At 46.6% G+C, this 124,786-nt stretch overlaps 2 protein-coding genes across 3 annotated transcripts; one reads left to right on the top strand and one right to left on the bottom strand.

The window, feature by feature from the left end:
- Positions 1 to 12,588: 12,588 nt before the first annotated feature.
- Positions 12,589 to 30,996, top strand: LANCL2 (LanC like glutathione S-transferase 2; the record flags this gene model as incomplete). Its single annotated transcript, XM_080701525.1, has 9 exons — positions 12,589 to 12,786; positions 18,445 to 18,562; positions 20,567 to 20,774; positions 21,608 to 21,755; positions 22,690 to 22,836; positions 23,245 to 23,427; positions 25,894 to 26,070; positions 28,331 to 28,403; positions 30,902 to 30,996. The coding sequence occupies 9 exons, from the start codon at positions 12,589 to 12,591 to the stop codon at positions 30,994 to 30,996; spliced, it is 1,347 nt and encodes a 448-aa protein (XP_080557651.1).
- An 18,155-nt stretch (positions 30,997 to 49,151) lies between these two features.
- On the bottom strand, positions 49,152 to 106,100 carry VOPP1 (VOPP1 WW domain binding protein; the record flags this gene model as incomplete). Of its 2 annotated transcripts, XM_080700813.1 has the most annotated exons (5): positions 49,152 to 49,342; positions 53,490 to 53,626; positions 56,195 to 56,272; positions 70,679 to 70,737; positions 106,050 to 106,100. In XM_080700813.1, 5 exons carry the CDS (start codon positions 106,098 to 106,100, stop codon positions 49,152 to 49,154), a joined length of 516 nt encoding a protein of 171 aa, XP_080556939.1. The 2 variants fall into 2 exon arrangements, with proteins under 2 accessions (XP_080556939.1, XP_080556940.1); XM_080700814.1 differs by lacking the exons at positions 56,195 to 56,272; positions 106,050 to 106,100 and having other exon boundaries at positions 70,679 to 70,731.
- Between the last annotated feature and the right edge of the window lie 18,686 nt (positions 106,101 to 124,786).

A 124,786-nucleotide genomic window follows, 5' to 3' on the forward strand; every position in this document is an offset into this window, starting at 1 on the left:
TGGGTCTGGGAGTGTAGCCCAGAGGTAGAAGGGTTTCCAGGACCCCCAGTACCACCAAAAAAAAAAAAAAAAAAAAAACATTCAGAAGCGGAGCCTGGTGGTGCACCATCATGATCCCTGGTGGCTCAGGGTTCTCGTGCACATGAAAGAGCCTGAAAAGGTCTGAGAGGGTCGCTGTGCTGTGGTGCTCATGGAAGGCCTGGGCCACTACTGCAGAGGAGGCACTGTTGAATGTGTTACTAGCTCGGCTGTCAGGTGCCATGGCTCTGCACATGTAGGTATCTTCACCCACCACTGCCTTTCCTCTCCCACCAGTAGGTAGTCAAGGCTCTGCTTCAGTCGTCCTGTGTGCTGTTGGTCTACTTCTCTCCTGTCTACTTGGCGGGCAGGAGGCTGTCTTAAATATCCTGGCAATTCTGCTGCTTGGTCCTTAGATCTGGGCTCTAATTGGTCCTTACATCTGAACTCTAATTGGTCCTTAGCACTGGGATCTGATTGGTCGTTAAATCTGGGCCTCAATTGGTCCATTTTCCATCTCTTTTTGGAATCCCTGCTTAGTCTTGACCTAGAAGTCAGGGGGAGCTGCTGCCCCAGCCTTACTCCTGCTCCCAGCCACCCTTCATTCTTTATCACTACCCCCTAAATTGTACTGGTATACCTAACTGTCCTTAAAGAACAGGAGCAAAGGCTGCTCCACCTACTTCATTTTGAGGACTGATGAGGGGGAAGGACAGCCAGGGTTCACAAGATCAAGGGGCCTGGGGTGGAACCTTCCGGGGCTGTCATCTGTGGCTCCATCTGGCACATCATTTATAATTTAATTGCCTCTAAACTGGAAGACACAGCCTGACAATCATGTTAAGGCAACATGAACCACAGCTGGGCATGTGGCACATGCTTGTAATCCCAGCATTTGGGAGGCTGAGACAGGAGGATCAGGGCCCACAAACAGCCTCAGCTACTTAGTGAGGCCCTTTGCAAATCAGCGAGACCCTGTTTCACAATAAAGAATAAAAAATAGGGTTGGGAGTGTAGCTCAGAGGTATAATGCCCCTGGGTTGCATGCCCAGTACTAACAAAAAAACACAAATGAAAAACACAGACCCAAGCCTGGCATGGTGGCACACACTTGTAATCCCAGGCCTTGGGAGGCTGAGAGAGGAAGATCACAGGTCCAAGACCAGCCTCAGCTACTTAGTGAGGCCCTCTACAACTTAGTGAGACCCTGTTTCACAATAAAGAATAAAAATAGGCTGGAGGTGTAGCTCAGAGATAGAATGCCCCTGGGTTTCATCCCTAGCAACATAAAAAATGTAAATAAATAATAAATAAATAAATAAATAAATAGTAAATAAATGAGAAATTTTTAAAAAAAGGACTTGAAGAGCCCGACATGTTGGCCCACATCTGTGATCCTAGTACTTGGGAGATTTAGACACTTGGATTGCAGCCGGGTGTGGTGATGCATGCTTGTAATCCCAGTATCTTGGAGGCTGAGAAAGGAGGTTCTGGGTTTGCAGACAGCCTCAACTACTTAGTGAGGCCCTTTTCCACTCAGAGAGACCCTGTCTCAGCCTCCCAAGTATTGATATTACAAGCATGTGCCACCATGCCTGGCTTCCCCAGATCTTATTATTTTATTTTGAGACTAAGTTGCCTAGACTAGCCTTAAATCTGCTATTTTCCTGTGTCAACCTCTCTACTAGCTGGGATTGCAGGCATGTGCCACCAAGACTTTTGTTTGAGGAGGGCCTCCCTAACTTGTCAGGGCTGGCTCTGAACCTACCATCCTCCTGTTTCAGTCTCCCAAATGCTAGCACATAAACAGTGAAACATAAGCCAAGACATAATCAGCTCAAGCTGGAGATAGCTTTAAACATTTTGGTTACATATCTAAGTAACTAAACAAAGCATAAGAACTTTGCCTTTCACGTGCTTCTCAAGTGGATATTACCTCCTCCTATCTGTCCTTGAGGAGGTTCTGACTGACTCAGAGCTGTTTGCAGCTCTTTCTGACTTGACCTGCGTGCAGATCATGCCAGGCCTCTAGGCAGAACATCCTCATCCTTCTGGGTTTTGCTCGGATGCGGCTGATACCTACAATTATGGTTTAAGAACAAAATTTCCCATTGGTTTAAAAAGGCGTATGCATATGATTGCCCCTAATATACCTTGCTGAAGGAGTCCTTGATGGGAACTTTCTTTGGATATTCTAGAATTTGAGTATCTTTCTTTCTTATCAGTCTCTCAAAAGCAAATAAAAACCTGTATTTTCTTTCATGTGATGTAAGGAGTTATAGCTAGACCTTTCATTTTTCCAACTGATCATACAAATAGACAAATTTAGGGTGTTAACCAAGTTGGTTGACATAACTTAATCATCCCAGGTGCTAGGAGTCCATTATGACAGGTCCCTGAAAGATACGGTTCCATATTTTTAAAATATGAAATGTTTCAGAAAGTATTTTCCCATTGATACTTTTTTTTAGAAAAATGACTGCCAAGTATGAGCTTAGATGAGCTGCTTTAGGCTGACCAATGAATGCCAGAGGATATGCATTTGGGGTTTAAATTGTGCTGCTTCAGGAGTCCTCCCCAGTCATCACCAGGGCCAGTGGCCCTTCTCTTGCATGCCTCAGGAAGAAGTCTGCACCTGGAAGGGCTGAGAGGAGCAGGCTGGGGGGGGCCCTGGCCCAGAGCCAGTGCTGCTCTATTGGACTGATGCACGAGTTTGCCTGTCTGGATGCCCTGTGGACCCACTGTGTGATCAGCCATAACCCAACACTCACTGAGATCTCTAGTTGCCTAGGAAAAAAACTCTCAAGAGGGTGAGGAGGAGTAAATGCCTCATTTGAGTGTAAATACCCTATGTTTGTTGGTAATGTTGGTCAGTTCAAACTAAAAATGTTCCAATTGCATTTTTAAAATAGCCCACAAATGGCAGTATAAATTCAACCACGTTAAACTTGACCAGGGAGCAACCACAGAAATCCTCTACTAAAGCCACTTCACAAATTCTGAGGAAAGCTCGCCTTGACAGGCTTGAATCAAATTCTGGACAGTCCTCTAGAGGACAGCTTACCTTGATGGGTTTGTATTAATCTAGTCCCAGTGCTATCCCCAGAATCCAAGGAAAGCAAAAATTAGCCTTCCCCAAGTATTTTTTCAGTTAAGTGTGTGCTGTTGGTGCCACCTCTGTTAATTGTCCAGTGATTGAATTCCTGTGTGATCTCATTTCAGACTGGTTTTCTATGCATAAATAAGCAATTCATTTACTTAAATACTCTATAAGACTATAGTCTGGGTTAAGTGAAATGTGCCTTCATCCCTATAAAGGGAAATACTTCGTCTTTAGTGTTCTTGTATACCCTAAACCTGTCATTTGATAAGCTGGTCTGGATTCCTTTGGGCCATATCTGCAGAGCAACCAGACAGCCTCTGAGCAGAGCACACAGGCTAGCAAGCCCTGACTGTAGCCAGACCGTGGCTATATTTTGTTTGACCCAAACTTTCAATAAGCTGTCAATATTCAACATTCAGGACTTCACATAAAATGAGAATTCCTGGTTTCTCTAGGAAGCTGTGACACTTCTGGGCCGGTATTTCCACATGGGGCACTGGGCCTGGGGCAGCTGCTGCCTGCTGAGGGCCGCGCATGTTTGGGTTGGAAGCTCATACGTGGCTCTTCTGAGTCATGCATGCTGGCTTGGAGAATGTGATTTCTGACTTCAGTCAGTTCTCTATCACTAGGACAAACCACCTGAAGTCATCAACTTATAAAGATGAAGGTTTCTTTTGGCTCACAGTTCTGGAGCTTGGGGTCTATGGTCAGTCAGCCCCATTGCTCTGAGGCCTGGGGCAGGGCAGCTAATAATGACAGGAGGGTGCAGTTGGGCAGCCTCACTTCACTGCAGTCAGGAAGCAAAGCGGGAGGCAGGAAGGCCTGGGGTCCCAGTCGCCCTTCTAAGGGCATACTCCTAAAGACCTAATTCACTCCCGCTGGGTCTACCTCCTCCCCAATAGCATCGTGAGCTGAAGACCTCTGGAGAAATTGAAGATCCAAACTACAGTACCTGGGCTTAGCTTCCTCCTTCTGCCAGCACCTTCCTGATTGGAGGCAAAACTCCCCAAGGGAAGCCTGTGACATGTGACACACGTCGTGAGCTAGGGCAGAGGCCTCCCCAGCACCAGCCTCCCGCCAGGTGCCGCACTATTTGTTCATTCTGTTCTCACCGTGATCCTGTGTGGCAGGTGTCACCACTGCCCATTTCACAGGGAGGACACCAGGGCTCAGGGGCACTAGCCACCTGTCATGAGGTACCTGCTTCTCCACCCCGTTCAGTCCACATCCAGTCAACAGGACGCTGTCTTCTCTGCACCCAGCATCAGAGCATCAGGTGGGTTTCCCTCCTCCACGTCAGCATTTCTAGACACGCTTCCTGCAGGCCTGTGGGAGCTCCTGGCTCCACTCTCACTCCACTGCCATCCTCGGTGCTTCAAGAGACCTGGGATTCTATTCAACAAGAAATTTTAATCACACTGGCAAGAATGCTAAGAGTCAACTGTGCAACAGAACCAAGTGTGGAAGGGAGACCAGGCAGTGTGGGTGAGAACTGTTATTAGCCCCCATGAGTCAGGGAGAAGCTAAATTTACTGTCTGAAGTCAGAGCCTTGGAGCAGCACCAGTTGCAATCTTGCAGTGAGTAAGTGGTTTTAGCACTTTCACTTGTCATTACAAATAAACTTGAAATTGAAGGAAAGTGAAGAAATGCCTCTAGGAAGAGGGGGAATGTCTTTGACCTGGATTGCTAGGCAGGAGCTGCACCCAGACTCCTGGAACCTCAGCTAGCCAAGCTGAATCAAACGGAGGCTCAAAGACATGCATGGTCAGTAACCCATCGAGTATTTACTGAGTACCTCTGCTGTACCAGAACCAGAAGTGAGTGGGTGCCTGACCAGGGTTCAGTCACCTCTGGCATACCTCTGAGAGCTAAGTAGGAGTCCCACGCTGGGCTCTAGCATGCAGCTCTTCCACTTGGTGAGCTGATGTCTGGACAGAAGGCAGACTTTCAACCACCAGTTACAACTGCTTGTTAGCTACAACTGTAAGTGGGGCAAACAAAAAGCACGGTGTAGTCGGGCGTGGTGGCTCACACCTATAATCCCTGTGCTTGGGAGGCTGAGATAGAGGGATTGCAGGTTTGAGGCCAGCCTCAGCAACTTACTGAGAACCTGTTTTAAAATTAAATAAATAAATAAAATAGGATTGGGGGGCGTAGCTCAGAGATAGAATGTCCTTGGGTTCAAACCCAATACCACACACACAAAGAAAAGGAAGGAAGGAAGGAAGGAGTGCTCCCCAATAGCTAGTCCCCTGTGTCTGATTCCATGTGATGGAGTCATTTAAGCTCCATCATTTAAGCTCCATCTGCAGGACTTCCAGGCATGGACACAGGGAGGAAAAGGATAAGCTTTCCAAGCCAGCGGATAAGAAAGTGCCAAGGACCTAAGGAGGGGAAGCCCCAGCTTTCAGGGGTCTAGGAGAGAAGGTAGCCAGCCCTAATGGGGCACAGGCTGCAAAGGGAAAGGTTGGTACTAGCGGCGTTAGCAAAGGTCAGCCATGCAGGGCTGCTGAGCCATAGAGAACCCTGAGATTTGCTTGAAAGCAGACAAAGACCATTCAGTCTCTCAGCAGGTATGGAGGTTAGTGTGTGGATCTGCAGAGCAAGGACAGAGGTGTGACTGGACCAGATGCCTGAGCTGGCCATCGGTAACTCAAGGGCTAGGAAGAGTGAAGGCTGAGAGCAGTGTGCCTCGACAGCTGCACCATCGACACTGACAGCCACTCAATCTTCGTGGTGAGGACCGCTGAGCATTGTGAGTGTCCAGCATCCTGGCCCCTCCCTCTTCCAGTCTTGACGAGCGGTGATGTGCCCAGCCATGGCCACTGTCCCCTGTCCCTGGGAGGTGTCAGCTGTCTGCTATCATCAGAGAAGAGATTTCTCCAGAAGAGATCCCAGATGTTCCTGCTCTCATTTTTTCCAGCCCTGGGATACATCTGACTGTACTGTGTTGTATGGTGTGTAACACCGTACTCTTAGAATTCTTGGATGTGAAATATTTCTGAGGGTGATGGCACTGTTGAGGAAGCCTGGGTGCGGTGGATGCTCGGTACTCCAGGTAGATCATAAGGCATAGAAACATGGCTGGAGTTTTCTGGAACTGGTGTTTTGCACCACCAGTGGTCTCGTCAGAATGAGAGGTGCACTGGTCAGGACAGCAGCAGTAATTTAGCACCACAGCATGAAACCAACTCTGGTTCCAAGCAGTGTTCACAGCAAACTCCATAGACCTGTAGTCAGTAGAGAGCTGAGTATGGCAACACCCTTCAGACATTGAGGTTTGGGGTCGTGTTCCTCTAAAGCCAGCTCCATCTCCTCTTGCTTGAAGCCATGAGGCCTGAGATTCCAGTAGTTACTGGTTTTGCCACCAAAAAGAGGGCTCATTCTTCTTTCTCTACTGTTCTGTTTTACATTGTGAAATTCCAAGTTGTTTTAAAATTTAATGCAAAACAGCTGGAACAAATGTCAGGTGGTGATCACCCAGGCCAAGATTCAAGGTTTTTATAGATAGACAGCTTTGAAGCCATTGGCCAAGGGCCAACAGGACATCTGCCTTGGTCTGCCACCAAGACTGAGCCAACGCAGTCGACCTGAAATAAGATATTGCCAGTTTTATGTTCCCTTGGACTTTGTGTACAAAATATAAGATGAGCCAGATGAAGATTTTTTCCAATTAAACAATATGAAGGAGGAACGTGGTACTATTTTAAACATGGAGTCCACATAGGAGAATCCCATGTTCCCAAGATCAGGGAGGTTTTCCTTGATGGCAACGTTCATTATTTTATGCTAATACAGATACATAACATTTTTTTTTTTGGTGGTAATGGGGTTCCTGGGAGCCCTTCTACCTCCGGGCTACACTCCCAGACACCTATTTTTTTATATTTTTATTTGGAAACAGGGTCTCTTAAGCCAGCGCGGCTGGCTTCGAAACTGCGTGATCCTCCTGTCTCCACCTCCCAAGCGCGGGGATCACAAGCGTGCACCACCACGCCCAGCGCAACATAACATTTTAATATAAGTCTAAAAGAAGCCACTAATTAGACTAAACTCAGCCAGCAACTGGATATCCTAAGCCTGACTGAGGCTCTTGTACCTTTAGTTTTGCCACTATTCTGAAGGAGAAGAGGTCTTCTCCAATAAGCCACTCCTGGTTATTGCCTCGATCCTCTAGGATAACATACTCATAGATATTTTCAAAGGTAAGGCATTGTGACACTATATGCAGACCTAAGGGTAAGATCAGAGACACAGTACACATTAATGACAGGCACACCCTTTCTTAATCAACCCAGACTCGTTAATCATGTGCATCAATTATAGAGATTTTCCAGTTGAGGCCATCTATTTTTTTCTTAAATAATGCAGCAGTGCTCTTAAAAATATGATAATAATCAAAAGTGTATTGACATAAAGTCAATCAAAAAATTAAGATGTGAGAAATTCCATTTGAATTTCACTACCATCAATGATGATTCCTGTGTGTAACACTGGGTGTACTACATATGTGCGTACAGGCAATATATACAAATTCACTGAAATGTTGGCATCCTAGCTTAAACATTTGCAATTTCAGCTCTTGCCCACTAAGTCTAATTTTCACCTCCACATGGTGCAGATTTCCGTCTGGCATGAGGAAAATATTAAGCAGACGCACATCTTGCTGAGGTTCCTGCATGATTGCTCAGGCCTCTGGATGTCATAAGCCATGGCCAAGAAGTTCCAAATCCAATCCATGAGAGGAGCTGTATTTGAAAACCCAGTTAATAGATAAGTCACACAAAGCATGCAGAGGAGCCGAGTGTGATTAGCATGCAGGGATCTCAAGAGCGTGGGTGGAAGAAGAAACGTGGTGGGAAGATTGGCCCAAGGCAGGGAATGGGAAGCTGGGATTCCAAGAACCAGGGCTACTTCAGTACTTGCACCTCTGGGTCCTAAGGATGCCCTAACCTGTTTCCTTCTGTGCCTCCCACTCCACTTCTTTACTTACCATTCTTGCAAATGCATAAAATGCCACCTCAACCCCCAAGGAGGAATGATGCTTGATCCCGAAGCGAAGCTGAGCTTCCCAGGCTCAATTTGAACATCACCAGAGTCTCAGCAGATTAGCACAGCACACTGTTGACTGCCAGGCCACGGACTGAGAGCCAGGCATTCAAAGGACTATGGAGAGGCCATGATATTCTTATTCCAAGGGAAATAATACAGGAGTAGAAGAAATTACCATCTTATGAGTCTCCCCTACCCTTGCAAATTGTTTCTCTGACAGATGGACAAGGATTGACATCCTAAAATTTAAGTAATTTGTGCAAATGCGATGTTAAAACTCATTAGGAAAGACAGCACATCAAGGTTTTTTGTTTTTTGTTTTTTTTCTTTCTTTTTTTTTTTTTTTTGCGGGTCTAGGGGGGGAACCCAGGGGCATTCGACCTCCGAGCTACACCCTCTGCCCTATTTTTTATTCTTTATTTTGAAACAGGGTCTCATTGAGTTGCAAAGGGCCTCACTAGGTAGCTGAGGCTGTCCGTGAATCCCGATATTCCAGTCTCAGCCTCCCAAATGCTGGGATTACAAGCGTGTGCTACCACGCCCAGCTTACATCAAGGGTTTTTTTTGTGTGTGTGGTACTGGGGTTCCTGGAAGCCCTTCAACCTCCGGGCTACACTCCCAGACCTATTTTATATTTTTATCTGGAAACAGGGTCTCCTAAGCCAGCGCGCGCACGGCTGGCTTCGAACCTGCGCAATCCTCCTGTCTCTGCCTCCCAAGTGCGGGGATTACAAGTGTGCGCCACCACACCCGGCAGTACATCAAGGGTTTTAATTATGGGATCCCAACTGGCCTCACCAGGAAGAGAGAGCTTATTGGTTTGGAAAACCCACTCTCACAAAATGCAAAGAATCAGTAGTCAGCTTGGAACATCTACAGTTTTAGAGTGTGAGCATGTGCCCACAAACTTTTGTTGGTATACAGCCTCACTGAGAGAAGTTTTGTGAAAAAATAGAAAAAGTAGGATACATATAAAATGGGTGGCAAAGGGAAATGATTGGATATCAAATAACTTTAAAAGGACTTTGGGGAAGGAATATAAAGCCTTCACAAACTTTGTGCGATGTTCTTTTAAAATGTGCCATATAAGCAAAATGTGAAGTCTAAGATGCTCTTATATAAATATGCCAAAAATACAATCTGCTTGTATTTATTTGTTCTAAGAATTAGAATGTAGTTGTACTTAAAGCCTGCACATGCTGTACCTGCACTTTGCAAAATGTAAACATAACAGATTTTTCACAATTTCTGGTTTAACTTTTCATGTCAACATCTCTATCAACCCATTGACAGTGAAATTTCAGTTCTGGTTGTAATAATTTATATTCGGGGGGTCTTTTTCCAGAATTAATTGCCCTTGACCACACAAGCCATCTGAATGTCCAGTGTTGACATGAGCTTGTGTCTTTCGCCAGGATTATGGATGTCTTTCATTTTTGTCTCTGCCTTTTCCCAAATTGTTCTCTATAAACCTCTAATGTTCATAATCAGAAAAAATAGATTAATATAAGTAAGGAAGCCGGTGAATATATTACTATACTTGCTAGAGAGAATTAAACTAATCTGATTTAAACAGCCTCTGCTGCTATCTATTTGCGTCTTCCCTTTAGAGCAAATCTCACCACAGGCTGGGTCTCATCCAAGGGACACTTGGCAAGTAGCTGCTCGTACTCCTGGGCCGGCCAGGCACTGTGGTAGAGGGAGGCGGCCTGTTCTGAGGGGTCTGACCCAGCAGGGCTTTGGCTGTGATGGCGGACCAGGGTGAACATGCTCTTCCTTTCCTCTGGCATTATTTCTGAGGTAGAGGTATGTGTAAAGCCTCCGCAAATACTAGTTTGCTGGGTGACACAGGAACGACTTGAATCATCCCAAATCCGTGTGACAGCACCCTTCCCGTGCCCAAATCTCTTGAGGCCACTCTCTAGGGAAATGCCACAGATCTCAGTCCCTGAGGCACCCGGAAACCTCAAAGCACAAGTCTTGGGGCTCCTGGACATCACAGAGGTTATGAATGGCAGTGGAAACAGAGGGCTGCAGAGTTCTCTGAAGGAAAGAAATGGCAGCAAGCCTTTGTGTGTCCAGAACATAGGGCAGCCCACCAGGACAGCATTCTGGCCTTGGCCCATCGAGGCCCAAGAGAAGACGTGGCAATTTCTAAGGAAGAGCCTCCTAGCTCAGCCTCCCAAGTACTGGGATTGCAGGTACGTGCCACAATGCCCAGGTCTACCTGAAGGTTTTCATTTAAAGCACCTGTTTGTGGAGATGTTGAGGCAGCAGAGAAAGAGGAAACATAATATGCAATGCAGAGCCCAGTCTTAACTCAGCCCCGCATTTTTGTCAGCAGGACACCACCCCAGCAACAAAGGAAGCTTTGCACTGGGCCAGAAGTTTGTATCTGGCCCTCCAGAGGCAGAGGGAAGACAAATTCCCTGCAGACAGGCTGAGGCTGGGGCTGTCTGTCCCCTGACCTTCGCAGAGACTGCAGAGCCTCAGCCAGGGGCCTCCAGTTCCTCAGGTTTCCTCTCAGTAAGTCTTAATGTCTCATGAATCTATCTGAGAGCACCGTCCCTCCGCTGGGTGACCTTTCCCCAGGCAGAGCAAAGAAGGGCCGTGGAGGAGCTGCCCCCAGACAGGAAATGGGAAGGGACAGCTCTGCTAGCAGACCCCTGGCCCCCAGAGGTCTGGTTCCCTGGCTGTTGTCTAGGTAAGTCCCTGAGGTGAAGGGGAGAGCTGAAGGCAAGTCTGCAGCAGTAGTTCGTGGGTTGGACTTCCTAGAGCGGAGACATGAAAACTGGGAGCACTGAGAAAATTTCCTTCTCTGAAGGTGGGGGAAGATGGACCCAGGACAGGAGAAAGAAGCAGGAAAGTGGGAGGGAGGCGTCTGACATCACTCTGGGCCCTTGACCCAGGCAACCATGCTGATTGGGCCCTTTAAGATGACTTATTTTATTTATTTATTGAGGCACTGAGGATGGAACCCATGGGCATTCTACCTCCAAGTAACACTCCCAGCCCTATTTCTTATTCTTTATTTTGAAACAGGGTCTCCCTGAGTTGCAGGGGCCTAAGTAGCTGAGGTTGGCCCTAACCAAGATCCTCCTGTATCAGCCTCCGGAATGCTGGGATTACTAGCATGGCCACCACGCCGGGCTCTTAAGATTATTTTTGGTACATCGCACCCTTCATGGTCATCCCTCAGTTGGGCATTTCACAGGGCAGCCTGTGGGGTCAAGGGATACTTGGTGCTGTGTTCCCGCCTTGCCTCGGGCTCCATTACAATAATGTGTATTTTGTTTGGGTTCAGGAAAGTGAGCACGTTACTCCATACTGGGATGCTCCCTCCCCACAAACTGGAAACCCTCAGAGGACAGAAACTTCTGACCTGTTAGCATCACCTAGCACTGTGTGCTAATAGAGGAAAACTGAGATAAGACATGGCCCTCAAGGAGAAGCACAGCAGGGACCTGATTTTATTTATTTACTTCTGCAAGTCTGGGGATGGAACCCAGAGCTACACCCCCTGCCCAATTCTTTATTCTTTATTCTTTATTTTGAAACCGGGTCTCACTGAGTTGTGGAGGGCCTCACAAAGTAGCTGAGGCTGTCTGCGAACCGCGATCCTCTGGTCTCAGCCTCCCAAAAGCTGGGATTACAAGCCACCACGCTCGGCTCGATCTGGTTTTAAATGAATAGCCTGAAGAATCAAGAGCACCAATAAGCACTGCCCTCGATCTCTGTGATTACATAAGGGCGAAGATCTTTTTGCTCGTGTCCTTCATTATGATAGAGATTATGCTCCTGGCCAATTATATTAATATTGAAGGGATCTCCCTAATATAATAAATCCATATTTATAATAAAATATTTAGATTAAGTGTGTCTCCACGTCATCTCTTATGGCCACGGAGATCCATTTATTCCGAACAAAGGGACTGAAAATAAAACATTAAAAAAAAAAAGCCTGTGGCTCCTCCTCCCATCACCCCCTCCCAACAGCGATGGATAAGGAGGGGCTGCCTCCCTCCACCACCTTCCCGGGGAGACTATCCTTGCAGGGTTTTTTGTTTTTTGTTTTTACGCTGTTTTCAAATTCTTAGAGTTTTTTTTTTTTTTTCTTTCTTTCTTTCTTTCTAAGTATCAGACCTAGCTGCTGCCGTTCCCGCGGCCGGCGCGGGGCCGGGCTGGGGGATGGAGCGCGTGCGGCCGCGCGGGGCCGGGCGGCGGCGGAGCCCCTGAGCGAGCTGCGCGCCGGGGCGACGGGTGGAGCAGCGGCAGGCCCCGCGGGTGCGGCGGGAGCAGCGGCGGGCCCACCTGGGCAGGTGCAGCGGCGGGTGCACAGGCCCGGCGGGCGGGCGGGCGGGCGGGGCGGGCGGATGCGCGCGGCCTAGGCGGCCTCGCGGGAGCGCGCGCCGCGATGGGCGAGACCATGTCGAAACGGCTGAGGCTGCAGCTGGGCGGGGAGGCGGAGATGGAGGAGCGCGCCTTCGCCAACCCCTTCCCGGACTACGAGGCGGCGGCGGCGGCGGGGCCGGCCTCCGGAGCGCCCGAGGACGGCGCCCGCCCCGCGCCCACCCCCGCCGAGCCGGGCCTGCCCTTCCGCCCCGACGGCACGGTGAGTGGGCCGCGGCCGCGGGTGGTAGCGTCCGCCGGCGCCGCGCTGACGTCACCCGCGCGCCGGGCGATCGGGGTCAGGGGTCGGGAGGGGTGGGTCGGCCGAAGTCGGGAGGGGTGCTGGAGCTTTGGGCGTGACGGGCCTTGGGCTGCTGGCCGCCCCCGCCCCACGCCCGAGCGGGACCGCGGGGCCGGAGCCGCTGGGCGGGGTGGACGGAGCCTCCGGGAGCTAGGCTCTGCACCCTGGCCCGCGCCCCTGCCCCACTAGCCCCCAAGGCACAGCCCCCTTCAGCTCCCCTGAACAGTTAAGCCCCGGGGTTTAGGATTCATACACCAGGATGGGGTTTCTTTAAAATTTTCCTACTTTTACGTCTCTCGTTAATATTTGTGGCTTTTTTTTACATCCCAACTCTCTAGCAAACAGTTTTAAGAACCCGTCATTTATTAACCTGGCACTGGCCTCACTGAATTGTTCTAATGGCTAATTGAGTTAATACATTTAAGACATTCAGATCAGGGCGTAACACAATTAGTAATGGTGTTCATAGTTATTGATACGATAACGAAGTAGTAAGCTCAGAGCTAGTAACACTGTATCCTGTCATAATCTTATATAAAATCCTATCAATATATGATAATGAAAATGTTTCTTAAATTTTTATATTCTCAGTAGAATACAAAAATACACTGCAAGCCCTTTTCTCTTTCCGTTTTGCAGTTATAGACATGGTTGTGGTTAAAATATATATGCCTCAGAGTGTCTACAGGTTTTTGTCAACTACTTTTTATAAGACAAAATTGGACCGGAATGTGTCTTTAGGATAGGTTATCTAGAATATTTTCTATTACTGAGTTTGATGGGGATTGGATACAGGCTAATTGGATGATGTGTGCTTGTATACCCTCACAAGTCTTATATTCCATTGTAATGTATGACTACAATGCACCAATAAAAATATATGTATAAAATAATTAAAATAATAAAAACAGAACCAGACCTGAGTGTGTAAACCTATGCCTATTTTTAGCAGAATGCACTATTTTTAAACATAAAGCACTTAACATTGTCTTAATACAGATTCAGCTTAGGTAAGGACCTACTTACGGAAAATACCTCTAGTCAAGGTAGAAGTTTCCACTGACACCTAATTCTACTGTGCAAAGATACAGCTTCTCCCTTTCCTAATTAGCTTTGAGGTACAGGTTGTGGGCCCTTTTGTTTCTCTAATATACATACATACATACATACATACACACACACACACACACACACACACACACACAATTTTTTTTCTGCTGGTTTGGGGATATAACCCAGAGGCATTTGAACCTCCAAGCTACACCCCCTGCCCAATTTTTTTTTTTATTCTTTATTTTGAAACAGAGTCTCACTGAATTGCAGAGGGCCTTGCTAAGTACCTGACTGAGGCTGTCCGCGAACCGCGATCCTTCGGTCTCAGCCTCCCAAATGCTGGGATTACAAGTGTGCGCCACCGTGCCCGGCATCTCTAATTTTATAGAATGGAGTGTAATGAAACCTCCTGTGCATTTCAAATGTATAAAACATCAAAGAGCATCTTACAAAAGGTGGTTATTCTAGAAGCTTTGAGCTTATGAGATGTGCTGTGCTCTGACAAAACGTTCACTGAGGGTTGAGGACGTAGCTTGGTAGTCGAGTGCTTGCCTAGCATGTGGAAATCCCCGAGTTCAATCCCCAGTACCATTAAAAAAAATGTTTATTAGAACCTGGACTAGGAATGTGACTCAGTGGTAGAGAACTTGCCTCGGCGCAGTCCTAAGACATAATGCAAAGCCTTTTTGAAGAAAGATGTAGTGGTGTCTGTACATTTGTGCATTTATATGTTGTGTCTGTCTCTCTGTCAAATATACAAGATGTGGGCCAGAAAACTATTTTTATTATCTTCAGTATTCTAGACGTGTGTGTGTGTGTGTGTGTGTGTGTGTGTGTGTGTGTGTGTGTATGTATGTTTCACTGGGGATTGAACCCAGGCACATTCTACTTCCGAGCTACACCCCCAGCACTATAATAGTTTTTGTTCTGAAATGGGGTCTCACTAGGTTACTGAGGGTCTGATAAATTACTGAAGCTTGCCTCCAGCTACAGTTCTCCTGTCTCAGCCCCCCCAAGTCTTACTGGGATTACAGGTGTGTGCCACTTTGCCCAGCTTGGGCAAGTCTTTCTTAGCTTTAGTTTCTTCATCTATTCTGTGGAGGCAATCATACTGTTTCAAGTTTACCAGAGGATTAAATCAGATGAAGTATCAAGTGCCTGGCATGTATCAGGAGCGTGTGAATGATTTAAATGATAGTTTAAATGCTCCTCGTATATTTAAACTACTATTCACACCCACACATTTAATTCATGCATAAGTGTTCACAAAGTACCCTTTTTAAAAAAATGAGTTATTGATGTTATATACTTATTTTAAGACATCTACCAACAGATTTTAGAGTCTTGACCCATTCTTTTCAGTTATAATATTTATAAAATTAGAAAATTTTAGATAATCTTATTTTTGGATACTCAATAGAAAGCACAGGGTATTAACATGCTGATTTTCTACCCGCTGTGTAAAATCTGGAGGTGTGACAGAGGTGCAGAGTATGTGCATATGTCTTAGGAAATGTCAGATTTGAAAATATAAGTCTCCTCATTTGAGCCGGGCGTGGTGGCGCACGCTTGTAATTCCCGCGCTTGGGAGGCTGAGACAGGAGGATCTCACGGGTTCGAAGCCAGCCTCAGCTCCTTAGTGAGGCTCTCAGCAACTTAGTGAGACCCTGTTTCCAAATAAAATATAAAATAGGTCTGGGAGTATAGCCCGGAGGTAGACAGCATGGCTAAAGAGGAATCTCATTTCCTGGTGGTTTTTTCAGCAACATAACGGGTAATTTCTATACTTAAATGTCACCCAAAATCTGTCTGCCTGCTTCTCTCTCCTTTCTCTCTCCACCTCCCTGTCCCTCCCTCCCCTCTTCCTTCCCCTCCACTTGCTCCAGGAATAAGAGCTCTCCCATATAAATCCTAAGACTTATTACCTGGAAAAACACTTTGACTCTGAAACTGATCTTTTGCAAACACACTGCAATCCAAAAATACTCTTTTCCTACACAAAAGACAACGTGTCAGAAAGCCAAAGTATACTGGAGTGGCATTAACCACTGATCGTAAAGCTCCTTGATAGGCACCCTGCACCTGCCATCCCTAATGCTGCTGCACGCTGCTTGTTATGGGAGATGATTGCCTTCCTCAAAGTGTTTTTCCAGCCAAGTGTGTTCTCCTCAAGAGATGCACTTTAACTCTGGCCACGAGGTTGAAACTAAATGACAAAGTAAGCATCAATCAGAAGGCTGAAGCTATATCTTAATGTCATAAGACAGATTTTTTTCTTTTTTCTTTTCTTTCTTTCTTTCTTTCTTTTCTTTTTTTTTTTTTTTTTTTTTTGGTGGTACTGGGGTTCCTGGAAACCCTTCTACCTCTGGGCTACACTCCCAGACCTATTTTTTTTTTTTTTTTTTTTTGGAAACAGGGTCTCTTAAGCCAGCACGGCTAGCTTCGAACCTGCGCGGTCCTCCTGTCTCTGCCTCCCAAGCGCGGGGATGACAAGTGTGCCCCACCACGCCTGGCTTATAAGACAGATTTATAGCAAGAAGATAGAGGGCATTAGGTTTTAAATATTTACCTTTAATTAATTTTGTTCTGAATGTACTCAGAAGATACCAGACAGCAAATAACAAGGGGCTCCCGGCATCCCAGTTCATACCTCGAGGGGCTGTAGTGAAGACAGTCAGCTGGCCTTCAGGCATGAAGCCTGCCTGATACACAGACTGAGGAAAAATAAGATTTCTGTGCTTTTTATAAAGGGGAAAGAGCCAGTCTTCCCCCTCCCCTTATGAGAGAGTCCCATTGAAAACGTCTGGTGCTAACACTTTGGAAAAACGGGCCTGTTGGCATCCCACTGACATGTACTTCCAGGGTTAAGGGAACGTCTTGGAATTCTCACTGTATTCTGGCTGCAAGTACATTATTGGTTTTTTGTTTGGTTTGGTTTGGTTTGGTGGTACTGGGGTTCCTGGAAACCCTTCTATCTCTGGGCTATACTCCCAGTCCCATTTTTATATTTTTATTTGGAAACAGGGTCTCTTAAGCCAGCGCGGCTGGCTTCGAACCTGCACGATCCTCCTGAATCTGCCTCCCAAGCGCAGGGATTACAAGCGTGCGCCACCACACCCGGCTTGCAAGTACTATCTTAATGTTTGTGTCCAGCATCCACAGTTAGGGTAAAATGCCCTGAAGGTTCTAATTATGCAGAAGCATAGCTCTGTTTTTCTACAGTCCCACAGAGGAACATTTCATTATGAAAACAAGGCAATTTGTCAGGAAGATTTAAGAGTCATGGATTCCTGTATGCCTGCTAACAACCCCAAAGTTCACAAAAGCAAAAAAAAAAAAAAAACAGAATTAAGGGGAGAAATAATTCCACAATCATAATCAGACTTTAAAACCCCTTAGCAACTGATAACAGATAGACTTTCAAAAAAAGTTTATGAATTGACAATGTGAAAATCTTCAGAAGTGAGATAATTGGATAAATCTGATGGACTGATGGGCTTACTGGATAGTGACTAGCCAGGTAGGGTAGGGTGGAGGAGGTAGGTCCCAGAGGTGTGGCCTTGGGGCTGTGTCTCTCCGCTCCCCTGGCTCTCACTGTTTCCGGCCACTGAGGTCAGCAGTTGTGACCCAGCCTAGCACGGACTGAAACCTCCATAACTGAGAGCAAAGAATCTTTGTTCCTCTAAGTTTGGTCATCAGGCATTTTGAGTCACAACACTGAAAAACAAGAGATCCTAACACCATCAACTGCATCTTGAAGAAGGCCACATGTGTCTCAGAAAGACTGCCAGCAGTGACTAAGAATGCCTGTTTCCTGTGACTAAGAATGCCTGTTTCCTGTGCTCTCGGCAGCCTTGGGATTTAAGTTTTAAGTTTTTATATTCTGCCTTTGTCTTATAAGAAGACTGTGGTACTTATTTACAATTTATTAATCACCAAGTGATTGAACTTTCTTTTTCATGTGGTACTGGGTATTGAGCACAGAGAATTCTACCTCCATGCTACACCATCAGCCGTATTTTATTTTTATTTTGAAGCAGGGTCTTGCTAGGTTAATGAGAGTCACACTACTTTTTGAGGCTGTCCTCAAACCTGCAATCACCCTATGTCAGCCTCCCAGCTACTGGGATTACCAGGCACGTGCCACCAAGCCTGGCTTTTGGATTGGATGTTTTTATATAACCTCATTGTTAAATTTTCCCTTTGTAGAAAGTGCATTAATAGTTTGGAGTCTTTCTGTATTCTTTTTATTTATAATCTTTTATTTCAGGTATTTCCCCTTTGTCATCAATTTTTAAACATCTTATGTTCTTTGCCTTATATAAGCTAAAATGTTTGTGTAGTCACATCTACCTTATAATTTTTTATCCTGTTTAAGAGTTATTATCTGTCAATTATAACCCATCTAACCTGTAACGTGCGGTGGGCTCCAGAGCGAGCTGTTGAGGGGGCCGAGGGGCGGCTTCCCCTGTTATGTTCATGGACCGTCTTGTGAAACGTAGATTTATCTCTTCTTTTGCTTCTTAGATCATTCCTAGTTTTGTAAGGCGGATCCAGACAAAAATCAAAGATCTTCTCCAGCAGATGGAGGAGGGGCTGAAGACAGCTGATCCTCATGATTGTTCTGCATACACTGGCTGGACAGGTGGGAATTGGCGTGGACGTGACTGGTGTACATATTCTTAGAGTAGGAGGTGTAGTTCTTGGTTCTGAGATTTTCATTTCTTTAAAATGGTAATTTTTTGTACCCGTAAAATGAAATATTAAATTGTGCCTTTTTTGAATAGTGTAGTGATAGTTTGGAATTTTATTTCTACAAAAACTGCTTTCTTCCTGAAGCTGAAGCTTTAAGTGTAGTATGCTATATTTTTGTAGCATTATGTATTGAACCTAATCTGTAGCTGTGGGACTGTGTAATAAGAGCAGTCTCAAGGGGGCAGCTTTGGGTTAAATTTGGTTTTTGTTGTTGCTTTACTTTGTGACAAGTTGTATTTGAATGGTTTCTCTAATGTTTGATAACTATTTAACTTATTTGAACACAAAAGGTTTTAATTAAATTGTAAAGATAAGCCTGGCCTGTTGGCCCACATGTGTAATACAGAACTTGGGAGGCTGAGACAGGAGGATCTGAGGTTGGAGATATCCCAGCAGTTTAGCAACTCTCAACAACCTAGTGAGACCCTGTTTCACAATAATAAATTAGAAAGGGCTGGGCATGTCTCAATGTTCAATCCCCACTACCCCCCACACACTTAAAGATAACAGTTGAACAAACCACCAGTAGTATGCCTTACACACACACAAAAAAACATAATTTCAAAATTAACTTGCCTGAACTAATCTTTATATTCTCACTTTTTTTTTTTTTTTTTTTGGTGGTACTGGGGTTCCTGGAAGCCCTTCTACCTCCGGGCTACACTCCCAGACCTATTTTTACATTTTTATTTGGAAACAGTCTCCTAAGCCAGCGCGCGCGGCTGGCTTCGAACCTGCACGATCCTCCTGTCTCTGCCTCCCAAGCGCCGGGATTACAAGCGTGTGCTACCATGCCCGGCTACATTCTCACTATTTTACCAGGTAGTCACAACACTGTAATATCTATTTTGGGGGCTGGGGGTAGAATGTATTGTTGAGATCGGCGCCCCGCGCGACAACCAAGGAGGACCCCAAGCCACTCTCTTCATGCAAAAGCAAAGGTTTTATTCTTCCAGCATGCTGGGGCTCAAAGCATGATCAGCAAAGCTGAACAGAGGCTGAGAGCCCCGAGCTTTGGGCACAGGGGCTTACAAACAAAGGAATAAAGGTTTGGCAAACATCAGCAACCTTGTGGTTGTTCCAAGAATACAGTGATCCTTACACCGGATCCAGCTTCAAGCACGTCTGCATCCCTAGTTTAGTCTCAAGGCTATCTCCGGGTTGTAACTGTCGAGGTCAGCCGGCTATGCAGCTGGAGCACAGTTCTCCCTTTGTTAACCACAAGTGTGGTGTCAGCACAAGCAGGATAAGGGGAGAGAAGTGGGGGATAAACGGGAAAGATCCTGTCTTGCTGTCTTAGTTTGATCTCCCCTATTTCTTAGTCGGATTTCCCTTTCAGTATATGTATGTATGTGTATGTATGTGTATGTGTATGTGTGTGTGTGTCCCTGGGTGTTGAGCCCAGGGACATTCTACTTCTGAGCTACACCCCTAGCCCTATTTGTTTTTTCTTTTGAAATAGTCTTTCTTAATTGCTGAGGTTTTCACTCAGTTGCTGTGCTGACCTCAAACTTGGAATCTTCCTGTTTTAGCCTTCTAAGTCCTGGGATTACAGCAATGCACCACACTGCCCAGCTTTTTATGTATTTTTAGTTTATATTTTGTGTGTGTGTGTGGTACTGGAGACTATATCCAGGGACATTTTATACTCCCCGCCATATTTTTTTATTTCTGACTTTGAAACAAGGCCTCACCAACTTGTTGAGGGCCTTGCTAAATCACTAAAGCTGGCTGCAAATCTACTGTCCTCCTGCCTCCGCCTCCCAAGTACTGAATTGCAAGTGTGTTGTCAGGCCAGCCATTTGTAGCTTTGATGTTGCTGTTCAGGAATTTCTTGGCATTGCCGAGTGCCGTCCTGAAGGCCAGGGTAACACTCTTTCTGGTGTCATTTCAGGTGTAGCCCTCTTGTACCTACAGCTGCACCGGGTCACTTGTGACCAGACCTACCTGCTGCGATCTCTGGATTACATGAAGAGAACTCTCCGGAACCTGAGCGGCCGCAGGGTCACTTTTCTCTGTGGAGATGCGGGGCCCCTTGCTGTAGGAGCTGTGATATATCACAAGCTCAAAAGTGACTGTGAGTCCCAGGAGTGCATCACAAAGTGAGTTGTTGTGACGGGCTGAGCCCCTTGCTGTAGATGTGTGCTCAAAACAGAAATTACTTTTTAATTAGGACACTGTTGGAAACAGGCCTCCCCCAGCAGCGCTGTGTGCCATACGCTGGGGCACACCAATGGGTCCTGTGTCCTCTTTCCAAGTAGTGAGTTCTGTGACTGGGGCATCCTGTGCGTTCTCTCCATTGACACCTGAGTGGGCCCTCATTTCATAGAGCTGTAATCATGTTTCCTGAAATGATGTTGGTTGCCTTCAAAGCATGGAAATTAGCTCAGGTGTGTTAGATCCACAAGAATAACTAAATGAATCTTAGGCTTGACCTTCAACTGCTAAGGCATAATACATTTTTTTTTATATGTGGTACTGGAGATGGAACCCAGAGGTATTCTACTTCAGAGCTACATTCCCAGCTCTATTTTATTTTTTATTTTTGAAGCAGGGTCTTTCTATGCTGCTGAATACCTTGCTAAGTTACTGAGGCAGGCTTTGATCCTGCAATCCTCCTGTTTCAGCCCTCCAAGTGCTGGAATTACAGATGTGCACCACCACACCCGGATGAATATAAGCTTCTGTTGCACCTGTGGTTTCTGGGGTCTGGTGGAGTATCTGGCATCTCTCAGTCACTGTTGAACAACAGAAGAATCCAACCTCATTCCCAAGTGCTGGCTTAGATACTGTGTTCTTAGTTTTGATATTTGAAAAAAAAATAGTAAAATGGAGACGTTTATTAATAACAGATAATCTCTAAATGACAGGTTTACTGCTTCAGGAAGAGGTATTTAGACATTTTCTGGAAAACAGAATTTTTTTTGTTTGTCAGACTTTTGCAGCTTCACAAAACCATTGTCTCCCAGGAGTCAGATCTGCCTGACGAGCTGCTCTATGGACGGGCTGGTTACCTGTATGCCTTACTGTACCTGAACACGGAGATCGGCCCCGGCACCGTGTGTGAGTCGGCTATCCAAGAGGTAATGTGGGACTGCTGACTGTGGGCATCCACAGCTGTTATTTCTTGCTTCATGCATCTCATAAAAATTAAAATAGAGATGTTTTTCTTTTTAGGAATTTTTTCAAATTTACATTCTTCTCTATCTCTTATTGATTCGGCTGGTTAATGGAACCAGGCCACGGCAGGTTCCCAGTGAAGGTGCGTGCCTCTCTCGAGGCATCTGAGGTGAATGTGGCTGGTGGCCTGTCCTCTTCTGCCTTATTATCCTATCCAAAGTCGCTGTTTCCTGTCGCTGACCAAAGCCAGCTGGTGCCTTTGCTGGGGCACGAGGAGGTGGAGGCGGGCACCATCCGCCCTCTTGCTGCACCTCTGATCACAACCATCCCCAGCACTTGGAGGCCTCTAGCTCTGGGGCCGGACAGAGAGAGAGACCTGGAAGGCCTTGCAGGGTGCCAGTCCTGGGTGGGGAGCAGTCGGTGTCGGCCTCGGAGCCTGGACACCATGTCTAACTGGAATCCTGGGTCACTAGGAGTCCCTCCAGCCTTGCCTGGAAGACACACTTGCCAGACTTTGGGGGAAACTTGCAGCTACAGAGCTACTGAGAAACTAGTTGAACTGGGTTCTTTTTTAATAGGAAGTTTTTCTAGATTTTAGTAGACTTTTCATACAAAGAACTTTTGATTCCTTGGTTAGATAGCCTTCCCAATTTCTTTTTCTACTCTGATATTGTCTTATGATTCCTCTGCCTACAGTTATTAATTTGTGAAGTAAAAATAACTCTATTAGATATGAATTGATTAAGGATTTTAGATTAAATAATCTTTTTTGTGCACCCTCTCTCTCCATACACACATGCATGCACACACACATGCATGCACACGTGTTGATGCTAACTAGACCAGTACCTAACTAGACAGGTGGCTTTCAGACTCACGCTGTCACCTTGTTTCCAGGTGGTCAGTGCCATCATCGAGTCAGGCAAGACCTTGTCCAGGGAGGAAAGGAAGGCAGAGCGCTGTCCCCTGCTGTACCAATGGCACAGGAAGCAGTATGTCGGGGCAGCCCACGGAATGGCTGGGATCTACTACATGTTGATGCAGGTAAGTGGCAAGCCCGAGTGCACTGAGAGGTTCGGGGACGTGGAGTGCCTGATTTTTAGGCAGCAAGAGCCACGTGGGGGCCTCCACCAATGGCTAAGCGAGAACGTCACTCGCAGGCCCGGTCCCACTGAGGCCAGCCGGGCTTCTCTCGGCTGTGCTGCACTGGCGATCTTCTTCACGTTGGTGGTTCCGATTCCTCAGAAGATAAAATGTGCTCATTGTCGCACTGATTTAACTTAGAAAGATTTCAGAAGGAGCTGCCTAAGTCTTTAAAAAACAGATAACTGAATTCTAACTTTGTGTCTTCAGTATTCTAGGTGGTTTGATGCTTTGTGATATCCGCCATGATAAAATGCTTTAAAAAAATCTCAGAAAAAAATAAATTCCTTTGTTTTGGTTTCTTTAAAGCCAGCAGCAAAAGTGGACCATGACACCTTGACAGAAATGGTGAAGCCCAGCATTGATTACGTGCGCCACAAAAAATTCCGGTCTGGGAACTACCCGTCTTCATTAAGCAATGAGACGGACCGGCTGGTCCACTGGTGCCACGGCGCACCCGGCGTCATCCACATGCTCATGCAAGCCTACAAGGTCGGTCCTGAGGCCCCGGGTCTCACCCCAACTGGCATGGAGATGGAGGGCCCACCCACTGCACACCAGCAGCCTTTAGGGATGAATGCTTTCAAAAGCAAATGATGCCTGTGTTCCCCACCAGGCTCAGTGCTGCACCTGTTCGCAGGTGTGCTATCAAGGTTTATATTTGTGTGTAAAGAAGACATCAGATAGACTAGTGACACATCCATTCTGCACGCAGGGGGAACAGGTGGCTCCTCTGTCTTCAGCTTACCTCTCACCTTGGCCTGTGTGACCCTTTGCTGCTGGATTATCATTGTAATTATTCAAGGACTTTTACCAGTGGGCCAGGCATTGGTACATACCTGTAATCCCAGGCCTTGGGAGACTGAGATGAAGATCGCAGGTTCAAGAACAACCTCAGCAACTTAGTGAGGTTCTCAGTGCCTGACAACCTGTTTCTAAATAAAATAAAATAAGGCTAGGGGTGTAACTCAGAAGTAGAATGCCCCCTCAGACCATCCCCAGCACTACAAATATAAATAAATAAATAAATAATAAATTTTTTACAAATGAACTTAAAGCATTATAAAATTATTCACAGAAAATAAGAATGGTCCTCAAATATTTGTATTTCTAGGATATTATAGAAGATTAATTCTAGTAAGTTCTAGATATATTTGGGCACCATATTAAGAAAGATATTGATTTCTGTCCTGGACTAACAGAAAGTTCAAAGCATACAATGTTCCTTTTGCAATTTTGTTGTTTGTTTAAAACATCTTTATTTATATTAGTCAGTGTTGGGTATTGTTCATATATCAATAAAAGTATAAAACTATGACTTCAGCGATTGCTATATCCAATGTAGTATTTTGGCAAGACTTGTTTTGTAGAAACAGATGAAATTTATGGAGCATAATTCCTATTTCTGGATGAAAATAACAAAAGAACTGGTATCAAATCAATTTTACTTTATATTTGTGACTTCAATGATTTAGAAAAACTGAGAAATTAATTCATGAACTAGGATAATTTCTCAGATTTTTTTTTGTTTTCTTTCAATAATGACACCAAAAATTTTCAAGTAGTATAAAAAGATCTGAATGCTTAGAAATGACTCAGAAAGTTACATTTGTTGAGAATATGGCACAATGAAATATGTTCTTTGAAAATCAAAAGAACGTAATGATTCATCTGTGTGTGTGTGTGTGTGTGTGTGTGTGTGTGTGTGTGTGTGTGTGTTATAGGTGACTGAGCCCAGGGACACTCTACCTCCAAGCAAACCCCAACCCCCCTTTTAAAATTTTTTCTTTAGAAACAGGGTCTTACTAGGTTACTGAGAGTCTTGTTATGTTGCTGACGTTGTGCTTGAACCTATGATCCTCCTATTTTAGCCTCCCTAGTACTAGGATTACGGGTGTGTGCACCTGCTGGGCTTAATGATGCATCTTAACCTTGCCCGGGCTTTAAATTAAACCTGATTCTGTCCAGATCACTGCCTCTCCTCTTTAGTACTTCAGGCACTCGTAGCTCAGTGGCATACAGATTTCTTTCACATTATAAATTTCCAGCAGTGGAGTGGGAGCATGATCTCCATGGTACAGACAGACGCATGTCCTTCAGAACGGACGTGAACCCCTGGGACAGGAGTCTTATTCTTCAAGACTCCTTCCTCCTCCACTTGGAAGAGGAGCAGCCTTTGCAGCTGCATCCTGCTGGTGGCTGATAATCCTGCAGGACAGCAGGCAGTGATTAGCAGCAGGACTTCCTGGGGACCCCACCTGGGGCTGTCCCACGTCCACTCCTACCATCCCCAGGGCTGCTGGTCTCTGGGGTGCGAGCACCGCAGTCCAGGCTTCTGCAGAGCCCCTGCTCAGAAGCCCACCAGCACCTGCCCTGCCCTGCTGATCCCAGCAGAGGCTGCTGGCAAGCGGAAAGCACAGAGTCAACATTAAGACTCCATGCCATTTGAACTTTATATTGTCCTCCGCACTGAGAGCCTCAAGCGTGAGGAAGGAGTATCAGGGCCTTCTGGTGGCAGGAAGGATCCATGGTAATTTAAAAAGTATTTGTAATATGATTGTACAATCCGGGGGAAAAGTAAGTCTTTATGAACTATAGGAAATAGGCTTAGACCACACCTCCTTTCCTGGCGAGAGCCAGCAGAATTATCTGTGCCTTTATTGCCTTTGATAGGAAAACGTATGTCCCAAGAAAATAGAATGGTTTCTCTGAGGTAAAACCTCTTACTGCACAGACATGGGCACTTTAATGTTTTAGCTCAGTTTTAGAATTACTTCTCTACAACTATGAAATAAGAGGACAAGGAGAATATGCTGATGGGCTGAGACTGTAAGGTGCAGTGCGCCATGTTGCAAATGGGTTTTGTTTGTTTCGCATCACATAATTTTCTAACCAGCAAAGATTGACTTGCTCTCTGTTGAGAAGAGCTCAACATTGCTTTGTTCCTTTGCTGCCCAGGTGTTTAAGGAGGACAAGTACCTGAAAGAGGCCATGGAGTGCAGTGATGTGATTTGGCAGCGAGGTTTGCTCCGAAAGGGATACGGGATCTGCCACGGGACTGCCGGGAATGGCTACTCGTTCCTGTCCCTGTACCATCTCACACAGGATAAAAAGTTCCTCTACCGAGCCTGCAAGGTGAGGGCAGTCCTGAGCACCGAGCTGTCCAGCGTCCTTGGCGCACCTCCTTCCACCTCTGTGTCCCCGGTACTTGTCTCTTCTGGCACTGCCTTGCCGGCCTCTGCAAGGCAGGGACGGCAGTGTTCCTGACCTCCCAGAGCCTGGGTTCTGAGCCACACCCCTGCACCAAGCGCCCTCTGTGCCGGTCGTTAGCTTTGTGACACTGGGTGCGTTTCTTCCTCAAGCCTCGTGTCCTTATTTGTAAACATGGGGGAGGGGGGTGGAAGTACCCACGTGCTAAAAATGCTCCAGAAAAAGCTGAGAATGTGCCTATTATGTGCACTTGTCGCTGCTGAAAACCCTCCGGTGTGCCAAGCAGATCGCATGCCTCTCCCGGTGTGCCTCGCCCCGCGCACTCTTCACCCTCACACTGCCACCCTCCCCCGAAGCCGTGCACTTGTTCCTCTTCCCGTCACTGCTGCTCCTCCTGGGCAGTGTGCAAGGTTGGCCCTCCCAGAGGGCCTTGAGACGCCCAGCCATGTGTTGTGTGTTTCCTAGTTTTCCAACTGGGTTGCACCAGTAAGATCCAAGCACTGTGACCTTTTCCATCTGGATCCCTCATCCGCGTTGCTCCCTAGGACCGTGCATGATCCTGAGTAGAAATACGGGTGCCGTGCGTGAGGATGAGTGCCAGAGCGAGGCTCCAAGGCTGGAGCTTTTGCTGGTGTTTTGTGACCATACTCTTCACAGTGTGGATGAAGGCATGTAGAAAGCAAAGATTGGAAAAATCAAACACCAGACTGTCCAGTGACCTGGATGGGTGAGCGCCGTGGCTGACAGCCTTCGCCTCTGTGGACAGTGAGCCTGACCACTGCAGGCCTTCCCTCCAACCAGGTGGAACGCGACCCCTGGTTGGTGCCCCAGGAGGCAGACCTCTGCAGACACCCAGAGTACCACAGGGTGCTGCAGAGGCAGGCAGAGCCCAGTGAGGACTTGGGGCGCAATGCCCAGGCTGAGCCCTGAGGCAGCTGTGGGCTAAGCAGGGGGCAGCAGACTGATGCCCAGGTTCCCACAGTGCAACCCAGGGTGATGGGCGAGGGCTGTGGTGGCTGAAGCGTGGTTGGGGCGGCCAGAGCAGACAGCAGGTGGGAAGCAGCTGGGCTCTGTCTGCCAGATCCTACCCTTCACAATCGTACTTGTAGATGAAGAAGTAACATGAGGAGCTTGAAAGGCTTTACGAGGGTCGAGACACAGGGAAGGTGAACTCTCTCGGGGGCCAGGAGGGGCTGGCTTTGGGAGGTGGAACGCTTTACTGGTAGGAAAAATAGCTCCTGCAAACCCCGAGAGGCACAGAGCCACTTTGCATTCTGGAAACAGGCAGGCAGAGGGGTGTGGTAGGGGTGCAAGGTCCATAAGGTGGGCAGAGGCTGAAGGAAACTGGCTCTGCTGGAGGGAGGCCCAGGCCCACTGAGCCGCTTAGGTAGGGAGCCTGACACCCAGTGTTTTCGGGCTCTGCGGGTGATGTGGGTCAGCCTGCACTGGCTCGGAAGGTGGGGGTCTGTGCTGAGACCCCCACAGGAAGACCGCTGTGGCTCTGGTGGGGAGGACGGGCAGAGGCTGGGTTTCCACACCTCATCTACCCATTAGTGCAGAAGTGAGTTGAGATGATAAAAAGGAGGGACTTAGACACATTCAGAATGTAGTACCCCAAGATGTAGTGCAGCCAGGTTCTTGTGTGTTCAGTGTGGGGAGAATGGGAATGCCCAAGTGCCTCCCTGTTGTCTAAGAAGGCCTGGCAGGAGGTACACCAGCAAGTTACGAGGACAGGCGAGGCAGGGGCAGTGTCACCCTCCATGTGCTGGATCTGACACTCAGCGTGCAGTACTTAGGGGGCCTAGTGTGCAGGCGACAAAGTGTACACTAGCTTAAGCAAGGAAGGACGCCTGTTGACGAGGTCTAAGGGCGGGAGCACTGGCAGTCTGCACAGGGAGCAGCGTCCTGCCTAGGAGTCTCCGCGAGGCCCTGGCCCAGCCAAAGGCCCTGAGCGTGGTGGGAGCCAGCGTCAGGTCCCAGGCCACAGACACAGCTGCCAGGCTGCAGCTTCAGACCCCCTCCAGCGTGTGCAGAGAACGCCTGCAGCGGGGCCAGCAGGGAAGGAGACCGCCCTCCTAAACGCTGCTGTGGGAGCCTCCTCCTGTCCTCGCAGTTCACTGCACCTGCCGCGTGTACCTCCTCCTCGTGAGTGAAAGCCCTTGTTAAGAGCTGTCTCTCTGCTTAGTTTGCAGAATGGTGTCTGGATTATGGAGCGCACGGCTGCCGCATTCCTGACAGACCCTACTCCCTCTTTGAAGGTAGGAGTGTGAAGAGCTATAGATGTAAGCACCTGGGTGGGGAATTAGGCCACCTGTCCGCGGGGACTGCCACCTCCATCCCTCTCGAGCCTTAACCAGGCCAAACTAACATGAACAGAGTAGCATGTGGCTGAAAGCAGCCCTGAGTTTGTCCTGCCTGCCGCTGCTCCTCTGACTGACTGTCTTCCAAGTGTTTTTAGATGTTCCATGACAGCTGGGAGGCTTGCTCCTCAGTAGTGGGAGAGACAATGAACGTGTTCCTCTGCATTTCATCAGGGGTACTGTGTACATAGTATTGATATTTCACTGGAACTTGCAAAGTTAGTTAAATGTATTCTTTATGTTATGTAAAGAAGTATTAATGTTATCGACTAGAAATATTAGTGACTAGGAACATTAGTAATTACCAAAAAATAAGAGCATAATTGAAGAAAATTCTGAAGAATAGCAGTAGCAGTAAAATCAGCAATAATTAACAAACTGCTGCAGGCATAAAAGGGCACAGATAGACTATAACTCAAGAACAAATAGAATTCTACAGAGGACCCAAATTTCATACATATGATATGGACATAAAATATATTACATGTTATATAAAGATATTTTATTACATATAAAATTTTATTTTATATATTTAAATGTATATATCATAAATTATATATTACTATGTTATTCTATAATATATAGTATAATATATTGCTTATATATTATAAATTATAAATTTAATTTTATATAAAATTTTTAATGTAAAATTTTATAAATTTTATAGTCAGGCATGGTGATGCACACTTGGAATTCCAGCATTTGAGAGGCTGAGACAGGAGGATCCCGGTCTGCAGACATGCTCAGCTACTTAGTGAGGCCCTTTGCAACTCAGTGAGACACCCGTTTCAAAATAAAGAATAAAAAATAAGGGGGTGTAGCTCAGAAGTAGAATGCCCCTGGATTCTATCCCCGGTATTGAAAAAACAAATTTTATAATATATGTTATATATAATAAAATATACTGAAATATATTTATTTTAAATAAAATAAATTTTTTACGCCGGGCGTGGTGGCGCATGCTTGTAATCCCTGTGCTTGGGAGGCAGAGACAGGAGGATCTCGCTGGTTCAATGCCAGCCTCTCTGGCTTAGGAGACCCTGTTTCCAAATAAAAATATAAAATAGGTCTGGGAGTGTAGCCTGGAGAAGGGTTTCCAGGAACCCCAGTATAACCAAAATAAATAAATAAAATAAAATAAAATATATTTTTTGTTGTTGTTTTCTACCAGGGATTTTCTTCCTCCAACCTATACTCCTGCCATTATTATTTTCTTATTTTGAAACAGAGTCTTGCTAAGTTGTTGTGGGTCTCACTAAATTGCTGAGGCTGGCCTCAAACTTGCAATCCTACTGTCTCAGCCTTCTGGGTACTGAGTTTATAGACATGCAGCACCATACCTGGCTTAATTTTTATGTGTGTGCGTGTGTGTGTGTGTGTGTGTGTGTGTGTGTATGTGTGTGTGTATCAGATACTTTATAACATAAACCACAAACCACAGAAATCAAAGGATAAATTTATGATAACTTTTAATTACTTTAGAACCACATGCTATACTTACCCCAGATAAACTTCAGAAGAAATAAATGAAAAATTCTTAAGAATCCAGTAGACCGCTGGGTGTTGGGAGGCGAGCTCCAGGCTGCTCCTGGGCTGATCGAGATACTTATTTCACACTGGTGTGGTGTCATGCTTTGTAGCTTTTGAGAAATTGACCCATTTCATCTTTGATGTCAATTTTTTTGTGTATGAAGCTATTACTGTTTTTGATGTCTAAATTGTCTAGTGACTGCCCTTGTTTTACTTCTGACCTTGGTAATATTTTTAGTCACAAAATAGAAATATGAGCATAAGTAGAACATTTGTTGGCTCTTTTAAGGAATCTGAACTTTGAGTATTCAAAGAACTCATAAGGAAAACTGTTCTTCAGAATAAAAGTTTTAATTCTCTGTGTCATAAAAAGTAGTGCATTTACATCAACTATAACAGTTATGACTAGGAGAGCTAGATCTAAATGGAGGTCCCCCATTTCTAATTTCAAGTTTATATTAGCAACTTCAAAGAAGATGTGGAATATGACTGATTCACTGTACTGAGCACACAGAAGCTCTGAGAGGGCAGGTCTCGTGCACTGAGATGTCACAGTCGGCAGTGTCCATGGCTGTCTTCTCTTTGCCAGGCCGGGATGGAGCCCCGGGCCTCGTGCACGCTGGGTGGGGCTTTGCTCCTGAACTGCATCCTCGCTCGGCGGCTCTGCAGTGCCATCTTGAAGTTTCGAAGTAGAAGATAAAGCTCTAGAAGCCAGTTTTTAAAAACCGAGATAGGGAAGAGAGCTCTCGTTACCTGCTTGCCACTCAGAGATGTCCTCGTTTACCAGTGAGGTCGTTCTTCAAGTTTTTCTGCTGGGAAATGATGGAGAGCTGTTTTGTTCAGACCTCCTCGTGCTTTCTTTGCAGGTATGGCCGGCGCTATTCACTTTCTCTCGGACATCCTGGTACCAGAGACATCACGGTTCCCAGCATTTGAACTTGGTTCTTCACAGAGGGATTAAAAGGTGCAAAGACAACTAAGACACACATTGGACCAAAAGCCACCAGATTGCCCGGTGCCTGACACAGAACCAGACCTGAATTCTGAAGGAGAAGCAGAAAGCACCTTCACCCCCTTTCACTGCAGAGCCCTCGGGTTGGCCCAAGTGACTGCAGCCATCCCCGCAGCGATCTGTGGCAGTGTCCCCTCACCGCGGAAAATACAAGGTGTACACCAGTTCCCTGTAGCGTCTGCATGTTCCTGGTGTTGTTGTCTATAGGCGTAGGCTGTCCTAGATAGAAAGCTGGTCTCACAGGAGCTCCGGCTGAGCGTGCGGCCGTAGACGGCAGCCACCCTTGTAGGACGTGTCTAGTAACACCATCTCTGCCAGCAAATGGGGGCACTTGGGCCAGCTCTTTTTCTACTTGCCAGGAAGGCAGTCGAGGGCGTGTCTCACTGATAGTACTGGCACGTTTTCCATGGGAACCTTTCAGAAGAACACAAGGGAAAGACCGCTCTGAAAACTGGAGAGAGACCACAGACAGAGGGCGTTGGCTGGGCCCAGTGTCCAGTGTGTAGTAGACGCTGCTCCTCCCTAGGATTTGTGCTCACTCGAGTGTTTATAAGAAGCCCAGGAAGCCCATTAGGCCCCCCATCCTCAGCAGAGAGTTCAAAGGGCTCCTTCCACAAGAGTAACCCCTAATAACCACACTCTAATCATAACGACTAAGCATTGGTAATTAATACTAGAACACTCAGCCAGGTATTCATTATTGGAACAGACCTCATCTCAGTTTTATCAACATAGTACCTTAGTGTTAAAAAAACAGTGGTAACAATTCCACACAGGCCATATTCAGGAAGATCCTTATCTGGACCAATTTCCTGCAATCAAACTTATTTCAAAACTTCAGTAAGTGGTCAGAAGTATAAATTTGGGATTAATACATTCCTTAATATTTGTCCACTCTGGGATCATAAAATAAAAAAAGAACTAGTTTGTATTTATATATATTCAGGGACAGCATAATGTTCATCATGATTATCCAGGTGATGTTTTTTAATTTTTTACCAAAGGGTATTTGGACTAGTGAGCCCTCAGTAGTTCTAGCATGTATATTTCAATCTTTAGATTTTGTCATCCTGGTAGCAGTGGTCTAGGACTTTGGAAGTACTTCTCATTGTGTAGGGCAGGACATGTGTCCCTATGAGGTAAGCCTCTGGAGCGGTCTGTCCTGGTCTACGAGGCTGTCTAAATACCCTGCAGCCCTGCTTCCCACTCTTAAGGAGGAGAAGTAGGATTTGAGTTCCTCCCTGCACGTGCAGTTTCAGGATGTTGCTGAGCCTGGTCTGCGGGCCTGGCATGCCATACATGCCACCTCCAGCTTCTGAGCTTCCCGTGAGCCCTTGTTTCAGACTGTCTTCCCTGGCATTAGCCCGGGACTTTCATGGGCATAGACCCTCATGACTGCCTTCAATGGCTTCCTGGGCTTCTCTGGTCCCCCAGTACCCCTCCCCTGAAGGCAGGGCAAGCCATCGTGAAGGGTTGGGGGACTGTTCATTTTCAGAAGACCTGACACCATATTCAGTCTCATCCAAACAGCAAAGGTTCCCGTCCTTTCCACCCCTTCAGCAAAGAAGAGTGCCTGGCAGAGCTCATGGTGAGGCCCTCTTGTCTCTGTTCTCAGGGAGCCTGTGGGGCTCTGATTCAGGCCTTCTCTGCCAAAAGGAGGTGGCCAATGGAAGCTCTGATTCGAGCCTCCTGTCCCCAGAGCAGCAGCAGCAAGGGCAGCTCAGTGATCTGGGTATCTCCCCTGAAGGTGTCCCTCCTGTGCACGTTTGAAAAATTAACTAGTCTTTCTCATTGACATGGTAAGGGAAAGATAAAATACCTGTAGAATAAGTAGAGGAGAATTCAGACTTCTTAGAACCAGCCTGGTTGATACCTCCCTGCTTATCCACTAGGTATTAACACATGCAGTTCACGACTCTACGTTAACTCTACTTGGCATGTGCGACATGGGCTCCTGGGTGGGGAACAAACCCATTCTCAGTCCCCAGAACAGAGGATAAATGGTTCGCAGGTGCTGTTGTCACCGCGCTCGAAATCAGATCCCAGAATGTCTCACGTTTGCTTCTTGGATTTGTTTTTATCACAATTGTGCTTTCCAAAATGTGTCTAAATCTTAAAAATGTGTACGTGCACAATACCATTTTAAAAATCTGAGGGAACGAAGTTCAAGTCCACAGTGTTTGGGTTCTTTGGTTTTGTTAGTAAAGGATGGTTTTGTGGTGACAGCTTGCAGGGTCTTCATTTGTTCCCGTTCTCTGTTTGCACTTGACATGCATTAGGAGCACTGGCAACTATTCAGAAGATTTGATTCTTTGTGTGAAAATGTGGCACTTGTTCACAGATGTAGCCAGGTTGTAGCCAGTTGTAGCCAGGCATGTTGGTGCACACCTTTAATCCCTGTACTTGGGAGGTTGAGACAGGAGAATTACAGGTTCAAAGCCAGCATCAGCAACTTCGTGAGACCTGTTGTACAATTTTTTAAAAATTCAAGGGCTGGAGCCGGGCGTGGTGGTGCACGCTTGTAATCCCCGCGCTTGGGAGGCTGAGACAGGTTCAAAGCCAGCCTCAGCTACTTAGTGAGGCTCTCAGCAACTTAGTGAGAACCTGTTTCCAAAAAAAGTATAAAATAGGTCTGGGAGTATAGCCCGGAGGTAGAAAGCCTCTGGGTTCCACCCCCAGTACCACCAAAAAAAAAAAAAAAAAAAAAAAAAAAAATTCAAGGGCTGGGCATGTGGCTCAGAGGTAGATGCTGCCAGGTTTCATCCCCAGCATGTGTGTGCATGCACGCACATACACAGACACACAGACACATACAATTGCTAAACGGGTTTCTACCTTCTTACAGATGCAAAGGCAGTGGGCTTGCCCAGGGCCTCGTGGCTGGCACATGGGACAGTTGGGGATCCAGACCCAGGTGACTCTTGGTGTGGTCAGAGCCATTTTTCCAACTCTTCCCCAGGTTCTGGTGCCGAAGGTTGAGCTACTGAAACCTTGAGGGGCCTCATTTTACCCATGACCCAGGAAGAAATGGGAGACAGGAGCCCAGGCAGGGTCCCTGTCATGTGTATCCCACCACTGCCTGCCTGCTGGATGCACCTACAACCGTCTGTTACAGCCAGGACTGCTTAGGCTGTTTCACATCCATTGCTTCAATTGCTAAGTTCAAAAACATCAGTGATGTAAGTGTAAAGTCCAGGCTCCCTAAAACGTTTTCACAAACTCACCGGCTGAATCTTGGAGGGACACTGCCTTTCAGGAACCTCAGTTTGGCGAGATGCTGGCTGTGGGAGGAGTGGGGCCAGAGGTGGCCTTCGGGAGCTATGAGCCCACTATGTTGTATGTGAAACTGGGCTTATGAATGTTTATCTGGAGAGGATCCTAGCTTATCAGCTGCCTGTGACCCCAGAAGGATGCAAGTGTTGGGTTGTAAAGACTGTATGTTGGCAAGCTGGGCCTCAGATATTGGGGATGCTGTGGGGATGGACGTGCAGGGGATCTAGAATCCACAGGCATGAGGCTCTCTCAGGAGTACCCTGCACACAGGACAAGATGCCACCTGCTGGTCCTGGTTTTATCACCTCAGATTGTCATGAGAGCCATGTTGGGTTCCAACTTAATCTACTCCCTGGCACCTGTCTGCTTCTTACTTGCACCCGGGTGCAGGGCAAGAGGAGGAGGTTCGGACCGCATGCCATGCGACCCCCTGAACTAGCAATTAAGCTTCTGGAAGACCAAGTTCCATTCACTGCCTCTCCTGCTGGAACATGGTTGTGGGCTCCTTGTGACCCAGTTTACCAAGGCTCTCTTCCCCCTGAGGTCAGGTCCCTAAAGGACCTGTCAGCTCCCTGCGGGGCTGCGATGAGATCAGACTGCTCCATGGACATCACTGCCCCTCCTTTCCCTGCCTCACCTAGACGTGCAGTTCCCTGGGTACTCTAGAGTAGCTGGTCTGGAGGCAGCCTGCTTGGAAGCACAGAAGAGTCCAGGCCCACAGGGAACTAAGCTTCCTGAGGACTGTCGAGGCTTTCCCTCCAGCCGTGATCAACCTGCTGGCTAGTCTCTGCCGTGCCTTTTCCTGTGCTGGCTTCAGTGTTCATCTGTAAGTATCCATCTACTATATATTCGTCATTATAGGGTACACATAAGCACCTGGTGTGGGAAGGTACTGGGGTAGATTGGAAGCCCTGCCACCGATGGCCCTATGCTGTGGACCAGTTGAACCCTCTAGTTGCGAGCCACCAGGGTCAGATTCTGGGACTCTGGTTCCTGCTGAGCACACCCAGTCCTCTATCCCCTACCTGCAAGGTGAAAGGAAGGGGTGGGCACAGAGAGCCGGAGGCCACTCCCACCTCAGGGTGGCACTGTGTGCAAAGGGGCTTGCTGGGGATGGAACCCAGGGCCTCACTCATGCTAGGCAGGTGCTTCGGTGCTGAGCCATGTCTCCCACACATGATGGCTCAGGCCATTTCTTCCTGTTAAGTAGCTAGATAGACGTTAGCAGATGGGATTGGGGAACAGATGAAAAGCCTTGCTCAGTGCCTGAGAGACACATGGGCGCAGTGCACGTGCTGGATAATGTCACGTTACCCTTACATCGGGGATTAACAGCCATCAGATGACCTTCGAGAAGATAAAGGGTATATAAGGGAACTGGTTCTTCTGTAGCTGGCACCCACTGGAGACCGTGGGCTGGCTGCAGCACCGGGTCAGTGAGCTTGACTGACTCTTCTTCCTGTCCGGCAGCATTCTTCTCGTTTCTTTCCTGTGGGAGAAGCAACTCCTCCCTCCGGAGCTGCTCTTCCCACTCAGACTGCAGTTTGAGTGCTCATACCCAACATATGGCTAGCTCTTTGGGGGAAATGTGATATTTAAATTAAAATTAGCACACTTTGAGTCATCGATAATGTTCCCAAGGGCCTACTCAGGGGATATTCTTCACATTCTTTATTCTGGGTTTTCGTGCGTGTCCTGGGTTTAACAGCATGTGTTTTATTTCCAGTGTTCAATAATATCGACCACTTGAGAGGCATCTTGTATTCAGTTATCCCATTTGATGCTACCAAAGCTTGTGCATGGGCTTCTTGGCCACAAGTACTTGTCACCAGAGAGACAGCATAGGATCGGGAGAGCTGCCCAGGAAGTTACTGAATGGGGATGAGGCTCAGAGTTTCCACAACCCACATTTACAAGGATAGTATCCAGACATTTCGGAGTCAAGGACAAAAATGAAGCTGATTTCCAGGGTGAAGACAGTGGAGCTGAGCCGTCAGAAGGGGTAGAGGAGACACCACAACACCCCAAGCTTTGCAGAGAGCAGGGCAGCACAAAAAAATGTGCTCAAGCCCTTGCATTGGTCACGGACATGAGCTTCAGATTCTTGTTTTACACCTCAATCAAGCATGCATGCTCCTCAGAATTTTAACCTAGGACATTTAAAGGAACCTCTGTGTGCCCTAATTACTTAACATGGCCATGCAATGATCACCTAGTCACCCACAGCTTTCTGGAGGGAAAGTGGACATCAAGCACCTTCTGATGGAAATACTCATCACTGGTGAAAAAAAGAAGAAAGAAGGATGAAGATCAGGGGAAGAAGGAGGAGAAGGAGAAGATGTTTTTGAATACAGGTCAAGCTTCTCTACTAGTTTATTAGAAAATGCAAAATTCTCGCTCTTCTAGCCTGGCTCCATGGCTCCCAGCTTGCAGACTTTCCTCTTGGTTATCCCACATCTCTGGCCTTTCTGAATCACAAGGTTTTTTCCTACAACCTTGGGTTCACCCTCAGTTTCACAGAGTGCCCATTTGGGTCGGCTTGCGGGGACTGATGCTGCCGCACACTGCCTGGCTTCTCAGGCCTTCTTTTGAAATATGGGGGGAAGACTCCATGCCCCCCCTTTTCCAACAAAACCAGCATTACATGAGCACCCAAATCAGCTGCCAGCAGAAAGGACAGCCACATTCATTTTGGTCAAAGCAGCGGGGTCTGCCTCTATCATGACCTTGGCTGAGCCAGTCCTGATCATGGGTGGTAATGTTGCGGTTGAGATGTGTTTGGTGTGTGTGGGGAGAAGTAATTCCCCCACCACAACCACACAAACAGAAAAACAGAGAAAAACCGTGAGTTCTTGTTCTGAGCTAAGTATAAATACACATTAGCCTGAACTCTTGCTGAAGATTTAAAGAAGTTTATTAAAAGATAGAAATACAGAGAATAGGAACAGCTCCATACTAGACTGGCATGGAGGGATGACTCAAGTGAGTACACCAAAGGAATTACACGTGGACTCAGCCTTTTTTTATACCCATGACCTCCATCATGTTCACGTAATCCTGACATAGTAACCATCCCTGTAAGGTACCTCCCCCAAACAGGTGTGGCAAGGCATCTCCTTTCCTGAAGGGCAAGGTTAAACCCTGCCCCATCCTCCCTAGATCATCATGTAGATCTGTCTTTAGAAAGCAGAAGTCCTAGCTCTCCTCTACTGACTTGTTAATTATTTTGAGCTAGGTTAATTTACATTGGAATAACTGCCTGTTTTAGGCAGAGATCAAGTCCTTTCTTTACCCATGTCTGCCGCCATTTTGACACAACTACTTTTGAAATATATAAATTATTTTCTTTTGAAATATATTAATAATCAGAGCTTTTTCAAAATTTCCTAGGCCGTTCCCAATACTGGTACAGTAAGAGCCTGGCTCCATCACAGAGATGGAACTTGAGTGCATTACCTCAAAATGGCCATCCTTGTTTCAATGGTTACAAACTGCCCTGACCTCATTCCTTGTTATGTAAATCTTCAAGGCCCTGCATTCCTTCCTTTGTTTCTATTCAACTCCTTTCCCCTTTCTCTCTCAAGTGTCCTAGCTTTATGCATGCCTTTATGGCCAAACTACAAAGCCACAAAGTCTCTCCGCTTTGCTTTCTGCCCCCAAAATATAGTGTACAATTCACTGAATGTGGGACAGCAACATCTGTAATGCAGTTAAGATACTTTGCTCTTTTGAGATTTCTTCCTCCAGTTTAATCAGTCCATCACATTTACATCTGGCTTCACACAAAGTTTCACAGGCAAAAGGCAGGTAAGTTCTTTGCCAGGATGTAGCTACTCAATTTTCCTATGGAGTCCTCTTTGCCTTCCAAAATCTCCTGAGCACAGTCTCGACCACCCACATTCTGGCCCTTCCAACTTTCCTTCACATACCAATTCCAAAGACTCACAAAACACATGGCCAGACTTAGATACAGCAGTGATCCCACGTCTCTGGTACAAATTTCTGTCTCAGCCAACTTTTCACAGCTATCACCCAAAGCAACTGGCCACACAACTCAGAGGAAGAAGAATTTATTTGCTCATAGGTTTGATTTCTTGTACATTCTGGGCTCAGTCTGTGTGAGGCCAAGGTCTGAAACTCAAGGCATGGCAGTAGAAAGTGGAAAGAGAATGCAAAGCTCTGCTCTCAAATCACAGAGGCTGGAATCAGAACAGGCAGGGGAGGAGAAACCATAAATAATTCCCAGCCTGAACCCTCAGGGAACCAGCTCCTCCAGCCACATCCTACACTTCTAGGTTACCACCCAGATAAACCCTTTACAATGGCTTTATCTACTGAGGAGATTGCAACACTCCTGACTTAGTTATATCAACCCTGAGCTCTTCAGGGGATGATGGTCTATATCTGACCACAACAGGCATGAAGTCATAGTTGGTGTTTGGTAGCTGGCATGTCACCAAGAAAAATAGGAGCTCAGCTAGGCATGGTAGTGTACAGCTGTAATTTCAGTACTTGGGAAGGCGAAACAGGAAGAACACAGGTTCAAGGCCAGCCTTACAACTTAGTGAGACCCTGTTTCAAAAATAGAAGGTGCTAGAGATTGTAACTTAGAAGTAGAATGCTACTCAGCTTAATCTCCAGGACTTAAACTGTAGGGGTGCTGGAAAGCAGGCTGGAAGAAGCGCTTTCCCCCCCAGCATGAGCAGTTAACTAGAGAAGTCTTCTCCCATATTAGGATTAGAAATAAGATATTAGAATATAGAGTTAAGATATAGAAGTAAGGTAGGATTAGAAACAGAATGAAGATCCGTAAGCCCAGCTGCCCAGGTTGCAGGATTCAAGGACCAGGGCAGGGGACCCACCAGGTCAAAGCCTTTAATCTCCAGCTTGCCGGCCAGGGTCTTTGAACATGCCCCCCCCCCCAAATCCCCATATCTCTGAGCCAGATCAGCGAACAAGGCCATGCTAATCTGCTCTCCAGGCAGATTCCTCAGTGCAGAGATAAGCCTGGCCCAGCCAAAGTGGGTGGGAAAGGCAGCCCTAGGGAACGAACACATACCATAAGGGAGATAAGCAGTCTTTAGCAGGCTCTGACATGTGTGGATGCATGTTTTAAAATTATTGGTTAGCCGGGTGTGGTGGCGCACGCTTGTAATCCCAGCATTCGGGAGGCTGAGACCTGGAGGATTGCGGTTCTAGGACAGCCTCAGCTACTTAGTGAGGCCCTCTGCAACTCAGTGAGACCCGGTTTCAAAATAAAGAATAAAAAACAGGGCAGGGGGTGTAGCTCGGAGGTCAAATGCCCCTGGGTTCCATCCCCAGACCCACAAAAAAAAAAAAAAAAAAAAAATTAAAATTATTGGTTGTACTTGTTTGTCCTTGTATCTGATTGGTTGTCTTCTAAGGTTGGCAGGCTCTGACGTTGTAACCACTCCCTCCTGGGGCTATAAATCCAGACCATAGTGTCTGGGTCTCGATCCCTGGCTTGCCGGGACAGAGCTGCAGCACAATAAACCTCACTTGCATTTTACATCTCTTGTGAGGCCTTCGTTATTTGGGTTGGTGGGCGATTCTCGGACCCTTCAAAACAAAACATAAAAGAAGAATAGGAGCTCATTACCCTAATCTCTATACTCTATTCATTAAAATTTTTTTCTCATTGAGTTCTAATCCAGACCGGGCTGCTGGGAACCCAGTGTCCTGAAAAAGATTGAGTAAATCCAGTATTCTGTCAGCAGGCCTGGGAGTCAGGCAGGTGAAGAGGGATAGAGAAGGTCTAGAGTCCTGGGAGGACTGGAAGAAAAAGGAAGGGCAAGGGATGGGGGTATCATGAGGAAAGGGTTGATTCCTCACCTGGGATCTACAGGGTCATTGGTTTACAGGATGAAAAAGAATTTCAGCACATGCTAATCAGAAACAAATTTATTTAGAAAAGTAGGGAATGCCAATTCAAGGGAGAATGTGGGCCACCCCCCAAATGATACAAGCTCCTAGGGAGTGTAGGGACTTTCATGAGGAGTGGGCAGGAGCTATGTGAGAATGACCCCATTTCTATATTCAGAAGGTGATTAGGGTACTGAGCTTCAGTCACTACTTCTTTTAAACTGTTCAAGCACAACCAACAATATTGCTGAAATTGCTCTCTTGGGTGGTGCCCAAGGAGATTCCTCTTTGGGTGTGATCTGTTGCTTAAGCAAATCCTTCCCTGAGGGTGGTCCACATTGCTCAAGGGCACTCGTAAATTCCTCAGGGGCTTTTGGGTCTACCAGGCCTTGGCACAGGCTTCCATGTTAAAGTCAATTTTTCCTGGTTCTCCCTTATGCCTCCTTTTTATCTATTTTACTTATTCTGTCTTACATCAGGAAGTGCGGGGGTTCAGGGCTCTGCAGACAGGAAAGCAGTCTTACTGCCTCCCCTAAGGTCATGTTGCTTCCCCTACCTGCCAGTCTTGTCCACATACCTCTAAGATCAGTTGATGTCAAAAGCTGAGATTCCAAACCATCATCTAGGCTCTAGACTACAGCAGACACACTGCAAAATACAAAGTTAAGCCATTCATACGCTCTGTGGAGTGGCCTTGCTCTAAGATCCTTGTAGCATGAGTAATTTATTCCTGTGTAGCGAATATTGTAGTAGCTTAAAATAACAATGAACACATCTCTGTTTCGGTGTGACAGAAATTTAACAGCAGCCTAACTGTACCAGTATTGGGAATGGCCAAGGAATATTTGAGAAAGCTCTGATTATTAATATATTTCAAAAGAAAATAATTGATATTTCAAAAATAGTTGTATCAAAATTGCGGCAGACATGGGTGAGGTGGCAGTTCTGTGCAAGGACTTGATCTCTGCCTAAAACAGGCAGTTATTCCAATGTAAATTAACCTAGCTCAAAATAATTAACAAGTCAGTAGAGGAGAGCTAGGACTTCTGCTTTCTAAAGACAGATCTACATGATGATCTAGGGAGGATGGGGCAGGGTTTAACCTTGCCCTTCAGGAAAGGAGATGCCTTGCCACACCTGTTTGGGGGAGGTACCTTACAGGGATGGTTACTATGTCAGGATTATGTGAACAAGATGGAGGTCATGGGTATAAAAAAGGCTGAGTCCACGTGTAATTCCTTTGGTGTACTCACTTGAGTCATCCCTCCATGCCAGTCTAGTATGGGGCTGTTCCTATTCTCTGTATTTCTATCTTTTAATAAACTTCTTTAAATCTTCAGCAATGGTCCAAGCTATGCATATTTATTCTTAGCTTAGGACAAGAACCCAAGGTAATTTTCTGTTTTTGGTCGTTTGGGGGTTTTGTTGTGGTTTGAGGGAAAGTGTGTCTGGGCCCCTAACAGGGGTCCCCAGGACCAGTTTCCCCACAACCACATTCTCTCTAAATCCATAACACTAACTGGCAGATCTGGCTCAGCTCCCTGGAGTAAGTGTCACAATGTTCCTGTGTCATGGGAGAAGAGCCAATTCCTGAACTCAGAATCTTCAGGGTCCTTGGCTTAAAAGAGATTCTTAAAAGAATCTCAGCAAGTGGCAGTCAGAGACATAGACAGAGGTTTATTTAAGAATGTAAGAAAATAATATGTAAGGCCAGGTATGATGGCACATGCTTATAATCCCAGTACTTGGAAGGCTGAGGCAGGAGAATTGCAGGTTCAAGGGCAGTCTCAAAAACTTAATGAGGCCCTTTACAACTTAATGAGATACTCTTTCAAAATAAAAAATAAGATAGGACTGGGGGTGTATCTCAGAGTTAGAATGCCCCTGGATTGAATACCCAGTAACATACACACACAATCTATACACACAGACACACACAGACACACAGACACACACACACACACACACACACAATTTAAGGGAGAATGTGGCCTAGAATGAGGGGAGAGACATTTGGGATTTCACAGCTCTATTTTTATAGAAGACTCCCAGGAGCAGATCGGTAGGAGCACAAAGCAGAGATGGTAGTCAGGTTTTTCTCAGAATCTTCAAACTTCTATCATCTGATTGATAGATGGCACCTGGGCATGAGATCTTGGGCGCTGGTTCTGGGCCTGTGGGAAGGTTATGTGCCATCGCAGAAGCACGTGGCGCAGCACCAACATTCACCTCATGGCCAGGAGTAAAAGAAAAAGGCAACAGAGGCCCTGACGCCCCCACCACCCAGCAAGGAGCTGGGCCTCTGAAAGGTTCCACCACCACACCCAAGAGCACCGAGCTGGGACCAGGCCTTCAACACACAGGCCTTTGGGGACATTCCAGACTTGAACGCAGCAGGGCCCCAGGTGCTGCGGGAAGCCCAGGCTCCCTCCACCATACGCATCTTAACATGTGCTAGAACAGGTCTGCACACTTCCTGGTTAGGTAAGAATGCCAGAGTCTCCACCGGCACCCAGCAGGAGGCCGGCTAGCGGCAAGGTGCCCCTGGGAAGCGAGCCTCAGAGCCCTTGTTCCTGCAGGGTTAGGGCTGGGCAGAGACCTCTGGCAGGGCTGTCCCTGGCATGACCACCCGTTCACACCTCAGCTGCCCACGGAGCCTCCTGCTCTTAACCTTGCCGGCAGCTGTGGTTGGGACCCTGAGGAGCCGCTCCTCCTGCTGGCAGCCTTCTGTGAGCATCTTTGCCTGATGTGCGTTTTCACCCATCAACCCGCCACTCTTCTGTTTCAGAAATTATTCAACATTTTTGTTCTTGCACTTTTTTGCCTTGACAGCTGTCACTGCTTTTTGGTGTGTGATGGAGTTTGGCAATGGCAGATGGAAGTGGGGATGTCACTTGCCATCTCCAGTCATGGCCTCCGAGGGGTAAATGGCCACCGCTTTTACTCTGCGGGGGACTGACCATGTGAGTCTCCCATGACTGTGCCCACTTCTATTTTGCTAGAGGGTCCCCCCATGGCTGTGATGTCTGTCCTGCACCTGGACCTTTTCCAGATACTTCCTTCCTACACTGTGGGGTTTTGAAGGAGATCGTATTTATTAAACCTGTCCTTGTAACATACTCCTCTCATGTAAAACAGCACCAAAGTATAACCAAACCACTTTAAATAAAAGGCCCTGGGGTGTTGCAGGGCTGACTGCCCCTGAATGGCCCGAGGTATGTGATGGTGATGGGGTCAGAAGGTGGGCACATCTGGAGATGCAGGAGTTTCTGGAAAGGGATGGAGACTGGACATGCCCAGAAAGCACGATCTTTTGAGATCTTGGCTGACCCATAGACCTGGGTTCTTCTGCAGACCAGCCCTCAGTGGGGCTTCAAAGGAAGGTTCTGATGAGTGGACAGACCAGGACTATGGGCTGGAGGATGGGCCCTACACAGTCCACACAGCGCAGCATGATAGTGGGGTCTGGGCCTGTGCAGGAGGTACAGATGGTGCCAAGCAACTGGGGACACATCTGTGCTGTTCAGGACGAGCAGCCCAGAGCCCCAAGCCACGCAGGCCTGAGGAAGATGGCCGTCTTTACAATTATTGTCTCAGTGATTTATCTAAAATGTAGCTCAAGCTGGATGTGGTAGCACAGGCCCATTACCCAGTACTTAGGAGGCTGAGAAAGGAGGACCATAAGTTTGAGGACAGCTTCAGCAACTTAGTGAGAATCTGTTTCAAAATTTAAAAAAATAAAAAGGTTAGGGTATAACTCAGAGATGGAATACCCTGGGTTCAATTCCCAGAACCAAAATAAATAAATACAGCTCTATCTGTGGTTAGCGTATTTAAGAGAAATACAATTTCTGACCATGCAGAGCAGGGTTTTAAAACAGGCTGACCTCTTTAAGGAGAATGGAACCCTGGTCCGTTGTCTGCACCAACTCTGGGTTTATTGCTTTCATCCCTCTACTCAGCTCCAGCTGGCTTTTCTTCAGCTTGACTCTGGAAGTGTGTTGGAAAGTCCAAAGTGTTACGGATTGGGAGAATATGGTTGTGGGGAAACTGTTCCCAGGCCAGGGACCCCCATTAGGGTCCCGGACACAATCTCCCTCAAACCACAACAAAACCCAAAATGACCAAAAACAGAAAATTACTGTGGGTTCTTGTCCTGAGCTAAGAATAAATATGCATAGCTTGGACAGTTGTTGAAGATTTAAAGAAGTTTATTAGAAAGATAGAAATACAGAAGATAGGTACAGCTCCATACCAGACTGGCATGGAGGGGTGACTCAAATGAATACACCAAAGGGATCACACGTGGACCGGACTTTTTTTTTACCCATGGCCTCCATCTTGTTTGCATAATTCTGACATAGTGAACGTCCCTGTAAGGTATCTCCCCTTAACCCTGTAAGGTACCTCCCCCAGCAAGGTGTGGCGAGGTGTCTCCTTTCATGAAGGAAGAAGATCAAACCCTGCTCCATCCTCCCTAGATTATCATGTAGATCTGTCTTTAGATAGAGAAAGGCCTAGTTCTCCTCTCCTATTGACTTGTTAATTACTTTTAGCTATGTTAATTTACATTGGAATAGTTGCCTGCTTTTAGGCAGAAACCAAGGCCTTGCACAGATTTGCCCCTCACCCAATTTTTGAAATATATTAATAATCATAGCTATTGAAACTTAGATTGACTTAGCTAAAAGTAATTAACAAGTCAATAGGAGAGGAGAACTAGGCCTTTCTCTATCTAAAGACAGATCTACATGATAATCTACCGAGGATGGAGCAGGATTTGACCTTGTCCTTTATGAAAGGTGACACCTCGCCACACCTTGCTGGGGGAAGTACCTTACAGGGTAAGGGGAGGTACCTTACAAGGATGGTCACTATGTCAGAATTATGCAAACAAGATGGAGGTCATGGGTACAAAAAGTCCGGTCCACGTGTGATCCCTTTGGTGTATTCATTCGAGTCACCCCTCCACAACCACATTCTCTCAATCCGTAACACATGCCCACTTTGGAATTTGGGGCATGTACTGTCCACATGTGTCCTTAGAGAGTTTTTGGCCATTTTTCTATCTGTCTGCTAAAAACTGTTTATGTTTGACTTAAATGGGAACTTCAAATACAGAGATATAGTCCTACAAGGTATAGAGGCTTTGGACTAAAATTCCTTTGTATAATTGGTAATTAATATTGGACTAATATAGCTTGTTTTTTATTTTAGCCTAAACTGTTATAACAATTTATATGATAGTTTTTCTAAGTACAGGTGTTTGTGTTTTAACACTTGGTGTTTAACTGGACTTAAGGGTCAGCTTTGTTTGACCAAGGTCAATGTTTAAAGCATTATTATAACTCTAGCCTGATGGCTCAGAGACAAAGATTTTATTGTTTGGCCTACATATGAAGGCTTATTCTTACTATTGGCTCAATCCCCAGCAGCTTTTTGTTCTTAAAGGAAAATTTTGTTTTATGTTGGTTAAATGAGTAAAGAAACAAAAGTAAAAAAACACCTTAGTTCATGTGGCTTAAATTGTTAAAGGTTTAAGTTTGTTGGAAATTTTAAAACTGTCACTAAAGATTAACATACTTTGGTTTCTTCAGGCTAAGGCAACTACCATCATATTGTCTTCCTGGTAATAGATGTCTAAATTATAATGTCATTCTGAAGATTCATTTTGTTAAAATGATGGTTTAATCCACTGGCTGGTTATTGAAAGGGGTAAGTTAGTGGGTAAAGATAAGTAAACAAAATGTGTCTATACCTATGACTAAATGTATCTATATCTGAAAACTACATATGTTGTATATCTAGAGTCATCTAAATGTGCTAGAAGATTTCAGAAATCAAAAGTTAAAGGTTAAAGGTATATGAGTTTTATATTTGTATGTGAACTGACCAATAAGATTTTTGTCTTTTTGATTCAGAGACTTAGTCTTAAGAACTGGTTAACATCTGTTTGTCCTGATTTGAATAAATGTCTTATTGTATAAGAAAATACAGTCGATGGTCAGGTAACACATTTATTTTCATTGTTAATGTTCTCTAAAATTATAAAATTGTTAATGCTGTGTTTAAAATTTTAGGTTAAAGCTTTACAAAGTGCTATGAGAGTATGGTGCGGTATAGTTGCTAAGAAATTGCTCAAACTAATAATGTTGATCAATAATATTGTGTGTAATAATTATAAGTCACAGGCAGGCATCTAAGCTGGAAAAGGCTTATAGGAGAATTCCTGGAAAAGCTAAGATCATCCGCCCTAGCTGAGAGCATCTGCCCAACCCAAGATTGCATACCTTAGATAAGAGACCCTCCCTCAAGTGACCCTGTTATCTTCGGGAACATCTGTGTGCTTTGTGTAGCTGCTTTAAGGTATAGAGTGGTAAATGTTAAAAGTCAAGGCTGATGTAATAAGAATGACTTTGAAAAAAATAGTAGATAAGATACCCCCTAACCCTACCCTATTATCCCAAAAAATGTCTGTCCAATTACCTTATTGGAAGGAAACTGTAAATTCAAAATGTGTCATCAATGATGTAAGAGAATGACTTGCAAAATGTTGTACAACTGCATAAAAATCTCACCCAAATGGCGATCTTGACCCTTGCCGCTTATGTGGAGACACATGCGCTTGGGTCCAGCTTCGAACCTGTAATAAAGTGTGGCTTGACGGACTAATAATTGGTTATGGACAGTTATTCTCGCCCGAATACACTACAACAACTTCATGATACCTAGTTTCCAGTTCTCCCTAGGTGCATGGTCCTCCCCTGCTCACACCCCGGCTACAGTCATGGCCCATCGCTCATGAACTTCCTCACTAGAAACCTCATCCAACACCTTCCCATTCCCCGGCAGAATGATCACAGCACATGCCCAAATTTATGTTTATTGTGCATACATAGGAAACAGGAACCTATCAAAAGAGAACAACAAGAAAGAGACATGAGCCAGGTGTTGCAGAGGAAAAGCATGCACAGGTCCGCTTACGTTTACTCCTGACCCAAGTCAGGAGCTGGACTCGTTTATGAGGTGGTCGCCATCCACCGACAGCTTGAAGGACAGAATGGACGGGCAAGGTCGCCGGGAGCAGGATTCGCACGGACGGTGCCAGTGTTCACCGCACAGGACTCTAACCCAGGCTCAATGGGAAACAGACCTCATCTTACACAGACACAGGAGTACAAAATTGTTGAGCCCTGCCGGTCATTCAAAAAGATAAAAAGAATGTAGTGTGGATACTGGGTACCTTCACTCCACTGCCCCCAACCCAATTCCAGGAGAAGTGCTGAGTGTGCGTCTCTATTTTAAAAAAGGGAGAAAATTGAATTAAAAAGGCAAAACCAATGGCATGGAGGGGCTGGGACTGCTTGGACCCACGGAATTGCCTCGGTTGTAAACAGCAGACGTTGTGCTTTGTGGCTTCATCTAAGTCAAGGACCTGAGCACAGGAGGTATTACTGTTGGGGATGGGAGGTCAGAGGCCGCAGGGCGCAGCAAGGGTGGCCCAGGACACGGCAACATCTGCTTCCACGGAATCCCGCTGTTCTCTGTTCTTAGGGGAAAGTAAGTCCATGTGGTCACTCAGCCCCATCCCCAATCCTCACCCCTATCCTTTATAAACACCCTGGCAGAGCGTCACATCACGGCTCTTGATCTGGGGACAAAAATCTCCCTGCCCTCTCCAGTGAGACATCTTGACATCCAGCTTCAGCGAGTAGCAAGTTCTCAAGAGGTTGGTTTAAAACACAAGACCCCCACCCCGCCCCCACCATCCTACAGAGTGATCTAGGCATCTCGACTACACTGCTTTGCTCTTAGTACACACAAGGTCAGGGCTCCATCTGGGTTTAAATATACATCAACACTACTAACTACAACAGGCAAAGTTCCCTGCCAACTGCCAACCCTGGTCACTACTGCAAGACCTGGGACAGATAAGATTCTCCTCTGGGATTTGCTTTTTTTAATCCGAATTTTGATGCCATGGTCAGCATCAGTACTGTTCCCATCTTCCATAGCAAGCTCCCAGTCCTCAGAGCCAGCACCCTGCTCAGTCCAGCACACCCTGCCTGCGCTGCCTGGCCACACCCTGCTGGCCCCAGCACTCCCCCTCCCTCCCAGGAGCTTCCCAGCCAGATGACCCCCTCTTCAGCGAAAAGGGGTCATCATGAAGCAGCCCAGGGAGCCTGCAGGAGCCCTGCGGACAGTGACACCAGGTAGGACACGCACCCCAGCTGCTGAGGACGCTTCACACACTCTTCCATAAACACACTAGAAAGGGGAAACACTTCTTTTTTTTTCTTCCCAAGTAGAACAGGAGCTGGTAAAATGCAATGCTCCCATTTGGGGCAGGGAGCATTTTCCCATGCATTTGAAAGAACTTCCTTAGTGATCTTCAGGTGATTGTAGAAGTCCAGCTTGTAAGATTCTGACGGCCATCTTGAGGTGGGAGAGACAGCTCTTCCCCCGTCCATGCAGAAAGAAGACTATCTTCACATGGGACAGAGGCAGACATGTCAAGAGATTTGTCCCCCTGTAGATCTCTAGCAGTCTGGAAGAGCAAGCATGGTGGGATGCTAGCCCAGGCGTTCTCTCTGCCCACTGCCTGTGGGACCTGCCTCGGCCAGCCCCTCCATCCGTCCCCTCCCACCCGGGCTCTGCCTTCTTCCTCCGAGTCTCTCTCTTGAGCATCTGTTCACCACACCAACCTTGGAACATCAACGCTCGGGGCCTTCTGGAGAGCACAGAGTACATTAGAAACAGAGGTGACGGAGAAGACAGTGTGAATTCAGACGTTGTCCTCCACGGAAAACTCGAAAGGGGGCTGTGCTTGGTCGAAAGATATCAAAGAGGAGTTTGCCCTTGAACCGTCCTTGGAATCGACGTCAGTGGGGACAAGAAAGTGGGCGAAAGGCCCTGTCCTGCCTCTCTGCCCTCCACGCAGCATCCTGCTACTTGTCCTTCACCACCTGTTCGTAGGGGGGCGGGGGCGTGTTGCAGTAGGATGGAGGGGGTGGGTAGGCCGCGCCTCCCTGTGGCGAGTTGGGCTGCACCTGGAAAGCCAGGGCCATGGGGTTCCCAACAGCATTCATGCCCACTCCTCCAGGGTCGGTGTAATACGGTGGCCCTGGCTGCTGGGCCCCTGAAAGACAGACAAGCATCCGTGAGTCCAAGAGATAAAGCCCCAGAGTTGGGTGCAGCTCAGAGGTTAGTGCTGTCCAGCACACAGGAGGCTCTGGGCTGCATTGCCAGCATACAGACAACAGCAGAAAACCCACCACCTGCAGCTCTTCTCGGGAGAATAGTGGGGCTGCCCATCTCAGTCACTAACTAATGCAAAACAAGGACCCATCATGCCCAGAGAGTGGCATATGGGGCTCTGCTCAGGTCCATTGGAAGGGGACAGACCACTGGGCTGGGTCACATGAGATGGTATCAGATACAGGCCAGCCACTGCTGACCTGGAACCTGGAGGCTGAAAATAGGGCTGCTCTGGAAAGAGCTGGTGAAGTAGGAGCCAAAGATCACCCACAGCAAGGGCCATGTACCCTAGGAGGCCAGGCAACAGCAAGGAACGCCATGCGCTGGACTGTGGGAGGAACTGGACCAAGAAGTAGTTCCTTGACTCTTGGTCCATAATGAATATGGGCCGAGCTCCATGCTGCTGAGCTCACAGGGTGCTGGAGACTGTCTCTGGAGTAAAGGCTCATCCCACTTGCGAGGTTGGCATTACCAGAGTAGGGGGTACCTGTTGCCAGGTGAGCCAGAGTCCACAGGCAGGGACACACCCTCCCAGGACATGGGCTGGCAGTAGGCTGGGGCTGATGAGCCTCTGGAACCTGCTTCCCCAGGATGCCACCAGAGGTCTTCTTCCCCAAAGCTGAGGACTAAGGGTACATGATGATATGCAGCCAGCCTGCTCCAAACTGGCCCTGACTCTGAGCTGATGTTTTAGAGCCTACTTTTTAGGTCTGATAACTCTGATCACACAAATCACACTACAGAATAGTGAGAATAAAGAATCAAGGAAACAAATATAGAGATGTGAGTGTCCTGTGGATGGGTTGACAGAATTGTGCAGACAGACTCGGGTTTCTGGCTGAGGCAGGTAGAAGCTGCCCTGTGTGAACATTGCATGAGGTCTTTTTTGGCAAATTTCTCTCTGATCAGTTAACTGAATAAGGTTCCTAGAAGGAAGATGTCCATCAAAGTTTGCAAGATGCTCCAGACCTCTAATGTTGGCATTGAGTCAGATCTTAGAAACTTACTGGAAAAGAAATCCAGAAAACAATTCCATTCACAATAATCTCAAAACAATAAAGTGCCTAGGAATAAACTTAACCAATGCAGTAAAAGACCCCTACAATTAAAACTATAAAACACTAAGAAATTGAAGAAGATCTTAGAAGATGGGAGGATCTCTCATTCTCTTTAATAGGTAGAATAAAGATAATCAAAATGGCTATCTTACCAAAAGTCCTTCTTCACAGATCTAGAAAACTCAGTCCCAGAATTTATGTAGACAGCCTTGGGGGTAAGACCCCAAGAATCACAATTTTCCCACCCTGGGCCTCTCATCCCACTGCCCTCTAGGAGAATATCCCAGAGTGAAAGTGGACCTGTGAGCTGCAGAAGGAGATGGACGAGGGCTTCCCATTACCACTGCCTGGCTGAAAATAACTAGCTGGCCTTCCACACAGTGCACTGGTACTGTGTCTCCATTCAACCAACAGCAGACTGAAAGCATTCTTTTTTTTCTGGTTGTTATCCCTGAACATTACAAGATAATTATTTACCCAGCATTTGCATTGTCTTAGGGATTGTGAGTCATCTAGAGAAGACTTAAAGCACATGGACAGTTGGGCACATGTACATCCTTGTAACCTCTGCACATGGGAGACTTGAGACAGGAGGATTGTAGGTTCGATGACAGCCTCTACAAGCAGTGAGACTCTCAGCAATCTGGCAAGACCTTTCCAAACAAAAATTATAAAGGGCCGGGGTGGATGTACTTTGGAGGTAGAATAGTACCCTAGTACCACTAAGTATGTAAATACATACATACATACATACACATAAATAAAGTACATGGGAGAACATATACGGGTGCTATGCAAATAATACCTTTTTTTTTTCCTTGTGGTACTGGGAATGGAACCCATGGACATTGTACCTCCAAGCTACACCCCAGCCCTAGTTTTTAGTTTGCTTGTTTGTTTGTTTGTTTAATTTTTAAATAGGGTCTCACTGTGTCGCAAAGGGCCTCGATAAGTAGCCGAGGCTGTCTTGGAACCGCAATCCTCAGGTCTCAGCCTCCCAAAAGCTGGGATTACAAGCATGTGCCACCACGCCTGGCTAAATAATACCATTTTTTATAAGGGACCTGTGCATCCTTGGTTGGGGTGGGGTCCTGGAGCCAGTCTCCTGCAGATACAAAGGGATGACTGCTTGCAACTGAAGCAGCCCTGTCTGTGCTTCTGCTGTGATTTTGGGGTGATAATCTGTCAAAACACCCTTACCCCCACTTCCATTTTTCTGGCAGTTGGTGTCATTTTGTCAGGTGGCCACTGCAACTGCAGGCTGACAGATTTATTATAGCATTGAGACCTTGGAACAGCCAGCAAATTATAGGGAACTCACAAATGTGCAGTTAGAAAGGAGTAAAGCTGTATCTTCCAAGGAGAATGTTCGATCTACTCTCAAGAACTTTTTTAAAAAAACATCAGTGTTAGTGACATTAAAGAAAATCATTTTCTTAAAAAATTTATGTCACAGTCACAGCACAGATTTCATTACTAATTACTCTCCAATCTCTCTGCACACATTTGTGTGGTTATACTGTTGGGGTCTCAGCCACTCTACAGAGGACATCACCCAGCCCTCTCTCCACTGAATGGGCCTTTACATCATCTGGCCCCACAGATATGGGGCTCTGACCTTCAGAAGGCCCCCTCCACAGAAGGGAAACCTCACACAAGGACAAAAATCAGCCCACCAGCCAAGGTCCAAAGAAAGTCAGCACATCTACCACAGGGTATGGGAGAATCTGACAGCTAAGACAATGACTTTTTTTTTTTTTTTTTTTTTTTGCGGTACCCAGGGGCATTCACCTCTGAGCTACACCCCCAGCTCTATTTTTTATTTATTTATTTTGAAACAGGGTCTCACTGGGTTTCAAGTGGCCTCATTAAGCAGCTGAGGCTGGCTGTGAACCGCGATCCTCCTGGGATTACAACGTGCGCCACCACACCTGGTTTGATGACTTTTTTTTTTTTTTTTTTTGTGGTACTGGGGTTCCTGGAAACCCTTCTACCTCCGGGCTACACTCCCAGATCTATTTTATATTTTTATTTGGAAACAGGGTCTCTTAAGCCAGAGAGGCTGGCTTCAAACCAGCGCGATACTCCTGTCTCCACCTCCCAAGAGCGGAGATTACAAGTGTGCGCCACCACGCCCGGCTCAATGGCATCTTAAAGGACTAAGAGCTAGTTCTTTCTAACCTGGGAACATTTCTTGGGTAGTATGCCACAAGAAGGCCAACTGGAACTTGTTAAAATACCTATGGCCACCGTATTTTCAAGTACATAGAATGTGAGTCATGATGGTAAATACTTGGATGAATGAACAAATAAATGGCAAAACAAGACAAAACAAATCAGAGAATGTTCAGATTACTAGTTAGTACCACAATTAATATTTAGTTCAGAAGCTTTAAGGATGGGGGAAGCTGGGGTGGTAGTGTACACCTGGGGAGTACTTGGGAGGTGGAAAGGATTATAAGTTTGAGGTCAACCACAGCAACCTAGTGAGACCCTATTTCAAAATAAAAAGGGCTGAGGGTGTACCTCGGTGATAGAATGTCCCTGAGTTCAATCCCCAGTGTGAAAGAAAGAGAAAGAAAGAAGGAAAGAAAGAAGAAAGAAAGAAAGAAAGAAAGAAAGAAAGAAAGAAAGAAAGAAAGAAAGAAGGAAGGAAGGAAAGGTGAATGGCAGGGATATTGGTATTCCTTCATTTAAAGAATTTAGGGACAAAGCAGAGAGCAAATGCCTGTATGAGCTGCAAGTCATCCACACAGGTGCACCAGGGCAAGAACAGGAGGTCACAGGCATACGATCCCACTGGTGACACTGCATTTGTTACCAGCCAGCAGCACATGAAGTCAGTCGTCAAAGCTTGAGTACAATGACCTGGATTTTCTTTCTTCGAGCATCTTCTGTGGCAGTACCCTTTAGAAACATTTGCAGTGGTCACAGACACTGTGGGCAGGAGATAGGGCAGGGAGAGCTGACCTGGAGCAGGGTTGGGGGGCTGCCGGGTGTAGGACACGTTGAAGGCTGGCTCCTCGATCAGTGGCGGGGGGTACATGCGCCTGCGGATGAAGAATCCGGCTCCACAGCAGAAGAGCACACCCATCATCAGCAGGAACCTGCAGGGAAGCAGAAGGGGCTCAGAGCAGCAGGGGCCGAGGCTCAGGAACACCAGCTCTCGGTGACAGCGCAGGGCATGCAGTCGGGAGCGCAAGCAATTCCACCTGGTCCTCTCCAGCTCCCCACCAGGGCATCCCTCAGACTGCACCAGGCACACAGGCCTGGGTCTCAGGGTGGGCCCAGCTATTTCACACCCACGGCTCTGACCCCGTCAATATTTTAGTCCTAACTGAAGATGCTGCCTAAATCCTGCCTCACTGTCAAAACCACAAGGGTGAACATACTTATCCTTCCTGATAGTTCTCCCCATCATTCTATGAACATCTATGGAGGAAGCACACCCCAACTATAAAGAAATTACAGAAATAGAGAAAAGATGATCGCTGACAACTTAGAACATGCCAGGTTCTCAGTGGCCGAGTATTCTCCACACATTGACAGGATCTTCGTCCTTACAATCTAGGAATTCCCACTGCCTCACGCCACCCACAGTCAGCACACGATCACAGAGTAACTGACTGGAGGACTGCTGCGTGCTGTCTCCTGCTGAGAACCCTCTCTGAAAGCCCCTCTAAAGGTTTCTGGGGGTCCTGGCATCAGAGGTTCCCTGTGTGGTTTATAGCACACCAGCCAAAATCATCTGCTTAGCCATCTGCCTCTTTCAGGTGTCTGACTGCCGTAAGGGCCGCCAGGACCCCAGCAGAAGCCTGTGTGCGTCAGGCACTTGGGGTTCACTAAAGCGCAGTGTAAGAGTCCTTGTGGCTCATCCCAAGGGGCTCCCTGGCTGTTCTTCCGGTCCAGCCTTGTGTCAGGATCTCAGCTCTCGCAATCAGACCCCACCTTCCTCAGCAGGCACTGGGTCTTGCAAGAGCTGGACCTTGTGCAGCAGGGCGCAGGCCGCTTCCCCATTTTTCGGCTGTCCCACCGAGGTGTCCAGCCCCCAGGAGATCCCAGCCAGCAGCTCAAGACACCTGACACCTTCCAGGAGTTGCCACCCCAGGGGACTTCTGAACCCTCTCACCTTTTCCCAATTATATAACACCTGAACTTTGACAAGTTTTTTAAGTTTTAGGGAATGCCCAGTACCTTATCAGTATTCCTCTGGTGTTTCAGACCAGCCCAATTCCTTCCAAACCCTTGAGGGCTCAGGGTTTCATGCCTGGGACAGTTCTGCCTCTTTTTGCTAGAAGGTCCCCAGAGGAGAGCCCTGGGCAGGAACATGCCCTAAAGCCAGGCCACCTCCTGACTAGCCTTCCCTTTCCTCCACTTTGAGATGTACACAGACATGTTTACATTTGGAAAGTCTTAGGCTAAAATGAATCATCTTCTCTTGGAGTTTTGGAGACTGGCAATTGTGATAGGGGAGGTGAGGACACACACTCTCTGTTCAGGGGTGCAGCCATCCAGGCTGGTGCTGGGGTCCTGGCCAGGGGCAGAAGGCCCAGGTGAGGCCAGCCCACAGATACCTGATGTCCAAACTTGGAGCTTGGGTGGGAGCATTGCTGTTAAAGAGAAATAGCTCAGGTGGCGTTGGGGACCTTATTCCCTTGTCTGACGAGACTGTAGGCACAGCTGTCAGGAGGGAGTGACAATGTCATAAGTAACTCAAGTGGCTTCAAAGCCCTAAAAAGCCAGGTAGGCTGGAATACTAAAGTCATAGAAGCTTAAGGCATGATGAGCCTGCAGCCTTGGTCCACAGAAGGAGTCTCCTGAGGCCTTGCGATGGCAGCAGAGGCCTGGTGGGGCGACAAATGCTGTTTGGGTTTTAAAGAAATCCCTCTCCACTGTGCTCTGTGGTTCCTGACACCTGAAGCAACACTATTTTTTTTCTTTTTTTGGTACTGGGGATGGAACCCAGGGGCATTCTGCCTCCAAGCTACACCCCAGCCCTATTTTTTATTCTTTATTTTTTGAAAGAGGTTCTCACTGAATTGCAAAGGGCCTCACTAAGGAGCTGAGGCTGACTTTGAACCTGCGCGATCCTCCTGTCTCAGCCTCCCAAATGCTGCGATTACAAGCATGCGCCACCAAGCCCGGCTTGAAGCAACACTATTTTCTACAAAGTCAAGTGGACTCTCAGAGCTCCTTAAGGGCATCCTCTGGACCACGGACCATGTAAGGCCCTTGTCCCTAGTAGAAGCTCTGCAGCCATCCTTCTTACAAGTGCTACCAATCGAAAGACTTGACACGGCTCCTCAGGCTTCCCTGTGAGGAGCTGGAGCAAGGCCAGGCCATGCCTGTCCACCCTGAAAGCTGAGTCAGCAGATATGGGATGTGCCTCCTCCAAGCCCCACCTGCTGACTGCCTATCAGCCCCACTGCAGACACTGGCTCAGCAGCTGTTAAAGGGCCAGGCTGTGGGCAGCCTCCTCTCCAGCCAGAAGCCAGCAGAGGTGGGAACCAGACTCCGCCTACCAGGAAAGCAACCCTGGCTCCAGTTCTCTTGGCCACGCCCATCCCCAAGGCCGCAGTTCAATGGCTGAGGTTGACAATAATAGCAGGGGCAGAGCTTTGGGGGGCTAGGACATGTGGTCATGAGCATCCAGGAACAAGAGAGTTGTGACCTACCAGAAATACCATAGCCTCTGTATGGAGAGGGCCCGCACGCAGCACCGGGAGCCACAGCAGTCCTCATAGGAGCGGCATCTGCAGAGAGGGGAAAAAGGTGGTCACCATTCTGGGTCAGAAGGAACAGCTGGACAGTTCCATGGAGCTGGCCAGGCTTCAGTAAAGCATTCTTAGAAGGAAAAAATTGAAGAGTGGAAAACACACAGCCACCAACAAGCGGCATGGCCCTTCGTTGGTCTGGAGGCTTGAGGCAAAGGTGCTAAGGTGGATATAGTGTGTGTAGCTCACGTAACAGCGCACCCTTGGCATCACCTCACAACAGCCGCCTCCCGGGAGGTCGTGTCCAAAGACAGGCACTGAGCCTGCCAGCTCCACACTGGAAAGGGGCCCCGGGAGCCTGAAGAGCTACTGGCTCTGATGACCCAAGAGCCAACAAGGAGCCACTGAGGGGCAGCCAGGAGCCACCCTGCTGGGGCCTGAGGTGGATCAACCAGACCCAGACGGGCCCCCGAGGAGGAAGAGCTTCTTGCTAAAAGAGGGAGACAAGCAATAAAAGCAGCCCAGGAACTTTGTCAGCTGGTAGCAAGTCCGCTACGGAGACAGATGAGGCCAGTGCAGTAAACTGAAAATGCACCTTCAATTTTATACCAGTAGTACAGCTCTCCCCATGGCCACGGCCTTGCTGGCAGATGTGAAATCAAGTTACTTGCTGGTAGCTCATGCAAGTGAAAGTCACTTTTAAAACACAGGGCAGCCTGTGTAAGAACTCTGGTGTCCCATATATATGCATCCACAAAGCTGTGCACATACTCCTTCCACACTGTTATTGCATGAGCCAGGCGTGATGGAGCACGCCTGTAATCCCAGCGCTTGGGAGGCTGAGACAAGAGGATACCACAGGTTCAAAGCCAGCCTCAGCTACTTAGTGAGGCTCTCAGCAACTTAGTGAGAGCCTGTTTTCAAATAAAATATAAAAAATAGTTCTGCGTATAGCCTGGATTCCACCCCCAGTACCACACACACAAAAAAATTGTTTCAGAGGCCCCAGGTCAAAAGTGGGCAGATGGAAGTCTCCATAGTGTCCAGAATTGGCTTCTTGCATCCTCCTGGGAGGTTCTTGATGACCTCAGGCCTGCACCCTCTGTCTGTGAGGTCACTTTCTATTGTCAAGGAGGTCTCTCTCTGGTCCCCTCTGTCTTCTGCCTGGGTAACAGGGTCAACTAGCTACTGCCATTTTTGCTCCTAATTCTACTATGAAATGTAATGATAAAGTCTAGAAGGCACACGTCCCATGATGATGCTTTCCAACAGGAACAAGCCCTGCTCATTGCTGCCTATAAACAGCCCCCGCGGCATCGGGAAGGAGGGCAGGGTGGCTGCAGAGAACGTAGACACTGAAGCTTGGCAGGAACTGGGCTGAAGGCCTGCCCCTTCTCTCCTGCCGCTGTGCCTCCTGTGCTACCAGGATGTCTCTCGTCTCTTTGTTACTCCTGACAGCTTCAGCTCAGGGCACAGCCATGACTGAGGGGCGCCAGGAGTCATCATCGAGTGCTGATAACCACACACTTGGTAGAAAAGGGAACAGCAAGTAGAGGGTAATAGGTGTAGCGATCGAATCATCTTTCAAGAGCTGAACTTGCTAAAATGCTTCACTTCCCGAGTTACACTTAAAGGGAGCATTTGCTGCTTTGAAGCCTGAGGTCTGTGGCATCCCATTTCCCACATCGGAGGAAGCAGACCCAAATCTATGGGCTCTGACACATGTTCAGAGTCCTGAGTCTAGCTTTCAGGGACATATGCATCCTCTTCCTGAAAGTGCATCTACCCCAGAGCTTTAGGGGTGTAATGGACTGTGAGTTACTGACTCCAATTCCTCCTGTGGGCAAGAGTCAACACCACATGCTCGAGCTCCCTTTCAGGGTCCAGCAGTAAACACACCATCAACTTCTCTCAATGCACAGCATCTCAGCTCAGGAGAAGACCCATCCACTCTAAGCAGCTCCAGTGTGGCTCCCAGTGTGTGTCAGCAAGCGCCAGCCACTCTTGGGGCAACAGGTACTCCTGGGTAACTCTTACCCATCCCCTCTGCTGCACTCTTCTCAAGTAGCTGTTGTGAGACTGGGCCCTAAGCACATACCTGCTGACGTTCCCAACAGCTGCAGTTACAAAGCATTAGCTGTAACACATAGCATCATCTCCAGGCAGATGCGCCCTAAATGGGCCCAGCACCCAGGAGTCAAGTGCAATGCCCCTCACACCCTAAGCTCCAAATGCCATCAATGCTCAGAGGAGTTCTTCAAGACAGAGCTGGGTGCAGAACAGGTCAGGATGCAAATAGCAGCATGAGATTTTCCTTCTGCTCTATGATGTGCAGAAGTAGAAATTCCCTGGCTTGCAGCAGAAAAGAACAAATATTCTTAACCAAATCCACCCTCCAGCACATCTAATTATAAGTCTGAGACTCTGAAATACGCACGATCCTTCAAGAGCGCGTACTTAAGCAGAAACAGGCCCCAGGAATTGCTTTCTGTGAGCCAGTGTTCTTCGCTGTGCGCGAGGTTTCTGAGGTCAGAGATGGGGGCCATATACTCTGAGCATGTGCTCATCTGTAAGTCCGTCTATTACAAAGATAAAGTCAGGGCATCCAGCCTCTCTCTCCAGTCGATGATGAGTGAGGCAGTCCTTAAGCTGTGAAAAGTGAAAGGGAGCATATGCCTGGAAGTACATGGGTCACAAGTTAGATGTGTCATAGCAGCGGCGAAATACAAATAGAACAGGATGATCACTGCAGATTTTGGTGGCTCATGCTTGTAATTCCAGGAGGATCACACGTTCAATGCCAGCCTCAGCAACTTGGTGAGACTATGTTTTTGTTTTTTTTTAAAGTAGAGCTGGAAGTGTAGCTCAGAAGTAGAATTCCCCTGGGTTCCATCCCCAGTAACACACACACACACACACACACACACACACACACACACGCACGCACGCATGCACGCGCGCATACACAAAATACAGCCAGCTGCTATCTGGCTCACTTTCTCTGCTGTACTTGTACTTGAGCAGAACTCTTAGTCCCTTCCGCCTGTTTTAACCACTAACTGATGACTTACGTACAACACAGCCTACTGCTCCAAGTCCTGGGGACTGGGAGCCCCGTGGATCCCACTTCACAGGAGGTGTCCTGCCCTGTGACTTCACATGGTGGAAGAGGATGCGGTGACTCCATTCAGCCTCTGCAAGGGTACTAATCCCATAGGCCCCAGCTCTTAACACTCTTACCTTGAATATTAGGTTCCAACCCGTATATCTTTGAGGAACACAAACACTCAGACCACAACAGTTGGTCAACCATTCTTTAGCTGCCAAGAACTCTTAGATCAGCACTCTCACAGATTCCCTCCCAATGGCTCTGTTCCTGGGATATTCTGGAAGAACTTCCAACTTGTCTATACACAGTTCCACTCTCCACGCACCCTCCTCCTGCCAGTTTCCTTATGGTTTCCCTCCCATCCACCCAACCTGGAGCCTCTGAGCTCCGTGACTCCCTTCCCCCCTGTGTCAGTTCTTCTGGGAAGTGCTCTTTGAGCCCGCTGCCTCCTACCGTGGCCTGTTCTACCAGAAGAATCAGGCTTTCCTGTTTGCTCTAACCACAGCCCTAAGGCTGCCTGCTTCTATCCAAGTTTGGTGCTGTTGCCAGACCCCTTCTGAAAGACCACGTGGCCCACACCATCTTGCTCTGCACAGGAAGTCCCGCTGCCTTGGGAAGCCATTGAGTTGTCAGGGCTCAGCTTCACCCTTCGTCCTCCTGCCACCTGCCGTCACCCAGGGCCCAACACTCACTCACTCTTTTTCTTTCTTTCTTTCTTTCTTTCTTTCTTTCTTTCTTTCTTTCTTTCTTTCTTCTTTCTTTCTTTCTTTCTTCCTTTCTTCCTTTCTTTTTTCAGGTCTGAGGATGGAACTCAGGGGCATTTGACCTCTGAGCTACACCCTCTGCCCTATTTTTTATTCTTTATTTTGAAACAAGGTCTCACTAAGTCACTGAGGGCCTCACTAAGTAGCTGAGGCTGTCCGCAAACTGCGATCCTCCGGTCTCAGCCTCCCAAATGCTGGGATTACAAGCGTGCGCCACCATGCCCAGCTTCAACACTCACTCTTGCCTTCCAGTTTCCCAAACACCACACCTCATTCCATGATTTCACACTCCTCTATCCTCTGGAATTGCTCCAGCCTTCAAATATCAGCTCTGCGAGGTCCCAACACCAGCCTCGGGTCCTCCCCTCACATCGTATTTAAGAGGCCCCCATGTGCACAGCCCTCGCCACATTGCAAACTGCTAGAGACATCTATCGTCCACACCAGACATGAGCTGAAGGGCTATCCTGTCTCACTCCCTGTGTTCAGCCCAGGAACTTACTGCAGTTCCTGGCACGTGGGAACTGACTTGCCTTGCGCAGAAGTGATGTTGTAGCAAGGGGAAGACTCCCTGAAAATGGGGGAGGTTCCCTAGTTTATGTGAACACTGATACAAAGCACATGGGGTTGAAGGGTTAGCAGCGGGGACAGTGTGAAGCAGGATGAGTCACAGCATCACAGAGGCCTTCAGGAGGAGCAGCCGGGCAGTACTGGGTAAAAGGCTAAAAAGCATAACCTTTGATTCAGCAATTCCATGACTGCTCACTCATCCCAAGGCAAAAATAGGTCCTAGTGCATGAAGAAATGTATGTAGGGAGATGTTTATTAAGTCCAGGGGCACTTTTCCAACTCGTGGACTCAGAGCTGTTTGGATTCAAGAATGATAAGAAATATAACACCACATATTATATAATATTGCCAGCAGGATCAGCCTTAAAATATACAAAACATTATACCAAATGGAATTTTAAGAAGATTATAAATAGTCTTATGTCTGCTCAAATCTGTTCTTGCTGCCTGGTGCATATTGAAAATTTGTTTATGAGCACTGCTTTAAATTTTAGAAATATATGTAAGGAACTGTGAACCTTCAAGATTAACAAACAAACAACACGAAAGCTGGTATTTCCTGAGTTGACAATAATTATAGGGGAACATAAAAATGAATTATACTCTGTCTCCAGGGAACACTGAATCACTACCAAAAAGGATGTGGTTGTTCTGCTCTATGAACTTAGAATAATTTTATAATCTATAGTCACAAATAGAAAAACCGAAAGATCACATTTTAAGGTCCAGCTACGGCTCGATAGTGGAAAATCACATTTAAAGCTTCTTGTTCTGGAAAAAAATTGTCTCTAATTTGTGCAGGAATCTTTATGGATTTGCTCAACAAGAACTGAGGGAGAAGAGAAATCCTGCTTTATGCTATCTGTTGCAAACTGAGTCCCGCTTGCCTCTCTGGGCTGTAAGGAAAGGTGTGCTCAGCCATTGGGTCAGGCAGGGCAGTGGTCAGGGGTCTGCAAAGGGTGCTAGAGGATTCGCAGTGAAGCAAGAGCCCCTCCCCACCCCCTTACCCTGCAGCCCCCAGGCCTGCAGATGGCTCTCTGCTGCAGAGCCCAGCCCCAGGGAGTCTCCTACTGGGCAGAGGTGGCCTTGGAGCTGTGAACACTGCCTCCGGCCCCACATCTCCCACCCTACCCAGCAGGTGATGTGACCAGCTGGACAGCTCTGCCAGAGCTTATCTTGAGACCTTAATCTGATAATCAACAGCTCTGCAGCCACTCCAGCATTAATTATTCACAAAAGAGTGGGTTAGAGAGAGACAACTGCATGGAGCAATGCAAGTCCTTAAAAGAAGTTTCTCGCTCCAGCAGGGAACTTTGGAATGGGGCCTGAGAACGGTCTGGTCCAAAGTGGTGGGCAGGGAGAAAGGGCTATGCTGGCAGGGAGAGCATCCGTCTCCTGGGCAGGGCCTGTCCCTGGTCTTGACTCTTTGGGCCCCTGTGCGCTGGCTCCCTCCCGCTCTGGCGGTGGGAATGGCCGGTCCTGGGACCTGCTGGACCCTGCTAGACCTTGTTCTTACTGTGCCTCACAGACCCTGTCTTCTGCTAACTCTGACCAAAATGCTGCCTTCCTGTCTGTTTCATTCTCTCATGTCAGTAATGGGGGATGTGGACTCACTACAGCATCAATGCAGAGGACTTCAAGGAAGTTCCCCAACACTCTATCCTTCAAGGGCACTTAGATCTGGACCACCAATGAAAATGTGAGCCAACAGAGTGTGCAGAATCCAAGAGCCCGTACCTCCGCTGCGCCCACCTGGCACTCACAGCTGTGGTTGAATCGGGCTAAGGGCCTCTGGAGGTGCAAAGACTCAGGGGATGGCCAAGATTCTCCACATTGGTTCGTTTGTTAGGAGAGTCTCGAGACTTCTCCAGTATCCTAGGAGGAGTTAAGCACCACCTCCAGGGTAAAATCTTTTCTACCTGCCAGCTCTGTAGAGTGCCCGGGGCTATTCACTCCTTCAAAACATTGGTGTCCAGTCAAGAAGACACAACCATGCTGGGTGTGGTGGCACACACATGTAACCTAAGCACTTGGGAGGCTGAGACAGGAGGGTCACAGGTTCCAGACTAGCCCTCAGTAACTTAGACCCTTAAACACTCAGCAACTTAGCAAGACCCTGCTTTAAAATAAAAAAGGGCTGTGGGTGTAGGTCAGAGGTAGACTGCCCCAACACACACACACACACACACACACACACACACACACACACACACTCAACCGCTGATAACCTACCCTTAGTTTTCTGGGGGCATCCAAGTCATTTCTGTTTATGAAGAACAAGAATCCCACACACCTAAATCATCATACATCACTGTCTGCATAAATGTGTGTGCACCCGACAGTCAGAAAGCTCCAGCTCAGCCCTGGTGTGAGGTCTAACAGACTTCCCCATGCGGTCTGGTGAGGGCTGGGCTCTCAGATGCATCCTGTTGCCTGGTGATGGGATTCACACCTTCCCCAGCTGTGTCAGACCCCAGACCCACAGGATGCTGACTGCTTTGAAGGGAACATGAGGTGGGGGCTTGGCATTGGCAAACAGGCTGGACCTTTAATGAGCTAAAATCCATCTCTCATTTGTTGCTTGTCTCTGTTACAACAAAAGAGCCCACTCAGTCATTCATTTTTTATTCCCCAGTCTATAAATTACTCTGACAAGTCCTTGAAGTTTATCCAGCACAGGGAACCATGGCCCAGAGGGGTTATGAGATTGCCAGAGGCCAGAGGGCATTCCACTGCAGAGCAGAACCAGAGAAGGGCTCTTGGCTTCAGCCTCGAAAACACTTCCTGCCTTTTCCAGCCCTCCTCTGGGCCACTATTTATTTCAGTTACTAAATGTATGCTGCATCGCTTCTATGGGCCAGACCCTGTGTAAGCACAGAAGATAGGAAAATCACAAGGCCAAACCTCTCTTCTCAATGAACTTCCGGTCTAGGGTGGAGACCACCTGACATTTATTTTAGCAACAGAAGTCACATAAAGGAATGTGGTTCTGAAGTCCCAGGGAGGGTCAGAAACCTCGCCCCTCAGCTGGGCCGATGGAGAGAAAGAGCGAGAGGCCCTCACCAAAAGCTTTCTGCAGGACACGGCATGCCACTGGTGGGAAAGTGTACCAAAGAGCAGCCACCTTTACTATCCCCAGGCTCTGATGACACCGGGGCTGGCCACTCTGGGTCACCTGCCACCTGCTGCCGTCCCCTTGCATCTCCCTCCGGGTGGCAGCTGTGGATAGGAGAGGCTAGGAGAGACAAGACCACGATCCAGCAGCAAGCAGCAAGCAGACACTCTTGTAGACAAGAGACCCTGTCTTGTCGGAGGCCCCGCTGCCTGGTGGGGTCAGTTACAACCCTGGTGACCTCTGGAGGGTGCTGGGGTGGGCTGAGGGCCCCTCTCAGTCATGGACAGGAAGGGTGTCCTGGGGACAGCAGTCTCGGCAGAGCTACCTCTGGCCGCAAACCCACCTACTCTCTCTAGTCCTGTGTTTGAAATTCTGCTGGATTGGAATCACAGTGAGGAATGACAGGTGAGTGCTCTGCATGGTGAGGGAGGCCTGCCGTGTCTCACGGCGGTGGCTCTGTTCTTCATGGCAGCCCTGCAGAAGCTGCCCGTGACCTGTCACAGCCAGTGGTCCTAGCTGCCTGGGTGTCTGTCAAGGAGAGCGAGAGCTCCGGTAGGAAAGTGCATCCCACTCTTCTCCTGTACTAGTATTGGGAAGAGGTTTTAAAATGTATTAATGTACCAGTATTGGGAAAGATTTCCAACTTTGAAAATATATCATTTGTACTAATGAAAGCCAGGACTGTCAGGAAGAAGGGACTTGTAATTTACATTTCTAAAGAGAAGGAAAGAAAGCCAGAGCCAGGGAAGAGGTCTCTTTACATTTCTAAAGAGAGACATACTGCCTCAAGGGTGGGAGGAAATCCCAGATCCCAGAGAAGCAATTTAACACATCCAAGAGGTGTAGAGGTCTGTGTTCCCACCCCCCCACCCCCCACCCACCACGCTCTGGGCAAATCTGGCTGGGATGGAGACAGCAGAAAATTAGGCTAAGAGATTGGGCAGCATATCTACAGATCAAAGGACCTGCCACAGACTTGGTCAGGATAAGAACACTCAGCATACTGGGGTTCTTTGGTAAATTCATTCGAATTGCCCCCTTGTGTCACTCTCGGGCACAGGGCTGTAACTATCTCCTGTATGTCTATCTTTTTAAATAAATTTCTTTAAATCCTCAGCAACTGTCTAAGTTATGCATATTTATTCTTAGTTTAGGACAAGAACCCGCATTTTTTTTTTCTTTCTGTTTTTGGTCGTTTTGGGTTTTGTTGTGGTTTGAGGGAAAGTGTGTCCGGGACCCTAACAGGGGTCCCTGGGAACAGTTTCCCCACAACCATATTCTCCCAAATCAGTAACATTTTAATCCGTAACACTCTGACAAATGCCACCTTTGTCTGCTATATTTTCTGCCCTGGGAGGAAGGAGCCCCCTTTGGCTCTGCATCCACAGGCCCCGGCTGTGTTTCTTGGCCAGTTCCCTCATCTCCTTATCCCTCAACCTCCGGCAGCTCATGCGGTGTTTCCAAGCCCAGCAGGCAGAAGGCCGAGCGAGGGACCCATGGCGGAAGGACAGCTCCAGCAGAGGACCCATCAAAGAAAAGGGGCTGGTGAGCCACAGGCTACTTTAAACCACCCCGTTGCCAGGAGGAGACACCTCGTAAGCCCTGCACCAAAGTATGAAAAGGGCACATTTTAATTAAGAGCTCTTGAAAGGGCAGTCTGCAACAGAAAGGGCAGATTAGGAAATGAAGGATAGGGAAAAAGGAGATAAAAGGAGGGAGGCTTGAAATGGCACTGCTTTCCAGTGAAAGCCCAAAGAGGCTGTTTCTTCAAAAATAAAGAGGGTGTTTTATTTGTATTCTCCCAGCTGAACGCTAGTAAAATAAGAAATGAAAGAAATGAAAGAAGAAACAACAACCACCTCACAACCTGCTAACGGCAGAGGGCAGAAAGAGAAATATCATTTAACTAAGAAACCAGAGCAAGGGAGAGCAATTCTGTATGTCTAAGTGCCCCCAGTGGAAACCTCGGCATCATAAAAAAAATTAGCCTCCTGGAATGCTGGAATGAAGTTCAGGGCACTCAGAACAGCAAGAGAAGGGATGCCCGATGGGACTTCTGCTGAGACAAAAAGAAATTAGACTCTCTAATATGAAGTAACATCTCTAAGGCAACTTTGCAAACTAATGCTTTCTCCCCATTGAATTCCTCACAGCAAGTGATAACCACAAGAAAAAAGTGTTGTTAGAAATGTATTTCCTGCAGGGGGAAAATCAACCTAGAACAGCATAAAAGGTGTCACCTTGGCTCAACATACCTTCAGGGAATTACCTGTTCTGGAAAATCTTGTATCGAGCACTTTACCCAGAAGAAATGAAAGATAAATTGCATTGAAATGTATTTTTAAAATGAGATCTGTTATAGCTTATAGGTTTTAAAGTGTAATGTTATAGATGCTTCAGAAATAACCATTCAGTCTCACCATCTCACATCCCAGCATCTGAGACCCAAGCACCTTCCCTGTCCTGTGCAGCAGTGACACACAGTGATGTAGAGAAACCAAGAACCAGCAGGGTGCTCCCCAGGAGGTGGGCCTCCATGTGGCCTCAACCGCGGGGCTGTGGCCTGTCTGTGGGACCGGACAACCTCCATACAGAAAAGCAGCCCTGGAAAGACCAGCGCAAAGAGAACAGGACACGGCCAAGCAGTTTCTCCTCATCCCCATGGATAAAAATGCTCCCGTGCCCCAGATGGACGGCAGTAGGGAGGGTGCTGAGTACCCTGCACTCGGGGTGTGGAGACATCAGGCCAGGCCTGCCGATTGCCACAGTAAGGGCCCTCAGCACAGGGGCTTATGGTTATGCAGTTCTGTAGGAAGTATCACAGGCTGGGAATATACCAATGCTACTGCACGCTTCACTTCTAAAAAATAGATTTGTATTTGAGCCCTGCTCTTTTTTACCTATATAAAAGCTATGCTCAAGAAAGGATACCAGGTAATAAGAAATAAAAACAGAGAGAGAGAGCTGGTGGAAAATAAGCTGCTCCAACTCAAAGATAACACTGAGTGGCAGGTGCTGAGAAATAAACTTGCAAGCCACAGCCTCTTCCTGGAGCACTCAGGAGCTGTACTGTGGTAGTGTGGACAGGACAGGCTGCTAGGAAGAGTCAAATGTCCCATTTTCAGGAGTCAAATGCCCTCCTTCCCAGGAGGAACTGTGTCCCAGAAAACTTCCCCAGGGGAAGGAGCCTGCCAGGCAGAGGCCTGGGAAATGATGGGGAGTGACCATGGAGGGACTGGAGGGAGCCCAGTGGCTCAGGAGTGGGCCAGGAGGCACTACTGGTGAGAGGCACAGGAAATTCCAGGATTTATAAGTCATTGCCTTCAGGGAATTTACAACAAAGAAGTTCAAGCCAGGCAAGTATCTTGGAAATCTACTGTTCAAAGGTGGCTAAGAGGTTGGACCTTGCTTCTGTTTTTAAGCAGAAAAGTGACATGAAATCTTAGAAAGAGCGGAGTATTGTGAGAACTGGGTAGGAGAAAAAAAAGATTTTGTGTGGCTGAGTCTCAGGGCTGGTTTGCCTCAGGGGCCTAGGGCAATGCCCAGCTTGTCTTGGCTGCCCGGTGAGCACTGCCTGCTGCTATGTCTAGGCTGAGCTCCAGGATTCTAATTGTTGGAGTGACTTGGCTTTTTCATCTGTCAGTACTACACATCTGGGGCAGCTGGATCCTGGTCCTCACCACTGGGACAGAAGAGGTAGAAGGAAAACAAGCCAGCAAGTCTAAGCACTGTCTTTGTATTCTCTTCCTTCTCGCTCTTCATGCAAAAACATTCTCAAAGTCTGCAGCAAATAAGTGAATACATAAAGGGACAGATGAGCATGTAAGAGGGAGAATCTCCCAGATACCACACACCGGTTACAAAACAACTGGCCAAATAACAGCTTTCAAGGAACCACACATTGAAGAGGTAGTTGATATGCATTTCCACAAGAGACCATATCAAGAAAACGAGGTTTACGAGGGAAATTCATTAAACTGAGAAGAACCAAAGTATCTTATCTCCCTGCTACCCCATAACCATTTTTCTTCAACCTGACAGCTCTGTAATTAGAGTCCAAGTCCTTATGCTGCTGCTTCATGTTCCAGTGGGTTTTGTCTTTCTGCAGCTGCAAAGGCTTCCTGCCAGGTTCCCCGCAACCCGGGGCATTAAGGACTCTGCTTGTCAGAATGAAACCAAGAGCAGACACTGCCGGTTTCCCTGAGCTTCACAGATGGGCAGCCTCGCCCTCCCAGGCTGGTCTCCCCAGACAGGTAAGAATGACAAGGAAGGGAAATGTACATGCTGGGCAATTAAGAAATAATCTTTTTAGCGATTTAAACTTTCCCTGGGCATCTTCAAGGACTGGTCCAGGACCTCCGTGGATACCAAAGTCTATGGATGCCCAAGGCCCTGGTCCAGGACCTCTGTGGATGCCAAAGTCTATGGATGCTCAAGCCCCTTGTGAGGAGATAGAAAGGAAATAGGCAGATAGGGAAAAGGCCTTGGTAGAAAAAAGCTAATTTCCTGAGTTTCCTGAGGGGCGACAAATGCCCAAAACTCCAAAGGCTCAGGAGATAAGAAGGCCAGAGCTTCACAAAGCCATCCTGAGTTTCCTAATCAACAAACCCACCGAGCAAGTCTGGCATTCCTGAAAGGAGACCCTTCAAAGAACTTGCAAATGTCCTATGCAAATTCTCCTTGGAGTCACCACAACCACAAACGGACTTGCAAGCGGTCAGGCATCGGCCAGTCAGATGGCAAAAGCGGGGACTTCCCGCTCGGGACCCCCTCCCCTTTTGGGGAGCTGTTCTCTCTCTCGCAAGTCGTGTTGGCACTGAGAGAAGGCAGGGTGCTTCTGAAGGCACGTGGCTCGGGCAACTCTCGAGTAGTGACCTGAAGGCCTCTGCTGGACATCATGGCTGACCAGGCCCCTAGGGGTGACCTGTACCTCTTTTTTGGCAGATCGCGTGGACTCTGGGAGAAAGTAGTTTGCAACTGATGGGCACTTGGCTTGGGCGACACTCGGGTAGTGACCCTGAAGGCAGCTACTGGACCCCGGAGTTCCGACCGCCCCTATGGGGTGTTCGGCCACTTTTCTCTATTCCCTTCTGGCACATCGTGCGGACTCCGAAAGAAAGCAGCCTGCACCTGAAGGCAATTCGGCTTGGGCTACTCTCAAGTATTGTCCTGAAGGCAGCTGCTGGACCCAGAGTTCCAGCCCCTTTGGGGGTGTTCAGCCACCCTTGCCCCATTCCCTGCTGCTTCCAATAAACCTTTTACTCCCCTTCCTGAGGTCTGCGGATGTCATTCTTCGCTCTCCGTAGACAAGAACTCGCCAGGGTTTTCTCTCAAGAAACCCCCGTTTCACTTGTACAAAATGGCCTAGGATTTATACATAGCCTGCACACAGCCTCCAGGAGACTTTTAATCACCTCTGGACCACTTACAGTGACTAATGCAATGTAAATGCTGTGTAAATGGTCTTCCTTTGTTAAGAGAACAATGACTGCCGGGCGTGGTGGCGCAGGCTTGGGAGGCGGAGACAGGAGGATCCCTCTGGTTCTGAGCCAGGCTAGCTGGCTTAAGAGACCCTGTTTCCAAATAAAAAAATATAAATAGGTCTGGGAGTGTAGCCCGGAGGTAGAAGGGCTTCCAGGAACCCCAGTAGCACAAAAAGAGAGAGAGAGAGAGAGAGAGAGAGAGAGAGAGAGAACATTGACAAGGAAGAAGGTCTGTACATGTTTAATATAGGCATAATTCTGAAATATTTTTCCTAATATTTTTTTGAAGAAACCACAGATGTGAATAGCCAACTATATTATACACCATATACTAGAATATACAATGTCTCTGGTATAAGACAATTTATGTGTATTCCTGAGAAATCTCATACCTTACAAATTTCAATTCTAAAATAACAAGAGCTTTTAGGAAAAATTGATTTGAGAGCCGGCATGGTGGTCCCTTTCTGTAATTCCAGTACTTGAGAGGTTGAGCCGGGAGAATCTCAGGTTCAAGGCCAGCCCCAGCTACTTACAGAGATCCTTAGCAACTTAGCAATACCCTGTTTCAAAATGAAAAAAGGAATGGGGGTGAGCTAAGAGGTCAAATGTACCTGGATTCAATCCCTAGCAATAACAACAACAACGACTAAAAAAGAGAGAGAGAGAGAGAGAGAGAGAGAGAGAGAGAGAAAGAAAAAGAAAAAAAGAAAAGAAAAGAAAAGAAAAGAAAGAAAAAGAAAACTGATTTGGGGCAGTACCTGTGAAACTTCAAAACATAATAAAAAAAAAAAAAGTAACTGATCCTGGAGAAATAGTCTGGCTCTGTATATCTGAGGCTGAGGCATGATATATGAAAAATGCGTAAAAACAACATGGAGGACATGCAGCAATATTTTAATTAGCGTGAGCCTGGCAGACGTGGGGTAGGCACAGAGAGGCATGTGGCTCTGCACCTGTCTGGGCAGGGGCTTCAGGGAAGGACTGTACTTGTGATCACACACGCACGCTCACACGCACATGCACACACACATGCACACTCACATGCACATGCACACACACACGGGTGCTTTTGCTCAACTAAGGACTTTTTCTTCTGCTGCTGAAGGTCATTGAGTCTCTTCCTATTATCCTTGCTCTTTCTGTTTAAGAAAACTTATATAAACCTACAGGAGGCTTGCCTTCCAGACATCTTGCTCCTTTTACCAATCACTTAGGTGCTAATGTGCCCACACTGAGCCCTGGGGGCCTCTGCCCAAAGCCCTGGGGCGGCCTCCTGCTGCCAGAGGCCCGGACAGCCTGGACTGTCCCCATCCTAAAACACAGTCCTCTACCTACAAAGGAATAACTCATAGAGAAAGAAGTGACCAGAGAATCAAGTCAACACAAAGGAAAGATACTTACATATAATAGGTTGGGTAGAGTCCTTCAAAATACCAGCAATGTTTTTTGGCCTCTGTGCACTATAAATAGAAGCAAGAGAAAGAGTGTTAGTGTGAGGAACTTAACGTTGCTGCACATTCTCCTGACACAATGGGACAGGACCAAGGATATGGCTGAGAAACGTGGAAGGCTGGGGGCGGGGGCATGCTTAAGTTAGAGGGGGCACCCGACTTTCTCATGTTTATTTCCTTAAACATTTTTAAAGACAGAAAAATATAGGGAAGCATACATATCTCTACTACTTTTCAGACTTCCATATCTCTACACCAAGCCGACAGTTTCATTAAAAGTGGGTTTTTTAGTGATATACCCCCAACTCTTTTTATTTTGAAAACAGCATCTCACTAGTTGCTGAGGCTGGCCTTGAGCCTGCGATCCTCCTGTCTCAGCATCCCAAGTCCTGGGACTGCAGGTGTGTGCCACCACATCCAACTCTGCCTTTGCTTTTGAACGCCATCTCTCAGTTGTAGAGTTTCTAGTTCTTTGTGCTCTACAATATTCTGAAAGCCACACCGAAACCATCTGTCCCACGGTGGGGCCTTCTGCCTGGAAGCACACAGCCCCCCACCCATCAGGCCTAGCCAGACCCTCTCTCCCAGGTAGGCCTCTCGGGGCTGGGGGGTGGGCGCAGGGAAAGATAATGGAGCCTCCTCTGGGTGTCCCAGGACCTCTAACTCCTGATAGCAGAGGTGGGACGCCAAACCCAAAGGGCAGGCTGGGCAGGGGGCAACCCTGGTTGCTCAAGCAGGCCTGAGAACAGCCCACTCAGGGAGGGTTCCATCCAGAACCAGGCTCTCAGACATCACTCCACTCAAGCCATCTATTTTTGCAATCCACATCTTCCTACTTCCATGATCCAGTTTACTGGCACCTATGTGCAAATTGCCAAGCTCCCAGAGCAGGGGCACTGGCAGAAAGGTGCAGACAACACAAAGCTTCCTTTGCACCAGGGGCAGGCACGTCCACGGTGGTTCCCAGCCTGCCAGGTGCATGAGGGCGCCCTCTCCCACAGCCGGCCAGACAGCTATATGAAGGTGAAACAGACCCCAAATCCACAGACACATGCCAAGGGAGAGGTAGGCACAAATATCCCACGTCACGCTGGCCACATCAGGTGGCTTATGGAAACAACAGGAAGTGCTGAGGATTCTGGAGTGTGCTCTAAGGTCCTCAGAAAGCACACTCAAGCAGCCCAGGGTAGCCCAGCTTTATTAATGGAAAATGAGTTGAATTTAGCCTCAGTGAGCTCCTGTCCGGTTCAAGAAATGAGGATCAGAAGGCTGGAGAAATCAATTTCCTTTGGCAGGGAAGAACCATTTCAGGTCTATGCCCCAAATTACAATTCATTTCACCAGGGTCTTCTGTCATAAACGGTCCCAGGTCTTTTTCCAAGTGGCGCGTTAAATGGGTCTTCTTTGTTCTTCAGCACCACCAGAGACAGGCAAACTTTCTGGGAAGGTGATACTCAAGCTCCACTTAGTCAGGAAACAGGCTGCTCTGATAGCTGCTGGCCCCACAGGTTAGAGGAAGAGCAGAACTCGAGCCGGAAAGCCTCCCCTCCGGTGGCCCTGGCTGTTCCTGGCCAGGGCTCACAGAAACTCAGTCTGCAGAAGAAGAGCGAGGGCCCAGGTGTGTGGGTGCTGTGGGAAGCGGGCCTCTACCGCCATCTGCCCTGCAAGTCTCACCTGTAGAGTCCCCTACCCTGAAGCGGCCATCATGATACCCTCACCTCACATCTCCCCACTCTCAAGGAAAGTACTTTTTCTTGCAGACAAAGTACTTTTGCACTTTAGAATTCCCATCATCTCTGGTATATGTGACTCTTAGGAATACCATATTACAAATTTAAAACACAGAGCCCTTAGTGAGTATCTTGCCCAGAGTCAAAGTCTCTTTGGAGTAGAATTAACACCCCTCAGCCCGGCTTCTACTGGACTAACCGTTACCCTGCGAAAGTACTTTGCTCACTTCCTGCTCCCCACTGCTGTCCTGAGATTGACCACAGGGTGGTTGCAAGGACCCTTCAGGACCTGCAGAACGTGTGCCTGCTCCAGCTGTTAGGACTCCCCCAGCCTCCTCCTCTCAGCCTCCAGCGTCCTGCGCACAGGTGGCAGGCATGTTTGCGTGCATGCGTGCGTGTGATCATGCCTGCTCCAGGCACTCAGAGACACAGCTCCTGGTAAGGACATTTGAAAGTGCACGACGCACTGTATGCGCAGTAGCAAAAGCCTGGAAGTAATGCAAATGTCTAGTCCTATTCAAGGAGGGTTGGTAAGTGAACAGGTGCACCTACATAAAAGATTAATACATGGTCGACAAAAAGAAAGGTCTCAGAGGCCCAGGAGATGATTTCTAAGATATCAGGCTAAAGAAAGAAACGTTATGCCAAAGGTGCACCCAGCAGGCTATCCTTAATGGAAAAGAAAATTCATGCATTTGGCTTATTCTTTAAAAAGGAGTTTCAGAAGGTGTACAGTAAAAATTAATGAAAATGCTTACTCCGGAGGGATAGATCGGGGGAGTAGAAAAGATGCAGATGAGAATGAGATTCTTCTGAGGATATATATATTTTTAATAGTTTGACTTTTGAACTATTTTTTTTTTTTTGCACTCCTGGGGATTGAACAAATGGGTGTTCTATCTCCAAGCTCTATCCCCAGCCCTAGTTTTTGTTTTTTATTTTGAAACAGGATCTCACTAAGTTGTGGAGGGTCTCACTAAGTAGCTGAGGCTGGCCAAGAACCAAGTACTGGGATTACAAGTGTGCACCACCATGCCTGACTTATCTTTTCTTTCTTTCTTCTTTCTTTCTTTCTTTCTTTCTTTCTTTCTTTCTTTCTTTCTTTCTTTCTTTCTTTCTTTCTTTCTTTCTTTTCGGTATTGGGGATGGAAAGCAGGGGCAGCCTATCTCCAAGCTGCATCCCCAGCCCTAAAACAGGATCTCACTGAATTGCATAGGGTCTCACTAAGTAGCTGAGGCTGTCCACAAATTGTGATCCTCCTGTCTCAGCCTCCCAAATTATTATAAGCATGCACCACCAAAATAAGTTTAAAGTATATATAAGCTAAAAAGAAAAAAAAGGTCAATTTTAGGGTTCTTTGTCCATCTCCTAAAAGTCTACCTGTTTTACAAGGTACCACCATGGCTTCTGCAGGATTGACCATCCAACACAACAGAACATACATCTGTTAGGAGATACCAGCTGCTTTGCCATTACCCGATTGTAAATCCGCCCGGATCAGGACACTCTGCTAGGTTTTGGTCAAACAACAGGCCCTTCATAACTCCTAGTGTATATAACAGAAACAGGAAGAAGCATGGCCATCTATTTCTTTAAGAGGTTATAAAGAATAGTAACATATAATGTATAACTACTAACAACGAATCCAGGACCCTAAGGAAATGCCACTGTCGGGAACAACCGGACCAAAGGATCTGTGATTGGGGCTGGAAGGTCTGTGACACTCCTGCACTGGAGAAGAATCTGGTAGTTAATTCTTCAAGGACTAGGGTATCTACAGATGTAGTTAAGCCATCCTAAATATAGCTACCCATAATGAGCCAGGATCCAAATAAGCCCCAAAGAGCAAATCCTTGCTGACCTCCAAGAGTAATCCTCATGTCGACAACTCTCCCATATCTGTGCACAGAGCATGGGAGGACCCAGGATGCCACTACAAAATAAGACTTTTCAATCCCAGGTTACAAGAATAGCTGTATCACAGTAAGACATGGTTGCGTTTGTGACAGTGAAGCTTCTGCTGTGGGGATGCAGAGGGCAAAGAGTGGGTCTAAGAGATTCACAACAGTGTGGGCTTTATTTGAACTCCACCTTCCCTCCTTTTGTTCAATGTGGGAGGTGAGACAGGCCTTCAGATGAACGGAGGACAAACTAGCAAACACAGGCCCCCTTAGCGGAACTCATCCCAGACACCTAGAGAAAGGTGTCCTGCCCATAGCTTTAGCCACACTGTCCACATGGGCCAGAGGGCTACAATTTGCACTGAAATGGTGGGATGGCCCAGGAGGCTCAGTCACAGGACTCTGTCTCTATCAGAGACCCTAGCTTCCTGTCCATCAAAAGCTGAACCTGACACCCAGATTCCAGCCAGTTAGTCCAGCACTTTACACAAAAGGGCCTCTGGGTGCTGGTGGTGCTCAGGACCAGGGACAGAGACAGAGGGCAGCAGGGAGGCCTGCACTAGTCAAGACAGGAATTTATGCAGGGGCCACACTTCAATTAATAAACAGGGATGCTCGATGTTCCAGCTTTAAATTCCCATATTGAAATTTTTCCCTCAATTCCTTAATGCTGATTACTTAATCTCTGGGTTTATGGACATTGTTTTCCAAGAAGGCCTCCTTGGATTTTAGAGGTAGGAGTCGGAGGCTTCTCACAGCATAGTTTTTCAAAGAGACGGAAGTAGAAACACTTCAGATCCTCCATTGTCTTATAGAAGGAAACACATGGGCACTGCATGTGGTGCCTGGAAGCAAGGTCAGAGATGCACAGGACCTGGCAGTCTCTGAGAGGTTCTGGGGGGAACTGATTACAGGATATCAGCTAGCTTGGGCCGCACTCTCAGGACTTACTCAGAATGGAGTATCTTTGCTTTCTTTCCCTGCTTTCTTTTTCAACCAAGGAAATATATGGGTGTGGATTTCTTCAAGATCTCTAACTTAAGTTGGCAAAAAAAAATTTTTTTAAATGAGCTGAACACAGTGGTCCATGCCCATAATCCCAGTAATTGGGAAACTAAGACAGGGGTATTGCAGGTTGGAGGCCAGCTTCAGAAGCCTAGTGAAACCCTCAGTAACTTAGACCCTACCTCAAAATAAAAAATTAAAAGGTGCCAGGTGTTTTGATGCACACTTGTAATCCCAGTACTTGGGAGGCTGAGGCAGGAGGATAAAAGTTTGAGGCCAGCCTCAGCTACTTAGGCCCTTTGCAACTTAGTGAGACCCTGTTTAAAAATAATGAATAAAAAATAGGGCTGGGGATGTAGCTCAGAGGTAGAATGCCCCTGGGTTCCATCCCCAGTACTGTAAAATAGATAAAATAAATAAATACATAAAGCTGGGTGGGGCAGCATAGCTCAGAGGTACACTGTCCTTGATTTCAATCCCCAGTGCCCCCCACATACAAATACATAACACACATATAAGTTGAATGTGAACATGTAAAATGTTCATTTCATTAGTCAATTAGACTCATTCATATATTTAATTTCAGTGATGTAAAAATAAGCATATTCATAAGAAAAAGAATATAAAACCTTAAGTCTAAATTTATAGAATTATTTTTGGATGGTGTCATTACTTTAATATTACTGTCAATATAGCTCCCAGCTTAAGCTTCAGAAGTTGTGACCAAAGCCAAAGACTGGAATCCGCTAAAACCCCCCAAATACACTCAGGACCATGGACCACAGAGTCCTGAAAATCGTGCCATCTTTCAAGGCAATTATCAATATAAAAGTATAATTCACGAGAAGGTGATTCAAGGTCTAGACCAACTTGCTGAAGTTTAGTGTATTTAACAAAGTTGTCCCTTTTTTAGTGCATATTTGACAGTGTTTAGGAAATGATACAGCTGCACTCCTATCACCCCATCTGGTGTTAGGACATTTCCTTCTCCCTGAAAAGTTCCTCGTGTCATTCTGCAGTCAGTTCCAGCTCTTGTCCCATCCCTAGGCAACACCTTCCTGCGTTCTGTTTTTGTAGTTTTGCTTCTTCTACCCGGTTCAGTTCAGTGAACTCCTCCAAGCTGCAGTCTTCTTTGTAAGGACTACCCGCCTCGAGTTCTCTAACAGCGCTTCATTCTTTGTCAGTGCTGAACACTACTTCTCTGTAGGAGTACATCACATTTTGGTTTATCCACTTACCAGCTGAGAGACATCCGAGGTGTTTCTATGCTTTGGCTATTATAAATAGTGTTGCAATACAACATCTGTGTGCCTGTCCTTGTATGGACACATATCTTTATTTTTCGGGTAGACACTTAAGATGGCATTGCTGGTCCACCTAACTTCATATGCAAATTTTTTCTTTTTCTCCAAAGAAGTACAAGAGATGAGGCCCAGGTTGGCCTTTTAAAAAAAAATTTTTTTTTTTTTTTTTGCAGTACTGGGGATTGAACCCAAGGTTCAATTATTCTATCTCCCTACATTGCCAGCCCTATTTTTTATTCTTTATTTTGAAACAGGGTCTCACTAAGGTGCAGATGGCTTCACTAAGTAGCTGAGGCTGGCCTTAAACCTGTGATCTTCCTGTCTCAGCCTCGCAAGTACTGTATACACACACACACACACACACACACACACACACACACACACATCATATATGTATGTCCCAGACATATATGTATATACTTTTTTTATGTGGAAACAGGGTCTCTTAAGCCAGCGCAGCTGGCTTCAAACCTGCGCGATCCTCCTGTCTCCGCCTCCCAAGCGCGGGGATTACAAGCGTGTGCCACCACACCCGGCTCACAGTGGCTTGAACTAGCATGTCCCTGATGTTAAAAATGCAATCTTTTCATTCTAACTCAGTCAGAAGATAAAAATAGCAGCTGTCACATTCATTACCCACAGATGCTTTCCACATGAAATGTCTTTTGACATCCTAACCACCCTGGGAGGTAGGCTACATCTCTATTTACAAATGGACAAAGGTCTTGGAGATGTGAATTAATTTGTAAAGGTACCATCAAGGGCAAGCAAAAGTTGGAGTTTAGCTGGGCATAGTGGCACACGCTTGTAATCCCAGTAACTTGGGAGGCTGAGACAGGAGGATTGCAGGTTAACAGCCAGCCTATTACTTAGTGAGGCCTTCTGCAACTTAGACAGTTTAAAAAAAAAAAATAGGGCTGAGGGGTGCTGCTTGGAGGTAGAATGCCTCTGAGTTCAACCTCCAGTACTGCAAAAAAAAAAAAAAAAAAAAAAAAAGTTAGGACTTGACTTCAGTTCTGCTGGTTTAAAAAGGGGTTTTATCTGCTAAAAATACTCAAAGGTTCAACTTTAGGGCAAAGACCAATATGACATGAAATATATGGTCTTCAGCCAAAATGGTTTATGTGACAAATTTTCCAAATGCCACAAATATCATTCATTCAGAAGCTGATGACTGGGAGATGTAATTAGGGTGGTCTGAAAGCAGTGATAGCAGATGGAATAGCAGTGCTGCTGTTATTTACTGCGACAAATGAATATAATCAACCTTAATCATGGGCCCAATTCCAACAAAAGCACTGAACTGAGACCAAGCCCTCGGAAGCTCTACCTGAGGCGCATCCAGAAAACCCATTCTCTTACACATAGTGGCCCAGAGCGCAAGGGCTTTGGCATGGGGAGAGGTCCAGGGACCAGCTCTGAAGCATCTGACCTATAACCTGGGCACCTGCTTTGCAGAAGTCCTGGGGAGTGCCTAAGAGCAGCAAAGCAGGAAGCTTCTGCTTCCTGTGTTCCAGGACAGGATGCCTGAAGGAGACACTTTCCTCCCCGGCAGCTGCCATTTCCTTTCCCATCTAACTTGTATCTTAGAAGCAAAGTGCGTCCAATTCTCGGGTGACATATATATTCTTGGAAGTCTGTGTTCTCGCTTAAGGGAGTACTGGAAATCAAAAACAGCTGCGATTTGACTGCGGCACATCAAGGCTGAGCCAAGACTGAGTCAAGGAGGGTGCCATCCCTGCTTAGAGACAACTGATGCACCGGAGAGAGCATGTCTCACTCCCAGGTCTGAGAGCACTGAAGGGCCCCTGTCAGATCACTAGATGTCTGTGAGCTTTGAGTTCTTCCTCTATGGGATGAAGAGAAGTATTCCTTTCTTGCCTTGAGGTCGACCTTAAATAAAACATGCAAACCACCCCTGGCACACAACTGCTACAGGGACCTCAGGATGAGCTGGAATGTTCTCTACTGTGTGGGCTTATTCCTGAGACCATGGTCAAGTGAAATGCAACCAAAGATGCAGTTGAAATTCACTAATGTTTCTAAGGACAACGGGAACATTGAACTAAAATGAATTATTTTGACTTTTGTGCATGTGTGTGTGTAGTACTCGGGATTGAGCCCAGGAGCATTTTACCTCTGACCTACACCCCCAGTCATTTTTATTTTTTATTCTTATTTTTTATTTTTTTGTGGTGCTGGGGATTAACCCAGGGGCATTCTACCTCTGACCTATACCTCCAAGCCCTATTTTTTATTCTTTATTTTGAAGCAGGGTCTCACTAAGTTGCAGAGTGCCTCACTGAGTAGACGAGGCTGGCTGTGAACCTGTAATCCTCCTGTCCCAGCCTCCCAAGTACTAGGATTACAAGCTTGTGCCACCATACCTGGCTCCCAGTCCTTTCCATTTTTTATTCTGAGACAAGATCTCTTTAAGTTACTGTGAACTGGCCTTGAACCTGCAAGAGAGCCGCTAGCATAGTAATGGGACTATGGGGTAGAAATTGTTACTTGAAAAGCCTAAGGAATCCATTTCCCTTACAATGAACCTTGCCACGGTGGCTCATGGTACACCCAGTCACAACTTCTCTTCTAGGAAGGTACAGGAAACATGGCATATATCCCTTATCCTTTTTCACTACTACCACATTTCACATTCCTTCCATTCTTTTTTTTTTTTTTTTTTTTTGCGGGTCTGGGGATGTAACCCAGGGGCATTCGACCTCCGAGCTACACCCCCTGCCCTATTTTTTATTCTTTATTTTGAAACCGGGTCTCACTGAGTTGCAGAGGGCCTCACTAAGTAGCTGAGGCTGTCCGCGAACCGTGATCCTCCAGGTCTCAGCCTCCCGAATGCAGGGATTACAAGCGTGCGCCACCACGCCCGGCTACATTCCTTCCATTCTGATTGAATGTAGTGACTGAAGCCCGAGACCTGCCTCCAGGGTTCCAAACAAACCAGGTCTGACCACTGGTCCCAGGCAGAGAAGTTGATAGTGAAGCAAAGAAGTTGAACTTCAGCAAGATTGCCTTTCTACCTGCTTCATTTGGGGACGAGTGGCCAGACCTGATTTGTTAGGACACCAGGAGTTGGGCCTCTGGCCTAGGATGTCAGTAACAAGATTATCTAGAGTCAAAAGGCTATTTCCTTCGGCCTAGACTTTCTGTTTCCTATCATGGACTGATTTAATTTTGAATATCATGGGGCTAAGTTTTCATCAACAAAGTTGTGGGGGTGGGTAAGCAGAAGACAGTTCTATGTTGTCTCCATACACTACTGTTAAAAGTATAGTCACCTCTGAGCTGGGGAATTAGACACCCAGTGCATGTCTGAAACCAAGGGGAGCACCAAACCCTACATACAGTATGTTTGTCCTATATGTACAAACCTATGATAGAGTTTATAAACCAGGCACAGAAAAAGATTAACAAGTATCATAATAAGCAACTATAACTATATGCTGTAACAGGAGTGATGTGGATCACACACACACACACAAACCACCGCATTGTACTCTGCTGTACTTTCTATCTGCGGAAATAAACCCTTCCTCCTTGTAGTTGTTTATCTTGGACCTTCTGTAACAGTGATGGTGATCTGGCTGACGCTTCCTTCCTTATGTGCTCCTGCAGGGACGGGCTGCCCCCAGGCCCCAGGCAAACATGCGCTCTTGGCCTCTGTTCCCTCCCTCACAGTCTCACGGACTGGCTTCTGCTAGTTTCCTTGAGCTGTACACGCATTTTTGGAGCCTGAACAGCCAGCACACTCTGCACACCATGAAAGGTTGAGTGCGGTCTCACTGCAGACTCTTAGCAGGACCCTGGACACTGGCACACAAGTCTACCTGGGGATGTTTCCACTGAGAAGATCCAGAGGGCCCAGGCAGCAGATAACAGCACTCACAATACCAGCTTTGCCAGGTAGAGGCTCATAACTCAGACAGGCCAGCTTCACGACAATCACATGCAATACCCCAAATGTTGGGCCAGGCTTCAGCAAGTTCAGCTATTAGCCAACCAAGCACCTGAACAGGTGAAAATAACCCTTGTGTTCAGGGATGCGGGTAAGAAAGACACCAGCAGAGGAGAGTAACCACCCAGTACTGTCATGGACTCGGTCACAGAAACAAAACCCGTTTCACGGCGCAGACATAAGGACAACTCTGATGCTTGACCTCAACTGCAGACCCTGCTAGAATCACTAACATCTACCTCACCGAGGATGTGCCAAAGATTCAATGAGTTAATGTGCGTAAAAGCAGGAAAAACAGGTCTGCCTTCCCTTTCCCAGGGCAGAAGTGATTACCTTTTAACAGCCCTGCTTCTCCCCTTCAACAACTCCAAACCATTGAGGCAAAAATCTACATCTCAAGCCACCCCCAAAGTTCATTCTCCTAGGACCCACTTACTGAGAACCAGCAAGTACCGAATGCTGTGCAGGCCAGGCGGGACAGAGGCCGAGAGGACCCAGGCCACAGATCCTGCCCGATCGCTCATTCCTTTCCCAGCCAGGCACACACCAATGCTGCCTGCCTCACACACCAAGCGGCCTTCTGCTGCGAGGGAGGAGGAGGACTCTCCCTGCCTGTCTCTAGCCTGTCTCTGCCAAGTGTTTCTGGAATGTGAACACTGCAATCACTGGCAGATAGGATTGCTCGTGCCCTCTGCACTTTGGAAAGCTACTTGTTTTCTGCTTGGAAGTCTATTCTTCAACCAACTCACTGCTTTCTGCAACTCTCAAAGTCCAAGTAAGGACCTGGCCACAGTCCCTCTGGTCTCTGAAGCAATACAGAACTGCAAAGAGCAAGTCCAGTACCTTGTTAGGACTCATTTCTAAAGTGGTCAATATGATGAGGTCTTTTTTTTAACTTAATGCAGAAATATGGCCTGAGAACCCGAGCACAGAGCACACCTAGCCATGCACTAGAGCAGCCTCGGGTCCCCACAGTCTAGCTGAGCATTGCCATGAACTGTGACCCTCAGTTCACATTTGCAAGAGAGCACGAGACAGGTACTTACCTAAGAATTTCACAGGGCTTTGTATAAAACAGCAAAAAGTCGGAAATTACTTAGCTGTCCATTATAAGAGAGCTGATTAAAACGAATCATGAGCATTCATATAAAAGAGCAAAACACTTTATAACTCCAAGGGGAATGTACTGAGTTTGTGCTACTGACAAGGAAGTATCTCCATGCAACATCTCTCAAGAAAAAGGGAGAAACTAGATCCAGAGCATTGTGTATACTATGATTAAAGTGCATGTTAATGAAATATTTGAGTATACAAATAAGAAATGCAGCAGAACCTGCACAAATAAAAGATACACGAGGTGCCGGGCATGGTGGCGCACGCTTAGGAGGCAGAGACAGGAGGATCACGCAGGTTCGAAGCCAGCCATGCTGGCTTAAGAGATCCTGTTTCCAAGTAAAAAAATATAAAATAGGTCTGGGAGTGTAGCTCGGAGGTAGAAGGGCTTCCAGGAACCCCAGTACCACCAAAAAAAAAAAAAAAATACACAAGGAACCTAGCAGCAGCTGCTCTGCAGACAGAGCCTAGACTCAGGTACATTTAGGGAAGGTGTGGGACTCCTGAATTTTGTTCATTCATTTTTTAAAATTATGTACATGAATTTATTTTGTTAAAAAGACCATCAAATTGTTATGTGAGATCAACATAGATAAAACACTCAGATGATTTAAGAAGACTATTTCAATCCATAGTCACCTCATTCCAGCAAAGATGCAAACAGATCCCATTATCCCTCCCTCCCTCCCTCCCTCCCTCCCTCCCTCCCTCCCTCCCTCCCTCCCTCTCCCTGTTCCTAAAACAAAACTGATGGGCTCTGAAATGGCTAGATGTGAGCTGAAGGAAGGGAAACAAAGGCCTGAATAATTCACAACTGGATAATCAGGGCTGCAGGGTGGGAGGGAGGGAGGGAGGGAGGGAGGGAGGGAGCCACACTCCGCAGACTCTGATTGGATGAGTTTGTGTTTGCCCCATGGACTGAGGTCTGAGGGAGGAAGGCGCTGGAGCAGTCTGCCCTCCAACCAAGGACCAAGCACCAGGACAGTGGTGGCCTTGGATGGTGCCACACGGCTGCTGAGCCAATCATCCCCAGGGTGGGCGGGTGAGCACCTTCTGCACCCATATATTATATGTAAGGCATTCATGTCACACACACACACACACACACACACACACACACACACACACACACCATGCACGCTGCTCCCATCTACTGGAATAGCTAAAGAACCTTTTTGTGTGTGTGTGGTACTGGGGATTTTACTCAAGGGGTATTCCACCTCTGAGTTAAAACCCCCAGTCCGCCGGGCGTGGTGGCACACACTTGTAATCCCCGTGCTTGGGAGGCGGAGACAGGAGGATCGAGCTGGTTCGGAGCCAGCCTCACTGGCTTAAGAGACTCTGTTTCCACATAAAAAGGTTAAAAAATAGGTCTTGGAGTGTAGCCCGTGGGAGTGTATACCGGAGGTAGAAGGGCTTCCAGGAACCCCAGTACCACCAAAAAAAAAAAAAAAAAAAGAAAAGAAAAGAAAAGAAAAGAAGAAGCCGGGCGTGGTGGCGCACGCTTGTAATCCCCGCGCTTGGGAGGCAGAGACAGGAGGATCGCGCGGGTTCGAAGCCAGCCGCGCACGTTGGCTTAGGAGACCCTGTTTCCAAATATAAAAAAAAATGTAAAAATAGGTCTGGGAGTGTAGCCCGGAGGTAGAAGGGCTTCCAGGAACCCCAGTACCACAAAAAAAAAAAAAAAAAAAAAAGAAAGAAAAGAAGAAAAAAAAAAATCCCAGTCCTATTTTTTATTCTTTATTTTGAAAAATGGTCTCACTGCGTTGCCGAGGACCTCACAAGTAGCTGAGGCTGGTGGGAGCGTGCGATCCTCCTGTCTCAGCCTCTCAAGTACTGGGATTACAAGTGTGTGTCACCACCCCTGACTGAAAAGAGCACTCCTGAAGTTCCTGAAGTAACACAAGTGCTTCCCAACTTACTGATGCTTTAGAATTTAGCTCTCATTTTCCCAAAGAAATGTTAGTATACACTTTTAGATACCCAACAAATTTCTGTTTAGCTCATAACATAAAAACTCTCATCTTGGCCTTGTGTTTGGCCAAGAACTGTCTGCTGGGACCGGTGTCTGTACATATCCCCAGCTACTGCTGCCCTGCAGGGAGCCCCCTGGCCAGCAGCTGATGTTGTCCAATTGTCCTTGGCCTCAGGTGACCTGATTCCGGATCCCACCTGCTGCCCAGCCCCAACCCTCCAGACCACCATGAGTGCCGTCCACTGGTGCTGGACACCACAAAGCACTGGACTTTGGGCTGCTCTGCAGCGCTGTCTGGTCCTCACTGAATTGAGACAGTCGCGTGGGGAGTGGGCTGTGAATTCACTGCCACCACACCCTCGGGACGGAGGGGAGCCCATCGCTTATGGCTTTGTCCTATTTTATAGACAGCTTTTAAAAGAGTCTGAGTAGGCTTACAGATATAATTATCAATTAAAAATACAAGGAAAAAGACACGACACCCAACACAAAAGAAAAAACAAACCAGACAACTTCAAAACATCAAAAGAGGACTAGGGTGTATAGCTCGGTGCTGGGGCTGCCGCTCAGCCTGCATGAAGCCCTGGGTGCCATCCCTAACACCACAAAAAGAAAGGGAAGGGAAGGAAAGAAAAACGTAAACAGTCTACCTACAGGAAAAAGTATTTGCCAGTCAGATAGCTAATAAGGGACTTCTTTAAAGAAGTCTTACCAATCCCAGCATTCTGGAGGCTGAGACAGGAGGACAGCAGGTTTGTTGTCAGCCTCAGGTACTTAGTGAGGTCCTTGCAACTCAGTGAGACCCTGTTTCAAAATAAAGAATAAAAAATAGGGCTAGGGGTGTAGCTTAGAGGTAGAATGCCCCTGGGTTCCATCCCCAGTGCACCCCCACCTCACAAAGAAGTCTTACCATTCAATAATAAAAATAGAACCCATTAAAACAAACAAAGAAGTGCATGCTAGTGGGTTAGAGCTTTCTTTAGAAAGAACTACACATTCTAAAATTAAATTGTGGCTGGGTGTGGCAGCATGTGCCTGCAATTCCAGTACTTGGAAGACTGAGACGGTAGGATTGCAGTTTCAAGGTCAGCCTCAGTAATTTAGCTGAGATCTTTAGCCAATTTAGTGAGACTCTGTTTCAAAATAAAAAGGGCTATTAGTATAGCTCAGAGAGTTCACTCCCCAGTGCCAAAACAACAAATAAATAAAATTAAACTGTAGTGATGGCTGCATGGTCATGTGAATATACTCAAAAGTATTATATTGTATACTTTAAGTGGGTAAAGAGATAATGTGTGAGTCATATCTCAATGAAGTAGTTTTATATATATATATATATATATATATATATATATATATATATATATATATCCAGCATGTGTTCTTTGGCATCAATTTATAAAATACGCTTTTTAAAAAGAGTGGCAGCTGACCAAACAGGAAACAAAGAGAGGAGAATGATCAAACTGGAAAGAGTAAACACTTACAAAGGGCTGTCTGCGGAGCTGGGAGGTGGGCTGGTGGACGAAGGGGATGCCCGGCTAGGGCCGACAAACAGGAGTCACCTGTAGTCACCACAGCTACAGCACAAGTCCTGTCCTTCACAGGATGGAAAGTGAGAAAGGACCTACACCCTTTGCGAAGGGGGTTCCCTCTGGGTCTTCCCAAAGAGAGTGTGGCCCCAAGGCCTGGAGGAGGGGATTCCAGAACTGGCTGAGAAAGCCTGACATTTAACACTGGAAAGTTAGGTTGAAGGGTTTGGGACAGTTAGTGAAGACTGTGGAAAGTCAGACAAACATGTGAAATGAACCAGGTTAATAAAAACAGGAGGTCACTGGAACTCAAGAGAAAACAAAAGGTTGTACAATAAAAGAAGTTTTAGTATTTTACACAGCTTGGCAGCAAAATTTAAGCAGTCATAATAATGAGAATACTGGGCATGGATTTAACGAAATACCATCTATGTAGATAAATGTGTATGTACACGTATAATGTTAAATTTTTATTGTATATGCTCTAATGTAACCAAATATGCCAAAAGAGGAAGAGAGATTAAAGAGATAATAGCTAATGCTGTTGAATTAAGAGCCACAAGCACAGGTGCATGATCTCAGAATTTGGAGGTAAATATTAGAAGAACCAGCTAAAAGAACTGAAAGTAGTTGCCTCTGAGAACCACAGCACAATGGCTAGGCACAGAGAGAGGAAGAACTGCTTTTACACCTCAGTAGTATCAAACTTTTCAACACAGGTGTGTGCATTAGTTAAGTCGTTTTTGGGTTGTTTTTTTTTTTTTTTAATGAATCTAACTTGTTACAGCAAACGTCACTGGTAGACAACATGGCCTGGCACCTGGTGAGGCCCTCCTGGACTCTTTCATTAGGAGGCTCACCCGTTACATTGCAGCACCCAGATCCCCCAACAGGAGAGAAGGCGCTGCGTGCTCCCAGTGGCCCCAACCCAGCACAGCAGCACAAGATGGACGGCGACAGCTACAGCGGGCAGCTGAGAAGGGGAAGTGCACTCCGGCCTCCCTTTCTGGCCCGGTGAGCATAGCTGAACTGGCCTTAAGATAAACACAGGTGTGCTTACACCGCCATGAGCCCGGAAGACCAACAGTTGTGACTGCCATTGAAGCCTCAGCGTGTGGGCCAGACTGGCCCGACAGGCTCAAGGGGTAGCCAGGCTGAACTTCACCTGTGCTCAGGCTGTCTGAGGCTCCTACCCCCAGGGCCACAGCTGGCCACAGCTGCATTTGATCTCGGGGGCAGGGCCTCTAAGCTGACAGAAGTGTCCGGTGTCTTGTGTTTACACAGTGGCTGTGCTGAGGACTGTTGACACCTGACAGGGTGATGGGGAAGTAACTCTATAGGCACAGTGACAGGTGCCTGATACCACAGCAGCAGCTACTCCAAGGCTTGTCCAAGGATGCTGAGTCCCACTTGGGTGCAATTCCACCTTACCCTCACTAACTCCAGCTAACGAAGATTGCAAAACTGGTACAGAAATCACTAGAACACCTAAGGTTCTGCAATGGCCGTTGCTAAGATTGCAAGCTTCCAAGCATCTTTGACAGCTGCAGAACTTCTGCCGAAGTTGATGATGGTGCTCTGCGTGGTGATTTGGTAATGTGGTGGAGGTGGGAATCCTCGACCCTACAAAAGCTGGATTTGCTCCAGCACCTGCTGCTGGGGTGGCCTCTGTCAGCCCCAGCAGATGCTATAGTCACAGAGGACCTGGAATGGGTGGCCTGGGAGGTGGCATGTTCCAATTCCTAGAACAGCACTTTTCCATTACCAACCACTGTGCCAGCGTTTTAAGACAGAGCTCCTCAATTCAGAGAAGTCAGATGAAAAAAATGGCCAAAGACAAGCCAGACCTCTGAGGAAACTACTGTAACCTGTGGTTAGTGGCTTCACAGGACAGCGTATAATGGTGTACTGACCTCATTGCCCATGGGCACAGATAATTTCTTTTGTACCTTTTAAAACAAACAGACAGCTGGGCATGATGGCACATGCCTGTAATCTCAGTACTTGGGAGGCTGAGATGGGAGGACTGCAGGTTCAAGGACAGGCACAGCAAGTAGTGAGCGTCTCATCAACCTAGTGAGACCCTGTTTAAAAATAAATAAATCAAAATTGGGCTGGGGGCCGGGCGTGGTGGCTCACGCTTGTAATCCCCACGCTTGGGAGGCAGAGACAGGAGGATCACGCAGGTTGGAAGCCAGCCACGCTGACTTAAGAGACCATTTCCAAATAAAAATATAAAATAGGTCTGGGAGTGTAGCCCGGAGGTAGAAGGGTTTCCAGGAACCCAGTACCACCAAAAAAAAAAAAAAAAAATTTGGGCTGGGGGTGTAGCTCCCTTGGTTCAGTCCCCAGTATCACCAAAAATAAAATAAAATACAAAAAGATAACACCTATACATCCCTGATACTGGGTGCAATAGCCAGTTTTAAATCACTGAGATACTTTCTCTACCTTTCTGTTTAAATAAAGATTTTAGAGCCAAGCATGGTGGCACATGCCTGTCATCCCAATACTTGGGAGACTAAGTAAGATCGCAGGTTTGAGGTCAGTCTTAGCAACTCAGGGAGGCCCTGTTTCAAAAAAATTAAAAAACAAAATAGGGTAATTTTATGACCGCTGTATGAAAAACTGCAGAGAAAATGGCTAGAAAAAAAACATTACGAAATACTGAAGGCTATATTGGAGTGGTGAATTACGAGTGGTGAATTTCTCGACTTTTTCAATTATCTTATACTTAGAATGATACATTTATTTCATAACAAGTAAACAATAAATTAACATTGAAATTTTAAAGCCGGAGATAATACTGGCTTGAAGATCTCAGGGTAGGCCTCTTGGAAAAGAGACATTTGAAACAGGAATTAAGGGAAAGGGTGAGTGTTGTGTGCATGCATGCACACCCATCTTGTGCTCCATTAAGATGTATGCCAGCAATGTGCCAACAGAAAAATAAAATAATAAATAAAAGATGGGGAGAAGGCCCTCTGCAAGGAGGAGCCACAGGATGGAGAAAGGGGGCAGAGAACAAGAAGAAAGCAAGGTGCACCTCCTGGTCCAGTGCGGGGGAAGCACAGGGCAGGGAGCCACAGTCCACCCAGCCTGATTGCCTCTCAACCTCGCCCTTCCAAGAGCACTGCAGGAAGGCTCTCTGGCAGCCTCCACCACTAAGATTAGCAGCCTTTCACAGGAAATACGCCCTATTTGCCAAGCTTGCTGCAGTCTGATCACTTGTAGAGTATGTGCAAATTTTCATTTTGATCAAAGTAACACCCTGGGTATTAATTCAGAGCTCCCAGGGCAGCATGCACTCATCACCCCCTGGGTGGAAATCGCCCCAAATGTGCTCCGTGCTAAATCTGCTAAATCGGCTTCCAAGTGCTGCCCAAGCACACCTCAAAGCCAATTCTCCCATCTGCAGTGAACCTGATAATGCAGAGCAGGGAGAAAGGAGGCCTTGTTCTCTTCCACCAACAGAAAAAGACACAGAGGCGAGATGGAGGCAACAGTGAGCTGTCATGGCAGCAGCGGAAGAAGAGCGCCTGCCCTTCCCTCTGCGTACAGGAAGGCACACAGAAACACCAAACCTCGAAATAGGAAGTTAAAGTTGAAGCAGAAGAAAGAGCATAGCACAAGCACAGAGGCTGAAGTTCGTGGTCCAGTGGGGCCCTTGGAAAGGAGGAGGGGGCCTGCGGGAGTCCAGGCCTGAGCCTATGCTGGCATCAGTACAACTTGTGAGGTGTGTGTCAGTCGGCTTTTTGTTGCGGTGACAAAAATACCAGATATAAACAGCTTAAAAGAAGAAAGGTTTATTTTGGTTCATGATTATGGAGGATCAGTCTACTGTCAGCCAGCTCCAAGGCAGAATATCATGGTACAGGGTGTGGTGGAAGAGAGATGCCAAGCTCATGGCAGCTAAGAAGTAGAGAGGAAGGAGTCGGAGGTAGACAGAGTCCTCAAGGGACCTAGCCCCTCCAACTACGGTCCACCTCGTCAGTTTCCACTGTCCCCCATGGCCAGATGAACCCACTAATGTGGCCAGCATCCTCACAATCCAATCACTTCCCCAAAGCAGAGCATACCTCTGAACCAACACTCCACACACGAGCCTCTGGGGACGTCCAGAGTGGGGACATCCAGAGTGGAGCCGTAAAGGGCCAAGGCGGCCTGCAGAAGGGCTGGGTGAGGATGGACTCGGCAACTCTGGGGATCAGCAAGGGCAGGAGAGGAAGAACAAGTTAGCTGCTCAAGCATCCCCTCTCAGGAGTCTCTCCTGGTCTCAAGGGGCTGTTGTCTTCACACTGTTGCAAGGACTCATGAGGTAACAGACATCTTCCATCCCTATCCTAAACTACACGGCTGCTCCTCTTGGAAAGGAAAGGACGTGTGTTCAGGACAGCAGCCTCCACATATTGGATATCCGTTCTGTCAGAACTTCACACCTTCGCAGCTCCAAGCTCACACACCCCTGCATGGCAGGTACCATCCCCAGTGTTACAAATTAAGTCCAGAGAAAGCTAGGTGGTCCATGCCCCAAGAGCTGGGAGTGGGTCTGTGTAGCTCCAAAGCCACCCTTTTCCTACCACTCTGCAGTACACGGCCTCCCTCCCACTCCGAAGGCAGGTGTCTGACCTGAGGTCAGCACGAAATGTTCTCCGAAGCTAAAGGCAAAACTGGATCCACCACAGCCTCCCTCCCAGAGGCCACCCAGTGGCTGTGCCATCGACCTGCCAACCCCGGGAGGTGACAGAGCATGACACAAATCAGCCAGGATTTACTAGGCAGGACCATAGGACCCAAAGGAAAAGTCACCCACGGTGCTGGGTGCCAGCGTCCACATGAGTCAAACACCCAAGGGAAGAAAGAGGAGCAGCCACATTGGCCCCTCTCACTGCTCTGCTGCCACTTTCTGCCTGGGCTTCAATGTTGCTGCTTCAGCAAAAATGACAAATGTTTGACAACATAATTACAGCTGCCAATCTTTCTAAAATAAATAAACTTGGAAACATCCAGAGTAGCAGTGAAGACTCAAGGGAATGGGTGGGAAGGAGCCACAGTTCATCTGCTAGAATGGCTATTCTTAATTTTTTGTGTGTGGCACTGAGTATTGAGCCCGGGGCATTCTACCTTTGAGCTACACCCCCAGCCCCATTTTATATATTTTGAAATGGGTCCCACTACGTTGCAGAAGGCCTCACTATGCAAGCTGCTGAGGCTAGCCGTGAACCTGTGATCCTCCTGTCTCGGCCTCCTAAGCACTGGGATTACAGGTGTGCGCCACATGCCTGGCTCTATTTTTAAACTTTGGATTCATGGATTTTGTTTTTCAAGAACAAAGACTTTTCCATACAGTCCTTGGCCATCAATTCTACAACCTATAAGAACTTTACTGGGGAAGTTTCCATTTCTGCTTTTGCAGCTCTTGAGAGGCGTCACCACGGACGCTCTGTAAGAGGTTAGCTTCCCAAGGTGAGAGGACAGGGCATAGTCTGGGGAGCCCTGGATGCTTTTTGGATGGAGACCCAGTTCTGACTCACTGACTGCATTACAGACAGAGACCTAAACACTGACTGGTTACAGACAGAGACCTAGCGTCAGAGTTAGGGTTTAAATATTTCCCTGAGATAAACCAGTAAGATGAGGTAGAGTTACTTTTGAGCCCAAACCCTAAAACATGCATCTATCCTGAACTCCAACCACTACCACCACACAGGAGGGTCAGAGGTTTGAGGCCGGCCTCAGCAATACAGCAAGACCATTTCCAATTAAAAAAAATTAAAAAAAAAAAAAAAACTATAGCCTGGCGTGGTGGTGCACACCTGTAATCCCCGTGCTTGGGAGGTGGAGACAGGAGGATTGCGTTGGTTTGAAGCCAGTCTCGCTGGCTTAAGAGACCCTGTTTCCAGATAAAAATATAAAAAAGGTCTGGGAGTGTAGCCGGAGGTAGAAGGGTTTCCAGAAACCCCAGTACCACCAAAAAAAAAAAAAAAAAAAAACTATAAAATAGGGCTGGGGGTGTGGCTCAGAGGTAGATTGCTCCTGGGTTCAATCCCCAGTAACACACACACACACACACACACACACACACACACACACACACAGACAAGAAATAAAAGAAAAAGAAGCCCATCTGCTGCTAAAGTTACACAGAGAAATACACTTCCAAAAAGAAGCCAGTCTTAAAATAAATTGCAATCTGTGGATTTTGGAGAAGTAGTAGAAATAAAGGGAAAGAAAAAAGAAAAGAGAGAGGAGCTGGGGATGGGAGGCAGGGCGCCGGACGGCGAGGGGAGATGTTGGGGGTAGCTGCTGCTCACGGGCCTGCGAAAGCCCCAGGCCCTGGAATCATGCAGTGTGGGAGCTAACCGCTGTGTATCACTTCCCCACCGTGAAGACTCAAAGAACAGCTCCTGCCATGTCTTTTCACTGCACAGTGACTTTGGAAGCCACTAACTCCTAAGCCTCAGGCTGCCCCTCTGTGCTGAGCGGCCATACTCGCCCTGAGTTACCGTGAGGGACTCAGGTGGCCCGCACACCTCAGTGTGGGCAAAGGCCAGGTCTCAGGAGAGCCGCGCCGCTTGGGCCCAGTGCTCTGGAGGGCCCTGCCGCTGAGCATGATGTGCTGAGTCTCACGTCCCTGCCCATGCCGCATCACTGTTCAGTGTGACCATGGCAGTGAAGTGTTCTGACACCAGCAGCCTGCCCTTGGCTAGAAACCAAATTCACTCCCATGACTTCTGCCCGGCTTTAAAAGGTGAAGACCTTTCAAGGACTGACATACGATAGACGCCACTTTACTGTAGGATTCACTTCCATGGGCTCTCCTAATGAATCAAAACAGAGTGGATAAACATAAGCTAACAGATAATCCCCCCAAGAAAGAGCCTACAACACAGAACTCACCTGATTTGTCCTCAGATGTTTTCCCTCCCTCATACTGTAGAGTTTGGGTGCCAAGAACACCTCAGACTTCCTCATACTGTGTGGATTCTGTGCCAGGAGCACCTTGCTATCCTAAGCAAGGGACCAAGTGCTCACGTTCAGTAATAGAAAGCCACTGTGCTCACCAGTGGCCTCTGGGGTTGATTCTGGACTGTCCTCTCCCAAATGGCCACAAAGGCAGATCACTCCAAGGCCACAAAGACCACTTCAAGATCACAGTGACCACTCCAAGGCCACAGTGAGCCAGGCTGGTTTTAGAGCCATCTTGCAGTCCACAAATCTATCCATCCACTTCTGGATTCCATGAGCCACGATTCTCATCTCCTGAGTTTCCAGCATCCAGCTTACCATAGACACATCGCTTAGAGTCACCTGTCTGATGCTCTCTGTGTCTCTCTGCCGAAAGCCTAACACATCAACTGTCGGCAGGAACCTCTAGCAGCTCCTATGCCTCAGCTTGCTTGCCTGTGAGGCGGATTTGACCTCTGAACCTGCAAGGTGAGCAAACCTCTTTCCTTTACAAGCTACAGCCTCCACTAGGCCAGCACAATAGAGGGAAGTGAACGGATGCAAGGGGCTATAGAGATTAAACACGAAGAGCTTCGGACGGCACCTGCCACACAGCAAGCACACACTAGGTGCCAATTATCACGGCGTCCTCATCCTTTGGAGAAATAAAATAGCGCTGGAGTCTCAAGAAATGCTCAGGTGGAATGAGAGGGTTCCCCAAACAGGATAGGACTTAAAAAGCACCATATGCTGCCTAGAAGGATTCTACACCTGGTGATATCTGAGTTGCTGCCTTGGTTTTCAATATGAAAATGCTGACCCCTAGGATCTACCTAAATACCACCCATCCAAAAAAGGGTCATTTGGGAGGTGTTGGGGAGGGAGAACGGTAACTCAAGGGCTACTGCCCAGCCACACTGGGCAACACACACCACGGCCGCTGACTTCTCTGCATTCTGGGAGGATCTGCTCCACCACAGGGCAGAATCAAGCCCTAGGCATGACAGGACCGAAGAGCAGAGAGGACCTGTGGACCGCAGGAGTCACAGAAAGAACCAAGCCTGGGGCAGCCACAACTGCAGATGTCTTACCAAGCCAGAGAGCATACGTTCTCAAAGGTCACACCATTTGAATTGGGTTCGCTGTTACTCCAGGCCAAGAGCATTTTAATTAACAGGCAGTTTAATAAATACACTGGGGAATCATTATAAGTACAGACACACAAAAAATCCCTAAGTAGAGAATGCAAGGGTGGTTGCCAGGAGCTCTGGGGAGGGAGAAACAGGGAGGAATTAGTCAGAAGGAACAGCGTTTCAGTTACACCAGGTGAGCGAGCCCTGTAATTAGCAATACTGTACTGCAGACTTACAAATACTGCTAAGAGGGTAAGCTGTACGTTAAATGTTCTTATCAACACACTAAAACAATAATAGCTGGGTGCATGACTGTGACGCATGCTTATAATTCCAGCTACTCAAGAGGCTGGGGCAGGAAGATCAAAAGTACAAGTCCAATGTGGGCAACTTAGCAAGATCCTGTTTAAAAATAAAATATGAAAAGGGCTGGGGATGTAGCTCAGTGGTAGAGAGCTTGCCTAGTAGGTGCGAGGCCCTGGGTTCAATCCCTGTAAGACACACACATCGCCACCACCACCATCATTACTATCATTTTCATCGTCATCACCACAGAAGTGTAGGTAGAAACTGTGGGAGGTGATAGAGAGGCTCACGATATAGCCTGCAGACATGGCTTCATGCTGGACACATTAATCATGAGCATTATTTTGTATGTAAAAAAAATTGAATGGAAAAAAGAAGGTTGAATTTGTAAAAAGGAAATCCTGCCATCTTTTTCTTCTCTCTCTCTCTCTCTCTCTCTTTTTTTTTTTTTTTTTTTTTTTGGTGGTACTGTGGGTGGAACCCAGGGGCTTTCCTACCTCGGGGATAAACTCCCAGACCTATTTTATACTTTATTTGGAAACAGGGTCTCACTAAGTTGCTGAGGGCCTAAGTAGCTGAGGCTGGCTTTGAACCTGTACAATCCTCCTGTCTCAGCCTCCCAAGCGCTGGGATTATAAGCATGCGCCACCATGCCCGGTCTTACCATCTTTTCCATGCTTACTTTTAACTTCTTTCAGACAAGTAAACGAAAGTTCATATATAAGTGATACACTTACATCACACCTGCTATCCTGTTTACATGTGTTCCTACATAGACAATAGAGGCTGTGGCCGCCGGGAAGTTGGCCCTGCGCCTGGACATGCCCTGCTAATACCAGTTTCCAACTGCCCCCTCCAGCCCCCCAAACCCTAGAGCCATGTGGGGCCATGACTGGTCAGGTGTTTGCAGTCTCGTCTCTGCATCTCTTGTATTCTCCTCCACCTGTCCACATCCCACCTTAGTCTCTTGTGGCTAAAGGCATAAGGATCCAGAGTGCAATATGCACACCAAACCCTGACATCATTAGTAAAGCTGACTGACAGAATAAGAGCTATTTTTGTGTTCTGAGACCTTTTCAGCAACGGTAATGCAGACTTGCTACATCAAAGGAGAAAACCAAGGAAACGTCAGTATTCGGTGTTAGGGACCGGCTGGCCTTGCTGAACAGTACTGTACTATTTTAAGGTTCTTTCAAAGACACTCAAGCTCTACAAACACCTTGGCTAGGTCGGTAACTACCAAGAGATATGAACTCTCCCTTTAGTGTGAGCCCCTCGCCCATGGCATAACAGAGCCAGTGAGACCAAAAGAACTGTGCACACAACTGAAACCTGATCAAAAGGGTGGGAGGCAAGCAAGGTACCAATTACAGTAGTGGCAGTCCGCACTAGATGAATCCTCCTCCACTCCCAGCCGTCACACTCACACACCACACTCAGAAAGGGACCAGAGGAGCCGGACGTGGTGGTGCATGCTTGTAATCCCAGTAGTTGGGAGGCTGAGACAGGAGGATCGCAGTTTGTGGACAGCCTCAGCTACATAGTGAAACCCTTTGCAACTCAATGAGACCCTGTTTCAAAATAAAGAATAAAAAATAGGGCTGGGGTGTAGCTTAAAGGTAGAATGTCCCTGAGTTTCATCCCCAGAACTGCAAAAAAAAAGGGGGGGACCAGCGGGACTCTGAATCAAGGCGCCCACCCTCCATGATACAAGGGAGAAGTGTTACGGATGCCCATTGGCCAGCCTAGGTATGCAGCTGTTGCCCCAGCCACCTTGGCCACTGGCAGAGCCTGAAGCAGCCACAGTGGGCAGAAATCACCTGGCTCAGGTGCCCAAGTCCGGGTGGCATGGTTCCTCTTCTGCCAGGAATTGGTCAAAGCCCCAGGTAGCCCATAGTCTCCTTGTCCGAAGGCCCCATGATGAGACAAACCTCATCCCTAGCCGCAATATACCCTTTCCTGCAGGTCAGAAAGTCACAGGTTAAGCTTCTGCTACTAGGAAAATGGCCAGATGTTTTAACTGAGCTTTCTACTAAGAAAGAATGAAATGGGGCTGGGGGTATAGCTCAATGGTAGAGTACTTGCCTCACAAGTGGAAGGCTCTCACTGGGAAGAAAGAAAAAAGAAAAAAAAAATTCAAAGTATGATTTAGACCTAAGACCTGTGCAATTAACCCTACCCCAAGGTCAAGTGCAGTGGGTGGTGACTCCCATCCCTCACTCCCTCCAGTCCACCTTGGCAAAGCTTTGGAATGCTGAGTGCCTGGGGCTTAACCTCATAATGTGATAATAGGGTATAAACACCACCAGCCATCACTTAATGATAGTATCTGCTTCGAACAGTCATTTTTCAGCCTTGCAGTAAGCTGAATAATGCCTCTCCTGCTGCAAAGACACCTGCATCCTAATCCACAGAGCTGTGAAATATTACCTGTGTGGCTTGTTATAGAGACTTCGCAGGTGTTATTGAGAGTCCTGAGATGGAGAAATCATGCTGGTTAATTCAGATGGGAAAATGTAATGATAAGAGTCTTTATAAGTAGCAGAGGGATACAGAAGGAAGAGAAATCTGAAAAGGTTATGTTGTTGACTTCAAAGAAGGAATAAAGAACATACAGGCTCCTGTATTCCCCTACTACCTTCCAGAAAGAGTATGGCTCTACTAACACCTTGAATTTAGCCCCTGGAAGCGACTTTGGGATTTCTGCAATGTGGGTGATTCAACGTGCTACAGAAGCAACAGGAACCAATACAGACTTCACGTAAGCTCTCTTCTAGAACACATCCTCTCTCCCTCCTCACACACCTGCACCTTCCTCACCCCCTGTGGCCTCTGATGCTTTGCTCACACATTTGCCCTGTCCATCTGTCAAGCCACCAACCCCCTTCTAACTCCACACACTCCAACAGCTGTGAATCTGGCATCCTGGGATTCCCGAGAACTCTCACTCCTGACCTATATTGCCAACTCTAGGAGCTGCGTCCCTACTTCTCTGCCAGGGTACCTGGCTGTATCTGCAGGACGACTGGGAAGGCCCGCTGAGCTCTGTGCACTCACGTGTTCCCAGCCCGTGCCCAGGGCCACTTCAATAGAAGGGCTGGACATCCCACCTCGGCGGTCCCACCTCTTCCCACTAGACTCAGGTCTGTCTGTAGCTTTCCTACTGCTCCCTCACTTCCTTCCCCAACCCTTTAATCTTTTCTGAGGCTGACCTCCACATCCAGGCTCCTGATCCCACCCCTCCTGCATTTGCCAAAACCTCTGGATTCATAATCTTTTAATCCAAACTGTGGTGCCAGTTAAATTCTCAGCGAGGGATTTTCCAAAGAGCCTTGGAAGTGTTGAGGCTTTTCTGTTTTTACAGGTAAATCAACCATGCTAGAGAGTGACTACAAGAGAAGACCACTCAGACTTACTTTAAACCGAATAGGAAGTCTACTAGTCGGACGCGACTACACTGCGGGGTGTTTAGTCCTGAGTGCAGCCCTGAGCTGTTTCTTAGGGCTCCTTTTATACATCAAAATCGCAAGCTCAGGAGTGATGAGTTTAGGTCCTCACAGAATGGACAATTCCAACAGTTTCTTTCAGTGGATGTGCAAGTCAAGCGGAAGGTACAGAAACCAGGAGCAGCAACGTGCAGGAGGAGCTCAACAGCCCACGTCGGTCCCTTCTCTTGTCTACCTTTTGATTGTTTAAGGAGAGAAAGTCCCGAACGGCCTTTGTTCCTCTGCAGGTGCAAGTGAGGAGGAGTTACAGAGGCCAGCAGGCCGTTCTGCGTTATAGCAAGGTACCCGGTGATGAACATTAGTTCTTTTTTATTTTCACCTAAAAATACTTTAATAAACCATAGGAATAATATTGGACATATGCCAAATGAAATGTCTCTGTAATTACAATTAAGATGATACCTTATTTTTAATATATCATCAGTTATTTATGATGTCTACTTTTTCTCCTGAACATTTTAACTTTGAAACAGAAAAGTACAGTGAAAATATAACAAGTAGTGATGTGTTTACTAGACAAAATAAAGATCACTGCTTTGTCATGCTTTGATAAAATTGTTTTAAAACTATAGACATAATTGTAATACCAACTTCTGTGTATAGTCTATTTCCCCTCTTTTTTCTAAAGTGGCAACTAGCAAGCTTGAGATGTATGTGCACCACACATTTTATGCACATGTGCCGCTATGTTTCCATAATAACATAATGTTATGGATAATAAAATATTTACATTAGTTTTTGTATTCTAAATATTCTGAAATCCTCTTTTATATTTAATCTTGTATTTTGAAAATTCAAGGGGATACAAAATGATCAAATGTACTTACAGTGCTCTGGGGTCACCTAGGGTAATATCACGGCTTTGCTGAAGCTAGGCTAGGCTCACTTTAGCACAAGAGTCAGTGAGAGTGTACATCGGTATGTAATTTACTCACACTCCCAGCTGCATGCAAGGAGCTAAGGGTCTAAAATCCACGGTCACGTGGCCATCCCAACAGGAGACTCAACCCACCCATACATCCCCCTGCGTCCAGCAGACACTGACCAGCTTCGGGCCTCATTTAGAAGATAATACTTCTTTGTTCTGGTCTGAGGACACTGTTTTCTTGTCAAAAGCTTTGAAGTGTTCGGCTGCATTTCCTGAAATCTCGTGCGTGTGTGAGCGTGTGGCTCCAGCCTCTTGTCTTCATTGTGCTCTTGGCTCTGATTCCAACAAGTGAAGTCACTTTTTCCCTATCACAACTACAAGAGCTTTCTGGAAGGTTCCTTTTCAACTTTTCCCTATCACAACTACAAGAGCTTTCTGGAAGGTTCCTTTTCAACTTTTCCCTATCACCAACTACAAGAGCTTTCTGGAAGGTTCCTTTTCAACTTTTCCCTATCACAACTACAAGAGCTTTCTGGAAGGTTCCTTTTCAACTTTTCCCTATCACCAACTACAAGAGCTTTCTGGAAGGTTCCTTTTCAACTTTTCCCTATCACCAACTACAAGAGCTTTCTGGAAGGTTCCTTTTCAACTTTTCCCTATCACCAACTACAAGAGCTTTCTGGAAGGTTCCTTTTCAACTTTTCCCTATCACAACTACAAGAGCTTTCTGGAAGGTTCCTTTTCAACTTTTCCCTATCACCAACTACAAGAGCTTTCTGGAAGGTTCCTTTTCAACTTTTCCCTATCACAACTATAAGAGCTTTCTGGAAGGTTCCTTTTCAACTTTTCCCTATCACCAACTACAAGAGCTTTCTGGAAGGTTCCTTTTCAACTACTCCACAATTTCTGAAAGCAGCGGCTCCTAAACTCTAGTCTCTCATTTGTAGGAGGTCACATTTCAAACTGGCAGCTTGAACTGGATCCTGACGTCTTAAAGACATCACTGTTCTCCCAGTCAAAATCTCAAATGTCCAAGAGGCCTCCACATTGGACTCTGCTCTGTTCAACATTTTAACTAATCAGTTAACTAAAACTAATAAAGTTTTAGTCAAATGATAATCAAATCTGTTTATGGACAAAATAAGAACACTGGATTTATGTATTTATTTTTTTTATACTAGCAATTAAACTCAGGGTGCTCTGCCACTGAGCTATATCTCCAGCCCCTTTTATTTTTACATTGAGATGGGGTCTTCCTAAGTACCCCAGGCTGGCCTCAAACTTGAGATCCTCCTGCCTTGGACTCCCAAGTAGCTGGTATTACAGGTATTTGCCCCTAGGCCTAGGAGTATATTGGATTAAAAAAAATAATATGAAGATATATTTGACAGGCTTAAGAATACAAGACAAATGAAGTACTGTGCAATAAAACCAATTTATGATCTTTAGGTTAGGTTCTTAAAATATTAATGAGCAGTACTGTAGAAGAATGGGACAACACCCTAATACAGTCCCAACAAGGTCAAAGGACTGTGATCGTGCCAACCTACCACACTACAGGTAAGGCTGCCCTTACTGCTCACATGAGTGTGGGCGGGAAGAAGGGGAGCCAAAAGCTTCGTGACAGAATGCACTCGCCAACAGACTCACTCAAAAGCAGAGACCGGCACCTCTGACCTGACCCCAGGAGCCACTGCTTCCGCCTTTGCTCAAGGTCACGGCAGGCGTTCACAGAAGAGTTCAGTGTATGTGGAGGAAAATAACATCCTTGTGAAGATGCAGTCAACTGAAGGGACAACCGATCTGGCTGGCACGCCACTTAATAACAATCAGCACGCGCCCAAGGAGACTCACAGAGCCAAAGAGGACCAGCAGGCGATTACTGCCCAGGGCAAGCAATGGGGGAAGCCACGCTGAGACTGCCTTTTACCAGCATAGAATTCCATCAGGAAAATGACACTCCCCCCTCAAAATTGACTCATCATTCTAAAATGAGCACTCTTGAATAAATTAAATTATTTTTATGATTTGAGCTTTGTTGTCTTCAAAATGAAGTCCCTCACTTTTCTCTTTCTTTCTTTCCATTTTTAACCATGATGTTCAAAACACGGTCCAAAGTGGATTCATTTTGGGTGGTCTTTTTCCTAGGGTTGAGTATTTTCAGACAGGGAGGAGGATGTTCTCCTCTCTGTGCAGTTCAGCAAAATTTAAAAACTGCAGATGGGAGGATGGTGAGACAATTCAGTCACATCATGGAAGAATGACAGAAGGCAAAGCCTGGAGAAGTCCCTGCTCGGTGGGGACTCTGACAGCTATTCTCAAAGGCTGGGGCTGCCAGGCGGCACTTCTGAAAAAGTCAGGCGTGCAGAACCAGGACCGGAGGATGATGCTGCCGTCTCCCCCGCGACACAGCAGAAAGCTATAACGATCAAACCTGGCCCACAGTTGACTGTCAGAGAGAGTTAGTCCCATCATTAGGGGTGTTCACACACAGCACACAGGCACAGCTGCTGTATCATGCTCACTTTATTGTGTTTTGCAGATATTGTGTGTGGTTTTAACAAATTAAAAGTTCGTGGCAACCATTTTTCCAACAGCTTATAATGACAGCAGTTTTAGCAATAAAGTATTTTACGATTATGTATTATGTTAGTTAGCTTTCCACTGCTGTAATAGATACCTAAGATAGAGCAGCTTAAAAAGAAGAAAGGTTTATTTTGGCTGATGGGTTCAGAGTTTTCAGGACAAGCTCACTTGGTCCTGTGACTCCCAGAGTACAAGGTGGGGGAGGCCTGTGTACCTCAAGAAGGCCAGGAAGCAAAAAGACTGGTGTTCCAACATTCCCTTCAAGGGCATGACTCCAACTCTCACTTCTTTCCACGAGGCCCCACCTCCTAAAGGTTCCACCCCTCGGAACAGCATCAAGCTGAAGACAAGACCTTAACAGAGAGAGGGGCCACTGGAGGCGTTCCATATCCAGCCAGACCAGACACATGCATCACTTTAGAAACGGTGCCGCTGCGTTCCTAGCAACTGTAATATACAGCGTGAGCACGACTTATATACATCACTTTTAGACATGATGCTGCTGGTGCATTCTTAACAACTATGGCATACAGAGTAAACACTACTTTTTCTATATATCACTTTAGACACGATGCCGCTGCGTGCTTAACCACCTCAGTATACAATGTACCTAGGACTTTATAAACATCACTTTTAGACATGATGCTGCTGGTGCATTCTTAACAACTATGGCATACAGAGTAAACACTACTTTATACACATTACTTTTAGACATAATTCCATTGCATTCTTAACAACTATAGTATATAGTGTAAGTACAGCTTTCATATTTATCTATTTATTTTTTATTTAATTTATTGGTGAAGGGAATTGAACCCAGGGTATTCTACTTCTGAGCTACATCCCCAGCCCTACTTTATTCTTATTTTGAAACAGAGTCTTGCTCATTTGATGAGAGTCTCACTATTTGCTGAGGCTGTCCCTGAACCTGCAATCCTCCCGTCTCAGCCTCTCAAGTACTGGGGTTACAAGTGTGCACCACAATGCCTGGCTAAACACAGCTTTTATATGCATCACTTTTACACATAACACCACTGCCTTCTTAACAACTATGGTATATAGTGTAAACACAATTTATATATACACTGGGAACCAAAAAACATGTGTGCCTCACTTGATTGTGATACTTGCTGTTCTCCAGTGGTCTGGGACTGAGCCTGCAGTACTTCTCTTCAGGGTCCACAGCTAATAATTCCCCTTGCCCTCGCCTATTAAACCCTACACAGCAGTTCCCCAGGGATACTTGCCGCGTGTTTCTACTGCCCTTTGATCCACCTGCTCATCCTAATGTCCATGGGGCTCCTGCTCTGTGCTGGGCACTGTTTTGGAGGCTGAGGATATTCCAATTAAGAAAAAGAATTAAGATCTTTGGCCTTAAGCTGCATACATGGTGGAAAATAAATTCTATCATATTTTAAAAGTGATGGGTAATGGGAAGGGAGAACACTAACTAGTCAGAGTAAGGTGGAGTGGGAGAGGAACTGGGATGGACTTTTGAGTGGTCAAGTTAAGCCTCATTGAGAGGGACATTTGAGAAGCTCCATCCAGAGAACATGATCAAGGGAGTTCTAAAAAGTTTTCTTACATCACGGGGCTAGATAATCAAGGCACCATGACCCTAATCATGTCCTTGCCTCTGGACTTCCTCCTGTCTCTGCAGTTAAGGACTCTGGTCTGCACAGGCTAGATCAAAGCAGATGTCAGGCAGAGCTCAGCCCTGGGCAGGGCCCCTGCCCTTACCTTCCCTGCAGCCCCTGCTGCAGGCTTCCCCACTGCAGAGAGGACCTTCTAGCCACCTCTTTCACTGACTCAGTTAGTGGTGCCTCTTCTCTCCCATAAGCACCCAGCCTCCCCTGGAGCTTCCAGAGATAAACCCCCACAGCCTTCTTTTTCATTCAAATTGCATGCTGCTCAGATTCTAAAAACTCTAGGAGTGGGAGGGTTGAAAAGGGTTATTTCAGAAAATTGGCAGCCAGAGGCTGCCACATTTGTTGGAATTCCAGAGCATGAAAAACATTTGGCAAGAAACAAAAAACACCCTGAAACATAACTTGGTTCTCATTTCAAGATTCCCAGGCGTCAAAATACACAGGACTGTAGAAAAATACTCAATAATGCCCTTATTTTTCCTAGTTTCAAAGGATCATGTTCACTTTTCAACCCTGTCTCTCGGAGATGGCCAGTCCTTCTTCCAGTCTAATAAGGGCTGTTTGTTCTTTTGCAGAACAACTTTGAAGCACAAGGCAGCCTTGGTTAAGAGTTTCCAGCTTTTGGGTCCAGGAAAGGATCAGAAAGATCCTGAGGCTGGTCCATTTAATAAAATTAGTTTGTCCATCCCCTCTGTGGAAGGGCGTAAAGAATCCATAACATTTGCTGAGTGAATGTTATATGCCGTATAGTATAGTCCAGTATGGGGCTTTGCTCGTGACAGACCACCTGCCTAAGTGCACGAAGCCCTGGTCTTGGTGTCCAGCACCATGAGAACAAATAAAGTAAAACAGCATGCCACACATTTCTGGGCTCAATTCAGGGGACACAGCCTTTCTAACAAAGACTAAATATATTTCAAAAGTGTCAACAATCTATCCCTACAAAGTCTGCAGTGACAGTATCTAGACAAAAATGTCCTCTGGTGAAAAGCCCCAGAGCTGTGCACATGCATGGAGCCCGATTACTCACCACTTTCAACCTAAGTGCACTCAGAGTTTTCTTTCTGTTTCTAAGGGTTTGGTGTAGCCCAGTGAAAGCCCCTGGGAATTTACTCCAGGAGGACTGCTAGAAGACGGCTTGGTATCCCAGCTCTTCCTGCAAGGTCTGTTTGCAGTAGACCTCGGCAGCCAGCTGGTAGAACAGAAGCAACCAAGCTAGAAGTCCATGCTCACAAAGGGCTTCGAGGTTCTCCTATTTAGGGGAACCAGAGTCTGTGGCCAGTCTGCAGAATCTGCCAATTTGTGGCTAGGGAGCATGGAGATGAAATAAGAGCCCTCCCTAGCTATTCCTATGATTCCAAGGAAATTCCAGATTATGAGACAAAAAAAAAAAAAAAAAGGATCATTGTAGTATTAAGTCCCAAGAAGCCTTCCTGGGGAGGGCTGCCTGTTCCTGAGAGCCTATCTGGGCTTCAGGATGCACCTGGGCTTCTTGGGAATGGCCTGTGAACGTCTGCTGTCCAGTACAACTAGCCACAGTAAGTATCCAATTTCACACTCCCAGCATCATCCTCTGAATTCTAAATGAAAAGGTTACTTGAAGGAAGGGTGACTGGGTGCCTAGCAGGGATTTTTCTGGTTTCCGGTATATTAGACCCACAGCTCTCCAAGACTACCACCAACCACCCTGGGGATATGCAGTGTGTGCATATTCCCAGGCAGGGGAGCAGCAGGTGAGGCCAGACAAGAGTCACACTGCCTGGGTTTACAGCTGAAGCCTTACACTGCAACAGCAGGGCGCCTTGGGACTAGTTTTTTAGCATCTCCCATTTGAAATAACAATGGTGAAATTAGCCACTAAGATTAAAGCCTTAACATCTGTAAAGTGCTTAGGAGACAGTGCCAGGCCAAGGGTAAGCGGGTCTATAAATGTTTACTGAGTAAAAACAATCCTGCAGTTTTATGTTTAACGGTAATTGTTATAAAAGGATGCTGAGGCAGGGCAGGAAAGGCCTTCTCAAAGCATAACATATGCCCCCCAGGACCTCTCACTAGCATAACCCCCCACCCAGCTGGGGCAGGGAGGTGGGAGGGAGGGGAGGAGTGCCCACTGCTACCTGAGGCCCAGGTGGCTAGTGAGCAACTACACAACGCAGTGTATCTGAAACCAGCCCAAGCAGAACAAAGAAACAAAGACAAACGTCCCAGGTTGTGGCAGGCAGCCGCCTAGAAGCCAGCAGATACTTCCCTAGATTGTTTCCAAGGAAGAGAACACACACACACACACACACACACACACACACACACACACACACTGCTCCGCAACTACAACTGTACCTTCATACCTTCACGCATGGGAGTCACGACTCCTAAGTCAGCCAATAGTACATTCAGATAAACCAATTCAGGATGAAACATCTCAGACAAGGCTCGCACATAAAACTCCATGTGAGGAATTATAAAGCAATCTTAATTCCTCAGTGTCACCTCTCCACCACCACTCGGTGCCCAGGACAACCACCCAACGCAATCGAGCCTCCTCACCCTTCCCACAGAGACAACAACTGCCAAACACCCAGGCTCCAACTGTCTGCAGCTCTTAGTTCAGGGCCTCGTAGTGTCAAGCCACAGTGTTGCGCTTAAGATCGGTCCAACCTTTCAGACAACTCCTTATTAAGACCTTAAAAGCCCTATGCAGCAGCACAGCAGTTTTTTGAAGAGTCCCCAAGGCCTCTGAGAGACACGCACACGCACACACGCACGGCTCAGCACCACAAGCGCCGAGGCCCGGGGACCAACCCAGCAACCAGGGAACTCTGGATAACTGTCACCGCACTGATTAAAAACAAGCACCGCGCCGGCGCCTGCGCCAGGCGCACACATCTGTTTCCCTGCAAGCAGCAGTCTCAGATTCACTCCTCCGCTCTTCTCTCGGCTGAGTCACGCTGTGATTCTTAAGGTTCCACCTTCTGAAGAAATGGAAAAAATGCAAGGGGGGAGGACTCCCCGAAAACATTAAGTACCAAGCGCAAGCACAGGGATATTTCAAACAAAAACAGGAAGTCCTTGTGTGGTGGAGCGCGGACCCAGGAGGAACGTTTCCACCGACCTTCCTTTCCAGGGAACTGAGACGCCGTCCACCTCTCCTAACCACCCCTTCTCAATACGGGGAAGCCACGTACGCGTTCCCAGCACCACTCCTCAACCATTAGGGCAAAGAGTTTTACAACTCTCTAGACAGGACCGAGAGGCGTAAGCTAATCATACCCACTTACACTGACTTCGTTCATGTAATGCAAGTCTCTCTCGGAATAATGAGGCTGAGCGGCGAGGTGAACGACCCTGCGCGTCACAGTTCCACACGCTCCCGATTTAAAGCACCCGCTGTAGCGGGCGCGGTGGCGGATCTCCAACCCCGCAACTTTCGGCCAGGCGGAGCCCTGGCGGGGCCAGGCCCGGGGCCCTCGCGCCCCCAGCTCCAGCTGCACTCCTGAAGGCAGGACGCTCCTCCGGCTCCCCAGGCGCCTCCACCCCACCCTCTGCCCGCGCACCTCGCCCCCAGCCCCAACCTCACGGACCCCCGCCCACCCGGCCCTGGGCGGCAGAAAGTGGGCCGGCCGTGCACAAAGGTCACCCCGGGAGCTGCGTCCCCAGCCAGAGCCGGAGCCTCGGCTCCCGATGGGCGGGCGGGGGCTCCTGCCCCAGGCCCCCAGCCTCCTGCCCCGGGTGCGCGGACCCGGCCCGGTGGATCCGCGGCCCCTCCCGGCACCGCGCCCCGCAGCGCCACCCACCTCCACCAGCAGCCCGGCCAGCAGCGCCAGCCCCCCGGGTAACCGGCCCATGGCTCCTCCGGCCCCGCGCGGGTCGGCGCGTCCCCGCGGGCGGCTCCGGCCCGGGCGCGCAGCCTCGCTGACTCCGCCCCGCGCGCTCCCGACGCCCGTCCGGGCGCGCGCCTGGTACCCGAGCCCAGGGGATCCGCGCCGCCGCGCGCGCGCCCGTCACCCCGGCCACCGGGGCTGTCTTTGGAGGAGGCAGAGTCTCGGGTGCAGGCGGACCCAGGTGGCGATGGGCGAGCCTTGATGGATCCCCAAGCCCCTGCCCTCCTCTGCTCCTGTGCCTGCGCCCCGCGGGGGCCGCGCACCCCACCCAAGGGCGGCGGGAAGGACAAAGGGCCGCCAAGGCAGACAGCCAGACCGAGGGCTCCCGCGCCCCTCCGTTGAGGTGTTGGTGTTCACACCTGCATCCTCCGGCCGCCACTGACCACCTGGAAGAACACCTTCCAGCCGCGGAACGTGCTGTCCTCCCCGCAGTCACTGTGTTTCTTAGCTGGGCTCACATGCTGACTCAGTCGTGAAGTTCCTCGACAAGATGAAGGACTTGTAAGAGGCGCCAGACCCCGAGCTGAGGGCCAAACCTCCAGGAGTCTAGAGGGGCAGAGTCGCTTAAACTACTCGGACACGGAGTGCTGAGGGCAGAGACCAGGATACCAGAGCGGTCTAAGGACACGAGTGACCCAGGACTGGAGATAAAAGAGGGTCCCTGGGCACAGCTGTCACCCAAGGCAAGTCTCAAACACTTTCCTAGCCTTCATGGTAAAGAGCCTCCCGGTGACTATAGATCACGCACCTCCAGGCTTCTTAGAACTTGCAGGTGAGTCAGAAAAGCTGCTTCCGGTATTCATGCTAGGAGACAGGACTTGATTTCAAAGACGAAGCAAGGCCCAGATCTGTGGTCTAGTGTAAAGATTTTGGATTGAGTTCTGAAATGGAATCTAGTCGGAGAGTTCTGGGTTAAAAAGCGACATGAGCTGGCCTAAACTTTGAAAGTTCTGCTTTGCAGTGGTGCAGAGAGCTGACTCCAGGCGGGGTGGGAACCAGCCGAGCAGAGGGCAGAGCCCAGACCAGCAGAGAAGAGTCCATGGGTTGGTGGGCGCACATTCTTACCCTCTGGTCTCTGCCCCTGCACTCTGGGTCATAGTGGTGCGGAGGCTTCAGGCAAGAAATGAATTATAGTAGGTGGAGGCTGAGAGGAGAAACGAGATTCTAGGCATATTGTATCTGAAAGCTGATTCTGATTTAAAAATAAATTTCAAGCTGGGCACCTATAATCCCAGGACTTGGGAGGCTAAAGCAGGAGGATTACAGGTTTAAGGCCAACCTCAGCAACTTAGTGAGACCCTGTTTCCAAATTAAAAAATAAAATAGACCTGGGTTGTAGCTTGGGGGGGCGAATGCCCCTTGGTTCCTACCCCAGTACTACACACACACACACACACACACACACACACACACAAACACACACACACACACCAAACAAAAATAAATTACAAAATATTAAATTTCTCAGCAAGACCTCTAAAGAGCAGGAAATTAAAACAAGAATTAACAAGTGGGATGGTATCAAACTAAAAAGTTTTTGCTCGTCAAAAGAAATCAAGACTCTAAAGAGAAAGTCTACCAGCTATTCTTCTCATAGAGGGCTAATATTCAGAATATACAAAGAGCTCAAAAGACTTTACACTAGCAAAACAACCCAATTTAAAAAATGGACAACTGAATTGAATAGATACTTTACAAAAGAAGAGATATAAATGGCTAGTAGATACCTGAAAAAAAAGTGTGTGTGTGTGTGTGTGTGTGTGTGTGTGTATCACTGGGAATTGAACCCAGGGCATTCTACCTCTGAGCTACACACCCAGTGCCACGACCCTGCCTCCCCTGGAGTCTGCGTGACCCTACACGCATGACGCGGCACATGCTTCAAGGAAAGCAGCCCTGAGGAAGAATGGGTTCATTCGCAGGAGCGCTCCCTGTTCTTGGACCTTCTTCCGTAGCCATTGTCTTTTGGTAATGATTCTATTAACTTTTCACACACATGGCTCCGGTGATGCAGGACGAGGTCCCGGAATCAAGACTGTAGGAACGGGTAAAACTGATTCCGTGGAAGATACATTTTCTGGTAATATGTCTGAGCCCTCAGACTCCCCCTGCCTTGCTCCAAGCTATAATAAAATTGGCTAGAGAAGAAAAAGGGGTTTTCAGCACATTGATGGATGCATTGTAACAGCAAGAAATACTTTAGAAAAGTCCAAAAGAGAACTTAGTCATACAAAAAGCTTAAGCAGTTAAAAGAACTGCTTAAGGACATTATTGGGAATAGACTGTGGCAACCCCCTAGGGAGAAAAAAGCTAATCGGTACCATTTACTGGAGATAGGGGAAATGATGGAGGACATGGACAAAGCCTGAGGAGCAAAAGGTTCCAAAAGAGTTAAAGGAGATTCCACGAAAGGTCGAATTCTCCCAAACTCTGGGTGTGACCATTGTCTTTTCCGAATTTGCCCTCTAAGGCCCACCTGCAAGGCCAGGGGGCTGATCTTAATCACAAGGCCAGGGGGCTGACCTTAATTACAAGGTCTGGGGCTGATCTTAATCACAAGACCAGTGATGTCACAGGTCTTCCTTTTGTCTTGCTTATGATTGGTGATTTACATGTCTTTCACTTAATACACCACTATTGTTCTTTGGTGTTTACACTTTTCTACTAGGATCTGATGATTAATTTCACTGGGAAAGAGTATAAGATCTTGGTTTTAGAGAATAAACTTTGTCAGTTGCACGAGAGGCAATTGTCCGGGTCCGTCACTTCAGGTCTCTCCCTCCCAAGTCCCAGAGACGAATCTCCATACTTAGCGCGGTGAACAGGGACTTGAAGGACCCCGTACAAAAGAGGGAGGAGTCCGCTGCAGAAAGCCGAATCCTTGCCCACCTTCCAAGACCCCTGTCCCAATGGTCCCATTACTCCCGCCAAGCTGGTCGGTTGCAACCCAGACCTTTTTATTTTTAATTTTCAAACAGGATCTCACTAAGTTGCTGAAGCTGATTGCCAAAGAACCTGCAATCCTCCTGTCTCAGCCTCCCAAATACTGGATTACAAGCATGCAGCACCATGCCCAGATGCCCCATTTATTTTTTTATTTCTTAAATAAACTTATTTGTTCTTTAAATAGACGTCTTTTTTCCTTCTCCCTTTGTTCTATAAGGTAAGAATGGAAGCCCCTAACTTTGACATTTAGTGAGCAAGCTACTCCTTTTACTAGGTGAGGCATAAGAATAACCCTTTTCTTGATAGTCTGACTTCCGTCATTGTAATTTGCACGCCCCCCAGGGATTAAATATGAAAGGTTTGCTGGGCGTGGTGGTGCACGCTTGTAATCCCCGTGCTTGGGAGGCAGAGACAGGAGGATCGCGCAGGTTCGAAGCCAGCCGCGGACGCTGGCTTAGGAGACCCTGTTTCCAAATAAAAATGTAAAAATAGGTCTGGAAGTGTAGCCCGGAGGTAGAAGGGCTTCCAGGAACCCCAGTACCACCAAATATATATATATATATATATATATATATATATATATATATATATATATATATATATATAAAAGGTTTTATGGTTTGGATTGGAAATGTCTCCCTAGGGACCTGTTGAAGGTGTGGTCCCCAAAGCAGCAATGTTAGTTGCTTGATGGGTTCATTGATGGGTTCATCATTGACTGGAGTTTGGGAGGGAATGGTCACCGTAGGAGGTGGCAGGTCACTCAAGGAACATCCTGGCGCCTTCTCAGCGCCCCCCCCCCTCTTGAGGCTGTTTCGAGGTGATAGCCTCTCCCATGTGCTCCGTGCCATGATGGGCCTCGACTCAGGCCCCAAGCATTGAGCCAGCAGACCTTGGTTGAAACCTCTAAAACCCTGAGCCAAAATAAGCCTTCCCTCCTTTAAAGAAAATTCCCCAGGTATTTTATCATAGCAATTGAAAGCTGACTAAAAAAAAAAAGAGTGGAGGGCACATTTTTATTTCCTAACAAATCTGCCAAAAGAGAACTGGTGAATGAAGAATGACAACACTGGGTGAGGCATGGGGTGTGGAGATGAGGATTTAGTCAATGGTGCATCTAAGAGTTTAATAACCAGAATACATTAATAGTTATGATGTTCCATATTTTGGCTTTGCAAAGTTTGACTAACGTCTTTTAATTTTTTTCTTCCACTAGATGCCTTGCCATGATTTGAATACTGTCCCCAAAGGCCCATGTATTAGAAACATGGTCCCCAGCCCCTGACCTCGTTGAGCTGGAGGAGGTGGGGCTTAGTTGTAGAAACCTGGGTCTTTGGCGGCATGCCCTTGAAGAGCATTTGGGGACCCCAATCCCTTCCCACCAACATCAAGTGAGCAGCTTGCTCCACCATGTGGCCATTCCACCATGACGGCCTTTAGTCTCGCCTCAGGGTGCAAATGACAAGGCCAACTGACCATGGGCTGAGAGCTCTGCAGCCTCGAGTCAAGGTAAACCTTTCCACTCCAAGCTGCTTCATCTCAGGTCTTTGTTATGGTCCTGGAAACCTGACTAATACATGCCTTTTCCCACTGTATGATTTTAATTAAAACAACATAATTTATTAAATACTAGGGACAAGATAGAAAATATTCACCAGTAGGTCATATATCATGTAGCAAGTACCCTTTAAAGATGGCACAGAATTTAATCATCCTGCAATTCTAGAAATAGACTCCATGCAGACTTTTTTTTCACAAATCAGGGACTAGCATTTAGAGACAAAAACTAACTTTAACAAACCTGTCGACTTGTGGGAGGGGGAGCAAGACTGAGCTTTGTTTGGCTCCAAAGCCCTTACATCTTTACACTAAAAGAAAAGTTCCCTTCAGAGCAGTAAACCCGGAGAGCGTCTCCATCCTAATGAAGTCTCAGTAAGTGCACCACGACACACATGCTTTTCCAGAGGGAAAGCCAAGCATCTAGACGTGCTGATGCCTCGCTTTGCTTCATTGTCTGGCTTGAAATCTCCATGCAGCTAACTAGAGAGGACAATTGAAGCCCACTTTCACTGGCTTTGTTGGCTTCTGGGAGCTCTTCTCTCATGCTACCCTTGGGTAATAACTAGACCCAAAGTGCTCGTTAGGACTTGCTGCACTCCGTGAGCAAATGACCTTGAGTTGGAATTTGGCACCAAAGGCCTCAGTTGTGTTTTCGAATGATTGGAGAAGCTGGTGTAACATCTCCACTCTGCTTTGTTGGGGGGCTGCTATGGAGGCAGCCTCCTATACCTACAGCCAGGTGGCAGGGTCTGGATTGCCCAGCCTACTCAGCTGAGGGCTGATTTAGTGTCCTCACAAGGTCACCTGGCTTCTCCAGAGTAAAAGACTCAAGGAGGAGGGAGAAGGGAGAAAGCCATACTCTCTTGTCTAACCTAGTCACAGGTGGTCCCTTCTGTCATATTCTATGGTTTGGACATGAATGACTAAGCCCAAATCACTCGGAGGAAAGGGAACTAGTCTGCCTTTGGCCACGCACTGTGTAAAGCACTTGTGGACATATTTTAAAGCCACACAAGTTACTCTCCAAGACAGACCCCAATGCCTGCCTGCCTGCCTGCCTGCCTTCCTCCCTTGTGGACATATTTTTTTTTAGATTTTCTTTTTTCAGTTTTTTTTCTTCTTTTTATCAGGTTTTTTTAATTAAAATTTTTTTTTTTTAGGTGGGTCATATTGAAAATGGCATACATTCAGACTGTGCTTGGTACCTTCTTCCCTCCACTCCCTCCCCCCTCCTTGCCACAATGAGTGTCCAGGTTAACCATACTATATTCATACTTTTACACATATTCGAATGTAGCTCCTCCATTAATCAACCTCAGCCTTCTTCCTCACCTACCCTTTCATTTCAGCTTTGCTGAGGTTTCCTCTCCATTATCTGGAGTCCCTCTGGTATTCCTAATACTCCCTAGTTTGGGTATATTAGAGACAACATATGTCCCTTCTCTTTCTGTGCTTGGCTGATCTCACTTAACATAATGTTCTCCAGGTCTTTCCATCTTCTTGTAAATGATATGATTTTGTTGTTCTTTATTGCTGAGTAGAATTCCATTGTGTGTATTTCCCATAATTTTGCAATCTATTCATCTGTTGATGGAGACCTAGGTTGGTTCCTTCCATATTTTGGCTATTACGAATTGTGCTGCTATGAACATGGGTATGCATCTGTTACTGTAGTTCTCTGATTTCAACCCTTTGGAAAGATACCCAGGAGTGGTACAGCCAGATCATATGGTGGATCTATTCCCAGTTTTCTAAGGAATCTCCACACTGATCTTCATAGTGGCTGAACTAGTTTGCACTCCCACAGTGTAAAAGAGTTCCTCTTTCCCCACATCCTCGCCAGCATTGTGGACATATTTTGAAGCCATACAGAGCTCCTCTCCAAGACAGACCCCAATGTTTTCCTCCCTCCCTCCCTCTCTGCCTTCCTTGCTTTATGGTACTGGAGATTGAATCCAGCCATTTTATTTTTATTCTGAAACAAGGTCTTGCTAAGTAACCATGCACTTGCTTCCAACTTGGGAGCCTTCTGTCTCAGCCACCCAAGTGCCGGGATTACAGCTATGTGCCACGATGCCTGGCTGCAGATCCCAGTGCTCCTTATCACCTGCTATTATACCTTTGCATGACTCCTCTTCATAATGAATAGGGATGACAGGTATAATCAGCATGATTTTATTGAACTAACAGTGTGACTTGCAAGCATGGGTCATAAAAGGCATAGTGACCCCACCTTGTCTCTGTTGCATCATTTACCCTGTTGAGGAAGCTGTTGCAATGTCACAAGGTCATTTAAACAGTCTCCTAAAACACTCCACATAGCAAGAAACAGCCAGTCATAGTGGCACATGCTTGTAATCTCAGCACTTGGGAGGCTAAGCAGGAAGATCACAATTTGACAGCCAGCCTCAGCTATGTAGTGAGGCCTTCTGCAACTTACTGAGACCCTATTTCAAAATAAAGAATAAAAAATTGGGCTGGGAGTGTAGCTCAGAAGTAGAATGCTCCTGGGTTCAATCCCTAATTCTTCAAAAAATAAATAAAATAAAATAAAAAAGAACAAAAACCAGACATCTCTTTTCTTTTTTACTTTCTTATATTTTTTCCTTTTTATTTTACTTTTTTTTTCTTTTTTACACTCCTTTTAGGCCATCTTGGAATTGGATTCTCCAGAGCCAGTCACTCAGATGACCAGCATCCTGGCTGACATCTTTACTACACTCTCACAAGAGAGCCGGAGCCACATTCAGGCCAGCCAAGTCACTCCCAAATTGTTTCTTCTCTAACTTCATGGAAATATTATCGAAAATTTAAGTCATTATACTTAAGGTATATAACTTAAGGATTTAGTATGCATTGTGAAATAATCATGACAGTCATATTAACATACCAGTTAGGTCCCATTGTTACTTTTTTCTCCTTCCTATATTCCTTCTTTCTTTCTTTCTTTCTTTCTTTCTTTCTTTCTTTCTTTCCTTTTCCTTTCTTTTCTTTCTTGTCTTCTTTCTCTTTCTCTTTCTCTTTCTCTCTTTCTTTCTTTCTTTTCTTTCCTTCATTCTCTCTTTCCTTCTTTTCTCTATTCTTTCTCTTTTTTTGAGTGTCCGATGAGAAAGCTAGAGAAGAAACAATTTGGGAGTGACTTGGCTGAGCCCTGAATGTGGCTCCGGCTCTCTTGTGAGGGTGTAGTAAAGATGTCAGCCGGGATGCTGGTCATCTGAGTGCCTGGCTCTGGAGAACCCAATTCCAAGATTGCTTAAAGATTGCTCCTCTTGGTATATTTTAAGGGCACAGTGTTCTGTTGGTAACGTGGCACTGACCTTAGAACTTGCTCAACTTGCATAACTGGAATGCTGTGTGGTCGAGAATGGCCCCATTTCCCTCACAGCCTAGCCCTGGCAACTCTCATGCACTCTTTGCTTATATGAACTTGACTAATTTTAAAACTTATATATAGCCGGGTGTGGTGGCGCACACTTGTAATCCCTGCGCTTAGGGGGCGGAGACAGGAGGATCACGCAGGTTCGAAGCCAGCCATGCTGGCTTAAGAGACCCTGTTTCCAAATAAAAAAGTATAAAATAGGTCTGGGAGTGTAGCCCAGAGGTAGAAGGGCTTCCAGGAACCCCAGTACCACCAAAAAATAAAAAATAAAAAAATAAAATTTATATATAAGTCAAAATTATTGATCTATAGAAATTGGACAAGATAGTAAATGTTCATTCTTGTGTTGAGCCTCTAAATTTTCAAGCAATTTGTTACACAGTAGTAATAGAGGTGGACTTGAACTTCTGGCACTGGTGAATTCATTCATTCAATAAATGTTTATGAAGAGTAGACCACATCTAGGAACTGTTCTAAGACTGGGTATATAGCCACGAAAATAGTATATTTATATAAAAAGAAATCCCTGCATGTGCATTTCGAGGCCTAGGGAGTACATGGATCTCTTGAATATGAGCCCAGGTTTCTGGATTCTGCCATCTCTGTAGCAGAGTGGCTGATCCTGACCCTGGACTGGTTATTATTAAACCATGTCTGGTTCTGTGTATGTTTTTCAGCACAACACATAGATGCCTCAGGGACTGGAGTGTCCCTTCAGGAGCACAAGGTTTGTTTCACACCATTCATGGCAGAGTGTTTTTTGTTTTTTTGTGTGTGTGCCAGGTATGGAACCCAGGGCTCATGCATGCTAGGCAGCCACTGTACCACTTAGCTACACCCCCAGGGCTCCACATCACTTCCAAAATGGTAGCATCTAAGATTCTCCCACATTCTTTGCCCTTCTTGTTACAGAAAAATTGTTATGACGCTTGTTAAAATAACAGGAGAGACTTATTTAAACATTTAAACAGGGGTCATGACTGGTGTAATAAGGGGGAAAATTGAGCTTAACTTCAAATACATCAGGGAGGGAGGGGTGGTTATAAACAACAAGCAAATGAGGTCAGTTGATAGAAAATTATTAAGAGGAGAAATTAAGAGTCATGGACTTACCAGGTGTGATGACTCATGCTTGGAATCTCAGTACTTGGACAGTACTTACTGGGACAGAAGAAACACAAGTTCAAAGCCAACTCCAGCAACTCAGCAAGGCCCTCTACAACTCAGTGAGACCTTATTTCAAAATAAAAATTATAATAGGGCTGAGGGTATAGTTCAGAGGTAGAATGTCCTGGGTTCAATCCCTAATGCAGAGAGAGAGAAAGAGGAGGAGGAGGAGGAAGAGGAGGAGGAGGAAGAGGAGGAGGAGGAGGAGGAAGAGGAGGAGGAGGAGGAAGAGGAGGAGGAGAAGGAAAAGAAAGAAGAGAGAAGAGGAGAGGAGAGGAGAGGAAGTCATGGGCTTTCTGTGGAAGGCAAGCCAGATAGACAGAAGCATGGACAGGGAAGAACTTGTTCAGTTTTCCAGGCTGGGAGATTTTTACTAAACTGAATGAACAGGATTCTTGCTAAAGGCATACTGAGGTAGAGGTCAAGAAAAGAAGAAAAGCCGGGTGTAGTGGCGCACACTTGTAATCTCCATGCTTGGGAGGCTGAGACAGGAGGATCACCAAGGTTCGAAGCCAGCCTCAGCTACTTAGTGAGGCTCTCAGCAACTTAGTAAGACCCTGTTTCCAAATAAAATATAAAATGGATCTGGAAGTATAGCCTGGAAGTAGAAAGCCTCTGGGTTCCACCCCCAGTACAAAAAAGAAGAAAGAAAGAAAGAAAGAAAGAAAGAAAGAAAGAAAGAAAGAAAGAAAGAAAGAAAGAAAGGAGAAAAAGAAGGAACCTGCATCATTAGTATATCCAAGAAAGACAACCATTAACCCTGAGGTTCTGAAACTCATCCCCACCATCTAAAATCTTACCCAAAAAATCTATAAGAAGGTAAATGACAACCCTAATGTCTTTGTCTGATATCTCAGGTCTCATTCTGACAAGCCTCTTCCTCTACAAACCCTTATTCTAAAAAGATGGGATTTATTTCTTTTCTTCCATATCATAGCCTTTTTTCTTGAACAAGCACTGGGATTACAAGCGTGTGCCACCACACCCAGCTTCATAATTAGATTTTGTTTCTGTAGAGACACATTTCTATGTACAGATAGATGACCACTCCTCCCTCTCCCATACATACTTTTTAATAAATTAACAAGGACATGTCTGTATAGTTAAAAGTCCAATAAACATATTTTAAGCATTGTTTCTACAAATTGCTCACTACGCAGGTTAACAGTTTTGTTGTTGTTGCTGCTGTTTTGGTACTGGGGATTGACCCAAAGAGCATTATATCACTGAGCTATACCCTCAGCCCTATTTTGTTTTTATTGTGAATCAGGATTCTGTTAGGTTATAAGTCTCACTACTTGCTGAAGCTGTCCTTGAACTTTTGACCCTTTTGTCTCAGCCTCCCAAGTACTAGGATTAGAGGTGTATACAACTACACCCAGCTACATAACAACTACTTACAGAAATGATGCATTCTATGATACACTGTGAAACTGTATAGAATATAGTTTTTATAGGAAACATCATCTAAAATGGTTTCTCTACATTTCAGTGCATTTCAGAATAGTAAGCACTCTGTTCACTGAATTAACATTTTTAGCAATACATTGTAGAATTAACAATTTTAGAGGAATCTTTTAAACAAGCAGCTATAAACATTTTAGCACTAACTTGTGTATATTGAAATAACATTCTTTACAGCAGAGCATGCAATCCCCAATCAAAGAAATGTGTTTTAGAGGTAAGAAGATGGCTAAATAAAAGTGCCTACCGCCTCTTCCACAGAAAAAGAGATGAATCAACAGATGACTAGCTGCCTGTTGAGGGGGAATAGCCAAAGTAGTTCACTGGAACTTGGCAAGGGAAACGCTAGAACCCTGTAAGTAAGACCTAGAGACCTGGGATGGCAGTGTAGTGAGGAACAAAGTGAGCCAGGACCCAGGACCTCAGCTCCACAGCCAGGGGACCCTCCATTCTGGGGGGAGATTAACCAGGAGCCCTGGCATCCCATCCATCACTGTGGAGGCTGGCAATCCTCGCTACAGGGGAGTTACACAGTAATCACAGACTTGGTGCTTAGTTAAGAGGGAGTTGTGCAGAGAACACACAGCAGTTTGATTTCAGAGAGGGAATAGATGGGCAGCATGGTCTCTCCTCTAACTTTTGGAGCACAGACAGCTGCAGCATGAATCATCTTGAGAAAGGAGCTATCACTTTAGGATTATTATTATTGTTATTATTACTATTTTGGTGGTACTAGGAATTGGGGCATTTTAGTTCCACTCATTTCTGGTCCTGTCTATGGGTTCCGATAAAACACTCCATTGCGGAACTTTCATTCTGGATATTTTAGTTCTGCTCACTTCCGGTCCTGTCTATTTGTTCCGATAAAGCGCTCTATCGCTGAACTTTCGTTCTGGGATTTTACTTCCACTCACTTCTGGTCCTGTCCATGGGTTCCAAGAAAACACTCCATTGCGGAACTTTCGATCCGGGCATTTTAGTTTCGCTCACTTCCAGTCCTGTCTATGGGTTCCGATAAAGCGCTCTATTGCTGAAATTTCCTTCTGGGCATTTTAGTTCCGCTTACTTCTGGACCTGTCTATGGGTTCTGGTAAAGTGATATACGGCTGAACTTTCGTTCTGGGCATTTTAGTTAAGCTCACTTCTGGTCCTGTCTATGGGTTCTGATAAAGTGCTCTATTGCTGAAATTTCCTTCTGGGCATTTTAGTTCCGCTCACTTTTAAAAGTTGACAAGTAACATAAGCCCCATGAACCCCATAAAAGAGACAGCTCTCTTTTCTTTAGAAACTTTTCTTACATTTTTGCTGGAAATCGAACCTTGGGCCTCATGCATGCTAGGCGAATGGTCAACCTCAGCCCAGATTTTCTTATATTCTTTAGTTCCCTAATAAATATGTCTCTTCCTTATAACAATGATTTTGTGATATCAACATATACAGGAAGAATTAAAGATCAGAATGTTTTGCTCATTATTGATAGTTTAAAAGAATGTCTTTCAGCTATACAAATCATGCTTGGTTAATGTGTATACATTTTCAGGATTGTTGTCACAGTGGTTAGAAGATTGTCAAATTTCCTTTTGAAGCAAGCTGTTAAACATTCACTCTCTATTTGTAGTATGGTTGGCTTTCTGTATTTCAGAATCTGCACCTGCAATTTCACCTGACTTATTTCATTATTCCCTAAAGAATATAGTACAAAAACTATTTGTTTGGTAGCTATGGGCATCATTTGTGTTGTACTAAATTTATTTATTTATTTATTTGTTTATTTATTTATTTTTGTGGTGCTGAGGATTGAACCCAGGGCCATTCTACCTCCGAACTACACCCCCAGTCCTATTTTTTATGCTTTATTTTGAAGCACATTCTCACTAAGATGTGGAGGGTCTCACTAAGTAGCAGAGGCTGGCTGCAAACCCAGATCCTCCTGTCTCAGCCTCTCAAGTACTGGGATTACAAGCATGCACCACCACATCTGACTTACACTAAGTTTTATGAGTGTTATATTTTGTATCTTCAATGTCCTCCAAAGGTCTATGTGTTAAAGGCTTACTCCTCAGTTTGGCACTATGCGGAGGTGGTGGAAATTTTTGAGGTGAGGCATAGTGGAAGGTCTTAGGTTATTGAAAGCAAGCACTCAAATGGGATTGTGGGACCCCAGCCTTCTCTTCCCTTCTTTCGCACCCTAAGGTGTGGTGGTCCTCCTCCATCACACACACACACCATGATATACTGGACTGCCACAAGCCCAAAGCAATGGGGTCAATCAGTCACAAAGCAAGACCTTCAAAACAGTGAGCCAGCCGGGCGTGGTGGCACATCCCCGCGCTTGGGAGGCAGAGACAGGAGGATCGCGCAGGTTCGAAGCCAGCCGCGTGCGCTGGCTTAGGAGACCCTGTTTCCAAATAAAAATGTAAAAATAGGTCTGGGAGTGTAGCCCGGAGGTAGAAGGGCTTCCAGGAACCCCAGTACCACCAAAAAAAAAAAAAAAAAGAAAAAGAAAAACAGTGAGCCAAAGTACAGCTTTCTTCTTTTGAAGTTGATTATCTCAAGTATGTGTTACTGCAATGGGAAGCTAACACAGTAAATAATCTAGAGGTGATTTCAAGCACACAAGAGGATGTGTGTACATACATCATATCCAAGTATTACAACCTTTTATATAAGGGACTTAAGCATCCTCAAAATTTTGTATTTTCCAGCAGTCCTGAAACTATCCCCCACAGACACTGAGGCATGACTGTACTGGTACAGGTTTGTCCATAGAAGCACAAGTATTCTGGTTACCATTGACACACCATTTGTTTCTGTGTGTCACATACCTCACCCCTTTCTTTTTGAGGGGGTGGGTGTAGCAGAGATTAAACCCAGGGGTGCATTTTACCTCCCCAGCCCTTTTTTTTATTTAAAATAGGATCTCACTAGGTGCAGAGGTTGGACTTGAACCAGCAATCCTCCTGTCTACCCTTCCAAGTTCTGGAATTACAGGCATGCACCACCACACCTGGCTTCCTTCCTCACCATTTCTGAATGCAGCCATGCAGTGGTCACTCTGTGTAAGCCTAGATCACCTGCAGTCAGAATCCTCCCTTCCAGCAGGCATATCATTCTGCATTCTACTCTGAAAAGTTAGCTTAGAATAGCCCAGAGGTATGGGATAGTTAACTCCATAGAGAGTGTTTGGAACCAGTGAGTGAAATTATGAGCCTCCTCCATCAGTGGTCAGTTTGGGCAGGTGTCCTGTGCTTCTCAGAGGCCCTGTAGGGTCAGCTCTCTTTACTTTCTGCAATAACCACCTTAGCACATTCTTGGGAGGGAGGGACACTAAAAATTGAACCAAGTGCATTATACCTCTGAGCTACACCCTCAGCCCTATTTTCTTTTTAATTTCAATACAAAGTCTTTCTAAGTTACCATGCACTGGTCTTGACCTGTCATCCTCTTGCCTTAGCCTCCCAAGTACTGACATTACAGGTATGTGCCACTACACCTTGCAATACATTCTTATACAGTGTCTCCTCCTCATCAACTCACTCTCCTAATATCTTCTTCCTGCTAACTGATTTCCTCTTCCCAAATTAACCACCTGCATTGGAATCTTTCAATAAAGATGAAGTTAAGTGATGGTATTAATATAACGAACAGTGGCCTCTGAGTATCTCTAGGAAGTTGTTTCTTTGATCCCCTGTGGATAGCAAACTCCCTGGATGCTCTAGTCTTTTGCATATAACCTACACATATCCTCCCATGCTACTGACCAGCTCAGCACTGGGCACAATAAATCTGGCACTGAGTCCACTCGGGACTGAGATTCTCAGAAAGGTGGGCAAAGGCTTTGGTTGTAGTTCTGCAGAGACTTCTCTACAGCAATTTTTCCCTTTTTATGAAATAAACTCCTTTAAGTTTCTGATTACGGTGCTAAAAGTGGAGATTCCTCTCTGGGAAAAATCTGAAATAACTGACATGGACACCTGCCTCTTGTGCATCTGACAAAGTTTTAATTTTCATAACTAGTCCTTATACTCTTATTCCCAGTGTAAACACCAAAGGACAATAGTGAGGCAATAAGTGTAAACAAGATAAACAGGATAAAAGAAGATCCATGGCATCACAGTTTAAGATTTGTCTGGGACTGGGCGATTAAAGTCAGCCCCCTTGGCTTTTGTCATTGAAATCAGGTTTCTGGCCTCACAGGTGAGCCCTAGGGGGCAAAGTTCGGAGTCTGGAAAGGAGTTCACAAAGGCGGGGGACTCACCCAAAGTCCGTTTTGGAGAAATTCAATCCTTTCTGAGTCTTTTGTTCCTAGGGCTTAGTCCATGCCCTCCTCTGTCTGGCAAAGTCCAGAGGGCTGTGTTGAGAATTTGTCCAGTCCTGTCTGCTTTGCCATCTCCTATGGGGCTATACTTATATTACAGTTAGTAGACAGGGCCAAAACATTATAGCACAGGTGATTGGATTTCTATAATTGTTCTTTAATGAATAATCTTGAAGCCAGTTTTTATTGCAGACTTTTGGGTTTTTTACTATCCTGCTGCTGAGTCACAAACAGTAGGCTTTTGTTAAGTCAAAGATTATTTGCATCTCTAAGAGGGAAGCATATGGTCCAGATTCCAGAAAGACAATTTTACATCTCTTTGGAGAAGGGGCAAAAGGTAGGAACTTTGTGTTTGCAACTTCCTCTGCTGGCAGAGAGGTGTTGGGAGCTAATCTGTAGATCAAAGGACCTGCCTGCAGAAAGGCCAGAAAGGCCGAGAGGAATTTTGCAGCCTTTCTCTGGCCCCTCAATTCTGATTGCGCTTTAGCGATGCAGAGAAAGTCTGCGGGCTCAGACATTTTACTAGAAAATTTATCTTTCACGGACTCAACTTCTTCCATAGTCCTAATTCTTGGGATCCCGTTTTACATCATTGGAGCTTATTAGTATAGAAATCTAAGAGCAAGGAGTAAATTTGCCAGAGATGACGCTTCCTTCTCGGGGCTTGCCGATCATACGAGCGTTTTTCACGCACATATATGCCGAGAAAGGACGGTGGCACTCTCATATACTTTAAATCACATCTAGATTGTCAAATGCAATGTCAGTGCTATGTAAACAGTTGTTAGACTGTACCATTTAGGGAATGACAAGATAAAGTCTGTATGTGTTCAGTACAGATACAACTGCCATAGGCTTAACTACACAGTGCACAGTCCATGGTTGATTGAATCCAGTTTGTTGAATCTGTGGTTAATCTGCAAGTACAGAACCCATGGATACCAGGGCCAGCTGGATATGCTTTGTCATTTAATTTATTTCCAATAATGGAATACTAGGCACTAGTGCAAACTAAATCTCCTGCTCACTGTGCAAACCCAATGACTGCAAGCCATTACCTCCAGCGGCCTTCTGGCCCTGTACTTCTCACATCTTTCTCCTCCGTGAACCACATACTTTCATTTTGTGATACAACTGCTGGTCTTATACCTTTTCATAATGCTGGTGGACAATAATCAGCAATAATGGAATGATACATAGAAATGACTTTAAACCACATAAATATCCACTGAAACTGCCATAGTTTGTATCTCAAATGTTCCCCCAAGGAACATTCTCCCAAGGTTGGCTTGGTCCTAACCAAAGGCACTATTGAGAGGAAATGAAATCTCTAAAAGGCGGGATCCAGTGAGAAAAACTGATATTATGGGGATATGACCCCGAGGGAGATATTGGGACCCAAGCTCTTTCCTCTCTTTCTTTACTTCCCTGCTGCTATGAGGTGAACCATCTTCTTCTCCACACACTCCTGAAATTACAGAGCCAAAGCAACAGGATCAAGTGACCATGGACTGAAACCATAAGCCAAAATAGACCTTTACTCCTTTTAGGTTGATTCTCTCAGATATTTTGTCACAGTAACGGAGAGGTGACTAGCACACAAACCCAATCTACCTGGGTCTCCATTTCAACTTCTCCTTAGCTAAAGCTAAAGAAACATCTCAAAAAAATCCTGTGGTTTTGGAAAGACCTGAAGAACATTATGTTACGTGAGATCAGCCAAGCACAGAAAGAGAAGGGACATGTGTTTTCTCTAATATGCCCAAACTAGGAAGTATTAGGAATACCAGAGGGACTCCAGATAATGGAGGGGAAATCTCAGCAAAGCTAGAATGGAAGGACAGGAGAGGAAGAAGGCTGAGGTCAATTAGTGGAGGAGCTACATCTGAATATGTGTAAAAGTAGCATGGTCAACCTGGACACTCATTGTTGGGAGGGAAGAAAGAAGAAGTGGGATGGGGAGAGGGCACCAAGCACAGTCTGAATGTATGCCATTTTCAATATGTTCCACATAAAAATTAAAAAAAAAAAACAAAAGAGAAGGAAACAAGCAAGGAAGAAAGGAAGGGAGGAAGGAAGGAAAGAAGAGAAGAAGGGTATTAAATAAGTGAAAGTTTAGTTTTTCTCTCCAGATTATATTATTTTTGCTATTTAAAATCACAGCCTCTTTTTTCACACATTTGAATCACTTTCCTTGTGGTTAGAATGGTAAGAAAGAAAAGCAATCAGTTGAGACACTACCTTTCTATCTGGGAACCCCTGCTGAGGAGACAGGGCTCCTGTGTAATTATCATCTAAGCACCCCAAAACACCAAGGTAATCCATCTTTCCTGTTATCAGAGTTAAGACATGTCTTGCCTCTATTTCTACATGACTAGTTAATTACCAAAAACTTCTATTTCCACCCACTCCTGAGCATTTTTCATCTGGCGTTCAAGCCCTGGTGAAAAAGACTTCCACCCCTACCCCCAGCAAAAGCAGATAAGCTTAAAGTCTTCATGAGAGACTTGTATTGATACACAAATGGCTGGTCCTAAGTCCCAGGAAGAATGCACCACTTCTCCATCTCACCTTCTCACTGACTTAATCCCAGTAGAGAAGATATTCATAAATGGGGACCAGAGGAAACCCCAGAATTAGAAGTGTCTGTAAATGCCAGGCATGGTGGCACATGCTTGTAATCCCAGCATGCAGGAGGTGGGACCAGAGGATCACATTTTGTGGACAGACTCAGCTACTTAGGAAGGCCCTTCACACCTCAGTGAGACCATTTTAGAAAATAAAAAGACTATAAAACAGGACTGGGAGTGTAGCGCAAAGATACAATGCCCCTAGTTCCATCCCTAGTACTGCAAAAAAAAAAAAAAAGTGTAGAATTTAGCTACTCCTTTCAACATGAATGTAGACAACGGAACACAACTGAATTAGTAGCTGTCTTTGTCACAAGTACCTTCATCTCACATTACAGTTGTTTCAGAGACAGCTGATTCTTGAGATCATGATAGTCTCATTATATAAAGTTGTCCTGATGACTGAATTACCAAATACGGCTGATACTGCTGCTCACAAGGGACATGCAAATGCACTGCCTTTGAGCCTCCCATTACAAAGTTGTGTCAACTAATCAATGCAGAACCTTGCTTTATGTGCATTTTTTGGTTAAAAGACATCTTATTTAAGATTTATTGGATTTATTAACACTGAACTCACAGCCAACAGCACTATCACTCATGCCTTAGTGAAGCTTCTCTAACATACTTTCTTCTTAAGGCACACAACAGCCTTGACTGAGGAACTCCTGAGAGCACTTTAGCACTGTGCTTAGGAGCCATCTTAAACAATGAAACCATACACCCTCATAAATCACAAAAATGTGGCACTAACTACAGCATGAAAAGGACACTGTTTATACCATAATGGCTAAAACAAGAAGGCAGACTGTTGCCTTGTCAGACCTCAGCTGGGAACATGCAGGTTCACAACAACATGGCCATGAATAACCGTAAAAGCACCATGCTTATTAAATTTTGGATTACAGATAACTTTTACCAAGTAGACAGATTCACAAATACATAATCCATGAATAATAAGGACACATTATATCTTAAAATATCACATATGATCATTGATACTTTGAAACTACCTTAATTAGAACCATTACTAGATTTTGATATTTAATATAGTCAAAAAGAAGCATGGACATCAAAGTGTGTCCATTGTTTTAGTCCACTTTTCCATCACCGTGACTAAAATACCTTACATGAACTACATAGAGGAGGAAATTTTTATTTGGCTCATGTTTCATAGGTACAGTCC

The sequence above is a fragment of the Muscardinus avellanarius genome (assembly GCF_963383645.1).
Source record: "Muscardinus avellanarius genome assembly, chromosome: 9".
Classification (NCBI taxonomy): Eukaryota; Metazoa; Chordata; class Mammalia; order Rodentia; family Gliridae; genus Muscardinus; species Muscardinus avellanarius.